The 136,125-nt window shown below is 35.8% G+C and overlaps 24 protein-coding genes, 2 long non-coding RNA genes, 2 other non-coding genes and 1 pseudogene across 31 annotated transcripts; 13 read left to right on the top strand and 16 right to left on the bottom strand.

Annotated features, from left to right (window-relative positions):
* The first annotated feature begins 2,155 nt into the window (after positions 1 to 2,155).
* Positions 2,156 to 3,402, top strand: LOC108839064 (protein MICROTUBULE BINDING PROTEIN 2C-like; annotated as a pseudogene).
* A 660-nt stretch (positions 3,403 to 4,062) lies between these two features.
* On the top strand, positions 4,063 to 7,610 carry LOC108842319 (elongation factor 2). Its single transcript, XM_018615190.2, has 4 exons — positions 4,063 to 4,178; positions 4,613 to 4,654; positions 4,757 to 4,844; positions 4,931 to 7,610. Exons 2-4 carry the CDS (start codon positions 4,652 to 4,654, stop codon positions 7,369 to 7,371), a joined length of 2,532 nt encoding a protein of 843 aa, XP_018470692.1. The 5' UTR covers positions 4,063 to 4,178; positions 4,613 to 4,651; the 3' UTR covers positions 7,372 to 7,610.
* Positions 7,611 to 8,534: 924 nt separating this feature from the next.
* Positions 8,535 to 11,514, bottom strand: LOC108825691 (syntaxin-132-like). Its single transcript, XM_018599027.2, has 13 exons — positions 11,291 to 11,514; positions 10,904 to 11,002; positions 10,753 to 10,809; positions 10,552 to 10,600; positions 10,090 to 10,178; positions 9,918 to 9,991; positions 9,789 to 9,831; positions 9,645 to 9,705; positions 9,515 to 9,540; positions 9,344 to 9,421; positions 9,172 to 9,252; positions 8,977 to 9,042; positions 8,535 to 8,891 (listed from the first exon to the last, which is right to left on the bottom strand). Exons 1-13 carry the CDS (start codon positions 11,306 to 11,308, stop codon positions 8,721 to 8,723), a joined length of 912 nt encoding a protein of 303 aa, XP_018454529.1. The 5' UTR covers positions 11,309 to 11,514; the 3' UTR covers positions 8,535 to 8,720.
* Positions 11,515 to 12,699: 1,185 nt separating this feature from the next.
* On the bottom strand, positions 12,700 to 13,628 carry LOC108830083 (uncharacterized). The gene is made up of 2 exons (XM_018603693.2): positions 13,177 to 13,628; positions 12,700 to 12,916 (listed from the first exon to the last, which is right to left on the bottom strand). The coding sequence occupies exon 1, from the start codon at positions 13,579 to 13,581 to the stop codon at positions 13,177 to 13,179; it is 405 nt and encodes a 134-aa protein (XP_018459195.1). The 5' UTR covers positions 13,582 to 13,628; the 3' UTR covers positions 12,700 to 12,916.
* LOC108830094 (mitochondrial import receptor subunit TOM5 homolog) lies at positions 13,612 to 14,700 on the top strand. Its single transcript, XM_018603703.2, has 2 exons — positions 13,612 to 13,972; positions 14,389 to 14,700. The coding sequence occupies exons 1-2, from the start codon at positions 13,886 to 13,888 to the stop codon at positions 14,464 to 14,466; spliced, it is 165 nt and encodes a 54-aa protein (XP_018459205.1). The 5' UTR covers positions 13,612 to 13,885; the 3' UTR covers positions 14,467 to 14,700.
* An 895-nt stretch (positions 14,701 to 15,595) lies between these two features.
* On the bottom strand, positions 15,596 to 16,814 carry LOC108839899 (protein Asterix). Its single transcript, XM_018612677.2, has 3 exons — positions 16,546 to 16,814; positions 16,129 to 16,229; positions 15,596 to 15,953 (listed from the first exon to the last, which is right to left on the bottom strand). Exons 1-3 carry the CDS (start codon positions 16,702 to 16,704, stop codon positions 15,890 to 15,892), a joined length of 324 nt encoding a protein of 107 aa, XP_018468179.1. The 5' UTR covers positions 16,705 to 16,814; the 3' UTR covers positions 15,596 to 15,889.
* Positions 16,815 to 16,854: 40 nt separating this feature from the next.
* LOC108842121 (uncharacterized) lies at positions 16,855 to 18,801 on the top strand. The gene is made up of 8 exons (XM_018614944.2): positions 16,855 to 17,253; positions 17,343 to 17,427; positions 17,511 to 17,552; positions 17,644 to 17,809; positions 17,933 to 17,985; positions 18,074 to 18,286; positions 18,368 to 18,414; positions 18,490 to 18,801. Exons 1-8 carry the CDS (start codon positions 17,015 to 17,017, stop codon positions 18,539 to 18,541), a joined length of 897 nt encoding a protein of 298 aa, XP_018470446.1. The 5' UTR covers positions 16,855 to 17,014; the 3' UTR covers positions 18,542 to 18,801.
* On the bottom strand, positions 18,763 to 24,817 carry LOC108842120 (uncharacterized). Its single transcript, XM_018614943.2, has 10 exons — positions 24,679 to 24,817; positions 23,981 to 24,045; positions 23,679 to 23,899; positions 21,821 to 23,586; positions 21,637 to 21,737; positions 19,923 to 21,449; positions 19,799 to 19,847; positions 19,480 to 19,721; positions 19,289 to 19,393; positions 18,763 to 19,184 (listed from the first exon to the last, which is right to left on the bottom strand). Exons 3-10 carry the CDS (start codon positions 23,866 to 23,868, stop codon positions 18,974 to 18,976), a joined length of 4,191 nt encoding a protein of 1,396 aa, XP_018470445.1. The 5' UTR covers positions 23,869 to 23,899; positions 23,981 to 24,045; positions 24,679 to 24,817; the 3' UTR covers positions 18,763 to 18,973.
* Positions 24,818 to 27,860: 3,043 nt separating this feature from the next.
* LOC108839046 (uncharacterized) lies at positions 27,861 to 29,573 on the bottom strand. The gene is made up of 6 exons (XM_018611890.1): positions 29,140 to 29,573; positions 28,913 to 29,023; positions 28,463 to 28,608; positions 28,223 to 28,351; positions 28,067 to 28,107; positions 27,861 to 27,983 (listed from the first exon to the last, which is right to left on the bottom strand). Exons 1-6 carry the CDS (start codon positions 29,571 to 29,573, stop codon positions 27,861 to 27,863), a joined length of 984 nt encoding a protein of 327 aa, XP_018467392.1.
* A 1,510-nt stretch (positions 29,574 to 31,083) lies between these two features.
* Positions 31,084 to 33,022, top strand: LOC108840769 (uncharacterized). Of its 2 annotated transcripts, none has more exons than XR_008942931.1 (6): positions 31,084 to 31,440; positions 31,539 to 31,624; positions 31,742 to 31,815; positions 32,182 to 32,256; positions 32,336 to 32,501; positions 32,665 to 33,022. It is a non-coding gene; the product is annotated as an uncharacterized LOC108840769 (long non-coding RNA). The 2 variants fall into 2 exon arrangements; XR_001947976.2 differs by having other exon boundaries at positions 31,086 to 31,440; positions 32,204 to 32,256.
* A 2,186-nt stretch (positions 33,023 to 35,208) lies between these two features.
* Positions 35,209 to 36,546, top strand: LOC108840187 (uncharacterized). Its single transcript, XR_001947830.2, has 3 exons — positions 35,209 to 35,368; positions 35,450 to 36,023; positions 36,200 to 36,546. It is a non-coding gene; the product is annotated as an uncharacterized LOC108840187 (long non-coding RNA).
* A 5,717-nt stretch (positions 36,547 to 42,263) lies between these two features.
* LOC108842091 (diacylglycerol kinase 1) lies at positions 42,264 to 46,538 on the top strand. Of its 2 annotated transcripts, none has more exons than XM_057002786.1 (8): positions 42,264 to 42,395; positions 42,925 to 44,287; positions 44,398 to 44,764; positions 45,123 to 45,199; positions 45,308 to 45,427; positions 45,507 to 45,671; positions 45,758 to 45,895; positions 46,026 to 46,538. In XM_057002786.1, the coding sequence occupies exons 2-8, from the start codon at positions 43,130 to 43,132 to the stop codon at positions 46,173 to 46,175; spliced, it is 2,175 nt and encodes a 724-aa protein (XP_056858766.1). In that variant the 5' UTR covers positions 42,264 to 42,395; positions 42,925 to 43,129; the 3' UTR covers positions 46,176 to 46,538. The 2 variants fall into 2 exon arrangements, with proteins under 2 accessions (XP_056858766.1, XP_018470404.2); XM_018614902.2 differs by having other exon boundaries at positions 42,272 to 42,379.
* Positions 46,539 to 46,816: 278 nt separating this feature from the next.
* On the top strand, positions 46,817 to 49,334 carry LOC108827923 (plant intracellular Ras-group-related LRR protein 7). Its single transcript, XM_018601444.2, has 10 exons — positions 46,817 to 47,104; positions 47,647 to 47,716; positions 47,811 to 47,857; positions 47,944 to 48,052; positions 48,137 to 48,222; positions 48,331 to 48,421; positions 48,531 to 48,616; positions 48,702 to 48,788; positions 48,872 to 49,015; positions 49,113 to 49,334. Exons 1-9 carry the CDS (start codon positions 47,000 to 47,002, stop codon positions 48,980 to 48,982), a joined length of 792 nt encoding a protein of 263 aa, XP_018456946.1. The 5' UTR covers positions 46,817 to 46,999; the 3' UTR covers positions 48,983 to 49,015; positions 49,113 to 49,334.
* Positions 49,335 to 49,458: 124 nt separating this feature from the next.
* On the bottom strand, positions 49,459 to 50,960 carry LOC108842089 (uncharacterized acetyltransferase At3g50280-like). The gene is made up of 2 exons (XM_018614900.2): positions 50,456 to 50,960; positions 49,459 to 50,339 (listed from the first exon to the last, which is right to left on the bottom strand). The coding sequence occupies exons 1-2, from the start codon at positions 50,942 to 50,944 to the stop codon at positions 49,461 to 49,463; spliced, it is 1,368 nt and encodes a 455-aa protein (XP_018470402.1). The 5' UTR covers positions 50,945 to 50,960; the 3' UTR covers positions 49,459 to 49,460.
* Positions 50,961 to 60,870: 9,910 nt separating this feature from the next.
* LOC108841843 (uncharacterized acetyltransferase At3g50280) lies at positions 60,871 to 62,477 on the bottom strand. Its single transcript, XM_018614616.2, has 2 exons — positions 61,952 to 62,477; positions 60,871 to 61,867 (listed from the first exon to the last, which is right to left on the bottom strand). Exons 1-2 carry the CDS (start codon positions 62,438 to 62,440, stop codon positions 60,986 to 60,988), a joined length of 1,371 nt encoding a protein of 456 aa, XP_018470118.1. The 5' UTR covers positions 62,441 to 62,477; the 3' UTR covers positions 60,871 to 60,985.
* A 4,058-nt stretch (positions 62,478 to 66,535) lies between these two features.
* On the bottom strand, positions 66,536 to 67,566 carry LOC130508653 (uncharacterized). Its single transcript, XM_057004265.1, has 2 exons — positions 66,896 to 67,566; positions 66,536 to 66,846 (listed from the first exon to the last, which is right to left on the bottom strand). Exons 1-2 carry the CDS (start codon positions 67,545 to 67,547, stop codon positions 66,536 to 66,538), a joined length of 963 nt encoding a protein of 320 aa, XP_056860245.1. The 5' UTR covers positions 67,548 to 67,566.
* A 1,112-nt stretch (positions 67,567 to 68,678) lies between these two features.
* On the bottom strand, positions 68,679 to 69,446 carry LOC108839014 (glutathione S-transferase T3-like). Its single transcript, XM_018611861.1, has one exon. It carries the CDS (start codon positions 69,444 to 69,446, stop codon positions 68,679 to 68,681), a length of 768 nt encoding a protein of 255 aa, XP_018467363.1.
* Positions 69,447 to 73,106: 3,660 nt separating this feature from the next.
* Positions 73,107 to 75,982, top strand: LOC108839980 (flavin-containing monooxygenase FMO GS-OX-like 9). Its single transcript, XM_018612785.2, has 7 exons — positions 73,107 to 73,774; positions 73,972 to 74,042; positions 74,113 to 74,271; positions 74,388 to 74,470; positions 75,173 to 75,308; positions 75,398 to 75,571; positions 75,664 to 75,982. The coding sequence occupies exons 1-7, from the start codon at positions 73,198 to 73,200 to the stop codon at positions 75,844 to 75,846; spliced, it is 1,383 nt and encodes a 460-aa protein (XP_018468287.1). The 5' UTR covers positions 73,107 to 73,197; the 3' UTR covers positions 75,847 to 75,982.
* Positions 75,983 to 76,955: 973 nt separating this feature from the next.
* On the top strand, positions 76,956 to 85,030 carry LOC108842093 (formin-like protein 20). 2 transcript variants are annotated; one of them, XM_018614904.2, is made up of 17 exons: positions 76,962 to 77,587; positions 77,988 to 78,691; positions 78,802 to 79,023; positions 79,108 to 82,100; positions 82,214 to 82,334; positions 82,491 to 82,562; positions 82,633 to 82,731; positions 82,815 to 82,856; positions 82,952 to 83,032; positions 83,150 to 83,200; positions 83,297 to 83,378; positions 83,533 to 83,627; positions 83,705 to 83,776; positions 83,866 to 83,982; positions 84,085 to 84,153; positions 84,246 to 84,312; positions 84,418 to 85,030. In XM_018614904.2, the coding sequence occupies exons 1-17, from the start codon at positions 77,515 to 77,517 to the stop codon at positions 84,573 to 84,575; spliced, it is 5,118 nt and encodes a 1,705-aa protein (XP_018470406.2). In that variant the 5' UTR covers positions 76,962 to 77,514; the 3' UTR covers positions 84,576 to 85,030. The 2 variants fall into 2 exon arrangements, with proteins under 2 accessions (XP_056858765.1, XP_018470406.2); XM_057002785.1 differs by having other exon boundaries at positions 76,956 to 77,587; positions 83,150 to 83,378.
* Positions 85,031 to 87,270: 2,240 nt separating this feature from the next.
* LOC108840029 (NAC domain-containing protein 79) lies at positions 87,271 to 88,827 on the bottom strand. The gene is made up of 3 exons (XM_018612842.2): positions 88,412 to 88,827; positions 88,038 to 88,315; positions 87,271 to 87,947 (listed from the first exon to the last, which is right to left on the bottom strand). Exons 1-3 carry the CDS (start codon positions 88,599 to 88,601, stop codon positions 87,453 to 87,455), a joined length of 963 nt encoding a protein of 320 aa, XP_018468344.1. The 5' UTR covers positions 88,602 to 88,827; the 3' UTR covers positions 87,271 to 87,452.
* Positions 88,828 to 94,311: 5,484 nt separating this feature from the next.
* On the top strand, positions 94,312 to 94,384 carry TRNAA-AGC (transfer RNA alanine (anticodon AGC)). The gene has a single exon. It is a non-coding gene; the product is annotated as a tRNA-Ala (tRNA).
* Positions 94,385 to 94,855: 471 nt separating this feature from the next.
* LOC108820965 (F-box protein At5g07670) lies at positions 94,856 to 96,601 on the bottom strand. Its single transcript, XM_018594014.2, has 2 exons — positions 95,287 to 96,601; positions 94,856 to 95,201 (listed from the first exon to the last, which is right to left on the bottom strand). The coding sequence occupies exons 1-2, from the start codon at positions 96,405 to 96,407 to the stop codon at positions 94,934 to 94,936; spliced, it is 1,389 nt and encodes a 462-aa protein (XP_018449516.1). The 5' UTR covers positions 96,408 to 96,601; the 3' UTR covers positions 94,856 to 94,933.
* A 151-nt stretch (positions 96,602 to 96,752) lies between these two features.
* Positions 96,753 to 103,560, bottom strand: LOC108843494 (structural maintenance of chromosomes protein 6A). The gene is given in 28 exon segments (XM_018616706.2): positions 96,753 to 96,990; positions 97,082 to 97,176; positions 97,267 to 97,364; positions 97,603 to 97,660; positions 97,757 to 97,835; positions 97,930 to 98,009; positions 98,090 to 98,192; positions 98,272 to 98,411; positions 98,499 to 98,594; positions 98,673 to 98,758; positions 98,877 to 98,991; positions 99,080 to 99,211; positions 99,365 to 99,566; positions 99,763 to 99,875; positions 99,976 to 100,078; positions 100,181 to 100,256; positions 100,259 to 100,346; positions 100,524 to 100,628; positions 100,736 to 100,810; positions 100,886 to 100,961; positions 101,056 to 101,132; positions 101,266 to 101,400; positions 101,492 to 101,611; positions 101,886 to 102,206; positions 102,287 to 102,373; positions 102,495 to 102,550; positions 102,889 to 103,128; positions 103,268 to 103,560. Coding segments are annotated over 28 exon segments (3,174 nt in total). The 5' UTR covers positions 103,428 to 103,560; the 3' UTR covers positions 96,753 to 96,932.
* Positions 103,561 to 103,668: 108 nt separating this feature from the next.
* On the bottom strand, positions 103,669 to 107,138 carry LOC108843495 (uncharacterized). Its single transcript, XM_057002784.1, has 14 exons — positions 106,979 to 107,138; positions 106,770 to 106,849; positions 106,192 to 106,286; positions 105,941 to 106,101; positions 105,622 to 105,773; positions 105,434 to 105,552; positions 105,173 to 105,340; positions 105,009 to 105,079; positions 104,833 to 104,907; positions 104,603 to 104,740; positions 104,365 to 104,520; positions 104,235 to 104,287; positions 103,965 to 104,149; positions 103,669 to 103,867 (listed from the first exon to the last, which is right to left on the bottom strand). Exons 1-14 carry the CDS (start codon positions 107,031 to 107,033, stop codon positions 103,801 to 103,803), a joined length of 1,575 nt encoding a protein of 524 aa, XP_056858764.1. The 5' UTR covers positions 107,034 to 107,138; the 3' UTR covers positions 103,669 to 103,800.
* Positions 107,139 to 111,233: 4,095 nt separating this feature from the next.
* TRNAL-CAA (transfer RNA leucine (anticodon CAA)) lies at positions 111,234 to 111,317 on the bottom strand. Its single transcript has one exon. It is a non-coding gene; the product is annotated as a tRNA-Leu (tRNA).
* Positions 111,318 to 111,395: 78 nt separating this feature from the next.
* On the bottom strand, positions 111,396 to 113,611 carry LOC108824703 (autophagy-related protein 3). The gene is made up of 10 exons (XM_018598104.2): positions 113,352 to 113,611; positions 113,157 to 113,227; positions 112,931 to 113,047; positions 112,693 to 112,847; positions 112,492 to 112,577; positions 112,347 to 112,398; positions 112,183 to 112,248; positions 111,931 to 112,058; positions 111,750 to 111,853; positions 111,396 to 111,631 (listed from the first exon to the last, which is right to left on the bottom strand). The coding sequence occupies exons 1-9, from the start codon at positions 113,510 to 113,512 to the stop codon at positions 111,757 to 111,759; spliced, it is 933 nt and encodes a 310-aa protein (XP_018453606.1). The 5' UTR covers positions 113,513 to 113,611; the 3' UTR covers positions 111,396 to 111,631; positions 111,750 to 111,756.
* A 1,828-nt stretch (positions 113,612 to 115,439) lies between these two features.
* LOC108840072 (ethylene-responsive transcription factor ERF106) lies at positions 115,440 to 116,327 on the bottom strand. The gene has a single exon (XM_018612892.2). It carries the CDS (start codon positions 116,201 to 116,203, stop codon positions 115,640 to 115,642), a length of 564 nt encoding a protein of 187 aa, XP_018468394.1. The 5' UTR covers positions 116,204 to 116,327; the 3' UTR covers positions 115,440 to 115,639.
* A 2,376-nt stretch (positions 116,328 to 118,703) lies between these two features.
* Positions 118,704 to 120,245, top strand: LOC108840247 (oleosin-B1-like). The gene is made up of 2 exons (XM_018613087.2): positions 118,704 to 119,060; positions 119,839 to 120,245. Exons 1-2 carry the CDS (start codon positions 118,777 to 118,779, stop codon positions 120,008 to 120,010), a joined length of 456 nt encoding a protein of 151 aa, XP_018468589.1. The 5' UTR covers positions 118,704 to 118,776; the 3' UTR covers positions 120,011 to 120,245.
* A 1,106-nt stretch (positions 120,246 to 121,351) lies between these two features.
* On the top strand, positions 121,352 to 124,947 carry LOC108841039 (oleosin-B1-like). Its single transcript, XM_018613827.2, is given in 3 exon segments — positions 121,352 to 121,716; positions 124,438 to 124,471; positions 124,473 to 124,947. Coding segments are annotated over 3 exon segments (594 nt in total). The 5' UTR covers positions 121,352 to 121,438; the 3' UTR covers positions 124,755 to 124,947.
* The last annotated feature ends 11,178 nt before the right edge of the window (positions 124,948 to 136,125 follow it).

Genomic DNA, 136,125 nt, shown 5'->3' with positions numbered 1-136,125 from the left:
ATCCAAGGCTTTATTTGTGTCAAAAACAAATTAAGGACTATCTTAGAGTATTTTTTATTTTATTGAGAATTTATATTTACCAAAGCAATGTATGTTCCATCGTAGTTGAACGAACTCTAAGATGTCCGCAGGTAGAATAATTAAGATCATTAGATTAATTTAAAAAATAACGTTGCATAGATTTGGTTCGTGGCTATAGACACATACAACACACACGTGAACACAGAGTGAGTTGTATACAATTGAGAGATTGAGACATACAAACGAGAACCCATCATCTTTGGTTGTATCTTTAGTAGAGACAGGGAAACATGTTTTGTGACCAGAGGGGACATACCTCTTCTGCACGTGTATGTCTCTGCACTTCTTTTGTTTTTGTCATTTTACCCCTATTTTTTTGACATTTGTTTACATGCATCCTCCTGTTGCAACTACACAACTACAAATTGATAGTTTGATACTTACGTCAAATCTATTCTGAAAACTTCCCAAGGTTTTTTTTTTTTGTAACTTAACTTCCCAAGGTTTGTTTCCCAAATTGTTAGTTTTAGGATTTGATCGGAGGAATTTCTATAAAAAAGTAAATGGTTCCACATAAAAATGGTTCTAATGCAATTAGATAGGGTTAAAAGTGAAAGTTTCACTTACTCCACATACGTATATATAAAAAAAACTATTATATAGATATGATTTGAAACAAATGATTATAGGTAATGGACTTGAAATATGTTCCTCAATGTAAAGCTAGCCTCCCAAAGCCTATTACTATCACCACATGGCTCACAAACAACGAGGACACAATACAAGATATATACTACATAAACAACTAAGAGACTGCTCGACTCAATCCAAACATCGTTTTCAGTATTCAAAAGACGACAGATCATATTATATAGAGGATTTATAAAACAAAACCATGAGTACTTGTTCTTCTCTGGCTCTTCCTTTATGAATTGCATAAACAATACATTGATCACACACAATACAAGATAAAACATAAAGAACTAAGATAAAGCTTGACTCAATCCAAATTCATCGAACATATATCAATACTATTAATTTTGGAACATGTTCAATTGATATTAGTTCAGTCCAATTTAAAATAAAATGAAATCTAAAAAATAGTTGCATAACCTATAATATAACTTAAAATAAAGTCAACCTTCGATTTTGATAACCACCCACTACCATCCTATTTTTAAAGACTATTAATATCGCATCATCAAAAGTGTTGGACACTATTTTTTTTTTAACACAGAAAAATGTTGGACAATATATTTTTGTTTTTTTTTCCTTACTCTTCTTTCTTACCTAATAATATAGCCTATGTCTAAGTCCAAAATCAAAATATGTACGTAACAAACAAAAATATTCTAGAGACTAAGTATATTATTCTAAACAGTTTCGAATTTTATATATATTATAAGTAACCACCTTCCAAACTCATATTTCAAAGGTTTATCTACTAGATTCTTGACCATCCCTGATGAAAAGCAATATATATTTTTGTTTTTTATATTTTTTTTAGAAATTTAATTTTTATATTTATATTTATATTTATATTTTTATTTGTAATTATATTTATATTTTTCATTCATGTTCCTAATTTAATAGTATTAACATGGCAATAAATTTCGAATTTAAGTATACAAAACATATTTTGAAAACATAATTAATAACTAAAAAGAAAAAGGTTATCTAATGGTTCAACCAGTAGTTCAACCGGTAACTGAATTCCAGTTTAGTGACTTTTGCAGGATTTATTGGGTTTTTAAATATTGATACTTTTCACAAAATCCAAAACTAGATTTATTTTGGGTCACTAGGTTTATCGATTCAATCGCGAGTTCAGATCATTTTTAAAAAGTTGATTTGATATTCCAATATATCTATTCTATTAAATTAGAAACATACCTATTGATATAAGATTAGTTTAACTATTTTAATGCAGTTAGTTATCAAAATATATTGCTAATCATTTAGTTACAAACAAAAACACAAATATGATTAAAAGTAAAAATATAAAAATTCATTCGTTTCTAAAAATATAAAACGAAAAATATACCCGCCCTTTGGAAGGCGGGTCAAAATCTAGTACACATTAATTCTTCAATATTCCAAGAAATCATATATAGAGGACGTACAAAACCAAACCATGACTACTAGTTCTTCTCTGGCTCTTCCTTTGCTCATAATCTGCATCATGTCTACGCAATTCAAAACGACAAACAGGACATGTGTTCCTCGTGCATTCGCCATGGTACCTATGTTTATAACTATAACTATGTGGATGTTTCGATTTCGATCATGATTGATGAGTTACCCATATTTTAATCCCATCAGGACTATCCCTCGACAAGTTCAGGTAGTGACATAAAAATAACTTAGAATGAAACTTTAATACATGTTACCACCAAATTAATTTTTCCAAACTTAGGTAAGGAAACAAATATACTTTTAGAAAGGAAATAATTCAAAAAGTGCAGTGAAGCGCAAAAGCGGTAGATGGTGATGGTATAATGGTCATTTCAAGTTGGTAGGGTCCTAGGGAAGACGGTGAGAACGCAAAGGCTTTGGCTGGTGAAGGAAATGATGAGCTTACAAGACTTAGAGAGCAAGTAAGTGAGTTGCTGACAAAACTATTAGAGAAAGTAGAGGTTTTCAAGTCAGTGGAAATATCAAAGACTCAGGTGAAAGAGATGCATGAGAAGCTTGAAGAAGCAAAATGATTGGTTGCTGAAAAGGAGACGCTGATCAAGTCTATGCAGTTGCAGTTATCAGACACAAAGGTTAAAACCCATTTTTCTCTCTTCAGATTTGTTTCTTTTGAATCATGTTTTGAAGAAAATATAGACTGCCTAAAGACTTTATCATACCATCTTCAAATGTTAATAGCATTTTTTTTGCTGTCTTCACTAGATCAATCTTGCAGACAGACAAGCCCCTCTTGAGAAGCAAAGACAACAGGAACAAGAGCAACCAAGCTTCAAGAAGATCTAGCTTCTCTTCAAGGAGACATCTCTTCCTTCACACTAGTATTTCAAACTCTGGCAAAAACAGAATCCAAGAAACTCGACAGGGATGATTATATGATGCAATCCCATATGAGTTTGACCATCTTTCATATCTAGTAAGTCAACACACAGCGATGATCATCTTCCTTTTGGAGATCATATCTAAAGCGGTTGCAACTATATTTTTAAACCAGGATATGATGTAGGTGAAACTGAACTGAGGGAAATGGAAGACGCAAGATTAGCTTATGTTGCAGCTTTAGGTTCCACAGAAGAGCATAAAGATGAGGAATCTCTAGCCATGGCTGCTAAAGCTCGAGCCTACTTGCAATCACTAGCCTTTAGATACTCTCAATCATCTTCAGTTACTTTCTTTGTATGTAGATGAAAAAAATTGGAGAAGGTAATGGTTTTTACTCAAGAATGTGTCTCTCAGTTATGAAACTGCAACAAGTAATAGAGTAATTGGTTTGTTTTCGTTCCAATTAAAAAAAAAAAAAGAGTACTCGTTGGAAGGTAGGGATGTTCTTTAAAAAGCAAACATAAAATTTATTGAATAAAAAATCTGTGTTACATCAAGTGCTTATATTGTTGATTTTTAGAGAATGAAAACTTAATAAATGAATAAAATGTTTCTCATAGGATCTGGATCTCTTGTCCGCTAAACCTACCCTAAGAACTCTGGATTAATCATGCTCTTAGAGATGCTTTTGTGAAACACTACTCTAAAAGCAAACGTCTCAGCTTACGTTGTAACTAAGATTAAAATAATTCTTCTGTGAAACAGAGTAAGCAAAATATAAAAGAAGATTTGATTTGATTGAGAAAAAAAAAAACTCGCTAAAACCTTGGTAAAACGTTTGCAGAATTGAATCGTCTTTAATACAAATCGATACATGGCACTCACACACACACCAACGTCCATACAAAAATGGGCTTTATTTTGCTTGTAAAGAGAAATCACATAAATAAGCCTATTGGGTCCAACTTATTGCTGGGCCGAAACTAAGGCTGACGAAAAAAACAGCTTTGAAAACCCTAAAAGAGATGAAGCATATAGGCATACCTCGCTCACTTGACGCCTCTTTACACCTATTTTTCTCTCTCAAGCTCTCTTCTCATCCTCCTACCTACTCTCCCTCTCGCTCCCCGTTCTCCTCCAAGGTTAGTTAGTTATTCTCTCACTGTGTTGATGTTCGTAGTGTGTTCTCCGATTGTTGATGCTTTATTTTGAATTGGATATGCATCGTTTAAGCTTATGTTTGATGTTTAGATCACCACTACTTACTGTTTGTTTATCGTCTTTGATTATTAATATACCGATCCATCGACTCGTTGTTATTCGTTTCGTAAGATCTGATCACGTAGAAATCGTTTCAAGGATGGAACTCAGATAAGATCAAAAAAAAAAATAGCCTTATATTAAACACTATCTGATCCTGAGCTGTTTTTTAGTGTTTGAAACGATCTGATCGTAGAAATCGTTTAATGTTTGCTTGCTCTCTCAAGCTGAGATGATTCCGATCTATTTGGTATTAAATGTATGTTTAATCGTTTCATTTCAGTTTTGACTAATTCGTTTTTTTCTGTGATTGCAGAGAGCTTTCGTAGGTGACTATTAAAAAAAGTTAGTCAAAATGGTAAGCCTTCTTGTTTCGTTTATGTTATATATCTTTTACGTTGTTACTTGCCTTGTTGATTCTAAGCTAAATACATTTTTTTTTTTAATTTATAACTTGTAGGTGAAGTTCACAGCTGATGAGCTTCGTAGGATTATGGACTACAAACACAACATCCGTAATATGTCCGTTATTGCCCATGTCGACCACGGTACTGTCTTTACTTGTTCTCTTTTCTTTAATGCTTTTTTATATATATTTTTGAACTTATTCTTTTATATATCTTGTGATTAACAGGTAAATCCACCCTCACTGACTCCTTGGTTGCTGCTGCTGGTATCATTGCCCAAGAAGTTGCTGGTGATGTCCGTATGACTGACACTCGTGCTGACGAGGCTGAACGTGGTATCACCATCAAGTCCACCGGTATTTCTCTCTACTACGAGATGACTGATGCTTCCTTGAAGAGTTTCACTGGGGCCAGAGATGGTAACGAGTACCTCATCAATCTCATTGACTCTCCTGGCCACGTTGACTTTTCCTCTGAGGTCACTGCTGCTCTCCGTATTACTGACGGTGCTCTCGTCGTGGTTGACTGCATCGAAGGTGTCTGTGTCCAGACCGAGACTGTGCTCCGTCAGGCCCTTGGTGAGAGGATTAGGCCCGTTCTGACTGTTAACAAGATGGACAGGTGTTTTCTTGAGCTTCAGGTTGACGGTGAAGAGGCTTACCAGACTTTCCAGAGGGTTATCGAGAATGCTAATGTCATCATGGCGACGTACGAGGACCCTCTGCTTGGTGATGTTCAGGTTTACCCTGAGAAGGGAACCGTTGCCTTCTCTGCTGGTCTCCACGGATGGGCTTTCACTCTCACCAACTTTGCCAAGATGTATGCTTCCAAGTTCGGTGTTGATGAGACTAAGATGATGGAGAGGCTGTGGGGTGAGAATTTCTTTGACCCTGCAACCAGGAAATGGAGCGGCAAGAACACTGGTTCTGCCACCTGCAAGCGTGGGTTTGTCCAGTTCTGTTATGAACCCATCAAGCAAATCATTGCTACTTGCATGAATGATCAGAAGGACAAGTTGTGGCCTATGTTGCAGAAGCTTGGTGTTCAGATGAAGTCCGATGAGAAGGAGCTCATGGGTAAACCTTTGATGAAGCGTGTCATGCAAACGTGGCTCCCTGCAAGTACTGCACTACTTGAGATGATGATCTTTCACCTTCCATCTCCCCATACTGCACAGAGGTACCGTGTTGAGAACTTGTACGAAGGTCCCCTTGATGATCAGTATGCCACTGCCATCAGGAACTGTGATCCAAATGGCCCTCTCATGCTCTACGTTTCTAAGATGATTCCAGCCTCGGACAAGGGTAGATTCTTTGCTTTTGGTCGTGTCTTCTCTGGGAAGGTGTCCACTGGTATGAAAGTCAGGATCATGGGTCCCAACTTTGTTCCTGGGGAGAAGAAAGACCTGTACGTCAAGAGTGTCCAGAGGACTGTCATCTGGATGGGAAAGAGGCAAGAGACTGTTGAGGATGTTCCTTGTGGTAACACTGTTGCTATGGTTGGTCTTGATCAGTTCATCACCAAGAATGCTACGCTGACGAATGAGAAAGAAGTTGATGCCCACCCTATTCGCGCAATGAAGTTTTCTGTGTCCCCTGTTGTCCGTGTTGCTGTTCAGTGCAAGGTCGCTTCTGATCTTCCCAAGCTTGTTGAGGGACTTAAGAGACTGGCCAAGTCCGACCCTATGGTTGTGTGCACAATGGAGGAGTCAGGTGAGCACATTGTTGCTGGTGCTGGAGAGCTTCATCTTGAGATTTGTCTGAAGGATCTTCAGGATGATTTCATGGGTGGTGCTGAGATCGTCAAGTCAGACCCTGTTGTCTCATTCCGTGAGACTGTTTTGGAACGATCCGTCCGTACCGTGATGAGCAAATCCCCAAACAAGCATAACCGTCTCTACATGGAGGCTAGGCCCTTGGAGGACGGTCTTGCGGAGGCAATTGATGATGGCCGTATTGGTCCGAGAGATGATCCCAAGATCCGTTCCAAGATCTTGGCAGAGGAGTTCGGCTGGGACAAGGATCTTGCAAAGAAGATCTGGGCGTTTGGACCTGAAACCACAGGGCCCAACATGGTTGTCGACATGTGTAAGGGAGTTCAGTACCTAAATGAAATCAAGGATTCCGTTGTTGCTGGGTTCCAGTGGGCGTCCAAGGAAGGTCCTTTGTGTGATGAGAATATGAGAGGAATCTGCTTTGAGGTTTGTGATGTGGTGCTCCACTCTGATGCAATCCACAGAGGTGGTGGTCAGGTTATCCCAACAGCGAGGAGGGTTATCTACGCCTCGCAGCTCACTGCCAAGCCCAGACTGTTGGAGCCGGTTTACATGGTGGAGATCCAAGCACCAGAGGGAGCACTTGGTGGAATCTACAGTGTGCTGAATCAGAAGCGTGGACATGTGTTTGAGGAGATGCAGAGGCCAGGAACACCATTGTACAACATCAAGGCTTACTTGCCAGTGGTGGAGTCATTCGGATTCTCGAGTCAGCTTAGGGCAGCAACCTCAGGACAGGCCTTCCCACAATGTGTGTTTGATCATTGGGAGATGATGTCGTCTGACCCTCTGGAGGCAGGATCGCAGGCTTCAACTCTGGTGGCTGACATCAGGAAGAGGAAGGGTATGAAGGAGCAGATGACTCCATTGTCTGACTTCGAAGACAAGCTGTAAGCAGCAGCAGCAGCAGCAGCAGCAGCAGCAGCAGCAGCAGCGGCCATCAACAAGACCACCTCTCTTTATATTTCACTCTGGTCACCTTTTGATCTCTTTGTTTTCTGTTTTGTTGTTATGATGGATTGAGTATGACTTTTATCTCTGGCCATCTCCCCTTTAATACTTTTTAGTTGAGAACTGGTTTGTCAGTGTTCGCAAATATTTTACTCTTTGCACTCTATTATTATCTTGTTTTTTAGGACGGTCTTATATGCTGGTATGTATTGCAAGCCTGGGATGTTAGACTCCAAGCCAAACCATTAGGTTGATACTTACTTACCTTGCAGGGGTACAGAAGATGTGGTTTTGTTAAAAACACAATTAGAAACATTGTCGACAGAGACTTGTCATTGAAAAAAGGGTCCCTCGTGCATCAAAACAATGTTGATATGTCCATTGCTTCACTTATCAGCTTCATCTTTCTTGGTATTTCTTAAGACTTTGGTTAAAAAAACTTGACTGTAGTTGTTAGTAAGATGAATCTAGTATTTCACTTGTCAAATGGATCTCTCAAGGTGACTTCTTTGGTAAGGCTTGGCTATATATCACTTGTTTTTCCATGTAACTTGATTTTAAAGGGAAGAAAATGCCTCTCAAACAGTCTCAGTAAAGAAAGAAGAGGGTAAAAACAATGTTGTGAATCGATAGTAGAGAAGATGAGTGAAAAACTGCTGTGGCTAGTCAAGAAAAGGAAAAACTTACTTTAAGACTTAGAGAGCATGTGACTTGCAGACAAAATTAATATAGAGATATGCAAGAGAAGCTTGAAGAAGCAATACAATTGGTTGCTGAAAAGGAGATGCTGATCAACTTTATGCAGTTACAGTTATCAGACACAAGGGTTAAACCCTTTTTTCTCTCTCTCTCTTGTGTGTCTTCAGCTTTGTTTCTTGTGAATCTTTAGAGAATACATATTTCTGAGAATAAGATTGTTTTGAGTTGCTGATAATACTCTGCTACCTTCTTTAAATGTTAAATAGCTGCTTTTCTCTAGCTATCTTCTCTATAGCACTATATCAAACTTGATCTGACAGAGAAGCTGCTCTTGACAAGAGCTATCAAGTTTCAAGAAAATCAAGATGCTGTTTCAAGGAGAAACTTTCATGAAAGTGTACATGTAGTAGAGTAATTAAATTGGTTTGTTTGATCCAATTGAAAAAGAATATTATAGAATTTCATTTTTTGGGTATCTTGGTAAAAAACACACAAGCTTCACTCACACATTTCACAAACACTCAATTCAATCAAAGCCGTACGTAACGTAGTGATGGTTTGTCTGTTTGTTAATACATGCTTTGTTTTCCTCTTCAAGCATTCTTGTTTTGCCAAGGCTTGAGGACACCAACAACGATCACTGCGACAACAATGAGTAGTATGATGATTGCGATACACATCCATTTTCTTGAGCTCTTCTGTAAGCTCTTTGCTCTTTGAAGAGCCGTGTTCCCTGATTGCACGTGATCTACCGCATTTGACACCTGAATAACATTTGCCAACAACACAAATTCATCATCAGTTACCACTACCACAATGCATTCATGTCGAGAGTGTGTACTCACTTACCTGAGATTCTATGTTGTCAAGCATTTCTCCTTGTGCATCAACCAAAACTGCCATGTCCATGAAAATCTGCAACAAAGGGGAACCGAACCTCTTGATTATCACAAAGACAAAAGAGTTTTGATTAAAATAGATTGCATCAAACTCAGCTCAAAGCTGGTTCATCTTGTGTGCGAGATTTAATGAAATCAAACATACTTGTTGTAAGTCAAGAAGTTTCTTTTCCAAGTCTCTGACAGCATCATGACGTTCTTGAATTTCCGCCAACGTGTCCATCACCTGAGAGAGAGAAAATAATTTGCAGGTTCAAGATATTGGATTGTTTATATACATTTTTTTAACACATTGGAAAGTGAGAAAAGGCTCAGACCTGTCCTCTTCCTTGCTCTTGAATCGCTTTCTGGAAGATCTGTTCGCTGTTTCCAGTTTCAATCAACTCATCAATTGTCTGCAACTCAAGAAAAAGGCAAAGAAGTGAGTTTTTTTCTTTTGTTTAAACTTGTGAGACCATAATAAAACACACAGACTCTACTTTACTTACATCTTCATCTGCTCGCTCTCCAGTTACTAATGCAAAGGAAACACACAAACGCACAGAAAAAAATAAGAAGGAGAAGTAAAAAGAGATAAATTAAAGTAAACAATCTCATATACACCAATGAAGTGCATACCTGTATAAATACGCCTGTCAACCACCTCGCGATACTCTTGTTGGATGTTTTCTCTTAGAACCTACAACAAGTGACAATGTTAATTCGAGAGTTTTCATATAATCTTCAAAAAGTTTTTTTTTTCTTTTTCTCTTCATATCTCACCTGGAACTCGGCCATCTTGTCTTTAAACTTCTTCTTTAAGGAACTGTTGCAGAGAAAGAAAGATCATAAAGGTCTTGCCAACATAAGACATTAAAAACTAATGACTGAGATAACAACAAGAATGCTCACAGTGTGGTCGCTGTTCTTGATCGATCCACACCAGACCCTTTCCCACACCCAGGTTTTTGTCTATTTGCCAAGTTCTACAACATTTTGAATGAATATTTTATTAATATAAAAGAAACAGATAAAAATCAGCAACCGCAAAGTTTGAAGGATAAAAGGGGGGCAGTGACTCTACCTCTCTGTCTAGCTCCTCGAGTTTGCCCTTTATGAAACGAGCAATACTTCCGACTTCATCAACGTCTTTTTCCATTTTCTTCTTTATTGCTGTTCATTACATATGGTGTCAAGACACGAAAGCACCAGAATACATGTCAGCTTATGGCAAACACTAACACTAGAGTCTCAAGTGGTTTTAAAAAAACAAGAATCGTGGCTGCTTAAAGGTACATCTAAGTTAAGATCTATGCTGTCTCGTCTCAGAATTCTCAGACATGAACAGTTAGTTCATCCAATGCTTGATTTGTAGCTCCAGTGGAGTACATGCTTAAGCTAAAGTTCATTGTATCCACTGCTAGTGCAAGCTAGCCCTAATGATCATTGAAACTTATTTGCTTCTATCAATAAATCCCAATATTTAATTTTCCCTGGCTTGTAATAGTTCTGGAAGAACAGGAATGAACAAAAGAGACAAACATACCCTTCATGGCAGGAGCTTTGGTCACAGCCTTGGACTCCTCATGGGCAGCCTATAGGGTTTAACACAGGTAATGCAACAGAATCATCACTCTTAAAGAAGGAAATTCAACAAACATTGATACCATGTATAGCACCACATTACATGAAGATAATGGTGTATGGTAAAAAAAAGAGAGTAATTGGTTTATATTATTATATGTACCTGAAGTTTCTTAAGAAGCTTATTAAGCTTTTCATATTGCTTGTCAATGTCTTGAACCTAAGAAGACAAAAAGAGGACACGTTTAGGCAGCAGATCAAGTGGGTTTAGAGCAAATGTATAGCACTCGAGTATTACAGAGACGAGGGATCACCTTCTTGAAGAAATCTTCTAAACCTTGATCACCTCCTTGTTCACCTAGCTCGACATCACTTTGTCTAGAAGATTCTCCCCGTGGAAGCTCAAACGAACCCTACAAGAAAAAGAAAAAAGAGTAATCAATTAAAAAGTTGGAACACAATATGGATTAGCATATAAACCCCTCACAAGAGTTAAGTCTCAGATGGATTAAAAAAAAAACAGAAAAGGCTAAGCTTTTGACCAAATAATCAGATAGTATCATTACATTATAGTTAATTACATTCTCAAATTTCAATTGCAGAACATAAGAAAGTGTCCTAATTTTGGAAAATCAGCATCCACATTAGATAATAATCAGCACCTCGAATTCAAACTCAACAAAACCCCTAAAATATCTCACCTTAAGAAGATCGTTCATCGTACAGTGCGTAGAGAACTTAAGTTTGGTTTCGGTTTACACCAACAGACGAAGCAGAAGACGACTTCGATGAAGCTAAGGCGAGAGGAAGACGACGGTGAGACGAAAACGCCGGAAAAGTGTCAATCTTCGAGGGACAAGGGAGAGACTTTTAGTGAGACGGATCTGGCTCAACTGTAAGGAGATTAGTAATAGTAATCTAGGGATTTTTTTTCCTTTTCCAAATTGTACGGTTTAAGTATTAATAACCGGAATTAAACCGGGGATTGGATACATTTACAAACAGATTTTAAAGGAAACCGTATCTTTAACCGGTTCGGTTTGGTAGGAACACACGGATGTTTCCGACATGCCGTCCATGTCCAGCTAAAGACAACTTACTTCCGTGCCTGAAAAAATATTGTAAAGAGAAGAGATATTCGTTGCTGTTAATAATTTAGTGTAGAATAGTTGCTGTCTTTTTCTAATTAATTATTCGTTCGTCAACTACATCCTATCATAAATATATTGTTCAGCATGCTTCTTCTTTTTTTATCGATCTCTTACGAAAGTCAAAGTGAACATAAAATTTAATGTTTTGATTATATTATTTCTAAAAACCTCGTTTGATTTTGATATTTGGACTGGAAATGCTTTGAGAAGAAGAAAAGCTGGCAGCAATTACATGAAGTACAAGATAGGTTGGGCATAAAGAAAGAGAAGGAAGAAGAATAATTTGCATTCATAATCTAAGTGGGTCAATTATGCGAAAATGAAAGAATGTCTAACTTTAATTTTATTATTGTTTTGTTCCTCTTATAAGTTTGAAGCATGCCCGTGATGAAAGTAAAGTTTATAGTCAGATGACTCATATCACACATGGGCCACTTATATCCAGTTTTACATTAGTATAGTTTCTCTTGGTACTAACATTTCTGCGAAAAAGAAGCTATTGTAACTTTGTAAGCATGTCTAAGAAAACAATCCAAGACATCTAGTTGTTGCAAAGAAGATAAAGTAATAGGGATCGGTGCGTGAACTGCACATCCAGTTGCATGCTCTCTTTAACCGCCTCATGTTTCTTCTCTCATTCTCCAATCTCAACAACGCCCAATAGGATTCATCCAACTGGTTTATATATTTATTAATGTTTCGAGATAACATATTTTATATCTGGATGTAGACCTTACAACAACACTTTGCAATGGGTCTGATTAGATGAAATGTATGATGAATCAAAAGAAAAGACATATGTTCGATTGCTTTATCTGGTTGGAGACAATGAGTTTGGTGGCATTCTGGCTTCTCATCGATAACGAATCAGAGAGGGACCCCCAAGAACACAGACACTATAACCTCTTCCTCTATGTGTTGTTACATATACAACCATTTCTAATAAAACTCTTTAAGACTTGAACAATCATGAGCTAATCATAGAACGTAAACATAAGAGAATATAACTGAACAACAATTTGGTTCTTATGAAGGAAAACACTGTTTTGTGTAGTACATAAAATCTTAATTAAACAAAGCAAACCAGGGAGAATATTTTTTGTCCGCAAGGAGATATATCGCACGCAGTCCTTCCCCCCATCAGAAGATTACATGAAAGAGAGACTAGAAAAAAGCCTACAAAGAAAAGAAAAAAAGATACAGTGAGGAGATATGGAAACTCAGAATAGTAAAAACTTGTACAAAGGTGATACTAATGGAATTACTAAACTATTGTGACAACTGTTGAATTGTAGGGACTAAAGCACAAACACACACACACACACTATCTAAACGGTTTAGAACTCAGCAAGCTAGATTAAATATTATTTCAACAGGTTAAGTCAGGCTCTCTCTCTCTCAAAAAAACTAAAGCATCAGGGAGAGAAGAAGTAAACCTATTTGTCCGTCTCGTAGCCTCCTCCACGCGCGTTCTCGTCCTCCTCCACAGTGGTCGTCAAGTAAACCCTAGGGAAGTCCGTCTCCTCGAGCGTCTTCTTCTCGTCCATCATCTGCGCCACGTCCTCCTTCTTCATCAGATAGCGCCGGATCGGCGGGCGGTTGCGGCGCTGATCTCGGCCGTGGTATACGATGCTGTACACATTCTCGGGATCCGAGGTCGGCACGATCGCCTCTTCGTCGATCGTGGCGGGGCATCTGATACGATACTCCGTCGCCTTCGGGACAGATTCCAGGTACTCCGGATGAGCGCAAGGTCCGGTGATCTCCCATGGCTTCTTGATGTAACGCCTCAGGTTTTGCACGAGGGAGGATGTCGCCGTCGCCGCTGATTTCGTCGCCATTGATGGTGATGATGATGATGATGAGAGAGCTTTAGCTTGCCTGGCCTGATTAGTTTCGATTGTAAAAATACTTGATTGGTTTACTCTTAACCGAGATTTAACCGGTTTGGCTACGACGAAGAGATTTCGTGGGCCTAATATCGGGCTCAATCATTTTGAAGATTTGGAGTTAAAAGTAGGCCCAAAATATCGTAAAAGAGAGTTTATTTACTTGATGTTAGTTAGGGTTCGTGTCGGAGATGCTTTGAAGTAGTTCTCCGGCAACTAGACAAATCAAAGTTGAGATTGTTTTAGTAAGGCAAAGATGGTGAAGAGTATTATCTCAATGGACCAAGTCAAAGCTTTGTGGCACTCTGAGGTTCACAATGAACAGAAGTGGGCTGCTAACATGGTAAACTCTGTTCCTTTTTTTTATTTCTCTCTCTGTGAGTCTGTCTGTCTGTCTGTCTATGTTTCGTTTGATTCCGGATTGATTCTGAGTTGAGCTTCGGATTTGATTTGTAATGAGTCTTGTTACTAGAGAATGTGATTTCTATATGCCTTGGATTGAATTTTGTTGGCTATTATTGCAGCTATTGTGAAATTTCAAGGTTTAGGGTTGTTATATCCTGAATTGAGTCTGTTAGAGCGTAGAATTTGATTCGTTTGTATGTTTCGAGACCTTCCTTATATTGAATGTTGGGTCTCTCAGAGATTTAGGGTTTATCAATCACATGCCATGTGCGTATATGACTCTCTTGTCCGTTAGATGCTTGAGTTTGTTGTTTACTCCAAAAATCTCATGTATTCTAACTTGTTGGGATGCAGAAACTTGCGAGAGCACTTGGGGTGTTTGCAGGAGGAATCTTCCTCATGCGTGGCTTTGGTGATCTCATGGCTGTCTGAAGATAACAACTGGAGGATCATCTATTTCATCAGCGTCTCTGCTCTCTCTATAGAATTTTGATTCTGATTCCCACCAATGTGATACAGTATCTCAGTTCAAGATTTGTTTCTTGTTTTCAGCGACTCGGGTGTTTATTTTATGCTAAAGAATTTGTTTTCCGTTTTCATTTAGTTTTAATTGCGCTTTCATCTTTGTAAAAACACCTTGGAAGTAGCAAGTGATCAGTTCCTTCCCTTGAGTATCCAAAACCGTGTGACAATAAAATACCGAAGATGAACGTAAGAGAGTATTTTATAGTACACAAGCTGATAATATTCGGTGCCGAATTGTCGTTACCAACCTTCTGTTTGGTAAACTCAGAAAGATATGTTACTGTAGCTCCAATGCCCCGAAACATTCCTGACAAAGGTACAATGTCTCTCCCTCTAAACTACTGATGAAATCCATTTTAATTCAGTCTTTGGCTAATCTTCCCCATCGTTGGTTTGATATCATCTCTTCCCCCAGACCCGTTCTATAATTTTTTGGGGAGTGGGTAGGAATTAGTTGGTCGGAATCATTAGAAGCCTCTCCATTGTGAAAGAAGCTGGAGATTTTTTACTAAATATGTAAACATTACTTTATGCATTATGACAAATATTGTAAGCTAAGTGTATACTTTCCATTCATAACTCAAACCCACAAAGATATTCCATAGAGAGTAAAATGTCTCTTTCTAACTTTCTGATGAATGCCTCCTGCATTTCAGTTTTAGTGAATCGTTTCCAGTCATTGATTTCATGTATAACCTGAGTGAGTTCGAGTTAGTTGCTTTATGTATCTACTTAACATGTAGCATTAAATGTATATCATAAGAAACATTGTACATCAAATCTATTTGTATACTTTGAGTAAAGATTTTTTTTTCCCCCCGTAACAGAAACCACACAATGTAACTAATATTGTAAACAGCGATTGTGTCTCAATCTCTCAACTCGTTGAGTGCTGTGAAGACTCAGCCATGTTTGTAGTTAGTCATACTTACCCAGAAGCTGAGCTCAAGTAACAGCATTCGAGCTTATGCTTCATTGTTTCAGAAGGGTGGCTTTAAGCCCTCTAATTTACCTGAATGTGTAGCAGATTCCGACATCCTCATTCAAACTTTTCATATCATAAATAATGGATATAAAACATAAAGTTGGAATTCAAATTCTCTCTATGTCTGAAATGAGAACCTTAAAACATGTGCTCTGGTCTATAGTTCGTTACACAAAACACGTAAAGAACAATGAGAATCGAACACAAGTTTTCACCAAAACAAAACGCTAGGCTTCAATCTCACCATGTCGCAATTTATAACTTAAAAGGTACTGAAACAAGGAACCAAACAAGGTTTTATAAAAAAAGATGTAATATAAAAAGAAAGCAGAGCAGTTGAGAGAATCATTTCTTTGTCGCGGGTCTATTAGGTCCCAAGTAGTTTGTGACCAATCCCATTATAGCAAACCTGTTTCAATACAAGAAATCTCGAGTCAACATCATCAACAATCGACACCATGGCTTAAGAAGCATACCATTCCTCACTCAAGTGGTACTTCAATTCCTTTATTTTTCAATGCGTTTTGGCTATAACTAATGAAAACTACAAGAATATCTTTTAAATGGTGAGTAAGGGAACATACATCATAGCCATGGAGATCTGCTTCAAATCAGTCTCCAAGTTCCTCATATTGGCCAGCGACTGAGCACAGAATATAAGCGCAAGCCACGAGCATATCTTGTACTGTGAACACACACACACACACACACACAAAAAGAAAACCATTAACAACTGATCTCTCTCTCTCGTCCATTTGAACTGTGCTCAAATCTTAAAGGAGATCTAACTTATCTCCGAGTCTATAATAGTTTTGTAGAATCTGCCAAATTCAGGAAAGTAAGCTGAATCGATTCAAATCAATCAAAGCTAAGATCCAATAATGTCAACGAACGAGCTACAGATTGCTGTTTGATCAATTCGATGACCTAGCTAACCAAATCTAAAGCGTAAACAACCAGATCAAGAGTTTTCATATTGAGAGATTTGTGTGTAAACTTACCCTGAACATAACGCCAGAGACGCCGAGGATAACGGCGATGAATCCGGAGTAGTCAACGGGGAGATCCTCAGGCGCAATAGGCCGCGGAGTGTAAGGTTTCGCCGCCGATGGCTGACGTGGATCGTTCGCCGATGGAGTGTTCCCGTGACTGTGAGACATTCTCTCTCTCTCTCTCTCTCTCTCTAAACTTGGAATCACTGTAAAACCTGATCTACCGTGATTACTGCTACTTCGGTCATATATAACTACAGCGCAGTAACTTTTATTTTACACCGGTTAAATTTTTTATTGAATCCAGTTAAAAAAAGGTCCGGTGTAATTACAATTATAACCTTACTGTTTTTTTTTCCTTCCGTTAGCCCTATAAGAAGAAGCTCTCGCCGGCGTCTTTACGCCGTCGGCATCGTACCGTCGTACACCTTGGAGTCCATCCTTCGTCTATTGAGAGTAGCCTTTAAGCTCAAAAGGGATGAGCAACTCACAGTTTCCTCCGCCTGCTTCTCCATCTCCAGCGACTTCACTAGCTTCTTCATCTCCATCTCCGGCGAGTTTATCATCATCATCGATGAGGTTATGGAGACCAGCTGCTCAGCGTAATCTTAGGAACCAATGGTCAAAGCTGTCAACTTGTCGGCAACAGTGGCTCGCCGCTAGTTCCGGCGGAAAATCTCACGCTACTTCGCTCGTCAATGCGTATCTCTCCCAAACGTGTGGAACCCTAACTTTTTATTTCATTGAGTGAATTAAATTTATAAATTTAAAACTCATCTTTTTTGTGTTTCCATGGGCAATAATAGGTTTGTGCCAACTATGAAGTTTGGTGTGTTGAGTGACATGGTTGGTATCAAGGACAAGACTTTGAATAAGTTGTCTAAGCAACAGGTGAAAGAAAGTTTTCAACTTTTTACACTCTTCTGTTTTCTTTTGCTTCACATATTAAGTGAGTCTTTTCTTTCTATGTTCAGAGTTCGTATCGGATCAAGCTTCTATCTTCCTACAAGGAAATGGTGAGAGTGTGTGTGGCACATGATTATCTATCTATCTATATTCTTGTGAATTTGGAATCTGTAAACAGATCTGTGGTGGTAAAATACACAGGTAGGTGTTGTTGTTGAGATGGTGAATGTGAGTTCATCTCTCAGATGTTATATGAAGCCGAGTAGCGGGTCAATTATACAGTTCTCTGGCTCTAAGGAAAGTTGTGATGATGCTGGAGATTGCGGTGGCATCCCTGTGTTTAACTTTTTGAATGTCTCTGCATTTGGTAACCTCATTAAAACAAAAACTAGTTATTGATTACTTGATTCATTTTTTGATTCATTTTTTTTATTTTTTCTGGTTGTAGTCTCTAAAGCTTGTTATTTTTGCAATGTTGATATGATCACAGAGAAGATGGCCGATGAGCTTGTGGAGATGTTCAAACGCGAAGTAATGCTAAAGGTTTGTATACTCTCCTAGTCTCTCCACCTAAGTCCTTCTGCATATACCTAACTCTCGACTAGCTTCTGATTTACATCACTATCAACAGAGATTAATCGTAATGGAACTGGTTTCTTTAAGCTGTGAAGTTCCTCAACCGGTGAAGCCTAGTTGGTCAGCTGAGATTTACCATGGGGAATTTGATGATCTCTCCAAATGTTCTTTATATTCCATTGAGCCAATTCTCCCCAGACTGAGAGAAGATAATCTCGGTATTACTCCTATATCGCATACCCACCAGCCAACATCGGAAGTATTGCAGGTATATAATGGATTGTTTAGACACAGGAAAAAGCTTCTGTTAAAATTTATCATTACAAGATCTTTCTTTCTTGCTATGCAGATTTACTTGACAACTTGGCTTGCAGAGGTTAACAACGACACCCATAGGTAAAATATGTACACTTTTACCACTGTCGTTCTTGTGGGCAGGGAATGAACTCTGATGAGCCATATTTGTTACAGGATTGATGAGATATTAGCCACTGTGGGGGAAGAAATTAAACTCGCCTTCTAAAGTTTGAAAGCTATTCGTTAGTCCGGCGTCTGGTTAAGTTTCTGTGGACTTCATTCAAAGCATGTCTGCTTCTACAAAGCACTAAGTTACTTGAGGGACAGAGACGGAGACAGATTTTTAAAATCTTTACTTTTTTTTTGTTTACTGGAAACCATAGGTTGTAACCTTATGGGATTTTTTTTTGTTATGAGCAATTCTTCTTTACTAAGTATACAACTGACTTGGAATAATCGTGTGATGATGAATACATTAATTATACATGTCTAGTAGCAAATATCCGGCTTCTTTAACAATAGAGGCCTTCACAGTTCTCAGAATCCTGACCAACTAACTCATACCCACCCAAAAAAATAGAAACATTTGGTGCACGAGATACATACGAATGGGGACTATTGGCCAAAAACAGAATAATATGATCCGATTCATCAGTAGTTATAGGGAGAGACATTGTACCCTGACTGGAATATTCTGAGGCATTGGAGCTATAGTAACATATCTTTGTGGGTTTAACCTAAGTGAACTCACGGTCCGGTCCGTAGATGAGGATGTTGGGTGGAACTTGGCAAAACGATTGATCACTGCAAACTTCTCTAAATCCTGGACTTCAACGCTCAGGTCTGCAATCGTAGTTCCGTTTTGTAGTCTGCAACAAGGACCAGATATTCATGAGCTCAAGCCGCCAAAATGAAATCCCATTTACAACTATAATCAATTAGTAGAGAGAGAGAGAGAGCTGTGTTTTTTTACCCTGCAAAGTTAGTCTCTAGTTTATGTGACCTGCTAATGAAATCTTCGGCAGCTTTGGAGGTGTACTGGTCACTGATTGGTTCAGTTTTCCTTCTCTCAGACGACCTAGACGAGTATATAAGTTTGTGTCAATACACATCCCAACTCTACAAAGTATCAAGCATTCCAGGGATAACAGTAAACATCCTTACAAATCTGATCTGTTCAGGAGGAGAAGGCGCTCGTTCCTATCAGTAGAAGTGGAGCTACATGCATCTCCTAGTGCAGTTCTTGCAGCAGTATATGCAACAAACTCATAATTTGAGCTAGCAAGCGAAAATATCACACTAGCAGAAGGTGGGACAAATAGCTGTTGCATGAGTTGTGTTGTATATATAAGCCTTCTCTTTGCTCTGATTGGTGAGCCATCCTCAAGTGAAGTCTCAAATTCCACCTGCGAGAACACAGGCCATCAGCGTATTTAACAAAATTGTACAAAGAGACCAGTGAGAAAAAAGCTACGAAACTCACTTTTTCAGGGAATCGATTAGTCGCTCTTCCCCAATCAACCTCGGCCTCACTGTAACGAATTTATAAAGTTAAATACGGTAATGCATATGGGAAAAATAGGACAAACAGTGCTTAGAGGCCACACCTGAGAGTCTTGAGCCTTTGAGGACACTGCGTGAATTGTTTATTCCAAGATAGAAGTTCTGATGTGGCGGTTTTGCGCTTCTTTGGTTTATCAAACTTCAGAAGTTTTTCAGTGGCACCATGAGGCAATGACTCAGATGAGGGAGTCTCCGCTCCTGGTGCAGAGCCTGATGTTTGCTGCATATTAAACTGCTTCGGAGATTGAACATCATGTGAGCCATCAGCCGAGCTCCCAACATTAGAAGATTTTTCTCCCATCTTCAAGGGGGTGAATCTCCCTGTATCATTCACGGGTTGCACCAGTTTGTTCTTGAAAGTTCCATATTGGCTATACCAGGATGGAGCCATCTGAGGACTGATTTGTTGATGATCTGCTCCAGCCGAGGCAGAATGAGTCGTATTGGGGAAACTCTGAGAAACAGTTTGGCCGAGATGCTGCAAGTGGTTCGCCGATTCCTTGTGATTCAATCCATCTCTAAGTAAACCATCAGATCTTGAAGGCGACTGTTGCTCCCCTTTGGAAGCTACCTTTTGAAGATGAAAAGAACTATCCTCGACTCTCTTCATAGTCATCTTGGTCGCGTCACCGTCCCCACTTCCAGACATATGCTCATCGTAACTCAAGTTACCTTTTGGAAGGTTGTTCGAAGGAAGAGAGCGTTCAAGGGTTTGACGATTGCTCTGAACCATTTTGGAGAACATGGAAGCAACATCAGACGTTTGTTTAGCACCCATTTCATTACCTTGCAACTCATGCATATTCACCATGCCCCTCCCACTTAATGACATGTCTCCATTTTGAGAGGATAATTGGTTTCTCTTCTCCTGCCTTGAGAAGCTGTCTTCCACGTGGCTATTGGAAAATGGATGCGGCCGTGATATATCTGGCTGAGGCTTAGGTGGCTGGTTCCGAAACCGATTTTGCGGTGCTGACATATTAGCTCGTGAGTCAGACCTCATACCAGAAGGTGAACTCTGCTGAGGCGAGCTGGATCCAACCTGAGGCTGAGGAGCAGACATCATAGGAAACCCTGCAGCTGAATGTCCATGTTGATCTAAGCCACTGCTTTCATCTCTTTCTTTCAGTTGAAGGGTTGACAACTCGGAAGATGAACTGACTAAATGGTTGGAAGTTAGTTGTCGAGTAGCACCAGGCGCCAGTTTGGAATATGGGAAAACAGAGGTATTGTTGCTTTCTCCTGGGATACCAGGAAATGGTCCTTGATAAGTGGATTGCTGTGGACAAGACTGATTAGATGCCCATGGAGCAAACCTTGATTGACTTGTCGCTCCCGTTTCAGGGGCAGTATGAAGTGAATTCAAAAACTGCACGTTATCAGGTGAGGGAGCTGGTTGAGATGGCGGAGCCAGCTGTAAACTAAACCCCTGAGAAGCAGATGACTGACTATGCCTAAATTGACCACCATTTTCTGTAGAGGGTGTTGATTGAGGAATACTGGAAACATTTGTTTCCACAGAATGCTCCTCTGGCTGGTCCACCTTATGAAGAAGCTCAAGCATAGTCTGCCTGCAGAGGAAAAAAAAATCAGAAAGGCAATTGCAAGCAAATAGGGAATAAGAGTTTCTCAATGACCACAGTAAGAACATACATCCCCAATGAAAATTAGTCAAAACAGTGCGTTGAGGGTGACATAGTTAGGTAACTCTGTTAGTTAGTTGACAAACTAAACAATTTCAACTCAAAGAAGAAGTACCTTGACGCACTCTTCACTTGATTAGACATATCAACACTTCTGTACGCTGAAGCAGATGTACTAGGTGAAGTTTCTGAACCCATGCCTTGTAAAATATGTCCCTGCCATAATGAAGCCAAAAGAATGTTTGGAGGGATTCAGATTTTACTAGAACAACGTCAAAAACCAATGGACTAAAATTTACCCTGTCAATTTGCATGTTCATAGGTGGCTGACCAAGAGACTTTGACTGCCCAAAATACCCTTGATTTCTTGCAGAAACCTGCTCCAGTGTGGGTGGCAAATGAGAGACTTTTTCTCCATGATGCTCATCAGTGATGCCAATATTACCCATAGGATGATACTGAAATTTGCGACTAATCTGACTGCCATCTCTATAATTCGCTTGAGGGGTAGCTTTCTCCACAGATTTATTACCCAAACGCTGTTGATTTCCCTGGGCATCCCTAGAAGTACTAGACTTGTTTTCCGCACTGGCATTGTCAAATCCATAGTTTGCCTTCATTTGTAGATTTTGGGTGAAATGATTCTTCTGTTCAACAGGAGCAACTATATTCGGATTGGAAGCAGCCTTCCAAATACCAAATCGATCTTGAATCCCCTCATTCGTTTGAATAGAGCACGAATCATTGTGGAGTCTCTCACTTGGTGCAGCTGAAGTCTTGACGCCCAAATTCTGGACCCTGTTACCAAAGCCTGCGTCATTACTGGATGTTTCTGCTACAGCAGATAACATAAGAGCACTCCAACCTCCACTTTTCAAAGAGGGACATGCATCATTAAGGTCAGAACTACTGGATATCAAATTTCCTGTCAAGCTCACATCAGTGCTGTTTCCAAATGCTTCCCATAAATTGTCATCCGATCCAAACAAAATCTTTTCTTCTGTTGGATCTAAAGCTGTCGACTTCTGCAATGCAGAAACATTTTCAGGCGCTTTTATATACGATTTTTCTGGTGGACCAGAACCCTCCATCTGATCGAATTTCTCCTGCACTGGAATGTGTCTCTCGCGTGGAACATCTTGCTGGAAACTTCCAAAATTTGGCCTACTATCTGAACCTAGAGCTGATGTATTTGAGAACAACGCTTTCTCCTGGTATGTGGATTTAGAGTGCATAAAACTATCCTGTACATCACCTTTATTCATAAAAGAAGTAGGCTGATTGGTGAGAGAGGAACCATGCTGCGAAGCTAACCTGTTCATCTGAACGGGAGAGAATGAGTTTTGAGGTGCATTTGCTCCACCAAGAGGCATACCGTACAAGGAAGGTTCAAACTGTACGTTCGCCTGCCCGTGCTCAGTGCCAATCCCATTGGATGAACCTTGAACAGCTGGTGAAATGCCGCAATGCATCCAGTTTGTATTTCCTGTCAGGAGATCAGGCTGCCAACCATTACTAGACACATTCTGAAGAGGGATGCCATTAACCATAAGGTGTGATTGATTATCACTTGAGCGATTTCCATTTACTGTATTTGAATTCAAAGAATTGAGCTGCCTGGCCTCGAGCTGTTGCTTATGAAGCTGTTGTTGAAGTTGATATTCATGCATTTGCTTAACCATAACTTGCTGCTTTAGTAGTTGCATATCATCGAACGTCATCTGCTGCCTTGGAAAAGGCTGGAGCATGCCAGGTAGTTGGCTGTTTAATTGCTGTTGACCACCGAAGAAATCATAATTAACCGGAGATTCTCCCATTTCAAACCTCATAGGACTTTTATGAACGTCTGGAGAAAATCCTTTCGCTGATAAGTTACTCCTACTAGATTCTACATCCACTCCCAAAACATTTGACCCATTCTGCATTGCCATCCCATGCATGTAACCATTTGTGAGTTGCTTGTTATCTTGCAATAGACTTCCGGAGTACTCAGACCTTATAGGTTGCTGCTGCGTAAAATTCAAACCCTGGTGTGAATTTGAAGACTGCCATCTCTCAGGATCAACTGGAATAAGCAAGCAAGCAAGCAACGTTTAAATCTCCAGCAAAATACACAGAATAAGCTAGAAGTCGGTCATAAGGGAATATAATGCATACCAGGTTGTTGTGTGTTATAACTCTTTAGATTGGCAATACTGGATGGGTCTAGATGCCTCTGGTTTCCAACAAGACCGTTACTGAAACTGGACCAGCTTCCATCAACGACCTGAGACTGATGCTGGTCTTGGGAAAGGCTCTCCTGTCCAAAGAAATTGTGGATCCTCTCTCCATATTGGTTTCCAGCCATAGATTTAGCTCCTGAGAATTATTTTAAATATCTGAAAAGAAACAGAAAATAGTTCAAGATTGTGTGTCATTTAATTTTAAAGTAAGTTCAAATAGAGGAACAGGTTTAACACCTCTTTCCTCCGAGAATTCATGAGCTACCTCCAGCAACTAACATGCTCAGGATACTCAAGATTTCCTGTGAAACAAACAAAACAGTTAAATGCTTATTTGAAGTTTAATACATATATACACACAAAAAAAAGCTAAAAAAAATCCTGTCAAAAGAAGACCAGTGGGCATAATCCTCAAGGACCTAAACCATTGTTCAGACAAATCTCCATGAGACTTAATCCCTCAGGTTACAATGAAGCCTGAGTCAGCATTGTTTCCATAAATAAAATATGGAAAAACAAAAAAACGTGCACTGAGCCACTGACGACTAGGGACCACTTAAGCTCGAGTCAAATTTCGAAACTATAACACACTCAATTTTAGGCGCTAATCCAGCAAACTCGTGACCTCATTTGAGTAAATGTCATCAAGATCTTTCTACAAGTCGCAATTCACCTCTGTAAACCGTTTTAATGGCAGCTAAAAAATCAAAAGCTAACTCAGAAAAAAAAATTGACAGAATTTCTACAAAATCTGGCGAATCCACTACAGATCAAATCAAATCGAAGCTCAAAACAAGAATTCAAAGCTCAAAACAAGAGCTTTCCATAGTTAAAATCCTACACGACACACACTTCAATAAATTGGGGTAATAAATCAATCTCACATACTAAAAATTAGGGTTTCTAAAAAGGGAAAGAGAAAGATGTGAACTTACACTTGTATCTACAAGAAATGGGAAGCCTTTCTTCCTCCAAACTTCGATTGCGAAAGAGTGCGTTAGGGTTACCGAGCTCAATAATTGACGAAGAGCGAGAGCGAGAGAGAGAGAGAGATAAAGTGATCGAAATTTTTCAACGGCGGACGGACGCAGGAGTAAGTTAGGGATGCTAATATGGGCTTTTGTCTGTAGGGGTTAGCCCAGCCCACATCAATTTTTTTAAACCCTGAGCCTCTTTACTTTTTTTTTGATGCAAAACAATCATCTAAACGTCGTCGTTACTGATTTCTTCTCAAATTCAGGAGACACGAAAAGCTTCCCTCCTCTTCTCTTTGCGGTTAAACAGATTGCTCTGCATCATGAGGCCGTAAAGCCAATCGCGATCCTCCGTGCTGTGTCCGTCGAGCAATCTCCTTTCACATCGTATCTATAGCTCTCATCCTCTTTAATTTGGTTTGTGGGTTTGTTCTTATTAGCTTGTTTGCTTTGTTGTTTGTTGTGGCTGCTTGCTTTTAGTTCACATGTTTGTTTTGTTGTTTGATGTGGCTGTTTGCTTTCAGCTTGTTTATGTTCTCTCGGAGCTTGTACTTGTTTATGTTCCACTTAGGTGTGTTCTGCAATTTGCGATTGCTTGTCTTAGATCTTGTGTCTTTTTGTCAGTTTTGTAACTTTGTTTCAGGCTTTAAAGCTTGTCTCTTTGGTTTGTATCCTTGTGTGAGCATAACCTGAAGAAGCATTTTAGCTTTCACTCTTTGTATAGTTTATTCATGAGCTTATATATAGACAAACCGCAATGGTAGAGTATCTTATTCTGTTGTTGGCTTTATTGCAGAGCAAGGAGTGTGGAGAAGCAACGAGTGTTAGACTACTAGAGACTTGGAGAGTTTGAGGAGAATTTTATACTTTTATTCAACATAGTTACAAAACGAATGTTATTTATCCATGTAAATTTTGGCATTAAAGTTCCATGATTAGAATTTGAAGACACAAATGAACAAAAGATACATTTTCTATTTACATGAATCATAATTTGAGTTTAATAAAACATATAAACTTTGGTGGCGTCTACGTATGATTTAAAACGTCCAATTATATTTTGACAAATCATTATGTAAAAGTATTTTATGTTAATATTAGCCAAACTATTTATTTTAAAATAAAATATAAATTAGTGGTAAATATACCAAAGTAAAAACATTATATATAATTTAAATTATAATATAATAAATTTTTGAAAAATAACAGAAAACAAACCATCATATAATTTTGTTACTTTTCTAAAAATTATATTTCCATCAAAATTGTTTATTTTACTTTAAAACATAAATAAAAGTGGAAATCAATATTACAAATGTTTTTTTTTTGGTAAAATGTTAAATCAATATTACAAATGTTAAACTAATGAAATTATAATACCAAATATGGTAAACTTACAATTTATAGATTATATTATGAATGACATTTAAAACAATAGAAAAATGGTCGATATGTATTTATTAGTATGATAATATAATATATAATACTAATAAATTTATCAAATAAAAAGATAGGTAAAATGTATAATTATTATATGTAATTTTATCATACATAATATGAATTCAACATTGTATTAACAGTTTTTAATCATACATTTTATCTAAATTAATAAAGCATCATGATAAATAACTTTAATGTCTAAAATATACGATAAAATAATAAACATATATGATAAAACACACTATATTTACAGTTATATTAAGCAAATAGGTAATAAGTTTGATAAATATATTTACAATTTACAAAATATTAAAAAGATTAAAATTATAAAAAAACATTATAAATACATTTATAAATATATATACATTTGTCAATTCAAACAATAAATAGCTAAAAACTAATTATTTTAAAAGGAATAGTTTGATAAACAAACATAAATTAAAGAATAGAAAATAAAATTTTAAATAAATTTTCACAAAAAAATATTATATAAATTTATATTTAAATAACTTATAATTATTATAAAACATAAACTAATTATTAGTACAGATTCAGGCATAGAAAAAATAAATTGAATTGCATATCCGTTAAACCTTTATATATTAATTATATTAACTAAAGTTTGATCTACACGTTTGTGCAAATCTTTTGAAAATATATTTATTTCAGTAAAATTTAAATTTTAAAAACATACTGTGTAAGTTGTAACACTAGATTAATTCTGGAAATGACTGCAATCTATGTGTAAATATTTGTCCGGCCAAATGAATATGGCGTATTATCGATGCACGCATATTTAAGTCATTTTCATAATCATCACATGTGAATACATACAAATTAAAAGAATTTTTTTACGTGTAGCACTTGGCCTGTTACATATAAAATGAAAACAAATGTCATATGTTTTTCTTCTTTAACAAAGATTTGATTTTCCGGCCGTACGGCTGACAAGAAGTAAGCTTCGGTGTGCATTACGTAATTTAAGATGTGTCTCTTATCTCTGGGGTGCACTGTCAAAGTGTCGACTGCATTTAAATAGAACTTTTACTAAACCGTCTCTACGTTTTTTGTAAATAAAAAAGAGGTCAGTCACTTTTGCCATAATTGATAGCTAGTCTTCTACTATAAAAAGAGAAGAGAACAAAAAAAGCGTAAGCGTCACTTCTTGGTCCATTCTCCAATACACAAAGACTTTGTCAAACGATATTTTATATATTTGAAAGATCTTCATGTACTTGATATACAGTACAAACAAGTATTCAGAAAATAATATTAACTAAAAAAATGAATACTGACAACATTTGAAACTACCTCACAAAAAGTACATTCCTAAGCAACATTCTCTGGTCGTGTTATAACCAGAATGCGACTTCAAATAGTGAACGTGTTCTTTGTGGTCCAAAAAGTCCCGATAGTTTATGTATCCAGCGTTGACAAAAGAAAAAAAAAGTCCTGATAAATGATAATTCTTGATACTATTTTTCCTTGCTTACTGTTGTTATCGTTCTAATGCGAGTACCTTCCAGGTTAAGAGAAGAAAGGTACACAAATTCAACCAATTTTCTGAAACTGATTCTTATTATCAACACGCAAATAAAAACAACAGAAACAACGTTCATAACATTTAAAACGAATAGTTCCAACAATATAAAGAGGGAATAAAAGAAACACGTAGAGCATCTAACATAAACGCAAAGAAAAAGTCAAAACTCACACACATCTAAAACCAAATCCAAAAGTAAACTTTTCAGGGTTTTAACTTGGATTTGGTACGGTGTCTGAGTCCTTTCTTTTTTCTTTTTAAGTACACCCATTACAAATAGACCCTTAACATAAACACAAAGAAAAAGTCAAAACTCACACACACATCAAAAACCAAATCCAAAACTAAACTTTCCAGAGCTTTTACTTGGATTTGGTTCGGTGTCTGAGTCCTTTCTTTTCCTTTTTAAGTACACCCATCACTCATAGTTCGATTTTCTTCATCACACACGCACACACATTCATACTCCTAACTATATATAACATGATAGATGAAACAGCCTCTTCTAGACTTATATCATAGCTTCGGTGCATTTCCCGACCATGATAGTGAGGCCCGTACTCTTTGGTCCTCTGCGAGCAGGGATGAAACACACCGCACTGTAGGCTTCAACCGGATATGACATTTGCTCAAAATGTTTCGCCAACGCATCTTTCCCCTACACACGAATGTTAACAATAAGCTTGATAAAAAAAATAAATATATATATATATATATATGTATATATAGTTATGTACATGTGTAGAGGAATGAGCAGAGAACAAACCTGGATCCGAGCATGGGCAATTTCAAGTATTTTCCTTGAATCGAAACGATACCATGGCTTGTTGTTGCAGGCCGCCGTAAACTTTAACACTGCTTCTGCTTTTGTGAAGTTCACAAATGCATACCCTTTGTTCATTTTGCTCCTGCTCAATTTGGTGCCATTAATTTAGTTTAATAGAAATAGAAAAAAAGGTTGAACTATCAGCCTATGACATTGTTATGTTACAAATATATCAAACCTAAACAAATTTAAATCGATACATCATACTACAAATTATCAATCGATTATCATTTCCAAAAAGTGGGCATCATTAGGTTCTTTTTCTTGCCTACACGCATACGTCTATATAAAATATATATATATATATATATATGTTGTCAAATATATTAATCAAAGATTAACAAAGAAAAGTGATAAAGTAAAAAAACGACAGAAAAAAAACTTACTTGAAATCGATGGGAAGATACAAGAAATCATAGGCAATCTCTTCATCTTCCTCTTTGTTATTTGAGTCTGATTCACAATGCTCGTCAAGAAACTCAATAAGCATCTCTCTCCTGCTTACAAAGTAATTATAAGATTAGATATACATCATCATAAATCCGCAACAAAACAAATGATTTCACTCCTTTGTTTAACAAATACTCTTCTAGTGAATGATGAATATACGTACGTATACTTGTTGGGTATGTTTCTAAGCATGACAGTTGTATCGCCGTTGGACTCAGCTTGATACTGGATCCTCATCCTCATCCTCCTCCTCATCAGCTTATTACGGTGTCGGCAGCTTCTTCCCCAGCCAAAACCCCTTTTCCTACAGGTCGGTGGTTGAGCCAGCTCTTGGCTAGGGACTTGAGAATGAAGTGGGGGCAGTTCTTGTGTTGCCTCAAACTTAGTAGGGTTAAGATTATTATGCCATAAAGGATAGTACACAAGGATATAAGAGGGAAGAGGGAGGTTAGGGTTGGAGATGAAGTGAATCTGCGGTGGTGGCAAGAAGTAGTAATGATGCAGAGAAGGGTATCTGGGAAAGAAGAGAGGTGCAGTTGGGTTTAGGGTTTGTGTTATCGCCATAGAAGGACCATGGGATGAGGTTGGAGAAGCCATGGAGGCTCTTGTGTTTTCTTATTATTTTCTTAGGGAAAGAATTTGATATCAACAGGCGAACGGCAATCTTGTCCAAAATCGTCATCATTTCGTTTGTCAGGTGATGAGTTCTTCGACCGTTGATTTTTTTTATAGCATCGAGATCCGTGGCACGTACATATAGTTATAGTTATACTAAAATGAAATATATACTAGTGTTAATAATACTTCTTTTTTTTACTAAACTAGTATCAAACATATTAGTCGTTGTATTAATCTATATTATTAAAACAGAAGTACAAATATAATATATCCCTAAGTTTTCCAACTTATTTACAATGACATGCCACTGAAGTAATTAAATGAACCTATATTTAAAGAATCATTTTCTTTTCCTATTTATTAAACCATTTCCTAAATCAAGTTTAGATTAATTTTCGTATTTAATATATTTCCTTAAACAAATTAGCTAATTTTTAGGGATATTAAAATTTAAAATCGATTTTAACTATATTAAACTTGGATAGAGTTACCATTAATTATTTTGACCAAAAATCAAGTTTAAATTCGATATTAAACAATCTTATGAATATTCTTAAAATATATGTTTAACTTACCATTAGTTATTTTGAAAAATAAAATTTATATATGCTAAGATTTAAATATCTTTAAACAACTTATAGAACAATATGAAATATTTGTAATTGAATATTATTTTAATATAATATAATCGCAACTAAGATTATATATATTTCAAAAATTTCTAACATATACATTTAGTCATTTCAGTTACTATTAATTATTTTCAACAAAAAATTAAATATCTTTGTAAAACAATGTTTAATGTTTATAACCAAATACTCTTTTTCTAACGTATCTAAATCTCACCGTATGATTCATATCTTATCAAAATATTTAAATTCTTATTACATTTGAAAAATAATTTCATGTTAAAAGAAATATTACTCAAACATATCAATAGGTCAATATTTTATTATACGTTTAGTAGCGGACACGGATCACTATTTTCTACAGCACGTAAACTATTTGATTGTTGCATTTATAAAATATTTAAAATATGATAAATATTTAAAATATAAACCAATAAAAATTTAAATAATATTCATTTATATAAAATGAAAATAACAACCCGTGCGGGTGCACGGGTCAAGCTCTAGTTGTTCTTTATTGTTCTAACTATATTTCTAGTAATAAATTTATAAAATTTTGTTACGAACTAGGAAACAAATCCGCGCGACATATGAATTTTTTAATAAAAACTTAAATTACTTTAATAATATTAACAATATGTCTATAATCGGTTTAAAAATTAAAAATAACACAGAAATCTATAACACTACTAAAAGGAGAATATGAGCTCCATTGAGCTATGCCACATAGGATAGGAAATTCGACCAATCAGAAATTGTCTTTCTGCCACGTCATTTAAGTTGAGTTATAATGGGTATTTCGCGTGGGCTTTGTCTAAATAATAATTCAGCCCAGTTCCACTCTATGGACAAACTGTTTTACGGCTCAAGCTTTGAGACTCGATAACTCTTCCACTTCTGTCTTTTCCGATCTCTGAGTTTGATGAATCAATGATTTGCATTCTTAATTGTCGTCTTCAAAACTGTAACCTCCAGATGACGATTCACTCTTCAAGTATTCCTCCACTCTATATATACGATGCACCAGATTTACACGGCCGCCATATATATTCATCACTCTTCCACCATCGATACATCTATAAGAGTGAATCTTAAAGTCTCTAAACCCATCATAGCAGCAATTCCTCCCACCGTTTTTTTTTTTCGATTACGTGGTCTCCATATTCTCCCAGAACCGAATGCTAATTGGTCTTCAACTAATCTTCATCGGCGAGAAGGTAAGGCCTGCTCTTCTGAATCTTTTATTATTCCCTTGCGATGAAACTTCAGTCTGTTTGATTCAAAAAGAGTCTTCCAATCTTTCTCTTCATCCCAGTGATGGACTTCACGAATCCGAGTTTTTTAGGGCAATTGAAGGAGGGACAACAGCCTATTAAGCAAGAATCTGAAGCTTGTGATCCGGTTAGGTTCATCTATAGCCATTTTCACTATTAAGCAAGAACTTTTTATCTTATTAAACTCTTTATGTGCTCATAATCTTATCGTGTAAACTTACCCATGTGGTGTTTGGGTGGCCAGGTTTTAGCGAGCGAAACGAAAATCTAGATCATTCTTGAGTTTGTCAGCTAAGGTGAACTATCTGAAAAAAAATTGTAAGAAACGATTCCACATTATTTTACTCTTTCACCATGTTTGCTTTATGTCCTGCAAGTTCTGAATTTTCATGTTTTTGCATAAGTGTTCATAATCATGAAAGTGGTAGTTCTTAAAATTTGGCTGTCATGAAAGATTAATAATATATTCTCACATGTAAGACACCAACGGAAACTATAACGTGAGTTTCTACCTTTCTTTTGATGTTCTTCCCACAAGTTCCTAAATGTTCTATCTATGTTCTTACTAATGTCATTCTTGGATAGGAACTGTAGAACATGCCTAACATGGGAGACTAAATGCTCTACATTTTTCCTCTGCTCTTATCAGAAAATGTATTTTTCTATCTGTTTGAGTTAATTCAGAATGGATGCTTTGTTTGGTTAGATCTCTGAGGAGGCTAGAGAGCTTGAAAAACAACTCAGACAGACTTTGAGAAGGTATTGTCTTCGGGTTTGTCTTACTGTATATAAACCAAAGATTATAATGTTTACAATTCCCTGAGTTCTCCTATAACAGGCTGGTTCTCACTACAACCAGAAAAATAGAATTTAGGGAAGAGAGGAATGCTTTTTTAGTCAAAGGAAAAGAAGTGAGCAAAGTTGAAACTAAAGTTAGCAAAGGAGGACTTACAGTCACTGAATCCTCCGACATCCAACACATTTTCTCCTAGATAGGAATCCTGGTAGATCCCACATCTATATTTTGTGTAGTATTTCTTTCATACTACTTGATCCTACTTCTAAAAATCACACTGGGTTTTGTTTGGCTGAGAACATATTTGCAATCTATGCATTTTCAGAATGTACTTATCACTTCTCATACTTTTCTATTCTTTTTGGTGACAGTTACAAACAATGACCATACTCTACACCAGCCTGGACAGTGATCTTAACTCTTGCTATGCCATGTTTCAGTTTTTGTAAAGCTAGGCAACAGCAATGCGAAGGAGACACCAAGAGTTACAGACTCTGCACTGGGGAACCTCCCTGAAGTGGATGGCTTCATATCCCAGAATCCAAAGCTCAAGACAATTGAGCATGCTGTTAAGAAGGTCCGTACGGAATAGAGTGAATATGGAAGCCTTATTTTATCATGTTGCTTCGTTTTTTTAATCAAATAATGCTTTGGTGTTTTGCCATTTTCAAACTATTGCGTATGTTTGTTTAGTTCTTTGCACTACTAATATAAGAATATTTCGAAATATTTGACCTTTAATCCAACCATTTATTCAATAACACACTACACCAGCGCTTATATATTTAAGTGACTAAACTTTAGATCCATCAGAAGGCTCTCTGTTTTTAGTAGATTAAATTAAATTCACCGAAGTGAAACATGAAGTGGTGGGCATCTGAGGTTACTTAACAATACAAATATAAACCACAAGTAAATCATAGGAAGCGTTTGGTTTTTCTAACCTTATCACATATTTTAGTGACTTTGAACTCTTTTTTTCTTCTTGAATTTGAACTCATTCCCATACCTAATTGAGAGTTTAAAAATAGTCCTCGGCCAAACCTGTTTGTGTCTCACCTTACTTCTTTTACAAATGTTCATTCCACTAATTAATCTTGCCATATGTTAATCTATCACTATAACTGGCAATACTTAAGACTGTTACATCAAATATGAAGCACTCAATATACAAATCACACAAACACCAAAGGACAAGACAATCCCATAATAAGATTGATTAAAGTTTTCAAACACAACTCAATCAAAATTTGCAACCGCTCCGCGCGAAGCTATGTCAGTTACGCAAAAAAATTCAACATTGATTACAGTTGAAGACTCTCTTCATATAGAGTAGCTACGTCAATTAGAAGGGAAAGGCAAATGCTACCACCTGTCGATCTTAATAATTCATGGTTTTGTTTCGTTAGTTTCTTAAGCCGTACACATATATTTCACCTAAAACAATTTGGATTGGGCTTTCAGTTAATGTCAAACAGCCCAAATAGAACTAACCTAACAGGAAAACCTGGTTACGACGATCAAAGCCTTATCAGGTTATGTTCATGGCAAATGACTTAAGCTTGGAATCTATTCTGATGCTGAATATATGTATATACACAATTGTCACTCATTTGCTGAATATATGTATATACAAAATTGTCACTCATTACTATGGTAACGCAAGTGAAAACAGAGTTATTAATAGCTTTTATCTAACCACTAAAAATTCTAATAATTCCGCTTATTTAGATTCATTAGAGATCAGAGATCTGTGGTAATATAGATTGGTGTCAGTTTCATCTTTTGCTTTAGCGTTGCTCCTTGATTTTTGAATGAATACATAATTCGTAAATAACCCGGGCGTAGCCCGGGACCGTCTCTAGTCTTTATTAAAGTTTCAACCGTTGATTACCAAAATCAAATGCTACTAAAGAATGCAATGGTTATTTTAACAGTTGCAAATACTAATTTACATTTTCCGGTTATTCATTTAAATGATTGCATTGATTTAATTTTATCTCCAAAAAATTATTCTGCAAACTGAATTTAAATTTTATATCTTTTATCAAATATATTGATTTTTGTATAAAAATCAATTTGAGATATTCAAAAAGTACAATATTTTGAATGAGATTTTAAACAAGTTGAAATAAACAGAGAGCTAAAAACAACTATTTTTAAGATGCAAATTTCTTATAGAAACGGTTATAAGCAAAAAGTATAATTTATAATAAAGTACGAATTTTTGTAACATTATGAAAGACATATTAAAAGAGATCCACACTCTTGTAAAAATTATTATTAATATTATATGGTTATGAAAGAAGTTATGATAAATTTGCTAAAATAACTTAAAAATATTATGTTATAACTATATTTTGGCACAAATAATTACCAATAACATAAAAATTGTTTTATTTAATTTTACGAAATTGAGAAAGAAACAAAATAACCTTTTCAACTTAAAAAATAATATTTTAAATTAAAACAAAATGATAATTTATGAAATCCAATGTTTTAATTATAAGTATCATATTAATAAAATAAATTATGTACTTATTTCTTATTTTATTATAAATTTATATATAAGTATACTAATATTTTAAATCAATCGGTTTCTTCAGTTTATTAGGTTTGATCGGTCGATACACCCGACTATATCCATATAATGCAATTTATTAAAAATAACATCTATTTGGATTATGTGGTACTATCAAATTCAAATCGCTTATTCTATTTTGGTTTAATCCGATTTTAACTGGTTCAGTTTACCGAATTGAAGACCTCTGGTTACTTCTTAACTTGGACTTGATTAAATAATATGTGTTTTGAGTATAAACAAAATTACATAATTGGGATGATATGATCCACTCAAGTTCATTTTAGGAGATTTTAGTCATTTATGTATTTAATCTTTGATACAATATTTTTTTTAAAAAATATAATGAAACCTGCATCTGCAAATATAAAGCCTAAGTTTAAAAGTTGGTTTGTAATTTTAGGGTTTGTAAATATTACTTCAGTTTTGTGTTTCGTGGCGATTCTGTGTACAAAGATACCTTTTGATTTGGAGATAGAGCGAAAGGAAGATGAGTAAGTTGTACAAACGCGTCTTTTCTCTTTTTTAAAAAACACCATTTTCTTTGAAAAAACTCCTCTTCCTCCTTGCTCCAGTTTAAGCTCCGGCGACCGGAACCCGGAAGTAGCGCGCGTGGCTGCCAGAGGCGTCCTCGTCAGAGGAGTCTCCTCTCTCTCTCTCTCTCCTCTTCTGTTTTTTTTTCTGTTTTGCTCACTGTACATTTTTGTTACCGATATATGCTTGGTTATGTGGGATGAGATCAGCCGTGGTGCTGTAGATCTGCTCCGGGGGGGGGGGGGGGGGGGGTTCTACGTCTGTGGTCAGTGGTTTATGTACCGGAGTTTCAGTTAGGTGGTGAAGGCTGTGGGGGAACAGAGTCGATTTTTTGGGTGTTGCCTCCGGCGGTTCTCATTTTCTCTCTGTAGATCTCTTCAGTGGTTTCAGTGGCGGAGGCGAGTGTAGGTTGCGGCGGGCTCCCTCCTCCTCGTCTACCTGTGGTGTATCCGAAGAGTTATCTCTTTGTAGTGGAGGGGAGTGACCAACTCTCTTGTTACTGCGGCTTGGCGTCTCGTCGTGGGTAATAGGTTCTCGTTTTTACTCAAGGGAGGCGGTGGTTCTATTCATTGGGCAGTGCACAGTGGGTTCTGTGGCTGTCTGAAACACATACGGGTATTCCATCCTTAGCTGTTTTAAAGTCGTTTTGTTGTGTTTTCTCTTGCTTTTTGGGCTCCAAATCTTGACTTTATTCTTCTTATGAGGATGAATGCTATCAAAATTAAGTTTTCGCGTTTTAGAAATAATTTCAGATATTTTTTTTATTGATTTCTTCCACTTGTTTTTCACAGTTACACGCCACTTTTCATATCTCCGGAGTCTGACACTGTAATAACTCGGAACAACGCCTAGGCCAACCGATCATCACCTTCTCTTGCAGCGGTGACTTGGCCGATCTCGCGTCAACTCGGCCGCATTTTTAAACACTTGTTTCTATAACGAAAAGTGTAGGACATTTGAAATGAATTGGAGTAAGAACATTGTAAAGAAAAGCAACAAAGAAACAGTATATAAATAAGGAAATTTCTTAAGAAATTTTCTTTGGAAGGGTTATGTCTTTTGGTACTTCTTCTTTTTTTGTTTGTAACACAAACACACTGTGTTTTCTGGAAGTTTATGTTTCGGTAGTTCTTTGGAAGGGTTGTGTTTTTGGTACTTTAGAAAAGAAGGAGAAAGGGTTGTGTCTCTTGAAACGTCAAGAAACACACCGTTTAGATTACTGATGACATCATATATCTAAACGAAACTAAAACATGACCATTAGATTGTTACAAAGAAGCAATTCTTACCGTTCGATTAAAATTTTATCTTCCTATAAAAAAATGCTGACATCAACTAAGACAAAAAAGTGGTTTCCTATTATATCAACCTTTTCCTTCCTCTTGGCCACTGGCCAGAACATCCACTCCGCCTGCCCATCTTCGCATCTTACTAAGGCTAACCTTTTCAAGCCTCGCTGAATCTACAAGTATCATCAGAATATATATATTTACGAGCACATGGTTGATTTCTTTCGTATCTTTTTAGTAGTATTATCTTGTAGAGGGAGTAGAGGGACAACAGCAAGATAATTAAATACATCTTCTAAACTGTTAAAATGAAAACTTAGTTTCCCAAAACAGAGTATAACATATCTGTATCACAATCCTTATGATTGTGACTAAAAACAGAAAAAGAATTTTACTAACTTGAGAGAGAAACAATAACTTTATTTATCCTAGAATATGGATATGTTTACAAGACAACGACCATGTTTTATATAAACATGAAACAACAAAGTTGAAGGAGTACGAAATTTAACAGACATAACTCTTCTCTCTTGCAACCCTTGATATAATAACTACCTTCTCTTGTAACCTTTAATAATAACTACTTTTATGAACAGACACAACTCTTAACATTCATCCTTTGATTCAATATATACAATTTCATATGTAATTATTACATATGATTCAATATAATTGAGTTTAATTGTAATAATTACATATGAAATTATTACATCCTTCTCTCTTGCAACCCTTGATACAATGACGTCATAGTCTTTATCTTAAACAAAATTTCATCCATTAGATCATCAAACTAAAACAAACTCAACCGTTTGATTATAATTTTATTTTCCTATAAAAAAAGATGACATCAGCTGTTTAATAAAATTGGTTTGTTATTATATATAGATTATATAAATAGATAAAAGCGATACGTGTATTCTTATGCAAAACGTTTTTTCAGAAGTTACTACAAAAACGATTTTTCTTTCTCGTTTCCTTTCAAGAAACCAAAAAATATAACTTTCGATCGATATTTAGGGAGATGTCGTGTGAACATTGCACATACATTTATCTTCTAGACATGGTAATGATGACCGTTATAAGATTTTCTAAAAGATACTCTATCCAATCTCTATTTTTCCCTCTAAAAGTAATAAAATTAAGATTACTATTTTCTATCTATTTATAAAGGAAAAAACATTTTCTATTGTAAATTCATATTTTTTATTTTCAAAAATAGTCTCAAAATTTAATATTTATAACCAAAACAATTATTCTTACAGGAAAACACAGATTTTGTAAAAATATACTTATATTTTTTATTTACATAATAGTCTTATAATAAAATTTTAGTTTAAACAAATTCATAATTTTATAAAATTATTTTAAAATTAAAATAAATAGGGTTGTTTATCAACTTTCACAAATAAAATGTACCTTTTGTAAATATAAAATATAACCTTTTAAAATATCTTTATAGAGATAAAAATAGAAAAATATATTGGAGAGAAACTCATCTCTATTTTAGAGTTGATTTAATTTAGAGTTAAAAATAGATGAATACATTGAAGATTGTCTAAATGATGTGAAATTGATTTATAATGTCTTATTTAAATATTTCTTTTCTGTTTTAAAATTAGAAAATAGAGCAATAAAGAAAAATATAGTAATTTACAAAATAAATTTGAAAATACTTGATATTTTTTAAAAATATATACAGATATGAACTGTGAAAAAGAAGCTAAAAACAAGATGATATGAAAGTGAAGACAAACGCTTCGTTACTTTAAAAAAAAACGCTTCGTTACTTTGAAAGTTGTGATAACGAAAGTCCTTTTATCAGAAAAAAGGTTGTGATAACGAAAGTGAACTTTCACTTCAATGTTTTCTTTGTCATTTTTCTTCATTTATATTTTTAATATATTTTCTATTAGTTTAAGTTTAAAATAAAAACATTTAAACTTTAATAGTTTATAGAAATATCATTAGTTATCTATTTATTTATTTTTTAAATAATAATATACAAAATACAAAATCATATAACAGAAAATAATAAAATTTCTATATCATAATTTTAAAATATCATTTGAACCAGAAAAATTATAAAACAAAAGTATTAAGATTATGAAAAGTATTTTTTACCACAATAATTTGAATAATGCAAATGGATAAATAATATTTTTTTTTATTTTCAATATATAAAATATAGATGAAACACGAATATTAAAATAACTATCATAGATTATACACAGTAAAAAGTACATATTGACTGGATGCCAACTTGTTAAGAATACTGCTATGCCCCGATCATGTCAAGAACATGAGGACGTCGAGCTGAAAAAAAGTATATGAAAATATAAAGACCTTTCCCAAGATTCAAATATTCTTATGAAAATCTGCTTCGGAAATTTCTGCAGTCGCTGAAAGATTTAATACATGCGGCAGGCAAATAAACGCAACTTGCAAGTTCTGTAGTGCTGGATCAGAGTCTATAAGGGTATCTCTAAGCCCACTTCATATTTTACTCCGAAATTGAGAAATGAAGTTGGAAATGGAGTGATGACAAAAAATAAAAGCATTACTCCATTTATAGAGTAATACTTTTATTTTTGGTCATCACTCCATCTCTCACTCCATTTTCCACTCCATTTCTTAATTTTGAAGTAAATTATGGAGTGGGGTTGAAGATGCTCTAAATCATGTGTTATTCATCTAAGTTTAGCAGAGAATCTCAAATTAGCCATTGCTTTGACTATAGAGACAGACTTAAATGCAGGAGATAGAAGAGCGATCCCATGGTTATTTTGAAAGAACTGAAATGCTATCTTGCATAGTGGTGTGCAAGATTCTATCGCCTCCATAATTCAGCAAGCTATTAAGGATGCTACGGTGTGGTAATCTATCAATTATCCAGCCACACCAGCTGTGGAAATCACGATTAGCTTAGGGGCATCACTATCTCATGGCAGAGACCAGAAACATGGATGATCAAATGCAGCATTCATGCTAACTGGAAAAATGCAACTTCACTGATATGCGATGCTTGGATCTCTTGGGATAATCATGGCAACGTATCTCACCATGCTCGAGATGCTTTAACGAACTCTTCAAACATGATCATAGTTGAACTAAGGTGTATTATATGGCCTCTACAAAGCTTGAAAGATATGGATTTTCACTGTATAATTATTGGACTGGAGCTTCATTATACTTTTTAAGCTATTTTCAATGTTCAACTTTGCCTCAGCTATCGACTTCTTCTCGACCAACTTGAGACGTTAAGACGAAGATTTCAGTCTGTTCTTTTTGAACAGGAAACTCCTGAAACTGACATCATCGCTTGTGATATCGCTCGAAATGTGCTACGTGATGGTATAATCCACTCTTATTTGGTTTGGAAGGACTAGCATTGCTTTAGAACATAATTCAGAAAGAAACTACAATTATCAATTGTTAGATCTTTCCTTTAAGATTATATTATTGGTTATGCCTTTCATTTTGTTCTCGGTTGCTTTTTTCGGTTTTTGTTGTTTCCACAAACATTATACAACTTCTCATTATTGAATTAAGACGTTTTAAAAAGATATCTCTAAATATATAAATCAAAAATAGTTTAACTAATTATATAATATATATAACTAGAATTAATTACACAGTGTTGACATTAAAAATAACTACACAGTTTTTAATAACAATAAAAATTATCTAAAAAGTTGAATACATCTTAAGCTCTGAACATCAATTTTTTTTAGGCCAAATTTGCTGGAAAACCAAAAAACAAAAGATATGTAGGACATCATGCAGAAAAAAAATAATTAGGTAACCAGATAGAAGAAAAGAATGGAATTGTCATAATTGTCCCCCTGCATTATATGTTCTAGATTTCACTCTCCTCCTCTAAAACGCATGTATCTCTTTTTTTTAGCAAATCCAACGCAGGTTGTGATTCCTAGATCAAAGTGCTCATCGAAAGTAGCAAAAAGCATAGCATAAGATTCAATAAAACCGAAACTGACTTGTTCTTGTTCTTAACCGAAACATAGAAAGCTAAAACCTCAAAAAAAATCAAAAGTGAAATAACCGAACACGACACAAGCTTCTTCCTTTTTTTTTTAATTAATTCCCAGGAATCTCAACCTCATCCTCTTTAATCTCCTGCTGAATATCCTTCGGATCTTTCCCATCCACCGTATACCCAACCGACACGCAAGTCCCGAGAATCTCCCTCACGGTCCCGCTCAGCTCCTTGGCAATAGATCTCGGCCTCATGATCCTCGCGATCTCGATGACATCATCGAACACACACACACACACACATTCATTCGTTCATCCATCCTATAGCCGATTCTCCGATCTGTTAAGGAAGAAAAAATGGCGGTTTCTGCACTTGAGGAGTTCGTGTATATGGCCAAACTCACAGAGTAATACGAGCGCTAGAAAGAGATGGTGGAGTTCATGGAGAAAGTCTCTGCTGCTGTCGACGGCGACGAGCTCACCGTCGAGGAGCGAAACCTCCTCTCCATCGCGTACAAGAACGTGATCTGCGCTCGCCGCGCCTCGTGGCGCATCATCTCTTCGTCGAGCAGAAGAAGGATAAACAATATATATGAAAGAGACATAACCGTTCACATATAGGGACACTTTCGATATATACGAAAGGTGAAACAGTACAGTACATTACCGTTCACCTAAATAATTTTTTTTTCTTGTATATCAGATGCAATTTGCCTTTCTTTTAAGTATCTTATATATTTTTTTTTGATAACTGTATCTTATATTTTTAAGCGAAAGGAGTATAATCTTCGCTTTTAAAAATACATCTCTTCAGTTATAGCTGTTTTATGTTTCAAGTTGATTGGTTTTATAACTTTTAAATAAACTTCCACTTTGAAAAATCTTTTCAAAAAAAAATAAAAATAAACTTCCACATCCAATGTATCATATGTGTTACCAGCCTACAATGATATGGTCACCGTAGCAATTTTCAAATTCTGCTGTAGAAACTGTTGACACCTGCCAGGCTACCACAATTAAAATACACATAATTACGTCAACAAACGCTAGGCGACACGACACGCCAGTCTAAAAACAAAATAACATTTTTTTTATTTTTGTAGTCGGAAAAAATAAACATTTTTATTTTTGTAGTATGTTAAAGCAATCAATTATACGGCATAACACTAGAAACATAAAAGAAAATATTCATATAAGAACATTACGAAAACAAGACACGATATGAAAATAACGTTTTATTTTCGTAGTTATTTTAAAGCAATCAATATATATATGTCACACCACTAAATATAAATATTTATTCGTCTTTGTCCCAAAAAAATATTTATTCGTATAAGAACATTACAAAAACAAAAGATATCGATATAAAACGGACCCAACTTATCCTTTTGTTTTGGAGTGTGGGTCAATATCATTCATACATGCTGAAGTAAATTCCGAATCGTGTCATGACAGTAATGGGCTTGGGCCCCTTTGCCGACAAAAACTCTGTAGTGACACGTGGGTATTCCGAATCCGAGATTCATTTTAACCAACGTGGCGGATACTGATAGATTATAACCCTCTTTCTCGCTCAGAATCTTTCCTTCTCATAAATTACTTTATAAACTCGAGAAGAGCATCTGCTTTCGAAAAAAGAAAAAAAAATAAATTTGGATTTTGGAATTTTCCGGTGGAGTGAAAAGCTTGGTGCGTCGATTCTAGGGTTTGTTTTGTTCCCCTCTTTTTGATTGATCGATTTCTAGGGTTTTCATCTGATCATCTTCGTCTCTGTTAACGTTTGGGATGTTAGGGTTTCCTGCCATTTAATCCCCTTTTTGCCTCATGTTCTTCTTCATTTATTTTTTTGTTTTGGATTGTTGTGATCACGGTTTGTTATTAGTTCGAGTCGCCGTCTCTAGTATATGCGGGATCATGAGCATTGAGCAGAGATGATTTATCAAACATGAGTAATCTGTAGGAAGGTGGATTCCAAGCAAATTATGATTTAAGTTTAATTATTTTAAATGCACATAGACTTTTAGTCTGAGAATCTGAGTCAAGTACAATTAATAAAGTTTGAATTTTTCAGCTAATTGTGTGACCAAACATTTGTATTTCATTTTGTTTTATAGTGTGTTCAGAGCCTTAGTGATTTTGCACAGATCTGGTGATGCCGTGTTTCTTTTATTTTCTTATGAAAGCGATTGGTTTTAACTTGGTTTGTTGTTGACGTGTTTTTTTTTTATTGACAGGTTTGTTTTCTATAGTTAAAGTGTGATTGTACTCTGCGGCATATAACTTGATAGGTTCGCTGGATGATGAGGTGGTGGACTTTGTATAGCATATTGATTTCCTGCGTGGGGACCTGACCAAGCTAAGAATCTTGTGGGGGGACTTCTGATTGGCTCCAACTTCAGGAAATTTTCAACACGTGTCTCGAGTTGCAACGCAGATAAAATGGAGGAAGATGGAGAAATGGGGATGGTTTTCAAGAATCCTGTTGATATGGTCGAGTCTCGCGGTGTAATGTTCTCTTGCTTTGTCGCTGCTCTTGTCGGTATTCTCACCATTGCCTACACTGCTTTTCAATGGAGAAGGAATATCAACTTAAGCTGGACGAAAGCCATAGCCAGGTCAAAGAAAAATCCGAAGGCGCGGCATAAGACTCCTGTTGCTCCACATAGCTGGGAGCTACACTCTATATCTCGTGGCAAGAACTTGAACTGCTGTGTATGCTTGAAGTCGATATCACCGTCGCAGAAAATTGTAGCTTCTGAAACTTTTGTCCACAGGTGTACCATCTGTGGAGCAGCAGCCCATTTTAGTTGTTCTTCTAGTGCACCCAAAGATTGCAAATGCGTCTCCATGGTTGGGTATGAGCATGTGGTGCACCAGTGGGCTGTGCGGTGGACAGAAGGTGCTGATCAGACTGATGACTCTTCGTTTTGTAGCTACTGTGACGAGTCATGTAGTAGCTCCTTTCTTGGGGGTTCTCCTATATGGTGCTGCTTGTGGTGTCAACGTCTTGTCCATGTTGACTGTCACAGTAATATGTCAAATGAAACAGGGGACATCTGTGATTTAGGACCTCTTAGAAGGTTAATTTTGTGCCCTCTTTATGTTAAGGAATTGACTCGGAATCCCTCTGGAGGATTTCTGAGCACAATCACGCATGGTGCAAATGAACTTGCATCTACTGTACGTGCCAGTATCAGGAGTCAAAGCAAAAAATACAAGCAAGCTAATGAAACTTCAATTGACTCTGGTAATAGCGGTAGCAATTGTGATGAATCGACGGAAAGCACAGCTGATACAGGTCCGGCTGTTAATGGCACCCATGCCGTGTTGGAAAATTCAGGGAGCGTTATGAACGGAGGTTCCTCTCACGGGGACAGCGATATCAATGGCAAGCTGGAGAAGAAGCCCAGTGTTAAAAGAAGCGGGTCTTTTGGTCAGAAAGATGAACATCAGGCACTAAGGTCGAAACTTAAGTATGAGCTAGCTGATCTACCTTCAGATGCAAGACCGTTGTTGGTTTTCATTAACAAAAAGAGTGGTGCTCAACGCGGTGATTCCCTTCGTCAGCGCCTTAATCTTCTTCTAAATCCCGTGCAGGTAGAGTATGCTGCCTTGTAAACTCGTCACAGAGTTATATCTGTGGAATTTTCCAACGCATTTTTACTTGTTATTATGTTCAAGTTTATTGATGGAGCCGTTCCGTGCAGGTGTGTGAATTGAGCTCAACGCAGGGGCCAGAAGTGGGGCTTTTCCTCTTCAGGAAGGTTCCTCACTTTAGAGTTCTTGTTTGTGGTGGAGATGGCACTGCTGGTTGGGTATTGAATGCCATAGACAAACAAAATTTTGTCTCGCCTCCTGCGGTTGCTATCCTGCCTGCTGGAACCGGTAATGATCTAGCCCGGGTATTGAACTGGGGTGGTGGTTTGGGTTCTGTTGAGAGACAAGGAGGCTTATCTACAGTATTACAGAACATAGAACATGCTGCAGTTACCGTCCTTGATCGTTGGAAATTATCGATTCTGAATCAGCAAGGAAAGCAACTCCTGCCGCCAAAATATATGAACAATTATATAGGTCAGTTAATTTTCAAGTCCTCTCGGTGCAAATCATCAAAGCTTATTGTTAAATTGTTTGCGAGGTTAGTAGTTTTTGAGGGTAGTGTGGCCGCTTCATTTGTTTTCAAGACAGATGTTAATTCCAGACTCCTTTACTGCTGTTTGCAACTTCTTTTCCGCAGATAAATACTCTTACCAGGACTTATCTGGGTTGAAACTATTTGCGTTTGAATCTATATAATTCTCTATAATTAAAATTGTAGAAGTATACAGTCTCTCGTTTAATAACTTCATGCTTGAGGTTTAGTTTGAACCATGCCCATTGTGTATATTTTAGATCTTTTTAAATGATTTGACTTATTTGCAAATCTTAACAGGGGTTGGGTGTGATGCGAAGGTCGCTCTTGATATTCACAATCTACGGGAGGAGAATCCAGAGAGATTTTATAGCCAGGTGAAGAAAGAAACCTGAATTGATGAATTGAACTGGCATTATTGTAGAGAAGCTGTATATTAACACGTAGTCTATGAAACTGAACTTTAAATTCTCTTTTATGTGCAGTTTATGAACAAAGTCCTATATGCTAGAGAAGGTGCAAGGAGTATAATGGACAGAACGTTCGAAGATTTCCCGTGGCAAGTTCGAGTTGAGGTGGATGGTGTTGACATCGAGGTTCCTGAGGTAAGTCACAGAAAAACCACCTCACAGAAAACCACATGATAATTAATGCTGTAACTTTCTCTGCTAAATATCTCTGAAGGATGCTGAAGGAGTGCTTGTTGCAAACATCGGAAGTTACATGGGAGGTGTGGATTTATGGCAGAATGAAGATGAAACATATGAAAACTTTGATCCGCAATCTATGCACGACAAGATAGTCGAGGTCGTGAGTATATCTGGAACATGGCACCTTGGCAAACTTCAGGTATGATAAGGATCATCTTACAGGTTCCTAGTTGCATTCTATCTTGTAAAACCTAACATCAGATTCTATTTCCCCCATATAATCAGGTTGGGTTATCTCGTGCCAGAAGGTTAGCTCAAGGGCAATCAGTCAAGATACAACTCTGTGCGCCGTTGCCTGTGCAAATAGATGGAGAACCTTGGTTTCAACAACCGTGTACCTTAACCATATCGCACCATGGCCAGGTCCTTTCACTCTACTTCCCTATCTAAGAATTCTAGATCCAATCCGAGTTTGTAAACGTTTTAAAAAGCTCGAGCCATTTTTGTGTGAAAACTGATCTTTGGTTTTCTCATTAACCTTGACTTGCAACAGGCGTTCATGCTGAAGAGAGCCGCAGAGGAGCCACTGGGTCACGCAGCTGCTATAATCACAGATGTTCTAGAAAACGCAGAAACCAATGAAGTGATCAACGCTTCACAGAAACGAGCTCTGCTTCAAGAAATGGCTCTACGGCTAACGTAGAATAAAAATAAAAGATAAACCAATCAACCACATCACTGGTTTGGTTAGCCCCACAGTCGATTAGAAAGTTTCGAATATGTGTATTTTTACATATCTCGTATCTTTGTCTAGCGAAGGGATGATGATAAGTCTTGGATATCAAGTCCGCTGAGGGAAAAAGCGGGTAGGAAAAAAAGGAAAGAAAATGGAAACCAAAAACTGGAATCTGGGTTCCAAGAGTTTTGGCTGTTCTCATAGTGTTGTGTCATAAGTCATGTGTGGAACTGATCTCATAGCGTTGTGTCATAAGTCATGTGTGGAACTGATACAAAAGCATGTTAAATTATATTATCATCTTTTCTTTATATTATTGTTACAGCTCCATTTCACACTCCAATACGCAAAATAGCTTTATTTCTCTTCTATATACGTTACATGTTAAACAAAGTATCAGCGTTAATCAAATTGTATAATTCGTTTTAATAGAAACCGTGATTATGTAACTGGTTATCTTGTAAACCAAAAGCCTGGAGGTCTAAAATGTAATAAACTCGTTGAAGTGGATGAATAACAGAATTTCAACTACTTCTCCAATTTTATATTTATTTTTCGGTCCTCTAACTTTTCTTATTTTCAATATATAAACCGCGAGAGACCTTGACCTTCACCTAAAACCTCGATCAAAAAAATCCGTAAAACTTTTTTAACCCAATCGATCTCCTTCGAGCTAATCCGATTCCTTTGAAACTTTCTGGGTTTCATTACAATATTATTATTTTATCTCCTTGTAATCTTCTTATCAATTCAACTGCGTTGGAATCGGTGTAGAATCAGGAAGCAGGAAGATGGGGTGTTGCGCGAGCAATACAGCAGGAGGAGGTTCAAAGGCTAGCCGGGTCGCGAGATGGCGATCCACCGGCATTATTGGGCTGCGCGACTCCAAATTGAAGGTAACAATCGTCGAAAGAATCTATGGAGTCGATTGGTAAATCTGATTTTTTTGTATTTATATGAATGATTGCGGGAGGTTGATTAAGATTAAATATTACAAACTTGCTGATGAGTTTAGCATAAAAATTTTGTTTTTAGGGTTTTATGTTTGGGGGCATTTTAGTCAGGATTAGCTGTTTATGTCTGAATTGATTTATAAAATCTGTTTTGGCATCTGTCTGTGTATTAATATGAAATGATTGAGAGGAGTTTGGTTTGATGAAAAGTCACAAACTTTGATGGATGCAAGCATAAGTATTTGTTTTTAGGGTTTTATGTTTGGGGATTTTAGACAGGATTTAGCTGATTATGTCTGAATTGATTGATAGAACTGTTTTGGCATCTGTCTGTGTATTCATACGAAATGATTATGAGAGTTTGGTTTGATGAAAAGTCACAACCTTTATTGTAAGAATCTGTCTTTAGGGTTTCTGTTTGGGGATTTAAGACAGGATTTAGCTGATCATGGCTTGTTTGTGATTTGTTTTTTTTTCTTGAGCAGACATTTCCTGATGAAGTGATTGTAATGGAGAGAGCAGTACGTACACTCGATCTAACACACAATAAGATCTGTATGTCATTCTTTCATCAAAAAGTCTTATCTTTTTTATTGTATTTTTAGAGTTGTAGTTGAAAGGCTTTTGTTATTTTTCACCATCTATGCAGCTGATGTTCCCGGAGAAATCAGCAAGTTAATCAATATGCAGCGTCTGGTGAGAGACAACTATCATTGATCTGCTGAAAGTGTTGATGATTCAAAGTTAAATCTTTTATAAAAAAAAATACTGAATTTTGGCAGTTAATAGCTGATAATCTAATTGAGCGTCTTCCGGGGAACCTTGGGAAACTTCAATCTCTCAAAGTTTTGATGCTTGATGGAAACCGCATCAGCTGTTTGCCTGATGAATGTAAGAATACTTCTCTTCATTACAAGTATCTATTCTTATTACATTTTTTTTGTCTTCATTTTGGTTATTATTTTTTTTTTGCAGTGGGTCAGTTGATAAGGCTTGAGCAACTATCAATCTCAAGAAATATGCTCATATACTTACCTGATACTATCGGTAGTCTGCGCAATGTATGTGAACTCCTTTTACCCTCCAAAACATAGCTTAAGGACCTGCCTGAAAAGCTAGTTAGATGTCTCTGATAAATTGGCTTTTTTTCTTCTTCTTATCAAATGCAGCTAGTGCTGTTGAATGTCTCAAACAACAGATTGAAATCACTTCCTGAATCAGTAGGGAGCTGTGCCTCTTTAGAAGAAATACAGGCTAATGGTATGTTTCTAGTTTCATTTAAAAAAAATACTCTGTTTCCTGTTGAGTTTTCCTTGTGGTTGTTGTTTCTTCCTCGAAAGCCTAATCGTGATTTGGGATAGCCTTGCAGATAACGTCATTGAAGAGCTCCCTGCATCACTCTGCAACCTGATTCAGTTAAAGTCCCTTTGCTTAGACAATAATCAAGTGAAGCAGGTAGAGCAATTAACTTCACCTCCTATTTTTTTTTCTTTTTTTTGGGGATTTACTGAATCATTTCTATCTTACGGTGTTACTTCAGATTCCAGATGGGTTGCTGAAAGATTGCAAGAGTCTGCAAAATCTATCTCTGCATAACAATCCCATTTCCATGGATGAGTTTCAACTGGTAAGTAGCTTATTCTGCAACCTCAAAGAACACGATTGTGATTGTGTTGTGTGTAACATTATAATGGTGAAAATATATATTAGATGGAAGGGTACCAAGAATTTGAGGAGAGGAGAAAGAAGAAATTTGATAAGCAAATCGATTCGAATGTGATGATCAGCTCTAAAGGACTCGATGTAGGCGTTGATAAATGAATACTATCTGTCTTTTCAACATCTCCTTAGTTGGTAAGTTGATTCAGAACATGGACGATAGCTTTTGGTTTTGTTTTTATCTCTCTGTTTACTTCACTGATCATAAAGATTTCTTTTTCTTTTTTTGAAGGTCGGATTGGTGAATGAGGATCAACGTTTCGTGTAAGAAACATTGTTGTACAAGTCTTGTGTTACTGTGACTCTGAAATTACTTATGAACACATACGCATGAAGGCGTATATGTGTGTGTATGTATCTTTATGTTGGTGTATATTTATACATATAACATGGTAAAGTGATTCTTGCCCTTTTTTATTGAGAGGAGACTGTCCTATGCGTGACTTAGTGTGTTCTCTTTTCTGTCTTGAAACTGATTTTGACTCTGACAGTAACATTCAAACACAGTAGCTGAAACATTCTTACCAAAGCGGGTGAACCAATAAAAACACAAGAAGGAAATGACTTTTAACGAACATGATCAAGGAGAAGAGACGAGAGACATGAACTCTCGATCTGATTCTAAAGCTTCCATAAATTCTGGAAGAAGACACACTTCCAAATCTATACTTCCTCCACCTTCCCTTCCCGGATAAGCTGATATCTTCCCGTCAAACTTATTGCCATAACCGCTTCTAACCGCAACTGCTTTCCCCATCCCAAACTCACTTCCATACTTGTTAAACCACGGTGAGCTTCCCGTATGAACAACGTTTGTATCGAAAAATCGCTCGTTAGGAGACTTCAACCATCGGTCCATGTCTGAAGAGATCTTCTTGTCAGTGTGTTCGGTTACAGCTTGGTGCAGCTTTGAAGCAGCCCATCCAAACTCATTCTCTAAGAGGTTGCCTACTTTAGCAGTCGTTTTCACTAGAGAGACGTACACACCAAAGTAGTTCTTGGGCAATGGTGGATCCATTCTTGATCTATTCCCTGCAGCAAGCCTGCAGGTAGTTTCTTGATCATTTGGTAATCTCCTTGCTCTTGTAATGCTTCTCCATACAAATGCGGATAATGACTGAAAAGGGGAGATAGTTGTTGTTCCACACTCTTGATTCGCCTTTGCTTTCAGTGATCTCACTGTTTCAGATGAGAAGTGGAACATTCTCTCCTTCAGAACTGTAGGTTCGGTTCGACGAATGGACTCATCAGGTTGAGTGAACGGAAAGCTGCAAATAGGACCGGACACTTCACGGAAGATTGGAGGATTCTTGAGACAGAGTAGTTTGTTACTAGGGGTTTCTTCTTGTGAGTTGAAGATATCTGACAAAGAGTTAAAGAACTGCCAGAAGGAACTTCCATCTCCAAGTCCATGATTCATAGACAGTCCTATGAACACTCCATCTATAAGTTCTGTTACCTACGCATCTCAAACAAACAAACAAACACATCAGCCTCTATGATTTGTTAATATATTGAAGACACAAAGAAAGAAAGAAAGAAAGAAAGAAAGAAAGAAAGAAAGGAGTAATGTACCTTTATTGACAAGAGACTCATGGTGTGACCATCCTGGCTCACTGCTTTGTGGTGATCAAAGAAATACTGAACAACCAAAGGAACATATCTAGACCCAACAATATCTCCAACACTTAGATCAGATTTGGCATGGATAAATCCAGCTCCAGGACTGTTATTACAGTCCACAAACACAGAATAGGAACTTGCATCATCGGTTTTCCGAGTCGAGAGGCGACCAGCTAGAGGATAGAACTGGACAAGTGCTGTGGCTAGAGAATCTTTGAGTTCTTGCAAAAAAGTCTCCATGAAGACTTTTGGTTTGATTGCATCATCAGATGGTGTTGATGGTTTGAGAAAGAGAAGACCCATTTGGATATAATGCAAAGAGAGCAGGAAATGATCCATAAGTGTTAAATGGTATGGCTCTTTCCATTTTTCAGGCAAGGTTTTGGGTTTGACAAAGCTTTCTGAGATAAGCTTTACCTCAGATGAAGAAGAAGAAACCATTATGCTTCTTTCTCACTTCTTCTTTGATTTTCTTCTTTGAAAGTCAGTATATAATAGTTACATGAGAAACTATCTATATAATTAAAACTGAATTATCTTTTGGTACATGTTTCAAACATGAATAACACTATAAATGAGAATTGTTTAGGAACATTGATAGCAGTATAAAAAAAATATAGTATCATTTTAGTAATTTCAGTAATATAATTACATTAATTGTCTTTTCATATTTCATTCAGTTTATCAATTTCATTAATTATACTAATTTAACAATACATCATATAATTAATTATATTACCGTAATAATAATAGTGCATATTTTATTTATTAGTTAAGCAACATTAATTTTGTGCCAATTATAAAATCAAAATCAAAAATACTGGATTTTGCATATGGTTAAACGTTCGGTTTAGTTTGTTTTACTAACTTTTTCTAATTTTAGTTTCAATCGGTGGAAAATTACGTAGCCAAAAATATAATTCAAACCATGTTTTTGTAAATAAAATAATAATTTATATCAAAACAAAAAACTGTATTACATATTTCACTTATTTTTTCATTCTATATAATTATTTTACTAAATAAAAACTCTTTATATTTCACTTAATTTAGCCAAACATATATGTATGGGTTATTCTTTTGGATATCGATTTTTTTTCGTTTTGAAATTAGGTTCGCTTGAATATTATAAATTTATGTGTGGATTTGAATTGGATCTTTTTAGATTTGGATTGGTTTGGTTCTAATGTATAAGAACCTAAAAAATTTAAATAACAAATGTATCTGAAAAAATATTTGTACTAAAAATTACCATATTATCCAATTCGATCCAGATCTTTTGAATACAGTTAGTTATATTAGAGCTCATCTAAAATATATAACACTAATTATAAAAAAATTATCAATGCATAAAAATGTAAAAACCAATATCTGCAGAGATCAATTTCTAGTTTACATTTAAGATCCTCGTTATACGATTGAAAATTTGAAATGAGTGACCAAGAAGGCAAGAATGCACAACTTGACTTTGTATGTAGTTACTACACGAAAATATGTTCTTGTTTCGTCTTTTCCAAAAAGAAAGGAAGAACAGAACATACGACAAACCATTATCACACATTTGAAGACGAAGAAGCAACATGCCAAAAGTCTTTTACACGCTTCTAGACAGTGTCACCGTGGGAAACTGACAAAAAAAAGTCAGTGTCACAGACTCACAGTGGTGTGGCAAAGAGATCACGCTGCATGCATAAGCAAGAGACACGTGGTTGAGCCTCAGCCAATAGAAAAACCCTTCGATCAAATTAGAGGTGATGTACGACATTTCCATCCCACTCCATAACTTACTTGACAATGTAGTAGAAATGGAATATGACCAAAAAACAAAAAAAAATCACTTATTTTAAAATATTTTTTTATTTATATTTCATTTTTGCTGTATTTTTGGAGTAATTTTGGAAATGTAAATGTTATCAGTCACATCACTATATTTCATTTTTGCATGTGACTATTTTTGGACAATCTCTTGCATGTGATTTTTTTGTTGTCACAAGTCTCTTGCATGCAGAAAACATGGGAAATAAGGTGAGACAACAAGTTAAAGAAGTTGTTAGATCTTACCGTTGACTTAGAGCATCTACAACCCATCTTTATTTTTGCTTCTATAATGTTTAGAGTCAAAATCACTCTAAACTATCTCTATTTTTATCTCCAAAAATAGCAATCTATTTTTGTCTCCAAAAATAGAGATTGCTATTTTTTCTCTATTTATAGAAGAATAAATAACATTTCTCTATATTTTACTCTATATTTGGAAGTTTATATTTTAAAAAATACATTAGAGTAAAACTCACATCTGTATAAAATTTCTCTAAAAACATGGGAAATAAGGTGAGGCAACAAGTTAAAGAAGTTGTTAGAACTTACCGTTGACTTAGAGCATCTACAACCCATCCTTATTTTTGCTTCTATAATGTTTAGAGTCAATATCACTCTAAAATATCTCTATTTTTGTCTCCAAAAATAGAGATTGCTATTTTTTCCTCTATTTATAGAGGAATAAATAGTATTTCTCTATATTTTACTCTATATTTTAGAAAAATACATTAGAGTAAAATTCACCTCTGTATAAAATTTCTCTATTTTAGAAATAGAAATTAAAAAATACATTGGAAAAAGTTCTAATTATTTTTTTTTTGTGTTTGTTTGTTGTATTAGGCTGAGTCATGAGTTAATATAATTTAGCCAAAAAATTGCACTACCAATTGTTTTATCTCCTAGACATTATTTGCGAAGTGATTTGCCACATGTCTTCTCTACAATCGTTTTTACAAAAATATTGTGACGCGGCTGTTAAGATTGATGACATGTCATATGGTTAAATATGACATGGACAATTACATTTAATGCTGATTTATATTTTTGGAAATTTTTGTAGAATATAGCAATAACTCATATATTACATTTAATATTGATTTATATTTTGGTAAACTTTGTAGAATATGGTAATAACTCATAAATCATCACTAAAATAAATATATTCAAAAATGACATTTTGAATTTCGAAATATTATATAATTTTACTTTTATAATTATAAAATTTTTATTATCTAAAAGTTTCTAAATTTTCTGAATTTAAAAAAAAAATCGTAATATCATTAGTTTCTTTTAGATATCTACAAATTATGTAAATATTATTTAATTTTAATTTTTGATAACTATACAATTTTATATGATTTTTAGTAATTTTGTAAAAGTTGATTTAATACATTTAACCAAGTGAAATAAATATTCTTTTATCTAAGATTTTAACTTTATATATATACATATATATTCTTAAATATAATTTAAAATAAAAAACATTTTCTCTTAATTTTATGCTTAATTAATGATATTTATATTAATTATTGGTAAAAATAATAAAATATATAATATTAATAAATTACATTTTAAAATATAAAATTTAACTTTAAAAAAATTCATCACTACACATGGTGCAGAAAGACACATAGATTAATAATTGTGACATGGCTACTAAAATTGATGACATGTTTTAAAGATTAATATGACATGAAAAATTATATTTAATGTTAATTTATATTTTGGTAAACTTTTTAAAATATGGTAATAACTCATATATTACATTTATTGTCAATTTATATTTTTGAACTTTTTAAAATTTGGTAATAACTCATAAATCATTATTAAAATAAATATATTCAATTATGACATTTCAAATTTCGAAATATCATTTAAATTAAAAATATTTTAAAATATATACATATTTGTAGAAAATTATTAAAAAAATCATAAAATCAAATTAAATCGTAAAATCATTAGTTTCTTATATATATCTACAGATTTTATAAATATTTTTTAATTTTAATTTTTGACAATTATGCAATTTTACATATTTATTTAATATATTTAATTAAAATAAATAGATAGAAAAATCTACCTAAGATTATAATTTTAAATATATACATGCACATTCTTAAATATAATTCAAAATAAACTAAATTGTTTTTTTTTTTTTATAACATCTTATCTTATTATTATCAAAAGAGGTTAAAAAGAATACATGAATCCAAACATACAACAAATACATTTTTAAGCAAAACAGAATAGAAAAGTAATAACACGATGCTTCCTAACTCTTTTGCAGGATAGACTGATTCGCTAACTTTATCTATTTTTGTTCTCGGTCTTATATGATCTTGTGTTCGGCTGTCATTTATTGTGATCCAACGCCTTTTATCATTTAATAGATCAAGAGGCACGATCCATCTGTTACATCGTTGCCCATTCCATACACTCCCGCTCCAGGAGATAACATGATTTGTTGTAGTCTCTATCCATATCATAAATAATCCCTCAAACTGACAATGATGATAAGCACTTAACTCCATTGTCTCCCACTTCACGTTTTCACATGAACATGCTGTATCCCCTTTTGTTGTCAAATAGAGATGAAACGCATCTCTTTGAATTAATGGAGCCACCATCCTCCATTTGTCAAAATAACATGACGTACACAATCTTCTCCATGGCCATGGTGGTTTAAGATTCCTTTTTTTGTTCCATAGAACTAGTAATCCTTTCAAAGAATTTTTTGGATGGAATAAACCACCATGACTAACAAGCCATGGAAATACACCGACAATACAAAACCACCATGTTTTGTTTGTTGGGAGATTGCACTCAACAATAATGGAGATAATAGACTCACCTATTAGGGAGGAAACGGACTCGTCAAAACGTCTCAAATCTCTTAACTGCCCAACGAACCAATGGAGAAACAGAAAACTGTTTGCCCATGACGAAGACATTACGCGACGGCAACAGGAAGACGAGAGATGGTGTGACGATAGATCACGTCGCTTGATTTGATAACTACGCGACGACAATTAATTTGTTTAAACTAAAAGCTTTAGATAGAATAAAAACAAAAATATAACAAGAGTACGGACCGACGCCGGAGCCGGCGCCGGCCGGAGATTGTTGCAGAGAAACGGTTGTGTTTTTCGCCTTCGGTGTCGCTTGCGAGAGAGAAACGGTTAACCAATAAATAAATATAGCTTTCTTTTATCACTAACTAAAAAATTTTAATGTTCAGTTAAATCAAATTTGTATTAAATTTTTTGATAAGAAAAAGAAAATTTATAATATTAATAAAATAATTTAGACATTTTTTCTATAAGATAATAATATTTCTAGAATATAAAAGATTGATTATACATAAAAGAAATTTATTTGTATTTTTCTTCATATTTTTCCAAAAACATAAAAAAAACAGAAAATATCGATCAAATTTCAAATATAGACTTATATATTTTATCAAAAACATATATAAATTATACATAAATATATTTATGAACCTAAGGTAAACAAAAAAAATGTAATTAGCAAAATCTTTTTATTTTAGTCTAATTATAACCAAAACATTATGATTAAAAAATTATATAGCCCAATATACCAAATGCAAGTAATGAAATCAATCAAAATATGAACAATTAAATCAACCAATTATTATAACGTATCTATTTTGCATATATTCATATACGTCAATAAATTTTCAATATTTTACAAGTTATGTTTGTTAATGAATATCTAATTTACTTTTTTCTATTTTTCTAAAATAAGATATATCAAATTATATATTATTTTATGAAATATATTTACAAATATAAGAGGATAAACTGAATTACCTACTAATATGCTAATTTTAACTTAATGAGACAAATCATCATTAATTTAACCGTCTATATACAACTCAAAAAAAAGTTGAAATAATACAAAATATCATACTTAAAACATAAAGATATTTAATACAATTTTTATACATACAAATAAAATATTACTTAAAACATATAAACAAACAAAGTAAAGTACTTATTTGTATGCACGGGAGAATCACCTAGTATATATATATATATATATATAATAAAATATTTGTTATAGTTTTGAATTATATGTTATATATATATAACTTTATTGTTTCAAATTCAAATGTTTTTAATAATTTAATTTTGAAATTTTTTTTCTTAAATATTTTTCAATTTTTTTTTGAAATTCAAAAATACCTTTTAAAACTATTTTTAAAATTTAAATCTCAATTCCAATACTCTATTCTGATCTCTAAGTTCTAAATCTATATTAATTAGATATAAGTGTATTTTTTTTGTCAACGATATAAGTGTATATTTACCCCCATTTTTCGTTTCTTTTTTTGTTAAACATTTTTTGCAAAAATAAACTAAAAATGATATCATAAGAAATTTCTCTACGTATTTTGTGGCAAAAAATATTGGTGCGGTATGAAACAAACATACATCTTCGTAGTCATGGTGTTGCCAAATATGGATCAAGACTACTGCTACTCATAGTGACTAAGTCGGTGTATTAATCGTGGAATTGTTTAACCTTTATGCACAAATAAAAAGACTAACTAAAGAGTGATCCGCACATTCACGCGGATATTGGTTTTTACATTTTTATATATTGATATTTATTTTTTATAATTAATGTTATATATTTTAGATGTGTCGTAATATAATTAATTATATTCAAAAGACTGGATCAAATCGAGTTACATTGATTATTTAGATATTTTTAGATTCTTATACATCATAACCGAACTCATCCAGACACAGAAAAACCCAACTTAAAATCCACACATAAATTTATAATATTCAAGAGAGATCTAATTTTAAAACAAAAAAGATACATGTAAGAACAATTTGTATCTAAATAGATAGTCAGTGTTCATGCCTAACGGATTTTATAAACTAACAAAAAGACTATGTCTATGTGTTCGGCTAAATTAAGTGATAGAAATAATTTTTTATTTAGTAAAATAATTATATAGAGTGAAAAATCAAGTGACTATAAATATATCACATTTATATTATTTTGATTAAAATATTATTTATTCACAAAGCATATCTTTGAATTACGTTTTTGGCTACATAATTTTTCACCGAATAAAACTAAAATAAGAAATGTTTTAGTAAAACAAACTAAACCGAACGTTTAGTCATATGTAAAACCCAGTTATTTTAAATTTTGGATTTGATAATTGGTACAAAGTCAATATTAATTAACTAATAAATCAAATTCTGCACTATTATCATTATGATAATATAATTAATGGTGTGAATTATTATTAAGGTAATATAATTAATGAAATTTTTAAACTACGTGAAATATGGAAGTACAATTAATATAATACTGATATTTATGTGTCCAAACAATTTTAATTTATACTACTATCTAAATTACCAAAAAGAACTAAAATGTATTTCTTAATAATATAGATATTCGTAAGGCCGGATGTGCCGAAGTTGCTAGTTAGACAAAAAAACTAGTACTTCAATTAATTCATATCAAACATTATTATTAACCGAAAATCCATGTTTTTCGAATTGCGGATCAAAATCTAGTTAATATAATTAATATACAATCTTTAAATGGATATTTGACTCAGTTCTTTTTTGCTTTTGAGTTTCTTTGCTTTAATTAAGTTTGTTCGTATTCGTTCATACGATGCAAGGATGATTCCTATGTCAATCTCGATGTTATCTAAAGAAAAGGGAGAAGAATACTAAGATTGATGAACCGGTCAGTTGTGAGAATGTGTTGGAGAAGAAGGCTTCATGGATCAGCGAGAGAAATAGTTCTAAAGAGGATCTTCTGAAGTGAATTTCTTTATTTTCACATTCATTGACAAAGGCTCGAGACCCTGGTTAATGATCCAAGTATCCAACCAAGGGAAATGTGTGGCATGCGTATTCATATTATTCTAGTCTACTGAGGTGGAGTCGCAACTTCATACATTAGACTACTCCACTAATAAACACTAGATGAGTACCCGCGCATATGCACGGAATTGTCGTCAAAAGAATTATTGTTTATCCTAAATTTCTTAGAAGTAATATAAGAAGAATAATTGAAATTAGTTTTTATTATTTAACTTTGTTATATTTACATGTAGTGGTATTTAGTAACCCTAGAGTTGGATATATCAACTCAAGATAATACATCTATCTTTAATAATATATGTCAATAATATAATTTAAAGATCCAATATTGACTAAATATTGTCAATAGTCCAAAGTATATCATGCTTTATTCCATCAGCTGCCGCAGTCTTATAAGCAAGTGATCAGACTGATGCAAAATAATTAAAATCATTACATCAAAGCCAATATTTTCATTCCCTGCGGAAGAGATTTATATGTTTTTTAGTAATTTTTCGACTGTTAGATTTAAACCTGAACAAATAATCCATTAATATTTTGTGCATGTTCGTAACTAAAAACTGGCTATAATAACGATGAGTGATTGCATGAGGTTTAAACATTGCTTCGCATCTCAGTCTTGAAGTCTAGATTGCTTACATTTCACATTTGGATAGGGATGTGAGGCAACTCATCCTAGCATCATTAGACATCTTAGTGTGAAGCTTTAAGCATGAGTTCTTCTATCAAAAAATAATTATTCATTTCCTGTATTCAACTTAGAACTTTTTAAGTTATTGATCAATATAAAAACGAGCAAGTGTTTATACGTACTAAGATCATCTCCAATGTATTTTGCTATTTTCACCTCTAAAATAGAAGAATTCTATAATAGATGTGGAATATATTCCCATGTATTTCTCTAAAATAACAATCTCTATTTTATAAAGTAAAAAATAGATGAATGCTATTTCTTCCTCTATAAATAGAGGAAAAAATAGAAATTTCTATTATAAAAGAATAAATAGAGGCGGGTTGGAGCAATTTTACTTCTAAATACTATTATAGAGGTTAACTCACTTCTGTAACTTCTGAAAAATAATCCAAAATTACAAAACTCTCATGCTAAAGCTGATCTTAAACTTGAGATCCCACTCTCTTTGTACAACTGTTAAGGACTTGAATGTATGAAAGTTTGGACCTAACTGGCTTACGTTTCTGATCTAAGTTTTCGTCATAGAACCAAAGAATGTTTACAGATTCTTCTTCTTTGGCAAGAGCACACTATGGTTTCTTCTCCGTGTGCTTCCTTGAGGATTTTTCTTTCTTGGAAACATAAATATTCTTCCATCGAAAAATCAAACAGAGTTTGCATATTTTTTTTTGAACGTCTGGATCAATTATTATCGATTAATTATGCTATTACAATGATGAGAATATTACAAAGACGATTATACAGCCGACAATTCTACCATCTTGTGAGAATACATGCCTGACTGCACCTCTCCGAGCCGTCCTATGAGATCCATATTCGATGGTACGCCCTGCACGAAGCTGAAGATCTCCTGTAATTCGTTTCTCCATAAACTGCATAATTTGGTATTTTCTGGGGTTTGAACCCCAGACCTCCGGGTATAGAAGCATTACATGAACCCTTAGTCAAACCATTGGACCAAGGGGGCTTCCACAGAGTTTGCATATTAGATAATAAATATATTTTGGATTAATTATACTATTGCACATCACACATCAGTTAATAGGCGGAAAGGCTTTCCATTCCTCAATTTCTTTGTTGGCACTCGGACATATCTCCGCTGGCGACAACAAAAAGGAATGCCTATGAGACACTGAACTGGAACGGGGACTTTTACAATACATTGCAAGACTGATTGCGTAGCGTATTCTTATGAGTTATATTTAATCCATTAAACTTTTATTCCATTTATTCTCCGGTGGAGAGTTTGATATGCCAAAGTGTATCGCTGTATGGCCAAACTTCTCAGGCTTGCTTGGATTAGAGGCTTCTTCTCTCGTCATTTCTTGTCAAAGAAGCAAAGTCGTCCCCTTATTTCTAAATTTTTACAAGAGAATCATCAATTCAATATACATTTGTTTAATAGCCTTTAATCCAAGCAAGCCTGATGTTCCCTTGCCTTTAAGAATTCTTCTCACATGTGGGGGCCCATTTAATTATATATTAACATATTATCAAAAACTGTAACCAAGAAAAATAGAATATCAACTACTTGGACTTGATGAAATCACCAGTATTCATGCATATCTTCGCTATCAGAAGTATATGTGCAACCAATAGATTTTAGTAGTGTGTATTAGTCCATGAGCCTTCAAGATACTTTAATTAAATCAGCAGAACATTCATTCATATTTTTGTTATCAGAACCTATGGGCGAATCTACATGTTGCAGGGAGGGGGCAGCTACTGTCTTACAACATCTTCTTAGTTGTTAAGTTGATTCAGAACATAGACGATAGCTTTTGGTTTTGTTTCTATCTCTATGTTTACTTCACTGATCATAAAGATTTCTTTTTTTCTTTTTTGAAGGTCGGATTGGTGAATGAGGATCAACGTTTTGTGTAAGAAACATTGTTGTACAACTCTGTGTTACTGTGACTCTGAAATTACTATGAACACATGCGGATGAAGGCGTATATGTGTGTTCTCTTTTCTGTCTTGAAACTCATTTTGAGACAGCAACATTCAAACACAGTAGCTGAAACATTCTTACCAAAGAGGGTGAACCAATAAGAAACACAAGAAGGAAATGACTTCTAACGAACATGTTTAAGAAGAAGAGACAAGGGACATGAACTCTTGATCTGATTCTAAAGCTTCCATAAACTCTGGAAGAAGACAGACTTCTAAATCTATGCTTCCTCCACCTTCTCTTCCAGGATAAGCTGATACCTTCCCATCAACCTTATTGCCATAACCGCTTCTAACCGCAACTGCTTTCCCCATCCCAAACTCACTTCCATACTTGTTAAACCACGGTGAGCTTCCCATATGAACTACGTTTGTATCGAAAAATCGCTTGTTAGAAGGAGAGTTCAACCATAGGTCCATGTCTGAAGAGATCTTCTCGTCAGTGTGTTCGGTTACAGCTTGGTGCAGCTTTGAAGCAGCCCATCCTAACTCATTCTCTAAGAGGTTGCCTACTTTAGCAGTCGTTTTCACTAGAGAGATGTACACACCAAAGTAGTTCTTGGGCAATGGTGGATCCATTCTTGATCTATTCCCTGCAGCAAGCCTGCAAGTAGTTTCTTGATCATTTGGTAATATCCTTGCTCTTGTAATGCTTCTCCATACAAATGCGGATAATGACTGAAAAGAGGAGATAGTTGTTGTTCCACACTCTTGATTCGCCTTTGCTTTCAGTGATCTCACTGTTTCAGATGAGAAGTGGAACATTCTCTCCGTCAGAACCGGAGGGTCGGTTAGACGAATGGACTCATCAGGTTGAGTGAACGGAAAGCTGCAGATAGGACCGGACACTTCACGAAAGATCGGAGGATTCTTGAGACAGAGTAGTTTGTTATTAGTGGTTTCTTCTTGGGAGTTGAAGATATCTGACAGAGAGTTAAAGAACTGCCAGAAGGAACTTCCATCTCCAAGTGCATGATTCATAGACAGTCCTATGAACACTCCATCTATAAGTTCTGTTACCTACATCTCTCAAACAAACAAACACATCAGCCTCTATGATTTGTTAATATATTGAAAACACAAAGAAAGAAAGAAGTAATGTACCTTTATTGACAAGAGACTCATGGTGTGACCATCCTGGCTCACTGCTTTGTGATGATCAAAGAAAGACTGAACAACCAAAGGAACATATCTAGACCCAACGATATCTCCAACACTTAGATCAGTTTTGGCATGGATAAATCCAGCTCCAGGACTGTTATTACAATCCACAAACAGAGAATAGGAACTTGCATCATCGGTTTTCCGAGTGGAGAGGCGACCAGCGAGTGGATAGAACTGGACAAGTGCTGTGGCTAGAGAGTCTTTGAGCTTTTGCAGCAAAGTCTCCATGAAAACTTTTGGTTTGATTGCATCATCAGATGGTGTTGATGGTTTGAGAAAGAGAAGACCCTTTTGGATATAATGCAAAGAGAGCAGTAAGTGATCCATAAGTGTTAAATGGTATGGCTCTTTCCATTTTTCCGGCAATGTTTTGGGTTTGACAAAGCATTCTGAGATAAGCTTTACCTCAGATGAAGAAGAAGAAACCATTTTGCTTCTTTCACTTCTTCTTTGCTTTTCTGCTTAGTAGGTCAGTATATAATAATCAAATAAGAAACTTTTTACATTAAAGATGCTTTGTTATTATGTTTCATCTGTCAATATCTTTTATTACCAAAAAAAAAAAGATGCTTTGTTATACAGTTGAAGTGAGTGACCACTGACCAAGAAGGCAAGAATGCACAACTTGTCTTTTTTTTTTCCCCAACTTGTCTTTGTATGCAGTTATTACACGAAAAGACTTGGAAAAGGCAAGAAAGAATACAACATTAGACCAAAAAAAGAAAAAGGAAGAACAGAACATACAACAAACCATTATCCATTCACACATTTAAAGACGAAGAAGCAAGATGCCAAAAGTCTTTTTACACGCTTCTAGACAGTGGTGTGGTAAAGAGATCACGCTGCATTGCATAAGCAAGAGACACTTGGTTGAGCCTCAGCCAATAGAAAAGCCCTTCGATCAAATTACAGGTGATGTAGGACATTTCCATCCCACTCCATAGCCTACTTCTAAAATGCAGTAGAAAATGGAGTATGACCAAAAAATAGAATGGAGATGTAAATGTTATCAGTCACATCACTATTTTGTTCCAGTGTCATCTTTGATTAATCTTGCATGTGATATTATGCAGAAAACATGGGAAATAAGGTGACGCAACAAGTTAAAGAAGTTGTTAGAACTTACTGTTGACTTAGTTAAAACTTTTTGTGTTTGTTTGTTGTATCTAATCTATTAATTTAGGGATTATCTACTATTTGAAGTTTTCATTTAAATTTTGGACTCTTTCATAGTTGTTGCTAGAATATATCATGCCTCTTATACAATGCAACCTACCAACTTAAATTAAACCAAATTTTAACCAACATAGATTAGTTAAACCTAACCAGTAACACTTTTATAATATTTTTGGTTAATCTCTTAATATAATTAGATCATCTAAAACTGAACCACTCTTAAATCAACGAGTTCCATATCATTCCAGACATAAGAGAAAAAATATCCGACTCATTTACAACATAAGCATACAAAGACCGTGTATGCTTATGCTCATTGATCTTCCAAAAACCAAATAATTGTGGCATAGACCAACATAGGCTCATGTTCGTATCACTAACTTTACTTCCATATATTTACTCTTCACCTACATCATATCACAACATACACAGTTATGCAAGAACATGATTTTTTTTTGTTCAAACAACCAAATAATGGTGGCATATGGTCAGTAGATTTTTTAAATATGTTTTCTTATATATTACATTTTACGAGACTATGTGTATAAGTTTTTTTTTTTGAAAAATGACATAACTATGTGTATAAGTTAAAAGGAAAAAGATGTGACAAGGCAAATTATTATACTAAAAATGTAAGAAGATTAAATACAAACTAATAACAAGTAACACAAATTATAACACTATTAAATTCTATATATATTTAATAAAATATTATATATATGTCTAATATGTATATATTATATAAATGTTACACAAAATATATATAATATTATATACACATATTATATATACCATATATTATTAATTGAAATTTGACAAATCAATTTCCGCACTTCAGGGCGGGTCCTAATCTAGTTAGGCTTAAGTCTAGAGTTAAATACTTTAGTCAAAACTTTTTTTTGTCAACTATGTGTTATTTCCGGACAATTTTCTCAAATAACTCATCTTCAAGTTTTTGTCATCAAAACAAATCACAAAGATAAAAGTAATCAAAAAGCCTTTAGAATTAGATGTTTTCAATTTTGATTTTTTATAAAAACAAATTGAAATTTTTTTCTTTCAAAAATCCTTTTTGAAATTCAAATACTTTTTAAACTTTTTAAAATTTACATTCGCCCCAAAACTCTACCTTTAACTCTAAACTCTAAGTATAAATTAGTTAACCCTAAATGTATAAATATATATTTGTCCTTCTTTTTTGATCATTTTCTTTCTTGAAAACTCTTTTGTGAAATAAACTAAAAGTGATATAATAAAAGTTTTCTCTACCTATTTGTGGTTCAAAAGGTATGGGTGCAGTATGAAACAAACATACATCTTCGTAGGTATGGTGTTGCCAAATATGGATCAGAGTGACTAAGAAGGTGTATTAATCGTGGAATTGTCTAAATCTTTATGCACTAATAAAAAGACTTATTCGCTGGGTCGGATGTGTGGAGTTTACTATACTCTTTAAGATTTAAAAAATTATTTTTATAAGATAAAGATGTTTTCTTAAAGAAAAATGGAAAATGGGTTCTGAAACTAGTATAACTATGGATCCTAAGAATTATAAAAAATTTCATTAACATAATTAATATACAAACTCCAAATGGATTTTTGACTCGATTAGTTTTTGCTTTAATCAAGTTAGTTCGTGTTCGTTTGGTTTACGCACGTAACTGCGTCTAGATACTGCATCTGAATATTGCATCTGGTGTTTATATTCTTTAAAATTTTAAAAAATATTTTATAGGATAAATATATTTTTTTAAAGAAAAAAAGGAAAATGGGTCCTAAAACTAGTATAATTATGGATCCTAAGAATTGTAAAAAAATTCATTAACATAATTAATATACAAACTCCAAATGGATTTTTGACTCAATTAGTTTTTGCTTTAATCAAGTTAGTTCGTGTTCATTCATAACACGGTGCAAGGATGATTCCTATGTCAATCTCGATATTATCTGAAGAACAGAGATAAGAATACTAAGATTGATGAACCGGTCAAATGTGAGAATGCGTTGGAGAAGAATGCTTCAAGGATCAGCGAGAGAAATAGTTCTAAAGAAAATCTTCTGAAGTAAATTTATTTATTTTCACATCTAATGACAAAGGCTCGAGACCCTGGTTAATGATCCAGCCAAGGAAAATGTGTGGCATGCGTATTCATATTATTCTAGTCTACTGAGGTGGAGGTAAATCGCAACTTCTTCATACACTAGAGTCTAGACCACTCCATTATCATTCTTAACAATGTCACATGTAAATGATTTCGTATGTGCACTCAGCTGAGTAGAGCAAGTTTTCTTGAAAGTTGGATCACTCAGGCGAGTGCCGGCTAGAGAACATGAGGACACTGCATGCAGCTCAATGCGCAGAACGCAAAATATACGGTCCAAAGGCAGAAAGCAACTCAAAAACACTTTAAAGAAACTCAGAACTAGGCTGGCGACAACAAAAAGGAATGCCTATGAGACACCGAAATGAAATGGGGACTTTTACAATACATTGCAAGACTCATTGCGTAGCGTATCTACGCGACATTAGTCTTATGAGTTATATTTAATCCATTAAACTTTTATTCAATTTGTTCTCCAATGGAGAGTGATATGCCGAAGTGTCTCTCTGTATGGCCAAACTTCTCAGGCTAGCTTGGATTAGAAGCTTCTTCTCTCGTAGTCAGTTTCTTGTCAAAGAAGCAAAGTGGTCCCCTTGTTTCTAAATTTTCACAAGAGAATCATCAATTCACTACATTAGTTTAATAGCCCAATGAAGTAAATCTTGATGTTCCCGTTGATGTTCCCTTGCCTTTAAGAATTCTTCTCACATGTGGGGGCCCATATAATTATATATTAGACCATCCACAATGGTGTAACCCATTGTGGAATCCTTAGGATTAGTTTAGTTTTTTTTTTTTTTTTTGAATAGTTAAGGATCTTAATCTAAAAAGTGTGTCCAATGATGTTTCCGAATTCGGAGTCCTTAGGAATAAAAAAATAATTTTTTTAAAAAAGTGAAATTAAAAAAATTTATTCCAAGAAATAAAATAAAATACAATAATTAAACATAAAAATACAATAATTATACATAAAAATACAATAATCATTCATCACCAAATTTGTTCCAAATATGCTCAATTAAATCTTTTTTCAGTGGTTCATGTATACGCCTATCCCGAAGTTCTTTCTCGTTCTGATTGACAAATATGTTATGGAGATTTGTAGGCATGTCGGTTTGGGTTTCCACATGTGAACCTCTGGTGACACTTCCTTTTTTAAATTCCGATATGTCGATGCGAGTGTATTCATTACGTTCATTTTCGACTATCATATTGTGTATTATGATACATGCTCGCATAATCTTCCCTATCTTTTTTTGTCCCATGTAAGAGCCGGATTTTTGACAATCGCAAATCGAGCTTGCAAAACTCCAAAAGCATGTTCCACATCTTTTCGGGCTGCTTCTTGTTTTTTAGCAAATAACCGTGCTTTAGGACCTTGAGGACGTGAGATAGATTGGATAAATGTTGACCATTTTGGATATATACCGTCTGTGAGATAGTAAGCTAACTTATACTTGTGTCCGTTGACCACGTACTCTAACCTTGGAGCTCGACCTTCTATAATGTCATCAAAAACAGGAGATCGATCGAGGACATTAATATCATTTAAGGTACCTGGAGGACCAAAAAAGTTGTGCCATATCCAAAGATCTTGTGAAGCTACAGCCTCTAAAGACAATTGTCGGTTTGCTTGATCCACGTGCGTACTGTCCTTTCCAACCGGTTGGACAATTTTTCCACCTCCAATGCATACAGTCAATGCTTCCAATCATCCCAGGAAACCCGCGTTTTTCTCCAATGTCGAGAAGTCGTTGAAGATCCTCTGGTGTGGGTCTGCGTAAATACTGATCCCCAAATAATTGTATTATTCCATCAGTGAAATGATGTAAACACGAAAGTGCCGTGCTTTCACCAAGTCGGAGATATTCGTCAACCGCGTCAGCCGCCGAACCATATGCAAGCATACGAATTGCTGCCGTACATTTTTGTAGTGGAGAAAGACCAAGCCTCCCGGTAGCATCTGGTTTGTGTTGAAAGAATGGAACGTTCTGTGAGAGGCTATAGACAATACTCATGAATAATTCCTTGTTCATACGGAAACGGCGTCTGAATAAATGTGCTTCATATGTGGGATTTTCGGCAAAGTAGTCATTCCATAAACGGGTGTGTCCTTCTTCACGGTTTCGTTCTATATAAGCACGCTTCCTTTGCTTATCGGTTTGGGGTTCCAAGAAGTTGTTTAATGTATCTTCGCATATTTCGTCGAAAACTTCATCCAATCTTTGGTCGAGTCCATCGGATGAAGATGATGACATCCTGCTTGAAAAAAAAAATTATTTTGTTAAAGTATGTATATTTTAGAACATTTTTTTTAATCTTAATATATATTTTAGAACATTTTTTAATCTCAATATATGTTTTAGAACATTTTTTTAATCTTAATATATGTTTTAGAACTTATTTTTTAATGTCAATATATGTTTTAGAACTTATTTTTTAATCTCAATATATGTTTTAGAACTTATTTTTTAATTTCAATATATGTTTTAGAACTTATTTTTTAATCTCAATATATGTTTTAGAACTTATTTTTTAATCTCAATATATGTTTTAGAACTTATTTTTTAATCTCAATATATGTTTTAGAACTTATTTTTTAATCTCAATATATGTTTTAGAACTTATTTTTTAATCTCAATATATGTTTTAGAACTTATTTTTTAATCTCAATATATGTTTTAGAACTTATTTTTTAATCTCAATATATGTTTTAGAACTTATTTTTTAATCTCAATATATGTTTTAAAACATTTAAATGTTGCAAGAGATGATAAGTTAAAATGTAAAATTCAAGAGATGATAAGTTAAAATGCAAGAGAAGCAAGATACTTGTGTTAAAATGATGATAAGGTAAAATGCAAGAGATGATACTTGTGTTAAAATGATGATACGTGTGATGAGATGATACTTGTGAGAAGCAAGAGATGATGAGAAGCAAGAAATGATGAGAAGGAAGAGAAGCAAGCTTCAGTCTTAAAAATATTACAGTCTTAAAAACAGAGTGCTTCACCGTTACACTACAACCTCTCCGAGATGATAGGAGAAAAAACAAGATAAGTTAAGAGTTTTGATGTAGGAAACAAGAGGATACAACTACAACTACTTATACAACATAAGTGAACAGAACATCCCGTGACTGTCTTGGTTCACATGCGCCAAAGACCAAAAGACTTTCCCATCTCCAAAGCACCCGTGACTTGGTTCACATGCCTACTGCAGAACTTGAAAAGAGACAACAGTTAGCTAAATGTAAAATATGCAAGTAGACGTTGAAAAATATGCAACATAGTTAATGTAAAACATGAAAAAAAATATGCAAGTACACGGCCTAAACTCATAGCTAAATGACAATACCTAAACTCATAGCTAAATGACAATACCTAAACTCATATTAGAGCAGACATAAGTTTCATTTTAAGAGTTGTTTCCATCTCATTGAGAGGCTCTTTTTTGGCAAGTAGACGTTCAAGGAGGTTCTGTGTTGAGACTTCTTTTTTCACTTGCATGATGGCATCTATCTTCGTCAGAGCCTTTTCTTTACCACTCTTCTTCTTCTTAGCGGCCGCTTTAGCAGCCTTAATCCCCATAGGTCTAGGCTCTTCGTCTGCTGTATCAACCTCCACGACTTTGCGCTTATCCTTCCCACTGTCCTTAGCCACAAAAGAGGAGGACCATTTCTGGTCATGCCTCAGCTCCCTCCAGGCATGTTCCATGCTAAATCTCACCGAGTGCTGATTGAAGAAGCGGTCTAGTGCAGTTTTCATCACTTCATCTTCGTTTTCACCACTTCTCTGCTCCCTCAAAGCCGCGTCGTAGCATCCAACGAACTTGCAGACTTGGTCATTAATCCTAGACCACCTCTGCTTGCACTGACCAAGAAGCCTAGGCGTTCTTCCCACCAGCTGGGGGCTTGCGTTGTAGTAGTCTACGATCCTGCTCCAGAACGTGTTGGCTTTCTGGTCATTGCTCACCACAGGATCTTTACTGGTGTTGAGCCAAGCACCAATGAAGATTTTATCCTCAGTGGGAGACCATTTACTGCTCACCTTCACAGCAGACTCATCTTGACTGGGACCACTCAACCAAACGGGTTCGGGGGATTCAAGGTCTACTGAATATTGACTATTCAGTAGATTTACAAAACCAAGGGTCATATTCATAGTGAGGGAATGGTTTGTGTCACTCTACTAGCAACACAAAACCTTAAGTAAGCGATCTAAACCTAAAGAAACATTTAACATAATAAATCTTGGCAGGTAGGAAGGTAATAAGACTAGTATAGATAATTAACTAAAGCTTTTAAAACTACAACTACAATAAATCAGACTAGTACTGATAATTAACTAAGCAAGACGGAAGTGATATATAACTATATTGCTTTAAAACTAACATTTAAAGCATTTCAGTATCATTTAACACCAATCAAATCTCAACATTTAAAAACTACAACTAGTATCAAATCCTATACAAATTGATTCAGTGATCTCAACGTTTAAAACTACAACTAGTATATTGTAGAGACTTCGAAGAGTACCTTTTATTACAAACAGTCGGGACTTCAGATTGCCGCGTAAGACTTCAGCTTGTACGTACCCTTTGAAGCTCTTCCTGCAAACACACGAGATAAAACAGTTAAACGCTTTTAAAAAATGCAGACACAACAATCAAAAGGAAGATGACAGAAACTCACCACGCAGATAGATGAACACCAAACCCATTAACAGTAATACACAAACCAGGAGACAAACCACCACTGTCTTCTCTAGCTTCACCAGCTTCTGCTCACTCTTAATACCTTGATCCTTAAGCTGGCTGAGTTGTGTCTGCAAGTCATCACTCATCTCCTCCATAGCCATAAGGTCTGTTGAGTTGTTTCTGCTGAGTTGTGTAACAGGCTCAGCTCGAGGTGGGTACTCAGCCGGCTCTCCGATCATGTAGCTACTCTCAGCTTCATCAGCGTAGAGTGCAGCTGCTTCATCAGCGTAGAGTGCAGCTTCTTCTTCAAGAAGAGAGGTGATGTCGTACTCTGATGAAGAAGGCTGACTGTAACTGTAATCATGTCCCATATTAACCTGAAAGAGAAGAAGAAAAAATATTAATTAACAAGTCAAGAGGCAGAGCACAAGAAGCATCGTTTCAAAACAGTAAACACATAAGAACAAACACAAAGATCATATAAGCCTCGATACAAACCAATCTCGTTTTGAAACCGTAAAAAAGAAAAACCGATCCCCAAATCGAGTGATATCAAAATCGATTTGAAACCCTAACCATAAACGAAAAGATCTAGAAATTGATTGAAACCAAAACCTTGTTGAAACCCTAATTACAAACGAAATAATCTCCAAATCGATTGAAAATCCAAATCGTTTTGAAACCCTAAACTTCAAACGAAAAATCAACAAAAACGATTGAAAACCAGAAAACGAACCCTTATTTGAGAGGAAACAAACATGCAACCTAATCTAAAACCGTAAATGAACAAGAAAAAGCTTCGATTTACCTCGGGTTTTCACAATCGCGAAATCGTCTTTGAGTCGCCTTGGTTTCGCCTTCGAGTCGAGACCAGTTTTTTTTTTTCTCCAACGAAACAAATGACATCGAATTTTTTTAACATGGCAAATCACTTGTTCAGTCTCACCAACCAGAGCGCGGCACGCACTTAAGGATTTACTCCTTAAAATCCTTAGTGACGGACCAATTCTTACCAATCTCGCCCCATTTTATATTTTTTTAATCCTTTAATCATAGGTTTAAACGCTAAGAATTGTGTAAATACACCGTTGCAGGTGGTCTTAACATATCATCAAAAACTGTAACCAAGAAAAATAGAATATCAATGACTTGGACTTGATGAAATCACCAGTATTCATGCATATCTTCGCTATCGGAAGTATATGTGCAACCAAGCAACCAATAGATTTTAGTAGTGTATATTACAGTCCATGAGCCTTCAAGATACTTTAATTAAATCAGCAGAGTATTCATTCATATATATCTTTGCTATCAGAACCACATGTGTGCAACCAATAGATCTTGGTAGTATATATTACAGCCCATGAGCTTTTAAATACTTAAATCAAGATCTCGATTTTTGAATTATAGAAGGCAGACAAGATCTGAATGCTACCAATAAAGATGCAGACACACACATAATAATGAGGACAAGCACATTAATGAAACAAGTTATATTAACCCAAATGCAGAAGAGAAAAAACGAATTTATGAAATTAAACACGAGAAGTTGAATGTGAAATTCATTAGAAATTACACAAATCCACACAAGTAAATCGGTTCGAAGAACACGCTCAAAACTCAGAACACAAGTGTTTTTCTAAATTAAAAAGTATATATTTACGTAGTGAAATTAAGGTTAATAGTTATTTGATACAAATACTCGTATTTATATAAGAGTAAAATAATTGTATATATATTTTTTGTCAAGATAGGTTGGTAATATAACTAATGTTTCCAACAAACCCTAAGAACAACTTTGACAGCAAGGATTACTTTGATTAAGAGGGACACAATAGCCATTGTTGTGCGCCTCAAGACTGTTTTCACCTCTCTTCTTTTAACTTCGTGGGAAAGGGTTTACTTACCTTTTGTCACACTTTTTCTTATTTTAATAAGTTTTTAAATTGATATCAATCGCTGACTCATAATATTTTTTTTGGATGAGTTTTTCAACATATATTAATTTCAAACTTAACATATACATCTCTTTCAATTTCTTTTTATTATTTTGATGAATGCTTATTTATAGATAACACTAAAAACTTTATGTATGGAAGTATGGAACAAAAATAAATTAAGCATATATTTTTCTAATGAGGAATATGTATTAATATTCGAAAATATTCATATATATTATATTATATTATATTCGAAAGTTCGTTCAGAAAAATGTTACCTCTCGTGAGGGTTTAACACACGTATCTTCTTCCTATGATAGCTAGTTATAGTAACTCTTTTCATTACAAAAGAAATCAGATGCCGAAGCAATTATATAGAATACTAAAATTGTTTCCAAAGGGAAATGATCATTTTCAGTTAATTAGAATTGTCTTTAAATCTACTTTTAAAAGGCAAAAAAAAATCGAAACTATTTGATGTAAAAGCCAACATGTGACATAAATAAATAGTCATATCGATCGGTGGATCGGTCAGAGTTTATGATCGAAATCAGTTTGGGACCCATTACACTAACTTTGTTTATGAAGATTGAGTTAGTTTTTTTTTGACTAACGATTGAGTTAGTTTCTTTGTTAAGAGAAAACACTTGAGATAGTTTCATGCACAAATTAGAGAGAATCGAAAATCGATAACATCTAAAGTTTAGGTTCTATTAGTATATATATATATATATATATATAATATTAGTTAATCAAATATTGAACGTGATCTTTTTAATGTATAAAACGAAGAAGAGGTTATTTATAATGAATGGTTTCTATTATATTATTATCATGTCACTCGGGTTTAAGAGATTCGTATTGTGTGTGCATTCTTGAAAACGAAGTTACAAATATCAAACAATGTTTTTAGTCTTGCACCAAAAAATACAATGTTTTTAGTCTACCACCTCTGATTTGTCATGTACGTCTTCTCTCTCAAATTATTACTTTTCCAACAAATAAACAAAGTGGTTCTATTCATGAGATCTGAATCTATGTAAAGTATATAGGTATATGAATATCTATGTTAAAAAATTATATAACCAGGAAAAGTAGATAAAACAGAAAAAGACGTATTGAGTAGTAGTAGTGAGGAAGTCTTAATTAATTAAACTCCAAAAAGGAGAGTCATAATTTCAACTATAAAAACAACATCCCGCAAGAGACTACACAACGACACCAAATAAAAAGGCATACTAAATCCATCTTTTTTCCAAAATTAGCAAGAATGGTTTCGGTCACATCATCAGAAGCATCAAGAAGCCGATCAAAGAAGGTGTGTGTGATTGGAGCTGGACCGTCTGGGCTAGTCTCGGCAAGGGAGCTGAGAAAAGAAGGACACAAAGTGGTGGTGATGGAGCAAAACAACGACGTAGGAGGTCAGTGGTTGTATCAACCAAACGTGGAAGAAGAAGATCCTTTAGGAAGTAGTGTTCCTATGAATGGTGAACTTAAGGTCCATAGCAGCATTTACTCTTCCTTGAGACTAACCTCACCGAGAGAGATAATGGGCTATTCGGATTTTCCATTTTTGGCGAAGAAAGGGAGAGATATGAGGAGGTTTCCAGGGCATAAGGAGCTTTGGTTATATCTTAAGGACTTTTGTGAAGCTTTTGGGGTAAGAGAAATGATTAGGTTTAATGTTAGAGTTGAGTTTGTAGGGGAAGAAGATAAAAATGAAGATGTGAGGAGATGGATTGTGAGAAGTAGAGAGAAACTAAGTGGTAAGGTCATTGAAGAGATCTTTGATGCTGTTGTTGTTGCTACTGGTCATTACTCTCACCCAAGATTGCCCTCTATAAAAGGTACCTATCATTGCTTTCAATATCGTTATATACTTTGTTTAACCGTTTACCGATATATAGTAAATACTAAATGTAGTGGTTCACATCATATTGCTAATATGACTAGAGAAAACTATTATCATTTCTCCCCTATGAAATGAGTATATGTACGCTTGTTGATTTGTTTCTCCTCATGGTTCTTTGATAATTAATTATAGGAATGGGTTCTTGGAAAAGGAAGCAAGTTCATAGCCATGTTTACCGGGTGCCTGATCCATTTCGTGATGAGGTGATTAAAACTCTCTCTCTATATATAGACCTTAGTTTAAATTTGGTGATGATGATGATGGTGGTGATAGGTAGTGGTGGTGGTTGGGAACTCAATGAGTGGACAAGACATATCAATAGAGCTTGTGGAAGTGGCAAAGGAAGTTCATTTAAGTGCCAAGTCACTTGACATAACTTCTGGACTTTCCAAAGTCATCTCCAAACACTCAAACCTTCATATTCAACCACAGGTTCTAATAACTTTAATATACATACTATATATATATGTTAATGCTTAATTAAATTTGTATTTGTACAAATTTGGATTAAAAATATTTATTTCTTTGATTTTGTTTTGTTTTGGTAGATTGAATGCTTAAAAGATGATGGCAGAGTCATCTTTGTGGATGGATCTTGGGTCGTCGCTGATACAATTTTATACTGCACCGGGTAAGACTCTCATCTTTATCTACTGTTTGATATGATTACAAAACCAAAATTCACATATATAACAAATTTAAGTGTAAATCAACATAAAACCTTGTGTTTTCTTCATGCAAGTTGACGAATAGTCTAAATTACTACTTTTTGTTTCTGTTACGTAAGACAAACATGTGATGATGGCTCCTTAGATAATGAGTTAGTCGTAATTAATTAAACGTTAAGTTTATTTTAATTGACTATGACTTTGTGGGCGTATCGAGGTCTTCATCGACATCATAAGTAGTAGTATCATATATTGCTTCAATGTAAGAGGTACTATTAATAAAAAAAACTAAACACGATAAAATATGGTTGATCATTGATATCTGCATGATAATGCGTAACGTATATCTTAATTAGTTCCTCAACTAGAAAATTATACTCCTACTGATTAAAATAATATCGAGAGATATATAAATTACTCTATGTTGTCGATAACTACTAAACTAAACTAATAGTTTACTTTTTGATAATGTCGTATTGAGTGGGCTACAAATCGTTTTTTTCTTTCACATTGGTCATCTCAATAAATTTGAGTTCCCTAGTTCTTGGATATCATGTTGTTATACCCTACAATAGTAATCAATTTTGTCATTTTGAAAACGTTTTATCGTATTTATTTAATTATGTTTTGAATAATAATAAAAAAATGTTTTGAATAATAAACAGGTACTCGTACAAATTTCCATTTCTTGAGAGTAAAGGAAGAGTAAAAGTAGATGATGATAGAGTCGGCCCGCTCTTTGAACATACTTTCCCTCCTTCTCTCTCCCCTTCCCTCTCATTTGTCGGTATCCCAAGAAAGGTCTCTCTCTCTCTACACTTTTATTTATTTATGCTACTAATTAATCTTGATTTTTAGTATCTCAAATTTTTTTTTTTTGATTTTTACAGTTAATAGGGTTCCCATTCTTTGAAGCACAAGCAAAATGGATAGCACAAGTATTGTCTGGAAAGTTATCTCTTCCTTCTTCCGACCAAATGATGCAATCTGTCGCCGACTTTTACCGTTCAAGAGATCTCGCCGGTGTCCCTAAACACAACACTCACGACATTGCTGATTTCACTGTAATAAAACCTCTAAACACGGTTTAAAAAAAAACTTGTTTGTTTATTAATGACCGAGGTACTAATACAATTTTAAAATTGTTTTGCTATAGTATTGTGACAAGTATGCGGATTATGCTGGCTTTCCTCATTTAGAAGAATGGAGGAAACTACTTTGTTTGTCTGCTCTCAACAATTCACAGGAAAATCTTGAGACGTATCGTGATTCTGGGGATGATCATGAACTCCTTCAAGAAGCTATGCAAAGCTCTCACTTTACAAATTTCAATTCTTGAAACTCTTCTCTTGTTATGTTTTGTTAAATTATTTTTGTTAAGTTACGAAGAAAAGAATCTCTCTTTCTTCCTATTTATCTAGTTTGGTTTTTGTTTTATGTTTTTTGGTTGACATTTATATCCATATACATTTATACATTTATTTCCCTAGATACACATTCCAAAAATCAATGGAGATCCTTGTTAAGAAAGATGTAGCAACTTGGTTTTCCGTAGAAAAATCAGAAACACTAGTCATGGTCCATGAGAAAAACTGAGAAGGCTGTTTGGAGTAGCCGAGAGACAGTTGGGCCGTTGACTATCTTAAGTTGAATAATTCACATAGGCTTGAGTTGCTACAAACACCATGAGAGAAGCATTTTGGAAATGATCTCGTATTTGGGCTACGACCCCATTCACGTACACACTTCGCAACTCAGCTAGTCACGAAGTGAGAGAGATAGTTGGGCCGTTGACTTAAAATAAGCCCAAATATTATACATTGGCCTCAATTGCTTCAGGATTTCAATAACAAAAATGCATCTTTAGGCCTCTTTATGCGAAGAGCACAAGGTTAAGTATGGTATGTAGTCCCTTTTCTGATCTTTGATATATAAATTTAAATAGGAGATACCTTATCCTCAAAGGATATGAAAATACAATCCCCTTTAGTTCAAATTATTTTTCCGACCAAACCCTTTATTCAAATTAATCACTATATAATGAAAAATGGAACCTTTACATACTATCACCAATTAGTATTTGTATAAAATGTGGATGTAATTTGAAATATTCATATCCTGAAAATGTTTCTAAATATATATTTTTGGTGACTTATTTTTAAGTCAATAACGTGTTCCGACAGATGGAAAATCGCAAATTGAACTTCTTGTATTTTTATTTTGTTTGTCAGAGAGAGAGAAAACGTGGCTGTAATATTTATAAATACTGTTTACATATAAATCCACGTAGGACGAGAGGAACAGCTGGAGAATGGTGGTGTCGTCGTATGTCGGGACTCCGAACCGGGTCTCCCCTCTTTCTCTTAAAGTCCCCCACCCGGACTACGTTTCATTCGGTTCGGTAAGGAGTAAAAAATCAAAAAAGCCTTTTTCTGGCTATAATTAATAGCTCCTCTAATTATGAATAAAAAAATAAAAAATAATTTTGATTGGAAGATTTCTCGAAATCTCGATTCATTTCATTTCATTCATTCTTCTTTCTGCTTCCATCTCCCCACCTGAAAATTCTTAATCTCACTGTCACTTCCCTCTCTTTTGTTTAATTTTGTAAACTATTTGATTAGCTTCGAAGATTCATTGTTTCCATTTTTGTTCAATAAGAGTTTCCCCATTTGTACATAAAGGAAATTGCAGATAAATTGGCGTCGTTGGCTTTTGGCTATTACGAGCTGCCTTGTTTCATAATTGGAAGAGAGAGAGAGAGAGAAGAGAGAAGAGAGAGAAGAGGTTTCTGGGATTGGTTGTCTCTCTATCTATCTGGCTATTTGTAAATTTTGTGAAGATTTGTTTTTGCTGGTGAAAAAATTATTAGGGTTTGAATTAAAAGGTGGATCTGAGGTTTAGGTCAACGGAGATTGAGAATAGGAGAATGATCTGCTTGTTGTTGGTTTACTAAAAAATCTCAAGACGGTTTGGATCCGATCCGAGGAGAGACAGCGCCCTTCCCATGGCGCTGTTCCGTCGCTTCTTCTACAAAAAGCCTCCCGATCACCTTCTCGAGATCTCCGAGCGTCTCTATGGTATGCTACCAAACATACCCTCCCTCTCCTCTTCCTCTCTGTTAGGTTTTGTAAAAGCTTTGAATTTGTAGAGGATGATGAGATCATTTCATTTTGATTGCGTAGATGTCATTTGAGCTTGGCTTGTATCTCTTAGGTTTTGTAAAGCTTTGAATCATTGAGGTTTAGGAATCAGAATCTCTTTAACGAAACTTTAAGCTTTGTCGGATATTGGTTTCCGACAGGAACAAAAACCTTGGTTTCTTTTAATGTTCTGCTGATGATGATTCTATTATTTGTAGCTGCACTTACCTTATAGTGCCAACAATTACAGAGCTAGAGTTAGACCATTTTCTAATAGCTTACATGCCTTTGCTAATGCAGTTCCATGTTCTTTTTTTTTTCAATAATTTAATTGCAGTTTTTGACTGCTGTTTCTCGAGCGATGTTATGGGAGAGGATGAGTACAAACTGTACTTGGGCGGCATCGTTGCTCAGCTACAGGATCATTTCCCAGACGCCTCTTTCATGGTCTTCAACTTCAGAGAAGGAGAGCAGCGGAGTCAAATATCAGATGTGCTGTCTCAGTACGACATGACGGTTATGGATTATCCTCGGCAGTACGAGACTTGTCCGCTCTTACCTCTTGAGATGATCCATCACTTTCTAAAATCCAGCGAGAGCTGGTTATCACTGGAAGGCCAACAGAATGTTCTGCTGATGCATTGCGAAAAAGGTGGTTGGCCTGTTCTTGCTTTCATGTTATCAGGGCTGTTGTTGTACAGAAAGCAGTATCAGGGCGAGCAGAAGACTCTTGAGATGGTGCACAAACAGGCTCCCAAGGAGCTTCTTCATATACTCTCTCCTCTTAACCCTCAGCCTTCTCAACTCAGATACCTTCAGTACATCTCTAGAAGAAACTTGACCTCTGATTGGCCTCCTTCAGATACTCCCCTTCTTTTGGATTGTTTGATTCTCAGAGATCTCCCACATTTTGAGGGTATGAAAGGCTGCAGACCAATCATCCGGGTTTACGGTCAGGACCCTAAATCCAAAGCGAACAGGACCTCCGTTGTTCTCTTTTCCACACCAAAGACGAACAAACACACTCGTCTCTACCAACAGGTACTTTACAACCATTGTATCTGTCACATATAGGAGTTCTTTTGGTGTTTTATTATAGCAGCTACACGCTTCTCTCTAGACAATGTTCATTATCTTGATCTTATCTGCAGGAAGAGTGTATCCTGGTGAAATTAGATATCCAATGCCGTGTTCAAGGGGATGTTGTTCTGGAATGTATACACTTGCACGATGATTTTGTGCGTGAAGAGATGGTCTTTAGAATCATGTTCCACACAGCATTTGTCCGTGGTAATATTTTAATTGTCGAGCGCGATGAGATGGATATACTTTGGGATGCCAAGGACCAGTTCCCAAAGGAATTCAAGGCAGAGGTATGGCCATTGTGAATTTTTTTCTCTGATCATCTGTTAAAATGAGACTGTTAAAGTTTGAATGCATACTCGTTTATGTGTCAGGTACTTTTTGCTGGTGCTGATACCGTGGTGCCTGCTATTGCAACAGCCCCAGTATCAGATGATGAGAACGATTTTGATATCACTTCACCTGAAGAGTTTTATGAGGTGGAGGAGATTTTTAGCGATGTGATTGAGGGGCCTGACCATACGGTTGACTCAGATAGTTTTGTGGTTGTTGATACTGCTTCAGATGACTCTGAGGGTAAAGAGGTGTGGAAGGGGGACGTGGAACCCAATGCGTTTCTAGATTGTGCATCTGATGATTCAAATCATAAACATGAGGTGCATGTGGAGGCTAGCGCAGATCCAGTCAAAGATATAACTGTTGATGATGTACAGTATAGGTCAGATGGGAAGGCAGATACCAGTATTGACTCAGTGAAGGATATAGGGATAGATGATAGTGATGAGCAGCGAAAGAGGACAATGGAAGCAAAGGAGGAGAATGATTCTATAGCAGCAGAGTCGGAACACAAAGGTGATGAAGAAGGCAATGATTTGGAGTCTACAACTCAGAAAGCAAATGCTGATCTCAACATCCCTGTATCTGACAAAACAAAAGCTGCACCAAGGAAAGTGGTCGGAGCAAATGCAAAAGTGGCTGGAGATTCACTCAAACCGAAGTCTAAGCAGCAAGAAACTCAAGGTCCTAATGTTAGAATGGCTAAGCCTAATGCAGTTTCTCGGTGGATTCCTTCAAACAAGGGCTCATACAAAGATTCTATGCATGTGGCGTACCCTCCGACAAGGACAAACAGTGCTCCGGCTTCAATTACCACTTCTCTCAAGGATGGTAAAAGAGCTACATCGCCTGATGGCGTGGTTCCAAAAGATGCTAAGACTAAATATCTGAGAGCGACTGTTTCTTCATCGGATATTATGAGGAGTCGAACTCCAATTTGGTTATCACCAGATTCTAGCCCAAAGGAAAAGGCGTCGTCTCTACCTGCCTCTCCACATAAGGCCCCTCCAACACCTCAGCATCCACCTACAGCTCCAGCTCTGACTTCTCTAACCAGTGAGGCTACGTCAGTTTTACAGTCTTCACAAGCAGCTGCGTCACCTCCTCCACCGCCACCGCCGCCACCACCACCACTACCTACTTATTCTTCGCAGAGCCGAAATGACAGCTACTCTCAAACATCTCATATCCCGGAACCACCTCCATTTCCATCTGAGAGACTAAACAGTGGAACTGTGTTGCCACCACCACCACCACCACCTCCTCCTTTTGCATCTGTGAAACCAAACAATGGAACCTTGTTGCCACCGTCTCTTGCTTGGAAGTCTGTGTATACTTCATCTTTGGCAACTCCTACGACATGTTCTACTTCTCAACCTCCTCCTCCACCACCTCCACCACCGTGGAAGCCTGTGTATGCTTCGATTCCTGAAACTCATGAGGAAGGCTCTACATCTTACAATTCTCCACCACCACCACCACAACCACCACCACCTCCTCCTCCTTTTGCATCTGAGAAGCCAAACAATGGAACCGTGTTGCCACCGTCTCTTGCTTGGAAGTCTGTGTACACTTCAACTTTGGCAACTCCTACGACATGTTCTACTTCTCAACCTCCTCCACCACCACCTCCACCACCGTGGAAGCCTGTGTATACTTCGATTCTTGAAACTCATGAGGAAGGCTCTACATCTTACAATTCTCCATCACCACCACCACCACCGCCACCACCACCTCCTCCTCCTCCTTTTAGTTCATCAAATACACCAAAATCCAGTGGAGGTCACATTCCTCCTCCTTCCCCAATGCCTTATATGAGTATTGCACCTTCGCCATCACCCAAGACGTCTCCTATTAACGGTTTTTCTGCTGCTCCTCCACCTCCTCCTCCTCCTCCTTTTAGTAAAGCACATTCAGTCCCTTTCCTTCCACCCCCGCCAGCAAGTTATGGATTCCCAACTCCACCTCCTCCTTTTGGTCACGTTGGTTCAGTTACTCCGCCTCCTTCTCAACCACCAAGTCATGGAGCCTCTCCCCCACCACCTCCACCACCACCACCACCACCTCCTTTTGGTCACGTAGGTTCAGTTCCTCCACCTCCTTTTCAACCACCGAGACATGGAGCCCCTCCACCACCTCCGCCACCACCGCCACCTCCATTTGGATCTAGTAGTCCTCCGCCACCACCGCCACCTCCATTTCGATCTGCCGGACCTCCGCCACCACCACCACCTCCATTTGGATCTACTGGACCTCCGCCACCACCACCGCCTCCTCCATTTGGATCTACGGGACCTCCGCCACCACCGCCACCTCCATTTGGATCTACGGGACCTCCGCCACCACCACCACCTCCTCCATTTGGATCTACGGGACCTCCGCCACCACCACCACCTCCTTTTAGATCGACTGGACCTCCTCCACCTCCACCGCCTCCGTTTAGAACTGGTGGACCTCCGCCTCCACCACCACCTCCATTTGGAACTAGTGGACCTCCGCCACCACCACCACCTCCATTTAGATCTGGTGGACCTCCGCCGCCACCACCACCTCCATTTATATCTGGTGGACCTCCGCCTCCACCACCTCCTCCGATGCTTGGAGGAGCCCCACCACCACCACCACCTCCAATGCGTGGAGGAGCCCCACCGCCACCACCACCTCCAATGCGTGGAGGAGCCCCACCGCCACCACCACCTCCAATGCGTGGAGGAGCCCCACCACCTCCTCCGCCTCCTGGTGGTAGAGCTCCTGGGGGACCTCCCCCTCCACCGCCTCCAGGTGGCCGTGCTCCGGGTCCACCTCCACCTCCTGGACCTAGACCTCCTGGTGGACCTCCTCCACCTCCTGGACCTAGACCTCCTGGTGCACCTCCTGGTGCACCTCCTGCTGGAAGAGGGCGTGGGCTTTCACGTCCAGGTTTGGGGTCTTCAGCTCCAAAAAAGTCTTCTCTGAAGCCTTTACACTGGGTTAAAGTAACAAGGGCCTTGCAGGGAAGCTTATGGGACGAGTTACAGAGACAAGGACAAACGTATTGCACTAACTTTACATTCCTCTCTTTTTTGTATATTCCCCTTTCGTACCTTGTTTAGCCATAAAAACAGTTTGTGTTATTGATCATCTTTTTTTCTTCTTTTCTGCTAGTGCACCTGAATTTGATGTATCAGAAATAGAGACCCTTTTCTCTGCTATAGTGCCAAAACCGGCTGATAAAGCTGGAGGTCGAAGAAAATCTGTTGGGGCAAAACCTGAAAAAATTCAACTGGTAATGTTAAATATTTTAAAGACTTTGTTATTTGCCTGATAACTTCCTCTGATTGTGGTGGAGACTTTGGTCGTATGCATGGAATCTGAGTGCCACCTACTGTAAAAGATATTAATATTTCACTGTTTGATATATGGGTTTTCTTATGATTTCCAGATTGACCTTAGGAGAGCCAATAATACGGAAATTATGCTTACGAAAGTGAAGATGCCGCTGCCTGATATGATGGTAAGCTCCAAACCTACTTTAGTTGTGTAAAAGTATGATCATTGTTCACAATTTTCCTTGCATCAACTAGGCTGCAGTTCTGGCAATGGATGATACTGTACTAGATATTGATCAAATAGAGAATCTTATAAAGTTTTGTCCAACCAAGGAAGAGATGGAACTTCTTAAGGTATTGACTTGTGTCTTCTTTTTTTTGCGCATGTCTTGTGTGGAATATATCATTCTTATTGGTTATTGACTGTTTTGCTGTAGAACTACACTGGTGACAAGGCGACCTTGGGAAAGTGTGAGCAGGTCTGTTTAAAATCTTGAGATTACCAACCTTGAGATAGTTTCATCAAATCTCCTTAGCTAATGCGTTTTGGTCTGCCATCATTTTGCTACCGCAGTACTTCCTAGAGCTAATGAAGGTGCCACGAGTAGAATCGAAGATGAGAGTGTTTTCCTTCAAGATTCAGTTCGGCACTCAGGTCCGGTGTTATTTTCTGTCTATCTGATTTTTTTTTTGAAAGAATAAGTTGGAGGTTCATCTGTGTGTATGTACTTGTAAATTAGTGGTCTTATTGTTAATGAATGATTTTGTGCAGATAAAAGAATTCAAAAAGAGTTTAAATGCGGTAAATTCTGCGTGTGATGAGGTCAGATGCTTGCAAGAACTAACTCTAATATTTCCTTTTAGTCCGTATATATTTCCCTTTCTTAGACTTTTTCTCTCCTCATTGCTTGTTCATCAGGTTCGTACTTCACAAAAGCTAAAAGAAATTATGAAAAAGATTCTTTACCTGGGGAACACATTGAACCAAGGAACTGCGAGGGGTAAGTATACTTTTTTGATTGTTTTACATCTTTTTTGGTTAGAACATTTCTCTGTTCAATGTGGGCTTGATCCAAGGGTGGTGCCTTTTTTTACCTGTTTTGTCTTTACGCATATCCCTTGTGGTTGATAAAACCATTGTTCTGCTTTCTGCAGGCGCTGCAGTGGGATTCAAGTTGGACAGTTTATTAAAATTAAGCGACACACGTGCTGCTAACAGCAAGATGACTCTGATGCACTATCTCTGCAAGGTAAAGCACAATCTCAAAAAGCAGCCTTTAGGTTGTTTTAGAAAATGGTCTGAAAATCTCCTCTTTTCTTTCTACAGGTCCTTGCTTCCAAGGGATCAGATCTACTGGACTTTCATAAGGATCTTGGAAGTCTTGAATCAGCTTCAAAGGTTTTTTTTTTTTTTTTGCGTTTGTGCTTTATCCTTCCTCTATTCATTGGTTGTAATCGGCTCATCATTTGACTGTCCTGTCGGTTCAGATACAATTGAAGTCTCTGGCGGAGGAAATGCAAGCTATAATCAAAGGGTTGGAAAAACTGAACCAGGAGCTCACTGCATCTGAAAGTGATGGTCCTGTTTCTGAAGTTTTCCGCAAAGTATGTTGATTTTTTGTTGTTGCATATCTCATGAATTTCAGCTGTTTTTTTTTAAGACTTACTTTCGGATGCTAAAGTCTAGTTTTATGTTTTTCATAACAGACATTGAAGGACTTCATTTCTGTTGCGACGACTGAAGTGACAGCTGTGTCGAGTCTTTACTCGGTCGTGGTAAATTTTCAACCTCTACTAGGTCCCAAGGTCTTACATGTGACAATACGTTTGATCCTGAAGTATCTTTATTTTGTCTTTTTAATGGACAGGGAAATAATGCTGATGCCCTTGCGTATTATTTTGGAGAAGATCCTAAACGTTGTCCATTTGAACAAGGTTTGGCATAAACTTGATCCTCTCTATTTAGCGATACATTAGAAAGTGAGTCATTGTTATTAATATAGTTAGCTAATAACACACCTGGGTGATGGATGGATGCAGTTACTGCGACCCTCTTGAATTTTATAAGGTTGTTCAAGAAAGCACATGAAGAGAACATCAAACAAGAGGAATTGGAGAAGAAGAAAGCAGCAAAGGAAGCAGAGATGGAGAAGGCAAAAGGAGTCAGTCTCACAAAGAAACCAGTTGATGATAGCTGACCCAACACACAAAAAAGAACCTTAAAATCTTATTTTTGCAAAATCCGCCTTATTCTCTCTTCTCAAGTGAAGCAAAGGTGGGTTGTTGATGCCAGTGGAGGTGGTGGTGCGTGCTGTTCAAGTAACCTTTCCGCCGAGCGGCACAGGGCGGTTAAAACTGGCTCGGGTCCTGGGCGGGCTATCGAGGGAACCACCATTCAAGGATATATATAAGAGGCAGGTCTTTACACCACTCCCACGTTACATGACTGACTCCACATTGATTAATTCTAACTTGTAAATTAGGATTCTTCCCTGCCATTTTCTTTTTTTTTCCCTCCCTGATTAGAGGACTTTTGATAGGTTGAAGTGTTGTATAGGTTTCAGGTAGGGAGATAGAGATGTAGAGCATTTTATCTTTGCTTAGTGTGTAACTTTGTATCCTACCACAATATCATCAATGTTCTTTCTAGGTAGTAGTATCATCCAGACGAATGAGAAAAACTAATTATAAGAAACGACATGGTTCTGTCTGACTCGAGATGATCATCTGACCATAGATAAACTGTCTCCATACAATTTTTAGATTGTGTCATGTTTGGAACTCTATACGGAAGCAGATTGGGATCTTACGAAGGCAGGCCCATACCACAGATAAGAAATGGCTAATATCGACAAGCCCATTGGGAAATTCGTTAAAAGTCGTTATAAGCAGAGGATAAGGAGAAACATGGGAGTTGTTAACAAGTGACGAGAGAGTATTAATAATTGTCTTCTTTAGCTGGAAAATAAACAAACCAGTGAAAAAGAAAAGTTAAAACTAAGATGGCGTACTAATTACTTAAAAATACGACACGTTAGTATACGTATTCATGTTAAGTACGGAATTAACCGAGGGGTGAGATTTCAGATTCATCTGAAGTATGTACGTAACTGTAATTAGCAAAATACAAAACTTATTTCGAGTGTTTTAGGGGTTTTGGGAATCTGCTTGTGAAAGGTAACTGAACTAATCAACTTTTATTTTGTTATTATCCAAACTTCAAAATGGGCATTTTTATATTACATAAGTGATATATGAAGATGTTGTGTGGAACTCAAATTCATCTTTTTTTTGTAGTAGATCACATTAAACACGTGAGCTTAGTTACTACTGTAAATTATTTTTTTAGAAAACCCAAATTAGTTAGTTTTGTACAGCTTTTACGTACAGTCATATTATCGTCTATCTTATTAAAACAGAAACATTCTGTTGGACTTAACATTTATTTTGTAAGTTTTTAAATTAAATACACTTTTATACTTTATAGTTAAACCTACATTAAATCATTAATGTTCATTTTTTTATACTACTATCAATGTTTCCAAACAATATATTTTTTATACTACTATCAATGTTTCCAAACAATACAATAATTAATCTTAGTTATTTTATATCTATCATTTTCTCTTTAAAATTTTGTAAAAACGTCATAATTTCATAAATTGCAAAATAATAAAGTTTAAAATTTGGATTATAAGATTACAAATTATGAAACTATTATAATTTAAATCAAATTAGATTACATATCGGTCATCCAACAGTTCAATCGGTTAGTCTCGGATTTTAATAATTTTTTTTAAATATGAATATTTTAAAAACCTAAAATTGAATTGTCAGATCTCCGGATTAACCGGTATAATTACAATCGGATTGAATTAAAACACTGATTTAAATGCAAAAATATTCTAAATTCACTCTTTAAAATTACCAAAATATTTGTTATATTATTAGTGAAATTTTTTATCGTAAAATATTCCGCGCTTCCAAGCGCGGGTCAAAATCTAGTATCATGTATTTCATGAATCATTGAGTATGTATATGATATCTTATCCTATGGTCTATCAATTTTGTAAAGGTATCAGCAGTTATTATCATGACCGGTTTTATCTTATAAATTTGTGAACAGTATATTCTTAGTCAAAAGTATATAGATTTCAAGATAATATTAGCTAGTGAAAAGCTGCTCAAAGAATGATATTAGTATACGTGTATATGTACATTTCATACATCACGCGTAACAACTTTATAACAGAATAGATTCTTCATGGAAAATTAAAGAGAATCGAAGCAACGAAACTACTTAGATGATCCCTTTACTTCAAAAGCAGATGGAATAAAAAGTGCTGTTCATGTGTTATAGTATTTTAGGAATATATATTTAGTTCTTTAAAAGTAGTAATTACATACATGAAACATTAAACCATTCATTTTTATAGAATTAGTCTTTTTGTAAACTTTTTTATAGAATTATTATTTCCTGCGAGATTTTTTGCTTCATTCACATGGAAATTATGTTTGATGATGATATTACCTTCAAACATGGAATTGATATCAAAATGTAATATCTGTCTCTTTTTCTTTCGAGATTTGGCGTGCTATCAATAACATTGATCAGTTAATTCTTCTGTTATTCATTTTTTTTTTCATTATTTTAGATAAGATTGACTTTGATAATAAGTCCAGTATAAGGAATATAAATAGTACTAAGCTAGCTAGCTAGGTTCCACAAGACGTCTGCTATGTTTATGAACGACTTGAAACGTGAACATTTTGGCGGCAACGGCAGCAAAAAGAGAGTAGCTATATGTTTGATTAGATAGTATCCGTGGGAACAATAATCAGTGAAAACTTTTGAAGAAACAAAGATTTAACGAAATCAGTTGGCTTTTTTGTCTTCTCTCTAATATCAAATATTAGTTGAATATATAATAATAATAGAACATACTAAAGAGTGGGAAGCATTGATATAATAATAATCTATACAAACTTGGCACACCACGCTTAGAAGATAAAACTTCTGCGAAGTTCTTCTTACTTGTGACCTAAGATAATGAACTTTTGATGTTTTTGAATCTTCAGTAACTCCAGAATGGTTCAAGATCGACCGGACCGGTGGAGGAAGATGGAACTTCTTGATGATCGAATCCTTTCCTCCCATATTCAATATTTGATGATGATATATCGGTATTAGAAACTCCAGTTTCCTGCGAAACACTCAACGTTTTGAAGCTCTGCCTTCTGTTGTTCTCAAACATGGCTTGAGAAACCGATTGTTCTTGAGTAAGAACCGGATCAGAAACATGGAGAGATTGAGGTTGGTATAGTGGAATCGAGCAAAGGGCAGGGTTGTTGCTGAAGTAATTGAGTAGTGTTCCTCTGGTTTCAGTTTGGTTGGAGAAGCAGGGCACGTAACTCTGTTCGGTCTTGGTTTTGTCATTGCTGTATGGTGAAGAATCATTTAAAGGTGGTAAGCTAGAACCTCCATAAGAACCAATTTGGATTAAAGTTGAAATAGGGATCTTCTTGCCTCCAGCAGTTTTGTGAAACACTCTGCATATCACCCATTCATTCTGCCAAATGGAACCAAACCAAAAAAAAATCTATCAAACAAAAGCAAGAACAGAGCAAGAAACAGAGCAAAGATTGGATTCTAGGTTTACCTTGGCGGTTTTGGGCAAGTTGTGAGCAGAGAGTTTCCCATCAAGCCTATACTCATGCATCACCCAATTTGTTTTCTGCCCTTTTGGAGCTCTTCCTCTGTAGAAAACAAGTGTTTTCTTCATACCAACTAGTGATTTGCCTCTGAAGATCTCCTTATCCTTCCCTGTAGCCTTCCAGTAACCGGCTTGAGTTGCCCGGTTAGTCCTCAAACCGGTTGGATACTTTCTATCCCTCACACAGAAGAAGTACCATTCTTTCTCACCCATTTTTGCTTTATCTATTAACCAAAACAAATCAAAAACACATAAGAATCTTAAGAACAATGTTTTTTTAGAGCTGAGATGTTAAAAAGAATTGGTTTGTTTGAACCTACATGGCAACTCCCATGGCTCAGCTTTGTTCAAATCCACTTCACCAATAGCTTTAGCTGAGAAATCAATGTTGAGAACCTTGTTGTGAAGATAGTGGGTGATGAGTTCTTCGTCTGTTGGATGAAACCTAAACCCAGGAGGCAAAACCATCTGCTCATCATCTTCCTTGTGAAACCCACCAAAAGTTTCCATCTTTTTTTTTATCACCCAAGCAATCTTTAAACCCTAGAAGAAAAGCAAATATCTGATCCAGCAACAAAAACAAAATCTTATTTGATAGAAAAGGTGTGTTTCTCAAAAGTTTTTCTATCTGATCTTGAATGTTTACAAGAGAAGGGTTCAGAGAATATATATATAGATATAAATGTAGAGAGAGAGAGTAGGTGTGAAAAGAGAAGTTATGGAGAGGAACTAAAAAGGAAGGGAACTAAATGGAACTCGAAAGATAGAATTTCTTTTGACGAAAATGATCGTTTTATCAATATATACAAATTTTATGTGTATGAAATGAAATAAAAATAATTATGTGTCCTTATTTTGTGAGAGGAGGAAGATACGTAGCATGTAACGCAACTTGGCTAGGTTGTTTAGCACTTTCTCTTTTCTAAAAGAAACCTTTTCTGCTTTAAAAAAAAGTAATTATAATTGAAATGAAATTGCTAAAACTATATTCGGATATATTAATTAATGGACTTGACTTAGTTTTTGCCTTTTTGGTTCTTTGAATGATTGAATATAACTCGTCGAGATTTGAGAATAATTATTAACGTTTTTTTAGAACAATAATTATTAACGTTATAACGAAAATTCAGAGAACAACCGATCTTTTTTTCGTTGTTAAGTTATACATTGAATAATGTTACTGTCAGTGAGTAAAATTAAATTATGAAGTTATATTTATGTGATTCAAGAGAGTTATGATTATAAGCGTTTTTCAGTATTCATCAAATTCAGTGATTTTTAAAAACTTTGACGAAGAGGTCAGTGCATGTCACTACAAGTAATTGCTATTTGAAATTCTGATGACTCGACATCATTTATTAAAATTCCATAATATTTTAATATTGATTAATTAAGTACAGCTCGCCAGAAAGGCATGAATATGATTGACAAATGGTGTTTCTGCTGTTACTATTAGGGTTCTTTAATTTTGTTTGATTATCTGTCAAATGGGTGTTATTTTACTGTTGACTAACGGTGCCTAACGAGGTAAAAAGGTCAAAACTGACTTAAACTATTTTTTTTCTTTGATTTGCTAGGATGTATTCGGACCTTCGGCCTTAATCTCCCTTAGATCCGATACCAGCATGTATCTGTACCCCTTAAAAGGAGGCCTAAATCATACCGTGACCAACATGAATCGAACCCGGGATCGTACTTACAGTTGCAAGCCGTTCACCACCAGACTAACTCGTCTAGTTAACTATTTTTTCTTCTTGTGCAAACTATTATGTTCATTGAATCAAATATAATCTCCTTTTTCTTTTGTTTTTTTGGTGGTTCTAGGCTAAGGATATAGGTCGAGAAAATAAGTTCTTTGAAAGACACAATATAAATTCCCCTTCTGATCGAACTCAACTCAGGAGCGCATGGACACTAACACTTTGCGCTCAAACTTACAAACTTTCGTGGTTAATCTCCTCTTTTTTTTCCGATAATTTTTTATAAATTATTTAACATATGTCAGAAAACTTTCCGGTGTATCAAGGTGAGGAGGGTGCTTCCATTATGCACAGAATAATTAGAAAATTTCAAAGGTGTATTCTTTACTTATATAATTACATTCCCTCAAATAAAATAAAATGTTTTTCATTTATTAGACCAAATGGGGGGGGGGGTGACAGATGATAATGTAGTTTCGGATAGAAAAACAAAATACGTATCACACCGTATATCTGTGCATACATAGTAAATACGGAAACCATATACGTTTAGAATGAACTATCAAAGTTATTTTTCTGTAAAAAACTTTACCCCGTTAAAGTAAAGTACCAATCGTAATAGGCTTCTTCTTTACTATAAAGGTGATAATCCCTACGATCTTACAAGAAATTCTTAAATTAATCTCATTCTAATTTTAAATCCAGGAGTAATGACAAACTTGTCTGTCAAAATAGTGGATCAGACGATAATATTCTAATCAATAAATCGTGGGGGTGAGGAAAGAACAGATCCAATAAGATTTGGTCGTCTAATAAATTAACATTCTACTTATAGAAAATGTTGCAAATTAGGTTGGTACGAAAACTACTAATATTTCTATTTAAGGAAATATATCTAATAAGACAAGACCACGTGTATGGCTGTTTCTCGAGTGATCCCAAAGACTTCCTTAGTATAGTCAACTTGTCCACATCTGCAACGTCATGCCGATTCTAATCACACATAAACTATGTTAGATGCCAGCTATTAACCATTTATAAATGGACACGTAGTGAAAATGAAAGCTAATCAAGTAATTATCGATGTAGCGATGGTTGACCTTGTTGGGAAGTACTGCTCGGGAGTTATATGGCCGTTAGTGGCTACGAGAGTCGATTAAGAGCATAGCCATTCTTGGGTGCATCTCTTCGAACGAACACAGAAAAAAGAAGAGTAAATATGGCTGTACGATACATGAGATGTAGACAAGATGGATAAAGAAAAAACTATAGGAAAGGATGTAAGACTTTAGTAGACGCATTTTACACATTTTATGAGTCTTGCATGATGATTGCAACCGGCGGTATTAATCATATAGTGGCTCATAAATCATAATCTTTAAGGATATCAGATCTACTAGGCAATAAGTCTAAAATGTATCGTTATTAGATCAACTATTAGAAAAGATCATATACGTACTTCGACGGACACAATTTTCTTTTTTTTATCACATTTAGGCACTTCCCGCTGGCCAGGCACTTTTTTCTTCTCCTCTCCTCGTGTTTTGACATTTTTATCCCTCTCCCTTGGTTAAGCGATGAAAGAGCTGAATTAGTTTTTATTATTCTTTTATTGGACCTTGTGGGGACCAAAACATAAAGAGGAAACGTGTTTGTAATTTTTTGGGCCACAAAATCGTAATCGGAAGGTCAATCCGACGGTTCACGTTATTGTAATTTTTTTTTGAAGTTATCCCATCCTATTTTTTATTTCATTATTTTCTTATCTAATACATAGTAACATATATAACATACAAAATAAAAATGTATACTTTTTTCTCTTTGTTTTGACATCCATATATATATATTGATATTTTACAAAATTATAATTTGTTTAATAATTATTTTGTGGACATAAAAAGTGTGGATGGAGAAAACATGGACCGAAGAAGTGGAGACATAGAGTGGAGAAGAGTTTTGCTTACTAAGGAAATATGGATGGAGGAATTGTGTACACGTAAATGGTGTTGAAACTCAAATTTAAACAAGGCTACGTATTAAGTGTGTGTGGATGGATATTTGTGGACAAGCATGCTTAATATTCATGTAGATATGTCCATGTGGACGGTAATATGTGGACGGTTATTTGTGGTCAAGATTACGGCCGGTGATCAACACAATTATTTGGTTTCTGCAATCAAAATTTTAAACCAAAACATCGAACCTAAATCAAAAATTTTCATGAATTTTATGGTTGTACTCTGACTTGATAGTCACAAAGGAAATTCCATCAATTTATATACGCATTCCAGCACCTAAACTACTATTATCTTGCAAACAAAGTACCAAAAGTCTAACAAACATGCAAGAAGAAAGCTGATACTAAGATAAGACACATTCATCCCTGAAAGTTGATACTAAGATAAGACAACTACTAAGATAAGACGCATTCCTAGCCTTGGTAGCATTCTGTCTCAGCTGATCAATAGCACCATCCATGAAAGTATCCACACATACTGAGCTGGTTCGTAGCGTTAAAGAAACTTAGAAAAAAAAACATTTCTTGTGAATAAATCTTGTTTAAAGAGATCGGAAGTTATGTTTTTAATGGTTTTTCCTCCTAAACATTATGACTAGATTGTGGACATGGATACAGAAATATGAACGGAGAAAATATTGACTTGTACAGAGTTCACATTTTAATTTGTTTTTTATGTCTTTGTAGAAAAGTCAGATGTCTTTGTAGCCGTTTATTTTCTTTCTTTTTTTATTTTAAGTTTTTATTATTATTCATCCTATCAAATGTTTTTATTTGCTTTTCTTTAAAAATTAATATGTATAAAACAAATATAATTTCACAATAGATTGTAATTTCTTTTTATCTACATTTTAAGATCCACTTTCCTATATATATTTTATATATTTTAAAAAGATTATATAAAATATGTGGACATGAAAAATGTGGATAGAAAAATGTGTTCATGTACAAAAAAAATACATGAGAACAAAAACCTTTCAAAGGTTTATCATTCTACGAAGAACAAATTCCAAAGAAAAACAAAGTCTTTGCAAATTATCCATTTTAAAAACTACCACAACCACACTAAAAAACATACCAAACTTTCTCAAATTCCACATCTAAACAAATTAAACTATATGTTTTACACACTTATAAAAGCACAACCTTTTCAAGAAGTAGCTTACATCGGTGAATTTGGACAAAGGAGACTCTTTAAACATCTTTACTCATGGAAACTGCACAGATGATACTCCTCAAAGTGCTCTCTCAATCCCAACAAAATTAGCAAACTTTCACCAAACAGCTACTCCATCAACTCTAAGAGAATCGAAGCAGCTCTAGCACCAACGACTACACCAGATTTTTTCATGTTGTACGCTTCTGATTTCTTCTTGTTATTCGACGGCAGAAAGAGGATGATAGTCAATCATCGTAATTAGAGTTTACAAAATTGGAAAAGTGATTGAAATTAGAATCATCGTAATTAAAATCTAAGGTAAATCTGGATTTGGAGAAAGATTGAAATTTGGGTTTAGATGTTGGAAAAGGAAAAATGAATCTTCGATTTGAAATCAACAATGGAGAGAGAAACTATATTCTGTGTGTTTGTGGATAAAAGAAAAAATATATTAAAATAATTGAATTATGGTTAGTTTTCTCTAGTTAGTAGTGTGGTTAGGTGAGTTAGTTTAGGGGCATGAAAGACAATAACCATGAGTAAAGTATCTGGCCAGCAGGAAGTGTCTTATGATGTAAATCATAAGACATAAAGTGTCCGTAAAAAAATCATATCTTTTCAAGTTTTCTACCGTTTTATGCAGGCTTTGTTACTATATTAATTAGTGTATGTGTGTCAAAAAAATTTAAAGTGTGATTTTTATATACGTTTGTTAGAGAAATAGAGATTGGCACTTCCATATATACAGATCTCTGAATTATTGATGTTTTCCATCAAAATAAATTAGAGAAGGAAAAAAGTTAGTTAACTCTTCCCTAAAAAAAAGGCCATTTGTACCTATTATTACAACATGTTTAACTTATCAAATACAATCTGATAAAGAAGAAAAATAACGAGGTTGTCCGGTATATCACATGCACATATTGAGATTATTTGGGAACCCCACATTATTATCATAAGAAACTCTACATTATACATTCTTACAAGTACCAAAAATGAAAATTGTCTGCCTTGGAACATAGCCGACCCATGTGATATTCTTGGTTTAAAACGAAAAAGAATGATATATGTATATATGGATGAACCTAAACCACTTAAGAAAACCTAATTCAAGTTGTAACACCATTATATTGTTTACTGGCCTAATTAGGCTACATTGCATATAACTGGACCTCACATGTACACATTTCACATTCAGGGAATACATAAATATTTTTATATGGTTCTTTATAACTTTAGAAAAGGTTCAAAACGTATATATGTAATGATTTATTAACACTTGCTTATTATAGTTTAAAAACATTGAAACGATATTTATTTGTCATGCATAGCTAAATCAACAATGGGGATGTAGCTCAGATGGTAGAGCGCTCGCTTAGCATGCGAGAGGTACGGGGATCGATACCCCGCATCTCCATCTTTTTCCTCTTTTGCCATATTTTCTCTATTATGTCCACAAGCTCAGAGATACCCTAAATAGCATTGATAAATATTCAAATACTGTGATCAGATTTTAGAAAATAACACTTCTTTATAGTTAGCAATTGCTACTTTGTTTTTCAAGAAGAAAAAAAGCTTTGAAAAGTTTCTAAAAAGATATTGAAAGAAACAGTTTTCAGTGTTGGAAAATAGAACTTTCTATGTTTTCTTGAAAATCTTTTCACCATTTTCCATGTTTTGCTGAAAAACTTTTCATTTATATTTCCAATTCCAGTCTCTGTAATGCTCAACCAAAGATGTGATCAAGTGTCTGGTTTCTATTTCTTTTTTTCCTTTTTGTAACATTTTCTGTATTGCATCGGAGATACTTGTGCCAGCCTTTAGAAAATAACACTGTTCTCTATAGTTAGCAATTGCTACTTTGTTGCTCAACAAGAAAAAGAAGAAGAAAAAAAAAAACTTAAGAATGATTCTAAATAAGTATGCAAGAGAAACAGTTTACAGTGTTGGAAAAATATAAAACTTTCTATGTTTTCTTGAAAAACTTTCCACCTCTATTCCCAATTCCAGAATCTGTAAGGTTCAACCAGAGATGTGATCTGGTGTCTGGTCTCCACTGCAACTCTACCAAGTCAGAGAACAAAGCTGAGAGCAACGGAGAGATCTCTGAATCTTTCACGTTCTTGCAAGAAACCACTTTCAGATGTTCAAGCTCATGCCAATGTAGAATCACTGATTCTAGACCTGATGTTGTTAGCAATGAGCATCCTTCTAGATACAAAAGCTTCACTCTTCTGCAAAAAGCCACATCATAACAACAGAACATTCAAACCTCAAAACATATATAAGAAAGAAGATTAGTTTTTTTTTGTTTAGTACCCAAAAGCCATTGCTAAGTTGAAGATATCATCATCCAATCCCCAACAGTCTTGAAAAACAACCTCTCTCGCTGCTTCACACATCTTAAACAAATCCTTCACTGTACTCTTATCTCTCAACTGACACTTCTCCAAGTGTAACCTCTCCAACGCAGGACAAGAACGACTCAAACACTCACCTAGACCAAGACCAAGACCATGATCAATCTTCTTACAAGAAACTAGCTTCAGAGTCTTGAGATTCTCACAATACCCAAGACCACCAACCCAACCAGCTTCCATCTTATGATCACAAACAGCAAACTCCTCAAGCATCTGACAACACTCCCCTATCTCTCTAACCCCATCAAACCCTCCTCCGCATCCAACGAGCTCAAGCTTCACAAGCCTCCTACACCCTTGAGCCAAGATCATCAAACCGATATCCGAAACCAAACCGCTCCCAACCAATCTCAGTATCTGCAGATTCTCAAACGCGCCAACTCCAAGCAAAACACTGTCGGAACAATTATGGAGTTCAAGCTCTTGCAACCTCGTACACGCTTCAGCCACGCTCAACAACCCTAACTCGCTAGCGTTCCCCACCGCGAGTCTCCTGAGATTAGAGCAGCCGGATGCGAGAGCTCTGAGCCCTCTATCGACCTCATCAACAGACAGCGAGAGTCTCTCCTCCTCTTCAATAAAGCTCAGACTTTGGTAATAAGAAGACCCTACACCACCAACAGTAAACGAAACTAACCCTCCGACAGTTACCAAATCAACGTTGTCCAGATTAGGAAACCTAGTGACGAGCCGACCAGACTCGAGGAACCTCCAATCGGATACCTTAACCGTCCGTACGAGCCCGCCGTGGAGTCTCAGCCATCTCTGGCAGACCAAAGAGAGAGTCTTTCGGTGAGGTGAAGGGACCTTGGAGATGATTGCGAGGAGGGTGAGGTCGGGCAAGAGGAGGGTGAGATCGGTTTTTTGGCAGGAATCGGATTTGGGGATTTGAGGAGGAGGAGGAGAAGAGAGTAAATGGTGGGTGTGATGGTTAACCCAAAGCTCTGACCAGCTTGCTCTTCGTCTGTTCAATGGCGATACTGGACTCGTCTCCTTCTTCTTCTTCGGCAAAAACGACATCGTTTCTGCTGTTCACATTCTCTGTGCAACCGTTCCTTAATTTGATGCTTTTCCCTGGAAAATGGGTTCACTTTCCCGAGAAAGATTAAAACTTTCACTAATTTTTCTAGGAAAGATGAAAACTTTCACTGATTTTTCTGCAAATTAACTGGAAAGTTTGAAGCTTTGCGGAAACTTGCAACCTCTAATTTGTTTTAGTGAATTTTGGTTTTTTTTTTAAAAGAGAATATTTTAGTTTTGTCTTTCTCTCGTGTGTATAGTGTAACCTGTCACTCTCACTCTTTCTGATCCAAAAACATGAAGGCCACTAGATTTTATTAATTTTTTTAATGATTTCTATTAATAGATGCTGACAAAAAGGAAAATTTCAATAAATATGGATAGAAAAGTACAAAAATTAAAATTAGTAAGTGGATGATGATAGCAGAGCAGCTTCATTCAATCACCCATTACAATTAGATTTTCTTTTTGGGTTTGTGAGATGGAATTTATACAACAAAAAAAAGAGATTTTTTTTTTTTTAAATTAAGAACGAGGAGCAGCCATTTGTTGCTTCTTTATCCTTTCATGTGACTTCACCATACTGTCATTGCCAAAGAAAAAAAAAGAAGAGATTACAATACTATATACTCTGGTGTTTGCTTCACTAAGTCCGAACAAGTTATTATCGTTACCTGATATCATGAGGAGTGATGAACATCCACTGTGAACCTTTTTCCAATGCAAAATCAACCAATGTGTCCAAGCTTATTTTCCTGCTCACTGCGTCCTGAATATTATTTTGCCATAAACAGCTAAGCAGGCTATAGAAAAGGCATATGACAAAATGCAATGTTGTTATGAGTGATGTGGAGATTACCATGAACACATCAAACTCGTCCATTGCTCGAACTGGGGCCTCAGTCATGTCGTGGAGAGCTAATGTAAAGCCTAGAGTCGAGAAAGACCGTTCTCCACCTGCAATTTTATGACACGAGGTGGGATTTGATCAACCTCTCAAAGGAGGAAGCTTAGCAATAAGGTAGTCAAATGTAGGAGAACATAGAATGTTTGTCGGTAAACGTTTTACGTTTCATCTTCAAGGGCTTTTAAACACTTAAACTCATGTGTTGAAACCATGTTTAGAACAACCTTGTACTAAGTTTCAAATGTGAGACTTTGATGTCTTAAATTCAAATTGAGTAGAGAGGCAGACCTGAAAGCCCTCTAGTGTCTCGAACACCTCTGCTTGATGCATCTTGAGGCATCTTAACCTGTTGAAGAATAAAAAACGACATCTACCAGTTGATTAAAGTAAATAATATAGAACGCATCAAGATGTCAAAATGTAGCATTATGTTGCTACTTACCGCTATGGACAAAGTTTTGTCTTCATAAGAGACCTTGATTTTTCCGCTGATTCCTTTCTTTGCTAACTGATTGTTGAATCTGCTTTGAAGATAGCCAAACCAAAGGAAAGGTCAAGAGAGAGAGCTCAAAACTATCCAATGTAATTCGCAATAATGAACAAAACAATTCATACCCCCAAGTTAATACGCGTGTCGCAGCATATTTATTGTGTTGGAGCTTCTTCCACCGTGAATCTACCGCATCTTTGCAGACCTGATCAAACAGTGTTTCTCCACATTAAATGAATTGGCCATATATTTATTGAAACTTTGGATACAGAAAACAATATATACCTTGAGTTTTTCTCGGAAGCTCTTGTAAGTTTTGCGTTTTCTCCCAATCTTGTGTTCTTTTTCCTCTAGCGTAATCCTCAGGTCATCGATTGATTCAGAATACCTGAATCATAAAAAAGATGCATTCAACGGGTAGTTTCCAACGTATAGCTACAATCACAAGGCAACAAAGAGATGCGCACTTGTCACTCTCTCGCTTCAGTCTATGATTTGTTTTGTTAATCTGAGCAGTAAGCCGCATAGGCGTGGACTCATCATCCCAAGGACCCAAAGCAGTGATCTCACTCTCAGGACATATTATGGAGGCTTTCTCATTACTTTCCTGAAAAATTCAGCAGTTGACCAAAATATCAAAAAAATATGGATCCAAGAGCAGCAATAACTGCATTGTTCGTTATTTTATTCTTACCAGACGCTTGGCTTCAAGCTCCTTATATTTAGCTTCAGCCACTTTAATATCGGCTAAGACCTTGTCCTTCATTACACCTTCATAATGGTTCTTTTCCTGAAACAATACCGAGAACTTCAGTTTTCTAACTGCAAAAAACAAGTAAAGAACCAAACTCTTAAAAGACGGGTGCACCGTTTCTGCGCATTGGAGTCCCTTTTCAATCTCTTTCAGCTCATTCTCTGCTTCCTCAAAGATGTCAATTTTACTCTTGGCTGACTCTAAAATGCAAGTTTTGGAGGAAAAAAAGTCAAAATACTGCTTGCTTTCTTGAACTATATTAAAGCAAAGTTGTCTGTAAATCAAGATGATCGATGTTTAATGTATCTGCCAACATACCGATAAAGCTTTCATATGCAGCTTTAAGTTCACTAGCCTTTAGTTCAGCTTCCGTCAGGCAGTCTTGGAGCTTCTGAATTACGGATTCCTTCTCCTCTATCTCTTCTTGAGAGTTCTGAGAAATACAAAGCGTAAAATGCTTAAGGAATGATGCTATGGGGGTGGAAAATGATAATGAAGTGGTTCCAATCAATAAAACTAACCGTTATTTCTAGACGAAGTTCATCAACACTTGAGGTAGATGAAGCTTTGGTTTCAGCAGCGACTGAATTTTTCAGATCCTGCAACTCAAGCTCCTTCCTTGTCAAATCTTTCTCAAGTTGGGTGCATTGTCTCTGCAACATAAAGAAGAAAACATACGCAAAGTGGTTATTTTTAAGGTTAGTGAAAACAAGCGAAATGTTCCAGATAAGACAGCAAAAGATTGGGAGTATCCATTAGTGTATTAAAAAAACTGGGTGACGCTAAAGAGACAGCAGCGAGTTTACCTTCAGTCTGCGCATTTGCGGTTCAAGACCCTCGAGATTCACCTCTGCATCCCTCTTTTGTCTCTTTCGTTCCTGTATCTCACTTTGTTCTTTTGAAGCCTCTGCTTCAAGATCCTTGATTTGGTCATCAAAAGAAGCACACAACCGAGTCGGTCTTCGAGCACGAGGAGGAAGGGTTGTCTGAACAGGCCCACGGGAAAACCTGAGGTCAAGAACAGGAACAGTATTGTTATGTAGACGCATACCTTCTTCTACATCTGAAATCAACATAAACATTAAGCTTTTCCACTAATAAAGTAAAGAACTCTCAGTATATCAGAAGTGGACCCTAGTGATCTAAAAGATCTCTGTCTAGCTCTCTAAACACACTGTTCTTGTAAATCTAACTGGCTGCTTACATTCTGTATCCATCTATAGTGAAAACATCCTTCAGATGTGCGAGCCTTCTCTCAAAGGCGACTGTCTTGCCAACTTCATAATTCTCTGCGAGCACTTGCCTCTCCACACCCATCTGGAGATATCCAGAAACCAAAGTTGAAAATGAATCTCATCACAGTGGTTGGGGGGATAAGAAGTTAGTAAATAGAGAGAAAATCTGTAAATATGATTACCACATCCACTAAGACGTTAAGAACAGTATGATTCTCAGAGTTTAAGACAGAAAGAATAGTTGGGTGTTCCGTTTGAGGAACCATGTGCCTTGGTATAATTAACCTGCATAAACAATTACCATGCCGTTCAACATAACTAAAGCTCATTCATCAAAGCAGAACATAAACAGAGATAGTGTAAGTATTTTTTTTTCAGATTTTAAACCTTGGTCTTGAAAAGTCATAGATGATGATCTTCAGATTGTTATAATTAGCTTCCTTTCCACAGCCTCGTAAAGTTAATCTTCGTGATTGGTCACAATAAACGCATTCAGGAGATTTCCAAGAGCTTGTTCAACAGCAGAAGCCCATTTATTACCGTTGGCCAATGTCTGTAAAAAACCACACGAATAGCAGAGCTCAAACAAAAGCAGCAGAGAATGTTTTTGTACACTAGAAAATGTCAGCTTGTCTTTACACTGTGCATGGTCCATTTAAGAGAACATGTGAACTAACTTGACTATATTTTTTTGAGCTCAGATGTGCGGAAGGATCAAAGAGAAACTTACCACATGAGCACCAAGCGGGCCAATAGGTGGCATTTTAAATCTGCGATGATGTCTCTCAATCGCTCGCAAAAGATTAATGACTTTGTCCCCTCCAAATGCGGTAACCTAACAGCCAAATTTTAAAATTATCCACATGATTCCCATCCTCCAAAAGAGTAAAAACGACATGTAAAGTCTGGTTATATGTCTAATCTATGCAACTGGATAAGTACCTTATTTGTTTGATGTTTCTTGAGATCATTGATGTGCGTGTTTATGCTCCTTTGCTTCTTTTCACGGTCTCTAATCTAGAAGCCAAAAAGGTCAAATAACTGAATGTAAATAAATTTTGAAGACTTCAACATTAAGGTGGTGATTCTTACCGTATCCTCTATGAGTATTATCTCCTTCTCTATGACTGATGCTTTTTCAGTTACCATCTTCTCTTCCTCTTTCAAACTGAAAGTGTAATTCATTTAATCCATGCTTAGCGAGAAAAAGAAGAAAATATTGAAAAAGGGGCTCAGGAGTTAAAAATGAAAACTATAGTGACCTGGAAAGCGATGCTTTAACTTTCTCAACCTCTAGCTTCAACTGACTCAGGTTTTCTTCGATTTCGGATTGTTCAGCCTGCAACAATATTAGACTGTAAGACGTGTATACACTATACATAAACACACACACTACCAAACACTGGGCACTAAAAATGAAAACATCTTAGTTTGTCCCTTTACAGATAATGTCAGTGATAAATAAAGAGGACCTGTGTGCTTCTCATAGTCATTTCATCGATATCTTTAATTTGCCGTTCAAGCCTCATAACACGATCTTTAGTCCTCTGGATGTTATTGCACTTATGACGGTGTTCTTCTTCTAGAGCAATCTTCTCTCTGGTAGCCTGCTCTAAAAAAATATATTAACTACAGAGTGCAAGAAGGTATATAATCCAGAGTTAATTTCAAAGCCAACTAAACTAAATTTTAACATACCGTCTTGACTGATTGCCGCAAACACTCTATTTCTCTTTTCACTGCAGTTGATTCATCCATCAGGCATGTAACTTGAGCTTTCTTATTGGTCAACTTTTCCCTTAAAGATTCCACCTCGCCCTACATAAAATGGTCAGATAACTAAAGCGGTACGTTGAGGTATGCATTGATGCTACGATGGTGTATACAATACAAGTTTCATGGTGTAAGCAAATAACACAATTTAGAAGCTCAACCTCACATAAATGAACATATGAGGATTTTTTAGGGTAGAAATAAACTAAAAGCTTTAACAAGTAATAAACTTCAGTTGTAAAGCATCCAAGAGAAACTTGGACAAGTGGTGCACCCCTGCAGAATCAGTATGAGGTGAAAGAAAGAACATATGACTTACGAGTTTCTTGTCGATTCTATGTTGACAAGTAGGCACTCGTTCTCTGAGTTTAATAAGCTTCTCACTCTGTTCCTTGAGCTCCCTATCCACATCATATACCCAAGACCAAGCTAGTTTCTTTTTCAAAAACTGCACCTGTTGATATATTTCTTCAAATTTTTCCATAGTCTTTATCTTCCCAAGCAACTCATTGATCTCTTTTTCTACTGGTTTTATTGTCTCCTCCAACTCATCTAAAAGAGCACTTGCAGCTTTCAAATTTGTGTCAACACCAAGAAGAAGATCATCCACTTGCTGAAGAAGGGTCGCTTTATAAAAGAACTACAAAACAAAAGCTTTCAGCAACAATATCACCAAAAAAAAAAGATTTACTTCACAGCATACAGATGAACAGGATATACCTTGAATTTGTCTTTGTCATTTCCAGAATGTAAGAACTCCCTGCTCTTGTCTTGACTCATAATCACACATGGATTCTCAACATCAATCTAAACCAAAGAAGGTAAAATAAAGAAATGGTATCAAATACCAACAATAACACTTAAAATCTGGAAATAACATACATAAGATCAAAAGTTTCAAACTTGAATGAAAGGGAAAAAAGCTCACATTGTAATGTTCAACTAGTTCACGCAGCTCCTCCTTTCTGTTTGATATTTTTCTCCCTGGAACGACACAAGTAAGCAAAAATCCTCTTGTGAATCAATTAGTAGACAAACGGCTCATCAAAAAATCAGGATCGGTCCTGAACATAGGGCTAGTAAAGCATTGGCCTATGGCCCTAAAATTTTAGGTAATTTTATACATATACAAGCTCCCAAATTTGTAAAAAATAAAAGTTATATAAATCCTTACTAAATTGTCAATAGCCTCCAAAATCTATAGTAATAAAATCACATTGAAACAAGCAGAAGCACAGAACATGAGACACAAAGGTGTAAGCCGCCACACCAGACTGATATAGATTATCTAGCTTTAAGAAAGAAAGAAAAATGATTTAAACCTTGAGAATCCTTGAGAACGGTAGAACTAGCGAAATGAGAGATCCTGCGCTCGATAACGAGAGTATCACCATAGACACGAGGCTTAAAAGCATCATCTCCTTGGTTGTTCATTTGGACATGAACAAGGGCGTCGCTGCAACCAGTTTTGATGAAATCTTTGAGCGTGGAAGCGCGTTGAGTCCCCTTGGCTCGACATCCAAATGCCACACATAGAGCAGTCAATATCGCACTCTTACCGCCTGTGACAGTTACGAAAGAATATAAAAAGAAAAAAAAAAACACTCCCGATGGTGTATAAATAAATTCATTAACAGCAAACAGAAAAGCTGATAAAAAAAGCAAGCCGATTTTGGTAAGAAACAAAAAAATAATACTGACTTCCGTTTTGACCGGTGATGAAATTGACCCACTCGCCAAACTCAATCTCGAGATTACTGTGGCACATGAAATTCTCGAGGCGTATCTTTTGAATCGTGCCCGAGCTGGAAGGTTGATTGCTGAAAGGGTTGCTCTGACGAGGATCGCCATGCTTATCCATCGTTAACGCTTTCTCTAGGGTTTCTTACTTGAGAGAGTTCATGAGGTGAATGGTATTGGCGGGGAAAAGGAGGAGACACGTGTGCACTTATCTCAGCTGACACGTCAGCCACCTGATTTTTTGGGAAACTGAATTGAAATTCTGGATTCGATTCTCCCTGTGGTTTACCGGTCCAAGCAAACCAGAAACTGGTTCGCGCATTAATTTGATTTTGATCCATCAAGTAAATTAAACTTCAAAAACGAAGAGCAAAATGTTTCATTGCGAATTAAAAATCATTTATGAGGATTTTTATCTTTATCCTATTTGTGGTACTGATACAAAAGCTTCACTGTCTTAACCGGACTTAAACCAGCGGTTTTCTTGGTTGGTTTCAGTCGTCATGATCGTGATTCCTGAACCTTATGATTCTATTGATGAACACTCTTTCACGCCGGTATCTACCATAGAAAAACACCACAAGATTTCACTGAGTATGTTTGTTTTCTGTAATGGAGTTTGTGATGGTCACAGGAGAGAGAGAGAGAGAGGACTTACATGACAATGGCTGAGAGACAAAAGCAGAGGAAACCGACGGCGAAATGGACAGGAAACGTTGGCCAGAAGTTCTTATGGTCGAGAATGGTTTTCTCTGAGATGACAGTGATGATGCCAGAGAGGATAAGAATCTGCCAACCTGAAGGAAAACACTTTCTGAACGAGAATGATGAAGAAGGATCGCCCTGTAGAGAAGTGTGGAGTTAAACAACAATGAAAGGACCACAGTTATCACAACACAACAGATGGTTTCATTTAAACAAAGCATACCTGGAAGTAACGTTGCATGAATTGTCCTGAATAGATGATTCTAAACATCATATCTTTTTTCGGAAAAGTCAAGAACACCAAAAAAGATTACCCTAGTTGCAGACTATATATATATATTGGTGAAGGATACTCAAGGAATTCGCCAAGATTAAACCTATTGCTCCTGCAGATCTTATCAGCAGGATATTCAATGTGATGTAGATCAGTGAAAACACAAGCAGCATGTCGTTAGAGCGCTTTAGTTGATCCTCTGTTCCTATTGCGTGTAAAAATGCCTCGGAGGTCCCTAACAAGATTGAAAGATGCAACTAGTAAGCGCAGAATCAACAAGATAAGCATTCGGTAAATGTAGAAAGTTGATTACTAACCATTCATTGCCAGGACAATGATGTAGAGACAATAAAACTGTAGCGCCAAGGAAGCTTCTCCATCGCTCCATTTTTCACCATACAACAATCTGATGAGAGAGTATGAATAGCCCGGCCCAAACGCCATAAATATGAGACCTTTACATTCCCGTTACCGAAGATTAGAGTCCTTACACACGCTTAGCAACAAACAAACAAAAAAACAACAACTGAAAGACATAGTAATATACCTATTAACATTACAAGCTTCAAGGCCTCGGTCAAGCAGGTTCCGAGTTTCTTCCTCTTTTGCTGGTAATCATCACCTGTCAAGCAAGAGAGAGAGAGAGGAAAAACATAAACCATCTATTTCAATGAGCTGAAATGAACATACTGTACGATTACTAAACTCAGGAGAGAAATAAACCTGATGCGAACCTGGCAAATGTAGTGTATGAACTCTCTTCAAAAGGGAGAAACACCATGCGTACAACTAAACTTCCTGGAGGTTAGAAAATGTGTAACAGATATTTATAAGCAACCTCACTTGAAGTTAATATAATGTACTTGTGTTTTTGTATCCAAAGAGACTTGCCTAGCTTGTCGACGATCCCATATACAGCCTGGTTATAAGGTGTATCTAACCATACCAGGACCAACTTTTCGCCTTCTTGAAGGATCAACTTTCGGAAAGACTGAAAAGTGAATAGCATACACATGTTTGAGAGCTGCTTATCCAAATCCATGAAGTTCCCAGGTCTGTGAAACACCACAAAAATTGTTGAACGTTATTGGAAATGAATATGATTTGATTGAAGTTATGTCAAATAGTTAATAAGAGAGAACTCATACCTGAAAGGAAAGAGATTCAAGCTTTTAGAAACACCACGCATGAGAAAGTAAACCCAGTACCCAAGAAATAAGGAACCTCCATATGCAACTTGTGAAAGTGCAAAGATTATCCCTTTTTCCTGCGTAAATTGAAAATAATAAGATTTTAGTTTTTTTTCAGAAACTAAAATCTTATTTACAGAACGTACCATATTGGTTTGCTTGACAATGAGAAAGCACAAAGTCACACAGCGTGAAAATGTAGCAACCGTCTCAACAACCAGTCGCAGTTTTAGAAGCATCAATGTCTGAGAGAGGATATACAAAGGCTCAGCCATCAGCTCCAGTACACACGCAAATCCTGCCACTTAAGTTGGTTAGTCCTTAAGTTGATACGAAAAAAAGAAGAGACTAATCCTGCTACTATCTTACAGACACTAGTAAGCGACCACAAAGCAGAAACTTCTATATTCCAAGACTGTAATCTAAAGAAGTAGGACCACAAAATAGAAAGCGACAACAATGTACCGTGGATCAAGATCGCCTGTGCATATGTGTCGGAGTAACTAAGGTTCTGCCACCATAGCACAAAGATGGATGCTGCAATAGTAATGGCTACTCCGAGTGGAAATGTAACCCATGCCACTTTCAGTAACTTAGTCACATCTTTCTCTGATACAAGACCGTCACTGCATCACGAAATTAAAAGGTGGAAAACTTAGTTAGTCCTGTACTGATTATTTAAACTGGATTAGCGCAAACTGTTTTTATGTGTGTACCTGTTAATGTCAGCACGCAAGCAAGCGCGTCGGAATCCCTCTCGGCTGAGAAACAAGACACAGGTAACAAAGAGATGGAACTGGACCGCGTAGAGCTGCATATTGCAATGAGAAAAAAAGATGGAGCTTATAAGCCAAAAAAAACTACTGAGTTTCTGGAAGGCGGAAACATCATCCATGTAGTTACTCAAATGAAAGTCCCCTAAAAGCAAGTAGAGCTAAGACATATAATTGTTATTAAGCACAGAAGCCTAAACCTGATCTTCCACTGCTTCTAAAAGTCCATAATCAGAACACAAAGCCCATATTTTCCCTAAGAAATGCAGACAAATACAAACAGTCAAAGCTACAGAGCTAAGACATATATAAAACATGACTTGATAACTGTTAGTAAGCACAGAAACCAAAACCTGATCTTCCACAACTAAAAGTCCATTCTTTTTAACCAATCAGAACAACAAAACTCATCTTTAGCATAAACAATGCATCCAAATAGTCAAAGCATCTACATTTGCAATCTAGTTGATTAAAGACAAAAACTGGGATCGCAATCAACTAGTAAAGAAGGATCTATCTACCGCATAGTCTGCTTCAGTGAGACGCCTCACGATCCACGAATTGAATATGAAAGGGATGCCTCTGGAAAGAAACTGTGTAGCTAATTCCCCGAAATTCCCAATCGTGGACGAAAGGAGAAACCTTTGTTAGAAAGCAAAATGTGCAGCAAGAGAAAAAGAGATAGAGATTTTCAAAGAAAACAAAACACGTAGTGAGGGAGAAGACGAACCTAGTAAGTACTTGAACGTGCGCGAGAGATTAACGCTATCTCTATTACTCGCCATTCTTCTGGGAGATGCTAAAACTCCAAATCAGTTTTAGCTGATCAATGTATGACCGGAGACGACGGCAACGCCTCCATACAAAAAGTTTTAATTTTGGTCGGTTTGGTTCAAATTTCTCGAGTATGATTTCGTAAACAAACCGGAATTTTCGATTTCGTTTCGGTTGAAGTTAAATATGTTTATATCGATTTTCTGTTTTAAACCAAATCCGAAAAATGACCTAGATCTCCGTCTAGGGGTGTCAAAATGGGTCAAATGGGTCAACCCAACCCATAACCCAAATGGGTTGACTGTTAAAGGGTCATGGGTCAACCCAATCCATTTATTAAATGGGTTGGATTGACCTATGACCCATTAAATTGAATGGGTCAGATGGATTAATGGTTTACCCATCAACCCAACATCTTTATAATGAATCATTTTTAAGTTAAGACCAATTTGATTGAATTAAAAAAAAATATTTTTCTGCTTTTTTGGAAAATTGTGTTTTTCCTCTTTCGAAAGAAAATTACGTTTTTCGGTTTTGGCGGGAAATTGCGTTTTCCGGTTTTGGCGGGAAATTGTGTTTTCTCGGTTCTGGCGGAAAATTGTTTTTCCCGGTTTTGGCGGGAAATTGTTTTTCCGATTTTGGTGGGAAATTGCGTTTTACGGTTTTGGCGGGAAATTGCATTTTTCCGGTTTTGGCGGGAAATTATATTTCTCGTTTTTTGCGGAAAATTGCAATTTTTTCTGTTTTGGCGGGAAATTGCGTTTTTCCGGTTTTGGCGGGAAATTGTGTGTTTCTCGGTTTTGGCGGAAAATTGTTTTTCCCGGTTTTGGCAAAAAATTGTTTTTCCGATTTTGGCGGGAAATCACGTTTTACGGTTTTGGCAGGAAATTGTATTTTTCCAGTTTTGGCGGGAAATTGCGTTTTTCCGGTTTTAACAGGAAATTATATTTCTCGGTTTTTGCGGAAAATTGCAATTTTTCGGTTTTTGCGGAAAATTGCGTTTTCCGGTTTTGGCGGGAAATTGTGTTTTTCCGTTTTTGGCGGGAAATTGTGTTTTTCTCGGTTTTGGCGGAAAATTGTTTTTCCCGGTTTTGGCGGAAATTGTTTTTCCGATTTTGGCGGGAAATTGCGTTTTACGGTTTTGGCAGGAAATTGTATTTTTCCGGTTTTGGCGGGAAATTGCGTTTTTCCTGTTTTGACAGGAAATTATATTTCTCGGTTTTTGCGGAAAATTGCAATTTTTTTGGTTTTTGCGGAAAATTGCGTTTTCCGGTTTTGGCGGGAAATTGCGTTTTTCCGTTTTTGGCGGGAAATTGTGTTTTCTCGGTTTTGGCGGAAAATTGTTTTTCCCGGTTTTGGCGGGAAATTGTTTTTCCGATTTTGGTGGGAAATTGCGTTTTACGGTTTTGGCGGGAAATTGCATTTTTCCGGTTTTGGCGGGAAATTATATTTCTCGTTTTTTGCGGAAAATTGCAATTTTTTCTGTTTTGGCGGGAAATTGCGTTTTTCCGGTTTTGGCGGGAAATTGTGTGTTTCTCGGTTTTGGCGGAAAATTGTTTTTCCCGGTTTTGGCAAAAAATTGTTTTTCCGATTTTGGCGGGAAATCACGTTTTACGGTTTTGGCAGGAAATTGTATTTTTCCAGTTTTGGCGGGAAATTGCGTTTTTCCGGTTTTAACAGGAAATTATATTTCTCGGTTTTTGCGGAAAATTGCAATTTTTCGGTTTTTGCGGAAAATTGCGTTTTCCGGTTTTGGCGGGAAATTGTGTTTTTCCGTTTTTGGCGGGAAATTGTGTTTTTCTCGGTTTTGGCGGAAAATTGTTTTTTCCCGGTTTTGGCGGAAATTGTTTTTCCGATTTTGGCGGGAAATTGCGTTTTACGGTTTTGGCAGGAAATTGTATTTTTCCGGTTTTGGCGGGAAATTGCGTTTTTCCTGTTTTGACAGGAAATTATATTTCTCGGTTTTTGCGGAAAATTGCAATTTTTTTGGTTTTTGCGGAAAATTGCGTTTTCCGGTTTTGGCGGGAAATTGCGTTTTTCCGTTTTTGGCGGGAAATTGTGTTTTCTCGGTTTTGGCGGAAAATTGTTTTTCCCGGTTTTGGCGGGAAATTGTTTTTCCGATTTTGGCGGGAAGTTGCGTTTTACGGTTTTGGCGGGAAATTTCATTTTTCCGATTTTGGCGGGAAATTGCGTTTTTCCGGTTTTGACAGGAAATTCTATTTCTCGGTTTTGGCGGAAAATTTCAATTTTCCGGTTTTGTCGGGAAATTGTTTTTTTTCCGATTTTGGTGGAAAATTGCATTTCTGGTTGTGGCGGAAAATTTTGTTTTTCTGTTTTTTTGAGAATTTATTTTTTGATTTTTTGATTTTTTGATTTTTTTTTAATTAAAATTTTTTAAATGGGTCAGATTTGACCCAACCCAATAGACCTATTTAACTTGTTAACCCATTAACTTGTTAACCCATTAACCTGTTAACCCATTAACCTGTTAACCCATTAACCCATTGAATCAAAAATAAACAGTTCATTTGGGTTAATGGGTCAACTTGGATTGGGTCAACCAATGGGTCATGACCCATTTTGACACCTCTATCTCCGTCCAATCAAAATAAACCTAAATTAAATAGAATATAACATAAATATTGAATAAAATTTATTTTATGGTACTTCATGTTATAAATTTTATCTTAACCTTTTTAATATATAACCAAGTTTCTCGAATTTGATGTGTTTTTGCTTCCAATTTATTGGATATGATGTGTTTTGTATATAGTTTCGAGTTTTGTTTTCTAATTTTATTATTTTTACTTTAATTTTAGTTCTTGAAAATTATAGTAAAATCAAAAAAAGAATCGTGACAAAATATCTTTCATTTCAAATTTATAATTTTTGATTTTGGTTTACTGAATCTTTGTTTGGTTTTCTAGTTTAAATAAATATATAACAGTATTTTAAAACCAAAAAATCTATTTAAAATTTGGAATCCACATTATATTAGGTTCAACCAGTTTTTGAAAATGTTATTAAATCCAAATCAAACCTTATTAAACCTAAACCAAATTTGAAATTGATTGCTATGATATTTAAATAGAGTTATAATTTATAAATCCGAAAATTCAAAACACAATTGAACTCAAACAGAAACTTGATTGGTCTCCCAGTACCTATATTAGGTATTCTTAAAGTTCTCTTGAATATCTCATAAAATAAACTAAAATGAAAAATTTATTTTGAAAATATCTTAAAAGATAAATAGAGAAAACAAAAAAAATCAACAGCCGTTGTTTTTACGTGTATTATCAAATTTGAATCGAGTTACTAGGGATGGGCACTTCGGTTATTTTATCATTTCGGTTTGGGTTCAGTTTGGTTAATTTGGTTCTAGAATTTTTCTAACTGAAATAAATCATAATTAATTTGGTTAGGATCGGTTCCGGTTCGGTTTGTATTCGGTTCGGTTTATATTTAGTTTGGTTTGTGTTTCGGTTCGATTTAATGGATTTCTTTAATTTAGTTCTTTTAAGGGAAACTATGTTTGAAACACTAGCGCATGGTCATAAAATCATTATATTGGTAACAATAAAAAATAAATTATATTAACTAAATTCAATTTATAAAAACACGAACGAACTAAAATTAATTAAAATAAATAGAAAAGTTATACTGGAAACACAGAGAAAAGAGATGATGTTGTGGAGAACTTTTCTTTTAATGAAACTTAGTTTAGATTTTAGATAGCTTATTTTTAGATATAAGAATTCAAGACTTTTTTCTTAATCAAATTACTTTTTTCTTAATCAAATTCTTTGAAACTAAACCATTAATTTTTTGTGTTTAAATGTAAAATCAAATATTAAAATGTAATCTATTTATTTTAAATTATTATTTTTGAACCTAATGTAAATATTATAGGCAGGATGAGTGGTATTTTGGTTATTTTATAGAATTTTTCCAATTGAAATAAAACACAACTAGTTTAATTTGGTTTAAATCAGTTTGGATTCGGTTTCGATTAATTTTTTGGCCCAACCCCTACGAGTTACTAAATCTGGGTCAATCCGATTGGGGTCGGATAGATAAAAATGGCATGACAAATGGGATAACCGGATAAGATGTTATTTGGTGACATTATTAATCAGATTGGGGTCGGATAGATAAAAATGGCATAACAAATGGGATAACCGGATAAGATGTTATTTGGTGAAAAATAATGTCAGAAGTGGGATTTGAACCCACGCCCTCTTTCGAAGACCAGAACTTGAGTCTGGCGCCTTAGACCACTCGGCCATCCTGACAATTTGTTTATTAACTGACTATTAAATAAATAGTCCCCTCAACTATAGAAATGAAAACAATCCAACGGATAACCATACTAAAGCCGAATAACATCTGTATAAAATTTTAGTTTTGCAAACATGAGATAAGTTTTATCAATATACTGTTTAATGATCGAAAACACTTCTTAATAGAGAAAATATTTGAAGGTCACAAAAGAAAAATGGAAAAGAACTTGAAAAAAACGAGGACTCCATATTATACACAGTGAAGAAGAGCCCACTCCAGTAACTTTCTTGCTTCTCACAATTAGGAGCAAATGTGTGTGTTCCATCTAGAAAAGAAAAAAAAAGAAACCAAAAAGCCAGTCCAAGTTAAGATTAACGTTTGTTTTCAACAATCAACCAACATATTATGTATATGAAGATATATTATATTTTATGGAAATTCACCTGCAATTCAAGTGCTTGAGCTACCGAGATCAAAGTCCATTGTGTAATCATACTCGATTGTTGGAATAACCGATGCCATAAACTTCAAGAACAAGAAGAGATACCTATGGAGAAGATAAACCAGATGGCTAACTATCACTGTACATAGGAAAAATAAAGTTAAATTTGTGAGGGAACTCACTTGTCAACTTCAGGCTCTACTCCACGTGACATTAAGACATCAATGATCTTCTTCATAACAGCTCCATGACGACATGGATGAACTGAAGCATGTTTCCCAGGTAAGTGCGGATGATCTTCTATTGTTACCTGTGAAGTTTTTTTTGGTAATTGAAGTGTTTTCAGCAAGCCAAGAAAGTAAAAGAAAAATTTAAAACTATATCATTACTGATTCTAGAACAATATAAGATCACAAAATCCATCAAGTAATTACCGTTTTACGCGCATGGTCTTGACTAACATCCTCCATTACAAGTTCAGGTTGCAGTAACATCCTTGACTACAAGACATACCACAGTTTTTTTTATTTTTAAAATGAGCATCAAAACATAGATGCAAAATTTGTGAAAACAGAATGAATGAATCAGAGACAGAGACCTCATCATAGCCGGTTAACCAAACACGGGGAGTTTGGTAATACTTGTCATACCTGAAATAGCAAAACATAAGTTCCATTTACACATGAACGTAAATGTGATCATGACAAGATTTGAAAAATGGGGGAAGGCGCAAGAAGCTTTACGTGATGCTAACATCATATGTTCTGGTCCTAAGGATATTATCGTCATCTGGTTCGTGAGCCACAAGAAAATTCGACTGAAGAGTTGCCTGACACAGAGATGACAAGAGAAAAGAATGTTTACACTACTACTGCTGGTTGATAATAATAATGCTCTGAAGCAACTCTCGTCTCAGATTCAGTCTATTAATAGAACCAACTCACAGGATCATTGTCAATCTCATCAAAATCTTCCATGTCTGGAATATCTTCCTCCTCCTCCTCGCCGCCATCACACCTAGGTGAATGTTGAATAGTATCTCTCTCGTTTATATCCAAGGCATCCATGGATGGCAAGTCTTCATCTTCATTGCTTTTATCTGTAGACACATTGAACAGGTCACAAAACAATATCAGAGAAGATAGTTTTGCAGATGCGATATAAAAAAAAAGTTCCAACAACCTTTAGGTCTTCCATGAGTAGCAAGCCAACCATCATTATCTTCATCATCAACCAAAACTTCACCCCCAGCAGCTTCGTAATCCTCCGCCACAGACGCAGCTCTTCGTAGACAAGGTACTGTTTAAAAGAAAACCATAGAAAAAAAGCCACAAACTTCACCACAATGCACAATCAAAAAAAAAAACTTCAAATTAAACAGAAAATAGATCTCTAATAATAACTTTACCATTCCTAGTGATCAAAAACTGCTTGTCTAAAGGCAAGTACGGCTTCCTTTTGCTTGGATCACCAGCTTCCCTAAAAAAAAGATTTTAATCCCAAATCATCATACACCTAGAACCCTAGAACTTGATAAAGGTCACAGCTTTAGGCATGACTGGCGAAATCTAACAAGTGGGTAATTTGGGGAATTGGAGCTGACCATGACCAGGTAGGGCACTTGGAGACGAGGTTATCGCCGGCGAGAACGAACTCGCTGACGCTGAGAACTCCCTTCTCCTTGAAAGCTGAGACCGTTCGAGGACCGGTCATCCTCTCCACTGCACCTTTGAATGCTCCATGAATCTTCTGCGAAAGCACCATTGCTCGGCGACGAATTCGAGAGATTCGATTTGATCAAAAATCCCTCTGAATTGGCGACGACAATATCAATAAGGACGTGCCCGTGTGGATTAGGAGGATATGATATGAGAATATATATATTGTCAGAAATATCACAATTGATACCTATGCTTTTAAATATGTTTTGTTTCGTCCTCTAACTTTATCAATCGAAATAATTTCTCTTAGAGTTTCTGAAATATTTTTTATTTTAAAATTTTAAATAAATGGTTTATTAATATTTTTATTTGATGATAAGAAATATGAAAACAATCACGACCCTAAATGATAATACAAACAGATGCTAGATTTTATTTTACAACACAATGTGGTCATATAAATTTTATAGCTCGTTGATCCCTTGAACATTGTTGAAGGTATGATAAGTTTGTTTACTCATGCAGTGGTGTCCGATACGATGGGCCAGGCTCCTAGCATTGACAACTCATATACATATTTACATAAATATCTCTTCTCTGTTTAGTATCCATATGCAAGTTGTGCATCTCTCTTCGAGAGTCTGGACCATGTAGCTTGCGGTCCATTATACTTTATCATTTGAGTGTTAATGTATGCCTAAGATATGAGACAAAACATTTGCTGCAATATTCTTAAAAACTGGTCCCTCATGCACAACTTGTTCATATTGATTCACTCTCCCTTCTCCTCTTGTACAAACATTGGGTACACTCACTTGTTGAAGCCTCATTGAAATTTCTATGCTCTTGAAAACAAGAACTTGTTTCTAAATCTTATGGTCTTTTGGACATGAAGAAACGGAACATACACACAAGTTTGTTCCAAGAGTTCTTAGCATACTAACCTTCAAATTAACTAATACAATGAAACTGTGTGCTCACATTCTTAAATGTTAAACTAGATTTTGACCCGCGCTTAAAAAGCGCGGGATTTTTGAATTATAAATAAACTTTGATACCAATTAATATTTTGAGATTATTGTACATTATTGTGTTCTAAAACCGTATTATATTAAAGAAAAGAATTTTGTTTAAAATTATATAGTTTATGAATTAGTTTATTTGAGATTTTGTATATACATTTTATATAACTTTTTCTTAGATCTTGGTATTTTACCGGACCTGAAAAACCTAACAAAAACGACTCGAAAATACATGTGCAGTTCATATCCGAATCTTATATAAGTACCTATTTAATATATTTTTTGGACCCGTAGGTCTCTGTTTGAGCTCGGGTCTTCCCCGAAATCCGATTGGGTGCGCAAAGTATCTGAAATATTTTGTATATATTTGGTATGGGTATTTCAGACATGTTTTTGGGTAAATTTTAAATTTAAAAATATATTTCAGGTCGGTAAAAATTTTGGGTACATTTTAGTTTCATCAGGTTAGATTACGGGTAAAAGTTTGGACATTTTGAGTATTTTTTCATGTTTCGGATATATTGAGTCTTTTTCTGGGTTCTAAATAGACTAACCAATCCAAAGCCATAACATACCCAAAATTATATTTATTTTACAAATATTTGAATTATGAACGCGTATCAACTCAGATATGAAAGAAACCAACATATACAATACGAATATGTTTGCATGTCACGTAATTGCAATAGGAGGTGGACCTGAGATGTTATAATATGAACGTCTAACTTTATACATAATTAAGAACATTATAATATTTTATAGTTCTCGTGTGAATATTATATATTCTAGATGTCTCACCATTTTGTAATGCAATTGTATCGTGATATTAATTTTTTTTTGTTTTATAAATTTTTATTTGTTTTCTGTTTTAAGTGGTCTATATTTTTTTATATATTTACAATGCAGATGTATCATGTATTTGTCATAATAAATTTATTAATAATTCTTTTATTGTTTCCATATTTAAAAGTAAGATATTTTCTCTGGAATTTATTACATGTATTTGAGTTATGGTAACTGAATATATTTGATGAGATATTGATTACAAATCGATTTTTCTTTTTATATTGCTAAAAAACCATAATTGTATTTTTAATGCTATCCATGTTTTCATGCTATCCTATAGCCAAACACTCCAAATTTTTTAATTCCTATTCTAGTTTCCAAACAACTCCTTAAAGTACTTCAACTTTAATAATATAGATGCATCATTCACATGTCGTTTCTCCATCACTTAAAGATGTTGAAGAATTACTCTGACTTCTTTGGAGCTCCTCCTTCACATCACTTCTCTTCCTTTTCCGTCCTGAGTTCGCCGGAGCTTCATATTTGCCAGCGTCTAGAGGAAAGTTGAGCACAGCTTTTCTTCCCCTGAGCTTGAAAGCTGCACAGTCATAGGCTCTTGCAGCATCAACATCGCTCTCAAAGGTTCCTAGCCATACCCGAGATCCTTTCTTAGCTGGATCACGAATCTCTGCTGCAAATTTCCCCCACGGCCTTCGTCTCACTCCTCTGTATTTCCTCTGTTCTTCTTCTTCTTGGGACCTCTTTGTTTTTTTCCTGGTCGAAACACTCTGATCAGTCTCATGTGCTGATGAGGAATCAGGTTCTTGTTTAGGAACTTGATTCATCACAGGTTCTATGCACCAGAGTCCCGAGACAGAAGAAGCATCAAAGTCAAAATCTCCCATGAAACTATCAGAAACCATAAAGTCTTCAAAGAGATGCTTCTGTATATCATCCAAATCAGAGCTTTCCTCAAAAGTAGCCATATTTTTCCAAGACAAGACACAAATGAGAGAGAAAGAGAAAAGAGTCTACAAATGATGTGTGAACAAAAGCTTTGATCTCTACTTATATGTAAAAGGTAAAGAAGAGGAGACAAGAAAGGTAATCACAAAGTTGCAGCAGCCATGAATGGGTAGGGACACAAACTCTCATGGTTTTGTCGCTCTCTTAGTGGTTTCATAGATGGGTCCTAACTGTTTATCAATTAATGTAGACAACGTTGAACTTCTTGTAAGTTATTGCATGACATGACACTTCACATGAAAAACTGTAATGAACGTATACTTTTTTTTACATAATGGTTCTAAGGATGAATCTACACATTTATGTTCAATTTGTCTTTTACCTCTCTGATGGTGACTACTATAAAACCATTTGATTCTCAACAACACTGCATTATTGTCTATTTTTTGGGGTTTCTTGTTTCCTAACAACAAATTATTTTATTATTTTCTATTGGAAATTTAAAATTATTGGTATCATGCATGATGACGAAATATCTATACGATGTCATATATTTTGATTTTAGATTGGTCGTGTCACTTTCTGTAAATAATGATAAAAATAGATAAACAAACCAATCTATTTCAAAATTCTTTGTAAAATGGTAAAATGTCCTTTACAAAAAATGGAAAAATGTCAAAGGAAAAAAATATATTTTGATTGCAACTAAGCATTTACTTCTATGTGGTTTGACTAGACACTTAATCATTTTGATTTTGAAATTTTTGTTATGATTCTACAGTTTGACCCACTGACATCATAAGTGTTATGAACCATGAGAATTTGAAAAACAAAAGCAAAGAACTTAAGACTAAAAGAATATTGAGTTAAATATCTGTTTAGAATTTGTATATTGATTATGTAAATGAATCAATTTATAATCTTTTATACATGTATTTATAGTAGCCCTAAAACCTTTCTTTTCTTTAAAGACATAATTATTTTAGAATTATTTTATTAATTTTAAAATGCTCATCACCCCAACAAATGCTTGATCTTTTATTGGTGCATGGAGATTTTAACACATTTCTAGAATTAGCGATAAGAATAACATGTAACGTTTAGGCTGCAACTAGAATGCTAAATTATGGAATAGATTTGTTTGGAATGCATCATTCCATAAGAGTTCCAAAAAATATTTACCAGTTACATGGAATACATTTCTACATTTTGCTACCTGAATGAAAACTGAATCAAACATTTCGAAGAAAAATACAGTAGATCCTACATCATAAAAGCTTAATAATGGATATAATAGAAGAAAGACAGCTCATCAATCAAGTTGTTTCCTGGTGGTAGGCCTCTTCTGGTGAAATACGATTTGAAGCAACTTGATTTCTAGATATTTTTAATTAATTTATAGGGCTCCACGAATTAAACCCAATCTACCTTCTTTTTCTTTTAGTAAACAGTATGAACGATGTTATGATTAATTTGGATTGTCCTATTTGCGCATTTATATATAATGGCACCATCATCCATTATTGTTTTTTTTTTCTTTTTTTTAAAAGTATCCAACGGATCGAAAACCAACTGATTATTTTTATGAGAGTTTGTTTACCAGCACTAGATAGACACGGTTACTCTGTATCTGAGATGATAGGTTTTAAACTTGGGGCGCGTAAGCATTTTCAAGTCCACCATAACATTCGACCACACTCGTTTTAATTACCATTATTGGTTGTTATTGATATGGATTTTTTTTGGCTATCATTGGTATGTATTAATCACTTGTCTCATAATTGAACATGGTTATCGAGTCTAGGTTTATAACGCGATCCTATCTTTGAGGATTTCGGAAAAAAAAGAAGAGATAAATGTACTTTTGTCGTAAACTAAAGAATTATAATTATTCAAAAAAAAAAAAAACTAAAGAATTATAAATGGAAACAGTCTATAACTTGCCACTTGAGACATAGTGAGTTTATAGTCAGTTATAGTTAACCATAACACAAGATACAACCAAATTAAACTCTATCAAACCGGGGATTCTAGCTCAGTTGGTAAAGGGTTCACAGCTGTGAGTTCCGCCACCTGGGTTCGAATCCCGGCCACTGGGGAATTAACATTTCGGCATCGCCAGGGACAGAGGACCGACATGTGGCAACACGTGACTAGTCTGGACCACTTCGGTGGGGCCAGGATACCTCTGTATAATTCAAAAAAAAAAAATTAAACTCTATCAAAGGTCAAAACCAAACCAATTCAAACAGAACAGTTATTAACTTCGGTTAATATTCAGTATATCAAACATGAACGGCTAAACCGTTAACGTGAATGGACCCAAAATCACTCTTATTTTACAAGAAAGCAAAAAAAATGTGACAACCGAACAAGAAAAACAAACGAAAAGAAAAGGCACTGTAAGTAACGTGTAGAGCTCAAAAACGCCCACTCGCATCGTTTCGCATGGGGATATATAAGCACGTAACGTGCACGTATACCACACCATTTTCTATATTTATATACGAATCCTTGTCTTCTTAATGAATTCTCACAACGATCGGACCAAAGAATCATATCCATCTCTTTTGACAATTGAAACTAGTGAAAAATGGGGATAATCAGAAAGAAACACGATAAAAAATCCCGAAGGCCGTCGTTTAAGAGTGTTTTAACCTCAATACTAGCTACACAAGCCGCAATATTCCTCTTATTGCTCGCCGGTGTATCCCTCGCTGGCACAGCCGTCGCATTTATTGCCACCATGCCGCTATTCATAGTATTCAGTCCGGTTCTCGTACCAGCGGGTATTGCCACTGGTTTACTGGCTACGGGTTTAGCAGCCACCGGTAGCACCGGTGCAATGGCTGTCTCCCTCATCCTGTGGCTCTTCAAGTATTTAACACTAACAAAATATATTATTATATAGGCGTACATATATTTTAGAAAACTCGTTACACTAATGGAACGTTTTACCACATTTATACGAATTTTAAGTCACATATTGGGTTGGAGACTGACGAATTTTAATTAACCCATATAAAAGTTGATGATTTTGACTGCACTTTGTTACATACGATCCTTCCATTTCAAAAAGATAAAAGTTTTGAAAATTTATCTTACAAAGATAAATTTTATGTTTTATAAATTTATTATTATTTAATACTAGTACATTAGATTCTTAAAAAAAAATTGAGCTTACTGAATTATTATTGGTTTAAATTTATTAAAAACTGATAACTACAAAAGTTATGCATTTATAATACATACTTGATTTGTTTTAGTAAATTACAAGTGTGGTTGTTTCTAGAATAAATTTATAAAACATAAAATTTATCTTTGTAAAATAAATTTTCAAAACTTTTATCTTTTTGAAATGGAAGGATCGTATGATTTGTTCTAGAATAAAGATCGATATTCCTCTTGAATCCCACCTTTTCTAAAAATTTATGAAAAAAGAAAATTACATTTCATTCATTACTCTAGCGCATTCTTTTTTTTTTTTTTGCTAAAATACTCTAGCGCATTTACAATTGGGAATATTAAGGATATAAATCTATTTGTTTAGATGCATGGTGAATACGTTTGTAGACGTACAAATTATTAAGTTGGTTGGTAGTGAACATGTTGATACCATGACTTTTGATATCCAGACGTATTCAATTCTCTGTAGGCGAGCAACGGGCAAGGAGCCGCCAAAAATCATGACAAAAATCTTGAGAAAGGTGTTTCCGGGTGGAGGTACTAGTCATGCAGCTAAGCTGGCAGCAAAACCAGAAGCCGAGACAGCAGCCTCACCAGCGGCCGCACCAGCAGCCTCACCAGCTGCCGCACCGAGTACATGAAAAGAACCGGTGGGTATAAGCAAAGGATGATAGATAAACAATCCAACTTTTAAAAATAAATAATTATTATTACGTGGGGATGGAAGTTAAATTTTCAGATATTATTATACTAATGGATATCGTGGTACAAAATAGTAACAAATGTAAGCATTTTTATTGTATAACATTTTAAGAACGAAGCGATGTATCGTTGATGTTAACCCTATTCAAGTTCAACAATGTTATTCTGATTCAAGTTCTTGTTTTCACCAACGTTGTCAAATGAGACGATCTATCGGCGGCCTCAAGGAATCATTTGAAGTTACATATAAAATCGGCTCATTAATATTTGTGGCCAAGTAATGCCCTTTTCACAAAAAAAAAAATCGTGGCCAAGTTTTTTTTTCCTTTTTGAACTGTATTGTGGCCAAGTTACGTTGATCTAAACATACACTCGCACCATTTCGCATAGGGCTATGCATGTCCACTCTCTTTTCATAAATTTTCACAACCACGCTATCAAACAAGATTGTTCCTTCTCTTGTGCCAATTGTTCTTTCTCTTGTGCCCAAAGCTTCTTAGCTGTCTCTCGGCCCAAGACACACTTTTCCATCTATGGAAGCAAATAAATGATGTGCTTCATAATAACATCCACATCCCTCCGGAAGCATTATTCAAATGCATTGACAGGGTCATCTGTAATACGATTCATGCAAGGAAGGGAAGAAAGAATTTCAGGGAACTGATGTTCCATTGGCTTGGCTGATCAGAGCATCACCATTTTTTAAACTCTTCTGCAAAAAATTTACAGCTCTGTTTTTTCCTTTTTTTGGCCAGAGATGTAATTTGTTTTAAGTGTTCTCCTATGCAAAACCCTTGGCCTTTCAATGTAAAAGAATGGAAAAAAAGAAGCAAATAAGTAACACTGAAATGTTGTCACACGAGACAACCAACAGAACCTTTGGTTCATAACTAACCATAACACGAGACAAGTAGACAACCAAATCAAACTCTATCAAAGGTCAAAACTAGACCAAAGTATAACAGAATCAATTTCTAATCAGATCAAACAGAATTATATATAAGTTCGATTAAAATTCAGGTGCACTTCTAAAACTAAACAAACATAAACGATCCGGATATCATTTGGTTTACGTGAATGAACCCAAAATGTCCACTCCTATATTTTACAAGAAAGCGAAAAAGAGGCAAAAAATGTGACAACCCAACAAAAACAAAACAGACGAAAAGAAAAGGCATTGTTGACGTAACGTACAGAGCTCAACGTTTACCCGTATCCGTTCGCATGGGTATATATATAAACTCGTACCGTGCACGTAGAACACACCACTTTCTATGTATATGAATCCATCTCTTCTTCATAAATTCTCACAACCTTCGGACCAAAGAATCATACCCCTCTCTTTAAGCCATTCAAACTAGTAAAAGATGGGGATACTGAAGAAGAAAAAACACGACCGAAAGCCGTCGTTTAAGAGTGTTTTAACCTCAATATTAGCTACACAAGCCGCAATATTCCTCTTGTTGCTCGCCGGTGTATCCCTTGCTGGCACAGCCGCCGCATTTATCGCTACCATGCCACTATTCGTAGTATTCAGTCCGATTCTCGTACCAGCTGGTATTACCACTGGTTTACTGACTACAGGTTTAGCAGCCTCCGGTGGCGCCGGTGCGTCGGCTGTCACCATCGTCCTGTGGCTCTACAAGTATTTAACACTAACATAATATATTATTATATATGAGTACATATATTTTTTTAAAAAAGTTAGTTACTCAAAAGGAAAAAATTACTATATTTATAGATTTAAAATAAATAAATAAATAAATATATACATATATATACCCTATATATTAAAAGATAAGCATCACAACATTTTTTTGAACCAAATGTAATCACCACAATCATTCTTAGAATTTTTAGAAAATATATTGGTTCATCTAAATATATAATAAACTTTTTATTAAATTAACTATTAATGTTCTTTATTGTTTTCTTATAAAACTTATGGAATTGCCTAATGTGTCTTAAATATATATATGACAATTAATTATTTTAAATAATAAAGATTTGATAAAAATTAATCTATTCTCTATCGTTTTTTTTAAATTACAACTTACTAAATCAAATCAAACAAACACATAAACTATAGTATATGTTATATTTAAAATTTTTTAAAACGACTATAAATAACCAAAGTTGTTAAAAATTTCGTATTGAAATTTTTGTGATCCATGGTTTAAAGTTTATGTTATAATAAGATACAAATGGTTACAAAATTATATAAGTAGGAAGTCTTATTAATTTGCGTATCTATAGGATGCTGTTAAAATCATCAACTTATGCGTTAATTAATCGCTCATTCTCCCATATATATATATATATATATATTAGGTTAAGATTCACGGTTTGCACGGAATATACAGTGAAACCTCTATAAATTAATAATGTTGGGATTACATCAAAACTATAAATTTTTATTAATTTATAGAGATTATTAATTTATCGAGATACTAGTTGAACCAAAAATTCAATTTAAAACTATGAAATTATATTAATTTATAGAGATATTAATTTTAAAGAGATTATACTGTATATTATATATAAATTACTTTTATGTATTATATGTTTTTTTACATATTATGAAATAATAAATATATATTAAATAATTAAAAATTTAGACAGTTTAAAAAAAGTGTTCTTTTAGAGGAATAAATATTGAATAAAGAATAGATATTCCCCTTGAATCTCACCTTTTCTAAAATTATGAAAAAAGCAAATTACATATCATACATTCGTTACTCTAGCACATTTACCATGTGAAAATATTAAGAATATATATATATATATATATATATCCCCTAGACTATATTTGAGAAGTGATTTTGCCACATGTCCTCTCTACAATCAGTTTCACAAAACAAATATGACATGGCTACTAAAATTGATGACATGGCTTCCAAAAATATGACATGGATTATTTCATTTAATGTTGATTTATATTTTTGGTAAATTTTTTAGAATATGGTAATAACTCATACCTTACATTTAATATTGATATTTATTTTTGGTAAACTTCTTTAAATATGATAATATCACATACATCATCTATAAAATAAATATATTCATATATAACATTAAAATTTCGAAATTATATTTTATTTTATTTTCTATAATTATACAATTTGTATTACTAAATCTTTAAAAAATTGCTACAATTTTTTAAAAAATTTGATTTCTAATCGTAAAATCATTAGATTCTTATATATCTACAGATTCTATAAATATTGTTAGTTCAAATTTTTAATAATGATACAATATATTTTTAAATAAAAAAATATTTTATCTTAATTTAATATTTAAATAAATAAAATCTATATTTAAATATCGGTAAAAACAATAAAATCTATAATATTTAATAAACCTTCTACAATCAGTTTCACAAAAAAAAATGACATGGCTACTAAATTGATGACATGGTTTCCGAAAAATATGACATGCATTATTTCATTTAATGTTGATTTATATTTTTGGTAAACTTTTTAGAATATGGTAATAACTCATACCTTACATTTAATATTGATATTAATTCTGGTAAACTTTTTTAAATATGGTAATATCACATACATCATCTATAAAATAAATATATTCATATATAAAATTAAAATTTCGAAATTATATTATATTTTATTTTCTATATTATACAATTTGTATCACTAAATCTTTAAAATTTGCTACAATTTTTTAAAAAATTGATTTCTAATCGTAAAATCATTAAATTCTTATATATCTACAGATTCTATAAATATTGTTAGTTTCAATTTTTGATAATTATACAATATATTTTTAAACAAAAAGTCATTTTATCTTAATTTAATATTTAAATAAATAAAATCCATATTTAAATATCAGTAAAAATAATAAAATCTATAATATTTTTTTTGAACGTCTGGATCAATTATTATCTATTAATTATGCTATTTATGAGAATATTACAAAGATGATTTTACAGCCGACAATTCTACCACCTTGTGAGAATATACGTCTGACTGCACCACTTTAAGCCGTCCTATGAGATCCATGTTCGATGGTACGCCTTGCACCAAGCTGAAGATCTCCTGTAACCTGTTTCTCTAAACTCCAGACCTTCGGGTGTAGAAGCAATTGAACCCTTAGTCAAACCACTGGACTAAGGGGGCTTCCACTAAAATCTATAATATTTAATAAACCTTATTTTAAATATAAACTAAATTTTGAAAACAATTTTACTGCAAATGGTGCAGGAAAACACCTAGTATATATATATATATATAATATTTGTGTAGTTTGTATTCATAAAAGTATTCAACCATGCAGCTATATAAGTATATTTGTTTGAAAAACTGATACCATGAATTTTTGATAACCAGACGTATTCAATTCTGTGTAGGCAAGCAACGGGCAAGGAGGCACCACCTGCCCTAAACAAAAATTTTGAAAAAAGTAGTACCTGGAGGAGGTGCTGCAGCCGCACCAGCAGCCGCACCGGCAGCAGCGCCAGCAGCAGCACCGGCAGCAGCGCCAGCAGCGGCACCGCAGCAGCGCCAGCAGCGGCACCGGCAGCAGCGCCAGCAGCGGCACCGGCAGCAGCGCCAGCAGCGGCACCAGCAGCTAAGCCAGCAGCGGCACCAGCAGCTAAGCCAGCAGCCGCTCCAGCACCTGCTCCAGCACCCAAGCCATGAGACAGCAGCCGCACCGAGTATATGAAAAGAAGTGGTGGGTACATAAAAAAAAAATTATAATTTTACGTGGAGATGAAATTTTTTTCAAGTAATATTCTACTAATGGATGTCGTGGTACAAAATAATAACTAATGTAAGCATTCTGTTGTATAGCACTTTAAGAAAAACGAAGCGATGTACTCTTACAGTTCATATTACTTGTTGTTTTAAGTTTATGTACACATATTAAAAAAACATTTAATTTTACATATTTTCAAAAGTAATTTATAGTGTTGAGACGGGCAATAATTTATCTGTATAGTGAAACAAATTTTGGAAATGTGTTTTACATAATAATTATCTTTGTTTGATATAATAGCTTAAGAATCAAGGAAATTAGTTCCTTTTATAACCTTTTATGAAGTATATATTTGTTATAGACCATAAACTCTATGTTCAACTGAAATCTGCTTTCATTGGATGAATATTTTTTTGACAAATTTATTGGGTGCATCTTTGGGTTCTTATAGTTTATTTTATTTGTTCAATCGTCTTTGTACTGGCATAATTATTTTTACATATTTTTCCTATGGATTTTAGACCCACATATTGATTTAGGAAGTTAAGTATGAACTTCGTAACAAAAAAAAGTGACAAAATCGTTGGAATTCACGGACAATTTCTAAACTAAACCACATGCACTAAGAATCAACGAAGTTAACCTCGTCCTCAACACCAGGCTTAATGGTGATGGAAGTGATCTTCTTCACTACATCCGAAGAGCTGAAGAGGTCGATCACACGCTTGTGTACACCGAGCTCAAATCTGTCCCATGTGTTGGTTCCTACAATACATAAAACAAAAAACATGTAGGCTCCTGGTTCATTATCGTAAGCTTTGCAGCAACATATGATGGACATGCCAACCAAAAGACAAACTCAGACCAAAGAGGGTTCGGATTGACATAGGAATTAAGACCGGGAAGTGAAAAATATATATTCACTATTGTACAATGGCTGTCTAAGATGCTCACATATGAAACCAAGTGTAATATAAACCATTTAGAACTTTTGTTTACATATCTCTGTCTGAGAGTAGGCACTTGACAATAACGAAGATCACACATAATAACTCCCAACAAAATCCTTGATCAGCTTGTATATTTAGGTTTTTTTTTGTGTTACTCGTATATTGTTTTTTTTGTCATCGACTAGAACAAACTCAAACTGACTCTGTGAACCACGCATATAACTCTGCATCCATGTAAACGACAAATGACGGTTGATTCCTCGTATTTCATGCTAGTTTAATCCGCTGCAGTGTTTTACGTCCGTGGTACATGAATGATCTCCGTGGTATATGTATGTTACTCGCATATTGTATATTTTGAATTTGTTAAGTTAACTGTTTTTTATTTTTTTCAATTCTTATGTTTTAAATTATATTTAATTTAATTTTATATTTTAATATCAAATTTGGCTATATTGTTAGAATTTGATCATATTTGTAAGGTAAAATTAATTTTATGAGTAATTGACAAATGATAGCAGTTATGTGTTGGTTATTTTATTTATTTCTACCAAACTTGTAAAGTATAAAGAACTTTTATGAACAACTAGATTTTTACGCGCGGATTACGTATTATAAATTGATCTATTTTTTTATTTTTTATAAATAGTTTTATTTTCTGTGTAATTTTATTTTTTCCAGTTCTAATTCATTATTTACTACATTATTACTTTATGTTGGAAATGATAATATAGTTTAGAATTTTGTAGATCAATGTAGAAAAAAACTTTTGTTCAGTTTCAAAAAAAAGAAGAACTTTTGTTATTTTAAAGATAAAGTTATATTCTATAGAGCCATAAAAATATTCACTAAAACAATAATGAATGATGAAGAAGGTAGTGAATTTGAGTTTTTTCTTCTCTGTAGTCGGAGTACTTTTATGGGAATGACAATATCATATTTAAAATCCATATTAAAATCATGTGTTATTGTTTTAATGGTTTATAGATTCTAATTTAAAACCAGATGTTATTCAATTATACAAATTTATTAATGGATTTGATTTCATAATGGATTTGATAGATTTCTTTGCTAAAAATATGAAGACTCAAATTTAATGTAAAACCTCTGGAAAAACTTAAATACTCATTGAAATCCGTAGGTTAGGTTAGAAAATATGTATAGTTTAATTGGATTTGTAAATACCCTGTGGATTTTTAAATCAATTAAAATACATAAACTAATAACACCTATGGAATTATCATATATAACTAATATAAACTTCAAATAATAATTTAATTGTATTGTATTCGAAAACACATAAATCAATTCAAATGAACATATCTTATTGTTTTATCATAGCTTTAGTTTTACATTTAAATATAATTTATTCTATGTTAATTGTGTAGTGTATTTAAAATATTGTGAGTTATGACTTGTTTATTTTTATTTTTTCGAACATGTGGAAAGTAAGAATCATACCCAAACTTCTAAGACCTTTAACTTCTCTTCATGATAGAATCAGATTATTTATTGATCATTTATATACGTTACAGACTTACAGTAAAGTGATTGGTAATAAATTTATTTCAAATGCCAAAGCAATGCTCTTCTATGTTAAATCTTTCCACAAAGAAATTTGGGAAAATAGTTTTCACATCCTGGAACCCAACTCCCCGACAAAGATCTTATAAAGTGTTCAAAATTGAACAAGTCATCACCGCATCTGTCTGGTTCACGCCTCTAACGTCTGGACCATCTTGACACTTTCCCATACACTTGAAACCACATCAAATTATTCTATGCCCGTCAATGCTTTCTGAAACTCATCCAACAATAAAGATTGTTTTGACTTCTTGAAAATCTTTCCACACAAACTTTGATTATATTCAATGGAAATTGAACTCCTGGAACTGCTTTTACTATCTTCAATGCCGTCCATTATAACAATTAAAGGAAAGGTTGTGGTTAATGAATATATTCTTGAGCTTATTAAAAATCAGATTCTATTGGATTCTAGGAAGGGTTGCTACTCCATATTAACAGTGTTTAACCTTGTTTTTGAAGGAATTCATGTGAACAACTTGTACTTTGCTAGAATCACACTATTCAGAGTCCATTTAGTCACCATCATCATGCATGTAGCTTTTTCTTCGTTCCTCTACTCAATAGTTTCTCCTCTGATTTCAAACTTTGTAGTAGAATTCAGTGAAGTGCTCAACAATGAGGAAATCTATATATCCTCCAATGGCGACACCTATAAGAATCTTCTCATGAGAATTGTCTTTTCTCAGTAACACTAACTTGCTTAGACGTTCATTGAAGGTTAAGGATGATTAAAAAAACTAAGAATTGTCAAAGATTAAAGCATATCTCGGGGAGAGCCTGAGAGATATGTGTAGACTATGCCACACCCTTGAGTCTGTTTTCTTTGTTTTCCCCAACTCCGAGAAGAATGCTTCTTTTCTTATCTTTTTTTTAAACTGTTGAATGTTCCAACGTAGAAAAAAAAGATTTAGATGGCAAAATAAGTGAGGCGACTCATGAATATACATGGTAAAGAGCAATGTAAGGAGACTCTAGCTACCTTAAGCGGCATTTAACCTTGAAGCCTTGTTTACCTGTTCGAAAACCAAAAATTTGAATCAGAGGTAACACTATCAGAGACAAAAAATATTGAAAACGAAGGAAAAACAAACTCACAACACTAAAAATCTTGACTACTGTAATTCGAGGAGTTCATGGAGGAAAACCTGAGTCACTTATTAAAAGAACAAAACACCAAACAATCAGAAAGATAGAACTAAACCAAATTCTTCAATACTGAGGAAACCATACCTCCTTTAGTGGCAACACCTATAAGAATCTCTCAGGGGAATTCAAATAGCTTGGAGGTTTAACATATCCTATCTCATCAAGATGAACGAATTGTTACAGTAAGTCATCATCAAAAGTACAATGCCACAAAAAATAAAGATTAGTGAGTTTGACCATAATCATACCAAATGTTTATCCTATCTGGCCTGACCCTTGGCGTTCATTTAAGCTTACTCTTCTACTAATTTCTGAGTAATAAGATGCTTATGTGCTGATAAAACTGAGACACGATCAGGAAAACTCGAAACTATTATTCTAAACTTTCCATATCAGAATTTAGGTTAAGGTTTTCTATGATAATTAAATAGAATGAGAGCTCACCATTGCATCATAAAAAGTGGCGAAGACATACACTCCATCAACACGCTCTTGAGTCTTGACTATTTGATCGAAAAGTAAAAACTTCCCCTGCACCATAAGAGTAATGAAATCTTTTCTTTAACCGTAGTCAAATCTTAATATCTAAGAATAGAAATTAAAGATACAAAAATACACCATTTTACCCCAGTTTCAGATGCAGGAGGCTTTCCATGACGATTAAGTTTATATTCCAGTTCTAACATTTTCTGTTAATAATCATATGGATGTCTGGAAAGATTGACTTGATCACATGTTAGTACGAAGAATACTATAAAGATTGATTTGGATCATGGAAGAAGAAGTTAAAAAATATGATACCTGTTCGCCGATAAGGAGAAGCTCAAAGCTTAGTTCTGACTCAGCTGGACGGAGGAGATGTCAGTGAAATGTACAGCAACATGATACTTTCCGGACGATTTAGCAGATTTCATGGCCATAGCTTGATCTTCTTCCGAGGAGGATGTAGATTAGGGAATCGAGAAAGATACATCTTAAATGTAAAATCGTATTAAAAGCTCAAAGAATTCTTTTTTTTTTTTGAGGATGATTAAATACCTGTTCAAAGATGAGCTAGCTCTGCTACTTTCTTCCCAAAAGTGCATTACAGAAATCGCAGGTCAGACTCTCCCAACCCAGGAGTGAGGGCACTGAATAACTTAGCGGTGGAGCTTTGCCGGAGGTGATCTGAGATTTTCCGGCGGATTCATTGACATGGTTCTATTTTTTTGCAGAGTAGGATTTTTTCTAGGATAGATTTAGGATTAGAAAGATAACTTTATATAATACACAAGTATCAAGGGGAGAGGAATCACAACATTGAAGAACATCATTGATTGAGAGGATAACAGAAAAAAAACAGATACTGGAGAAGATGAAGTGCAAGAGTCGGGGAAGACTATCGATTGAGGAAGTCACATATTTGTGATTTGATTAAATGGGCCGCTTGATTTACTCTGTAGAACCCTAAATAAAAAGATATATATAGCCCAAAACTCAATTGATCTCAATCACAAAATAAAATGCTCTCATTGGTTGATTTAATAGGGTGACGTGGACACTCTATCTATGAAGCTTATTTGCCTTTTAATATAGTATATTGATTATATTGTTTATATGTTTAAATCATCTCAACTTAAGCATAATCTCAATGAAATACATTGTTCGGACTAAATAGTGAAACTCTTTTTTTTTTTTGAACAACCCATTTATAAATTGAAAGTTGGCCTCAGGCCCAAGTAGTAGCAGAGTGGTACAAACATGCTTTTGACAGGCTGTCTGCAAGCCCATTCTCTTCTCTAGCGACGAAGGAAAAACAACAGAAAACAAAAGAAGCAGAGAGGCGTCCATCGGCTTGATAACCGAACTTATCGCGTTGATCAGCGATAGAGAATCTGATCGGAGCCAGATTTTTGAGATACCGATGTTGATAGCGTGGCAGAGAGCTTCCCTTACCGCCAGTCCTTCAGCCATGAGCACCGAAGCGACTCTGTGTTGGAATTTGCATCCATTTGTTACACTGAGCGCTGTAGGAGAGTCGAAGATCCAAGCGAGACCTGCTTCTGAGGATTCATTTCTCCAGGCAGCATCGGTATTGCACGCAACCGTACCTGTTGGAATCGAATCAGGTCTTCCCTGGATCTGCGTTTTCTTCAAAGCTGTAGGCGGAGATTCCTGTGCTTGCGCCCATTCCCTGGCACTCGTTACTGCTCTTAAAGCTGTCAGTGCCGCAGATGCCGGACGCGATTCAAACACTAGTTGGTTTCCAGTGATCCAAAGATGCCACACCACCCAAGAGAAGATATCACCTGAGGCTCCAGAGGGTGGTAAGCAGAACCACGATGTTGCTGCAACTACTGCTGATGAGAAGGAGGGAAAATCGTCTGGGTCAAAAGGAGAGGCAAGCGGTATCAGCTGCCATACCTGTTTTGCAAAAGAGCAATGGAGGAGGAGATGTTCTGTAGATTCAGAAAGACCACAATGTATACAGATAGTGTTCTGCATCAACCCTCTCTTTTGAAGATTTTCCCCTGTGGGCAGAGCTCCGTTCAAAGCTTTCCAGATGAAAAGCTGAATCTTTGGAGCCGTCGCAACCGACCACACTGATTTATACCAGTTGAAGGTGCTGGGGATGTTCAACGTGTTGTGGTCTAACTCCTGCACTACTACAGCTGCAGTGTAGCCTGACTTTGTTGAATAGGTACCGGAGTTTGCTGGGTACCAAATGTAAGTATCCTGAGCTCCCATCTTACTTGGCTTAAGTTTCAATATATCCTCAGTAAAGTCTGGCAAGATCTTGTTGATGAGTTCCTTGTTCCATTCGCAGGTTCCTCTAGTAATTAAGTCTGAGACGACCAGATCACTGTCTCCCTCTCTAAGAGGCCCGTTCGGGACTACGCTTATTAAAGTGGAGATCCATGAGTCTTTCCAAACTTTGATTTCAGTCCCATCACCCACAGCTCTCCCGAGATGTTGTTTCAGTAGATCTCTGCCTGCTAAGATGCTTGTCCATCCATGGGAGGCACCTTTAACCAGCGATACGTTAAGGAGGGTAGCTTTGTGGCAGTATTTCCCAAGTAACACACGGGCTAGCAAACAATTTGGATTGGTGAGCATACGCCACGGTAGCTTTGCCAGTAGAGCTATATTGAAGGTTTGTATATCTTTAAGACCCAGCCCTCCCATTCCCTTTGGCTTTGTGAGCTTGTCCCAAGACAGCCAACACATTTTCTTCTTTCCTGTGTTTGATTCCCACCAAAAGCGTGTCAAAACTGATTGGATCATGTTGCAGATACCTATGGGTAGCAGGAAGCATGTCATTGCGTAGGAGGGAATGGCTGAGAGGACTGCTTTGAGAAGCGTCAATTTTCCTGCAGCTGAGAGAAATCTTGTAGATAAGGATGTCGCCTTGATCTTTATCCTGTTGATAATAGAGTAGAAGAGGTCTTACTTTCGACGCCCAAAGTGTTCAGGTAAGCCAAGGTATTTCCCCACCCCACTCTAGATGGTGTTCTTGCAGCAAAGGATAACGACGACTTGTCTGTGTTGATCCGCTGACCAGAAGCTTCTTCGTAGAGTTGAAGAATGTGTTTCAGAGTAGTGCAACTTCGATGATCTGTGGGGATGAAGAACATCGTATTATCCGCAAAGAGTAAGTGGTTAATACTTGGGCTGTTTTTTGCTATTTTAATCCCCGGTAATCTCCCTTCTCTTTGAGCCTTTGAGCATAAACCTGACAGAACTTCGCTACACAGGATGAAGATATATGGCGACAAGGGATCACCTTGCCTGATTCCTCTCTCTGGCTGAACGCAGCCAAGTACAGCATCATTTACCAAGAAGGAATACGAGACAGTAGTGATACACTCCAAAACCCAGGTAACGAAGTTGTCGTGAAAGCCTAAAGTAGCTAATACACATTTTATAAACCTCCACTCTAACCTGTCATATGCCTTGCTCATGTCAGTTTTTACTGCCATGGAGCAACGCTTTCTTGACTCGGTGGTCTTGAGATAATGGAGGATCTCATGCGTGATAAGCACGTTATTGGAGATGGCTCGCCCAGGTACAAAAGCAGACTGGTTTTCCGATATAATACTGTGTAGTAGAGGCTTTAGTCGTAGGGATAGTAGCTTGGAGATGATTTTGTAGTAAACGTTACACAATGCTATAGGTCTGTAGTCCGAAACCAGTTTAGGGCTAGGAACTTTTGGAATCAGCCTGATATGTGTAGCGTTTAGGGACCGAGGGAGGGTTCCAAATAAGAAGAAGTTCTGAATCTCTCGTATGATTGCAGGACCCGTAGACTCCCAGTTTGTTTGGAAGAAGCTGGCCGAGAAGCCGTCAGGCCCCGGTGCCTTATCCGGATGTATGGAGAATAAAGCCTTTTTGATCTCCGAGGCAGATGGAATCTCAATTAGCCTTTCATTCTGAGCTGCTGTGACTCTCGAGGATAAAGCACTCTGTACGGTGTTAACGCAATCATGATCAGAAGCCGTGAAGATAGTGGTGAAATATGCAGCAATCTCAGAGGCTGTTTGATCTTCTTCGTACACAAGTGTTCCATCAGTTGTTTCCATGACTGCTAGTCTGTTGCGTGCGCGACGTCCTTGGGCCGAGGCATGGAAATAGACCGTGTTTCTATCTCCTAGAGACAGCCATTGTTGCCTACTTCGTTGCCTCCAGTACTCTTCCTCTGCCCTGTAAGCCTGAAGCAGAGCAGAATTCAAGGAGGAGATCACAGGTTCATCTGCAGAGGACTTGGAGAGTTCTGTATCTAGGTGGAGCTTCAACTCATCAATTGCTTTCTTACTATTCAGGTATTGATCTTTACTCCATTTAGAAATTGCCTTGCGACACTTAGAGATTCTCTCCATCACTTCGCACCCGTTATCCTCATTCCATATTTTGTCGATAAGAGCTTTAACTTCAGCATTACTCCGCAGCCTTCTGTCATATCTGAACATCTTTTGTGATTTTATCTTTGTAGGGTCAAAGATGGACAGTAGAGGTCGGTGATCCGAACCCTCGAAGAGCAGATAGTGACATCATGCGGTTGGAAATAGGTCTGACCAATCACTATTCACAAGTGTTCTATCCAGCCTGCAGTGGACAACGTAAGTTCCTTTCTCTCGAGATCCTATTGTGCCTCTCCAAGAAAGGAAGTTCCCAGTGTGTTGAAGATCGAAGAGGTCACAATGTGCTAGGAAGCTTCTAAAAGAACAGAAGGTACTTTCAGCTCTCTCCTTCCCTCCTGATTTTTCCGTATTGTTTGTAATTTCGTTAAAGTCACCCGTTAAGTACCAGGCCCCGGTTCGTGAGTTGGAGAGATTTGAGAGTGCATCCCATACCGCTTGACGATTTGGAACTTCCGGAGCACCATAGACAAAGGTACAGAAAAATTCAGAGTTTTTGTACTTGATATTGCAGTCGATGAAGTTATGATTCGCCGTAATAACTGTGACTTCAACATGATTCTTCCAGATTAAGGCAAGTCCACCTCCACCAAGGCCGTGAGGGGAGACCAAGTGGTGAGAGTCATAATTCAGGTCTTTTAATTCTACCAATACAAACTGATATGGATTCTTTGTCTCCATTAGGAAGCAGATATCAGGGGAGCAGTTCTGAGAGAGCTCCTTCAGTCGCTGGACTGTTCTGGGGCTTCCAATCCCACAACAGTTCCAGCTTAAAATCGCTAAGGAAGAGGACTTCTGGGGGATGTGAAAACCCGGCTGTGATCTAGCAGCGCTTGGGATATTTGCTGGAATAGCAACATTTGAGAGAGGGGGAGTTGAAGCTGTAACTCTGACTCTTGCTGATCCAGACGGGGTGGTGTTTATCCTAGCTGGAGATGCTTGGATTTTGGAGAAGATTCTTTTCTTTGCGCTGCCTCCCATCACTTTTGAGGTTGCCTGAGCCTTTCTTGAGCCCGGCGGTCTCCCACGTCGTTTTGTACCAGTCGTAGCAGTTGTTTTCGATCCCGTTGGGGCATTATCAGCGCTCGGGAGCAAAATAATCGATGGACTGTCCTGCAAGGCGTTTAGAGAGTTTGAGGCTGCAGCTGCTGCAACGATATTGGCCGCTGCCTTAGTCATCACGTTTGGTTCCTCGTTGATAACCCTTCTTCTTCTTGCTGCACTCTCAATAGGATCAGGGCAGTTGACATATTGCAGGGTAACCTCTCTTAATTCTCCAAGAACCTCTTCTTCAGTAGGAACAGTCTGTTTAGAAAATTCACATTCATGAAGGTTTCTTCCCAGCGTCGGTGTAGGTGTGGTCAAGGCAGTTTCTCTTGGGGTGGGGGGGGGAGTGGTGGGAGAGGCGGCGTACTGGGTTTCTCACGTGCTCTCCATTGCAGCTGCAGAGCATTTGGTGGCTGCAGTCTATCTTTTGCAGACACTCTCCCAAGAGAGCGGGTAGCAGGAGCGTTCACAATCTGAGGAGCCACACAATAGCCGTTTTCTGGAGTTATTTTATTTTTGAGTGGCTGTACTCGAGATGCTTCAGAGGTGATCCTTTCACCAAACGGTCTGCCATGGCGATCCACCCTTTGATAGAAGGACTCATTGTCTCGGCTGCTAGCTCTTGCAGCATGCGGTGGTCTTGAGTTAAGAGATTGTCTGTCCACTTGTGAGGAGTTGCGTCGACCCACAAGAGGTTCACCATAGCCTTCATCAATATTGGACTCGTTATGAGGGGCCAGCCTTTGGTGTGAAGTTCTCATGTTGCAGTTGCGTGAGGTGTGGGTAAGCCTGTTGCAAACGATGCAGTAGTTGGCTATTCTCTCATATTCGAACGTGATAGGGACTTCTTCACCAGTAGAGAAATCAACTATTGACTCCAAGGTGATGGGCTCAAAAGCATCTAGGAGGATTCTGATTCTAGCTGAGAGATTAGTGATGTCATAGTCCTCTAGGTGTCCCAGTTCTGGAGCTATAGTGTCAACCATCTCCTTATGCCAGAAATGGAGCGGCAGGCCTTTCACCGTTATCCAGAATGGAATCTTGGATGGGAAGCTGCTAGAAATGATAGGCTCCCAACGCTCTAAGATTACCATCCAGTTGTTATGCTGATACGGCCTATTGAGGAGCACACACTGTAGGTCTTCCTCCCTGTCAAAACGGAACTGAAAGCGGCCGTTACCTAGATCAGCTCCAAGAGCTTTACCCCTCAACACCCACGTCTTTGGTAAGTCCACTAGCAGGTGCTCCACTCGCTGCTCTCTGTGGTTTAGGATTCTTCCTATGAGTGTTTTTGAGTTTTCCTTCACCAGGTCTGAGAAGTCAAAGTCCGGTGCTCTGATGCGCTTGCAGGTGGTGTCTCTGGAGCTTGAGGCTAAGCCTTTTCCTTTCTCTGCAGTTGTAAATCTCCGATGCTCCATGGCTTGAGGGACTTCCGTTTGCTAGTCAGACAGGTTTCAGTTGAGGCTTTGACAGTAGAGATGCTGTAAAAGATTTGAAGCAAACAAGAGATGAGGGCAAGAGGAGTTAACGTCGACTCTATGTTAGGTCCCCAACATATTCGCCAAGCTTGGAGTCTCCGTTGTCTATAGATGAGATAGATCGGAGCAGAAGTTTCTTCCGATGAGTGTTCGCCGGAGAAACCAGCGGTTAATAGGGAGTGCTTTTCTGTTTGATCCAGGGAATAAAGGCTAAAAGGAGAAGGGTAATTTGAAT

The sequence above is a fragment of the Raphanus sativus genome, chromosome 2 (assembly GCF_000801105.2).
Source record: "Raphanus sativus cultivar WK10039 chromosome 2, ASM80110v3, whole genome shotgun sequence".
Lineage (NCBI taxonomy): Eukaryota > Viridiplantae > Streptophyta > Magnoliopsida > Brassicales > Brassicaceae > Raphanus > Raphanus sativus.
The sequence above is the reverse complement of the archived record's forward strand: the minus strand, read 5'-3'. Positions and strand labels throughout refer to the sequence as shown.

Bases quoted from the DNA above. Each gene is read 5' to 3' on its own strand.
- LOC108842319 (XM_018615190.2), top strand. The intron at 4,845-4,930 runs GTACTGTCTTTA...TGTGATTAACAG, and splicing joins TATTGCCCATGTCGACCACG to GTAAATCCACCCTCACTGAC.
- LOC108825691 (XM_018599027.2), bottom strand. The intron at 9,706-9,788 runs GTGAGATATGAA...CACTTGTTGTAG, and splicing joins ACAAGATGGCCGAGTTCCAG to GTTCTAAGAGAAAACATCCA. The intron at 9,043-9,171 runs GTATGTTTGATT...CCTTTGTTGCAG, and splicing joins AACTTCTTGACTTACAACAA to ATTTTCATGGACATGGCAGT.
- LOC108830083 (XM_018603693.2), bottom strand. From the start codon at position 13,581: ATGGCGACGAAATCAGCGGCGACGGCGACATCCTCCCTCGTGCAAAAC.
- LOC108830094 (XM_018603703.2), top strand. From the start codon at position 13,886: ATGGTGAAGAGTATTATCTCAATGGACCAAGTCAAAGCTTTGTGGCAC. The intron at 13,973-14,388 runs GTAAACTCTGTT...GTTGGGATGCAG, and splicing joins AGAAGTGGGCTGCTAACATG to AAACTTGCGAGAGCACTTGG.
- LOC108839899 (XM_018612677.2), bottom strand. From the start codon at position 16,704: ATGTCTCACAGTCACGGGAACACTCCATCGGCGAACGATCCACGTCAG. The intron at 16,230-16,545 runs GTAAGTTTACAC...GTGTGTTCACAG, and splicing joins TCTCTGGCGTTATGTTCAGG to TACAAGATATGCTCGTGGCT. The intron at 15,954-16,128 runs GTATGTTCCCTT...GTATTGAAACAG, and splicing joins CAGATCTCCATGGCTATGAT to GTTTGCTATAATGGGATTGG.
- LOC108842121 (XM_018614944.2), top strand. From the start codon at position 17,015: ATGAGCAACTCACAGTTTCCTCCGCCTGCTTCTCCATCTCCAGCGACT. The intron at 17,254-17,342 runs GTGTGGAACCCT...GGGCAATAATAG, and splicing joins AATGCGTATCTCTCCCAAAC to GTTTGTGCCAACTATGAAGT. The intron at 18,287-18,367 runs GTATATAATGGA...CTTGCTATGCAG, and splicing joins CAACATCGGAAGTATTGCAG to ATTTACTTGACAACTTGGCT.
- LOC108842120 (XM_018614943.2), bottom strand. From the start codon at position 23,868: ATGGCTGGAAACCAATATGGAGAGAGGATCCACAATTTCTTTGGACAG. The intron at 23,587-23,678 runs GTATGCATTATA...TGCTTATTCCAG, and splicing joins TTATAACACACAACAACCTG to TTGATCCTGAGAGATGGCAG. The intron at 21,450-21,636 runs GTACTTCTTCTT...TTTCCTCTGCAG, and splicing joins CAAGTGAAGAGTGCGTCAAG to GCAGACTATGCTTGAGCTTC.
- LOC108839046 (XM_018611890.1), bottom strand. From the start codon at position 29,573: ATGGCTTCTCCAACCTCATCCCATGGTCCTTCTATGGCGATAACACAA. The intron at 29,024-29,139 runs GTACGTATATTC...CTTTGTAAGCAG, and splicing joins AACATACCCAACAAGTATAC to GAGAGAGATGCTTATTGAGT. The intron at 27,984-28,066 runs GTAAAAGCTCTG...GTTTATGTTAAG, and splicing joins AGACACCGAACCAAATCCAA to GGTCTATTTGTAATGGGTGT.
- LOC108842091 (XM_057002786.1), top strand. From the start codon at position 43,130: ATGGAGGAAGATGGAGAAATGGGGATGGTTTTCAAGAATCCTGTTGAT. The intron at 44,288-44,397 runs GTAGAGTATGCT...CGTTCCGTGCAG, and splicing joins TTCTTCTAAATCCCGTGCAG to GTGTGTGAATTGAGCTCAAC. The intron at 44,765-45,122 runs GTCAGTTAATTT...AAATCTTAACAG, and splicing joins ATATATGAACAATTATATAG to GGGTTGGGTGTGATGCGAAG.
- LOC108827923 (XM_018601444.2), top strand. From the start codon at position 47,000: ATGGGGTGTTGCGCGAGCAATACAGCAGGAGGAGGTTCAAAGGCTAGC. The intron at 47,858-47,943 runs GTGAGAGACAAC...GAATTTTGGCAG, and splicing joins TAATCAATATGCAGCGTCTG to TTAATAGCTGATAATCTAAT. The intron at 48,789-48,871 runs GTAAGTAGCTTA...AATATATATTAG, and splicing joins CCATGGATGAGTTTCAACTG to ATGGAAGGGTACCAAGAATT.
- LOC108842089 (XM_018614900.2), bottom strand. From the start codon at position 50,944: ATGGTTTCTTCTTCTTCATCTGAGGTAAAGCTTATCTCAGAAAGCTTT. The intron at 50,340-50,455 runs GTACATTACTCC...TGAGATGCGTAG, and splicing joins TGAGTCTCTTGTCAATAAAG to GTAACAGAACTTATAGATGG.
- LOC108841843 (XM_018614616.2), bottom strand. From the start codon at position 62,440: ATGGTTTCTTCTTCTTCATCTGAGGTAAAGCTTATCTCAGAATGCTTT. The intron at 61,868-61,951 runs GTACATTACTTC...TGAGAGATGTAG, and splicing joins TGAGTCTCTTGTCAATAAAG to GTAACAGAACTTATAGATGG.
- LOC130508653 (XM_057004265.1), bottom strand. From the start codon at position 67,547: ATGTCATCATCTTCATCCGATGGACTCGACCAAAGATTGGATGAAGTT. The intron at 66,847-66,895 runs GTAGCTTCACAA...TTGGTCCTCCAG, and splicing joins GACAATTGTCTTTAGAGGCT to GTACCTTAAATGATATTAAT.
- LOC108839014 (XM_018611861.1), bottom strand. From the start codon at position 69,446: ATGACCCTTGGTTTTGTAAATCTACTGAATAGTCAATATTCAGTAGAC.
- LOC108839980 (XM_018612785.2), top strand. From the start codon at position 73,198: ATGGTTTCGGTCACATCATCAGAAGCATCAAGAAGCCGATCAAAGAAG. The intron at 74,043-74,112 runs GTGATTAAAACT...TGGTGGTGATAG, and splicing joins CTGATCCATTTCGTGATGAG to GTAGTGGTGGTGGTTGGGAA. The intron at 75,572-75,663 runs GTAATAAAACCT...GTTTTGCTATAG, and splicing joins ACGACATTGCTGATTTCACT to TATTGTGACAAGTATGCGGA.
- LOC108842093 (XM_057002785.1), top strand. From the start codon at position 77,515: ATGGCGCTGTTCCGTCGCTTCTTCTACAAAAAGCCTCCCGATCACCTT. The intron at 79,024-79,107 runs GTATGGCCATTG...TTTATGTGTCAG, and splicing joins CAAAGGAATTCAAGGCAGAG to GTACTTTTTGCTGGTGCTGA. The intron at 84,154-84,245 runs GTAAATTTTCAA...TTTAATGGACAG, and splicing joins CGAGTCTTTACTCGGTCGTG to GGAAATAATGCTGATGCCCT.
- LOC108840029 (XM_018612842.2), bottom strand. From the start codon at position 88,601: ATGGAAACTTTTGGTGGGTTTCACAAGGAAGATGATGAGCAGATGGTT. The intron at 88,316-88,411 runs GTAGGTTCAAAC...TTTGGTTAATAG, and splicing joins TGAGCCATGGGAGTTGCCAT to ATAAAGCAAAAATGGGTGAG. The intron at 87,948-88,037 runs GTAAACCTAGAA...TCCATTTGGCAG, and splicing joins ACTTGCCCAAAACCGCCAAG to AATGAATGGGTGATATGCAG.
- LOC108820965 (XM_018594014.2), bottom strand. From the start codon at position 96,407: ATGTCGTTTTTGCCGAAGAAGAAGAAGGAGACGAGTCCAGTATCGCCA. The intron at 95,202-95,286 runs GTACTAAACAAA...GGCTTTTTGCAG, and splicing joins AACTTAGCAATGGCTTTTGG to AAGAGTGAAGCTTTTGTATC.
- LOC108843495 (XM_057002784.1), bottom strand. From the start codon at position 107,033: ATGGCGAGTAATAGAGATAGCGTTAATCTCTCGCGCACGTTCAAGTAC. The intron at 106,287-106,769 runs GTAGATAGATCC...TGCAATATGCAG, and splicing joins TCACTGAAGCAGACTATGCG to CTCTACGCGGTCCAGTTCCA. The intron at 105,341-105,433 runs GTATGAGTTCTC...GGTGTTTCACAG, and splicing joins TTGAATCTCTTTCCTTTCAG to ACCTGGGAACTTCATGGATT.
- LOC108824703 (XM_018598104.2), bottom strand. From the start codon at position 113,512: ATGGTGCTTTCGCAGAAGATTCATGGAGCATTCAAAGGTGCAGTGGAG. The intron at 113,048-113,156 runs GTAAAGTTATTA...TCTTTTAAACAG, and splicing joins GTTTTTGATCACTAGGAATG to TACCTTGTCTACGAAGAGCT. The intron at 112,059-112,182 runs GTAATTACTTGA...AAAACTTCACAG, and splicing joins AAGACCATGCGCGTAAAACG to GTAACAATAGAAGATCATCC.
- LOC108840072 (XM_018612892.2), bottom strand. From the start codon at position 116,203: ATGGCTACTTTTGAGGAAAGCTCTGATTTGGATGATATACAGAAGCAT.
- LOC108840247 (XM_018613087.2), top strand. From the start codon at position 118,777: ATGGGGATAATCAGAAAGAAACACGATAAAAAATCCCGAAGGCCGTCG. The intron at 119,061-119,838 runs GTATTTAACACT...AATTCTCTGTAG, and splicing joins CTCATCCTGTGGCTCTTCAA to GCGAGCAACGGGCAAGGAGC.